The 144,179-nt window shown below is 33.7% G+C and overlaps 9 protein-coding genes across 17 annotated transcripts; 3 read left to right on the forward strand and 6 right to left on the reverse strand.

Annotated features, from left to right (window-relative positions):
• Positions 1–4,309: 4,309 nt before the first annotated feature.
• LOC123713792 lies at positions 4,310–8,571 on the reverse strand. Its single transcript, XM_045667646.1, has 4 exons — positions 8,359–8,571; positions 7,974–8,102; positions 5,852–5,981; positions 4,310–4,497 (listed from the first exon to the last, which is right to left on the reverse strand). The coding sequence occupies exons 1-4, from the start codon at positions 8,477–8,479 to the stop codon at positions 4,410–4,412; spliced, it is 468 nt and encodes a 155-aa protein (XP_045523602.1). The 5' UTR covers positions 8,480–8,571; the 3' UTR covers positions 4,310–4,409.
• Positions 8,572–10,357: 1,786 nt separating this feature from the next.
• Positions 10,358–27,158, reverse strand: LOC123713177 (succinate dehydrogenase [ubiquinone] flavoprotein subunit, mitochondrial). Its single transcript, XM_045666724.1, has 13 exons — positions 27,011–27,158; positions 26,451–26,712; positions 26,291–26,364; positions 25,881–26,056; positions 25,112–25,264; positions 23,341–23,498; positions 21,026–21,190; positions 20,328–20,527; positions 17,364–17,561; positions 16,982–17,126; positions 15,808–16,043; positions 11,544–11,707; positions 10,358–10,707 (listed from the first exon to the last, which is right to left on the reverse strand). The coding sequence occupies exons 1-12, from the start codon at positions 27,056–27,058 to the stop codon at positions 11,552–11,554; spliced, it is 1,971 nt and encodes a 656-aa protein (XP_045522680.1). The 5' UTR covers positions 27,059–27,158; the 3' UTR covers positions 10,358–10,707; positions 11,544–11,551.
• Positions 27,159–27,577: 419 nt separating this feature from the next.
• Positions 27,578–30,409, forward strand: LOC123713780 (transcription initiation factor TFIID subunit 11). Its single transcript, XM_045667625.1, has 5 exons — positions 27,578–27,809; positions 28,016–28,120; positions 28,348–28,759; positions 29,125–29,309; positions 29,801–30,409. The coding sequence occupies exons 1-5, from the start codon at positions 27,755–27,757 to the stop codon at positions 29,932–29,934; spliced, it is 891 nt and encodes a 296-aa protein (XP_045523581.1). The 5' UTR covers positions 27,578–27,754; the 3' UTR covers positions 29,935–30,409.
• Positions 30,410–30,703: 294 nt separating this feature from the next.
• LOC123712926 (uncharacterized protein MAL13P1.304-like) lies at positions 30,704–66,180 on the reverse strand. Of its 5 annotated transcripts, none has more exons than XM_045666310.1 (9): positions 66,091–66,180; positions 39,496–39,819; positions 38,619–38,755; positions 37,163–37,362; positions 36,957–37,069; positions 36,356–36,503; positions 32,821–34,362; positions 32,511–32,746; positions 30,704–32,250 (listed from the first exon to the last, which is right to left on the reverse strand). In XM_045666310.1, the coding sequence occupies exons 1-9, from the start codon at positions 66,104–66,106 to the stop codon at positions 32,033–32,035; spliced, it is 2,934 nt and encodes a 977-aa protein (XP_045522266.1). In that variant the 5' UTR covers positions 66,107–66,180; the 3' UTR covers positions 30,704–32,032. The 5 variants fall into 5 exon arrangements, with proteins under 5 accessions (XP_045522266.1, XP_045522268.1, XP_045522264.1 ...); XM_045666312.1 differs by lacking the exon at positions 66,091–66,180 and adding an exon at positions 55,205–55,624 and having other exon boundaries at positions 32,821–33,174; XM_045666308.1 differs by lacking the exon at positions 66,091–66,180 and adding an exon at positions 55,205–55,624.
• Positions 66,181–66,495: 315 nt separating this feature from the next.
• On the forward strand, positions 66,496–67,680 carry LOC123712694 (ADP-ribosylation factor 2). The gene is made up of 4 exons (XM_045665904.1): positions 66,496–66,673; positions 66,791–67,053; positions 67,127–67,252; positions 67,475–67,680. Exons 1-4 carry the CDS (start codon positions 66,607–66,609, stop codon positions 67,559–67,561), a joined length of 543 nt encoding a protein of 180 aa, XP_045521860.1. The 5' UTR covers positions 66,496–66,606; the 3' UTR covers positions 67,562–67,680.
• A 1,112-nt stretch (positions 67,681–68,792) lies between these two features.
• On the reverse strand, positions 68,793–70,596 carry LOC123712693 (enoyl-CoA hydratase domain-containing protein 3, mitochondrial). Of its 3 annotated transcripts, none has more exons than XM_045665903.1 (7): positions 70,444–70,596; positions 70,251–70,363; positions 69,972–70,063; positions 69,757–69,855; positions 69,348–69,439; positions 69,191–69,279; positions 68,793–69,114 (listed from the first exon to the last, which is right to left on the reverse strand). In XM_045665903.1, exons 2-7 carry the CDS (start codon positions 70,261–70,263, stop codon positions 68,825–68,827), a joined length of 675 nt encoding a protein of 224 aa, XP_045521859.1. In that variant the 5' UTR covers positions 70,264–70,363; positions 70,444–70,596; the 3' UTR covers positions 68,793–68,824. The 3 variants fall into 3 exon arrangements, with proteins under 3 accessions (XP_045521859.1, XP_045521857.1, XP_045521856.1); XM_045665901.1 differs by having other exon boundaries at positions 69,757–69,852; positions 69,972–70,107; XM_045665900.1 differs by having other exon boundaries at positions 69,972–70,107.
• A 196-nt stretch (positions 70,597–70,792) lies between these two features.
• Positions 70,793–82,638, reverse strand: LOC123712692 (ATP-dependent DNA/RNA helicase DHX36-like). 2 transcript variants are annotated; one of them, XM_045665899.1, is made up of 14 exons: positions 82,250–82,638; positions 81,979–82,180; positions 81,377–81,690; positions 80,908–81,077; positions 80,458–80,620; positions 79,644–79,917; positions 78,451–78,910; positions 77,057–77,287; positions 76,072–76,250; positions 75,261–75,369; positions 74,107–74,322; positions 72,510–72,769; positions 72,026–72,209; positions 70,793–71,108 (listed from the first exon to the last, which is right to left on the reverse strand). In XM_045665899.1, exons 1-14 carry the CDS (start codon positions 82,460–82,462, stop codon positions 71,018–71,020), a joined length of 3,066 nt encoding a protein of 1,021 aa, XP_045521855.1. In that variant the 5' UTR covers positions 82,463–82,638; the 3' UTR covers positions 70,793–71,017. The 2 variants fall into 2 exon arrangements, with proteins under 2 accessions (XP_045521855.1, XP_045521854.1); XM_045665898.1 differs by having other exon boundaries at positions 81,377–82,180.
• A 2,017-nt stretch (positions 82,639–84,655) lies between these two features.
• Positions 84,656–89,420, forward strand: LOC123713376 (polypeptide N-acetylgalactosaminyltransferase 3-like). 2 transcript variants are annotated; one of them, XM_045667001.1, is made up of 8 exons: positions 84,661–84,728; positions 84,852–84,898; positions 84,982–85,130; positions 85,372–85,469; positions 85,598–85,778; positions 86,123–86,261; positions 86,544–86,729; positions 87,483–89,420. In XM_045667001.1, exons 2-8 carry the CDS (start codon positions 84,884–84,886, stop codon positions 88,515–88,517), a joined length of 1,803 nt encoding a protein of 600 aa, XP_045522957.1. In that variant the 5' UTR covers positions 84,661–84,728; positions 84,852–84,883; the 3' UTR covers positions 88,518–89,420. The 2 variants fall into 2 exon arrangements, with proteins under 2 accessions (XP_045522959.1, XP_045522957.1); XM_045667003.1 differs by having other exon boundaries at positions 84,656–84,898; positions 84,985–85,130.
• Positions 89,421–89,520: 100 nt separating this feature from the next.
• LOC123713377 lies at positions 89,521–93,685 on the reverse strand. Its single transcript, XM_045667004.1, has 3 exons — positions 93,440–93,685; positions 91,070–91,279; positions 89,521–90,569 (listed from the first exon to the last, which is right to left on the reverse strand). The coding sequence occupies exons 1-3, from the start codon at positions 93,477–93,479 to the stop codon at positions 90,361–90,363; spliced, it is 459 nt and encodes a 152-aa protein (XP_045522960.1). The 5' UTR covers positions 93,480–93,685; the 3' UTR covers positions 89,521–90,360.
• Between the last annotated feature and the right edge of the window lie 50,494 nt (positions 93,686–144,179).

The following is a 144,179-nucleotide window of genomic DNA, read 5'->3' on the forward strand; positions in this document are numbered from 1 at the left end:
GCAAGTTATGCCTGCTATTCTCTTTATATTGTCTGCCCATCTCTTGCTCTTTTTCCATCATGTGGTTGACATTCTGTAATCATTTTAGCCAAATCAACCTGCTATCATGTGCCCGGTACAGCGCCATTTCAACTGCCTTATTTTATTTATAATGTCCTCTGTTTTTGTCGCTGATCTTGTATCTTCTGCTCTTTTTCGATGTCTCGGTGTTATACCCACCATGCTTCTTTCCATTTCTCTTGCCATGTCCTCAACTTTTTAAGATGTTTCTGAGATAATGCCAGAATCTGGCAGCTTTCTTAAGTTACCTGGTGGTGCTGTTGATACTTTGATCATCTTAATAGTTATGTGATCTGGCCCAGGCGCTGTTCCATTTTTTTGGTTATTGATAGCATGCTCTGTTTCTGAAAGCAATTTAGGAACTTCTTCATCTTCAAGATTTACTGTCTGTGAACTATTATCATACTCTAGTGAGTAGAGGTTCCTATAGAAGTGTGTTGCAGTTTGTATTATATCTTTTCTTTTTGTCTGTTGTTTACCTAATGCTCCTAATGCTTGGTTCCATCCATTTGTTCCTACAAGTTATTTTAGAGCTTTTTAACCCCTCCAGTCTAGTTTATGTGGTAATTAAGTGCTTCTATTCTTCTTTTTAATATTATTACAAATTTTATTACTTCTGATTTCAGCTTTAGTTTTTGCTTGTTTTTGTGTTTCTTTTCAAATTTGTTTCTTGTAATTTTTTGGGGGATTGCGACATATAGTTCCCAGTCTTTAATTTACTTTGGTGTTATATTTTTCTTCTGTCTTGTTTTTGACTTTGTTGTCAGGTTGTTGTTGTTGTTTGATTTTTTCTTTCAGTAGTTTTGTTTTTGTGTTGTATTTGTCTCTACTTCCTTAACTTATGATAGCTCTTACTAATCGATTTTTGAAGTTGAGTTGGCTTAGTATACTTACATCCTGGAAGGGTTTCCTATTATTTCTTTCGATGTAATCAATTTTGTGGCATCCGTTCGGCGATGTCCATGTCCACTTTTCCCTTCCTTTTTAAAGAAACTGTTTATGAATGCTAAATTATTTTCGAGAACCAGATTGAGTATTCGTTCTCCATGTTTACTCCTTGGGCCAAAGCCGAAGTTGCTTATGATGTTCTCTTGGCCAGGATGTCTGCATCCTATTATTCCATTGAAATCACCAACTATGATGTTTTTGAATGTATTTTGTAAAAGTGTACTTAATTGGTTGTAAAACTTATGTTTGTTATGTTCTTGATAATTTTCAGTGGATGCATAAATTTGTATAATCGACCATCCTTGAAGCTTGGATTTATATTAAGAATGGCTATTCTATTTAAATCGAATGAATTCCCTTAAATTCTTCTATATTTGGTTGTAAGTCTTTTTTACCAGATAGTCTACCCCATAGCTTCCTTTCGGTTCACCTTTATAGTAGAAGGTTTCTTGTGATCTTGAATGCCTTCCCCTATTCTTCTCATTTGGCTTAATCCTAGTAAGTCTCAATTAATCTTTGAATGAGCTAACTCTAGTTCGGTGTTCTGGTGTTCTCAATGATATGAATTGTCTTTCATGTGTGGCGATATAAAGTATCTTAATTTCGATTGGGTTCGACAACCCCCACGGTGACCAGCCGGGTCGGAGTGGTTAGTGCATTTGAGTTTTCTTTCGTATTTGCATTTGAGTTTGTTGGTTTCTGCGGTTGTTTTTTTTAATGGTATAGCTTAGGTTTCAGGCTTTCGTATGACATATTATTTATATTTCTATTAAAAACAATGTTTGAATGCAGAGGTAGCGCTTGAGTCGATTTGGTTGCTCGCGAGTGTATATATAGGCAATGTATTTGTTTTTTGGATATACACAAGACTACTATAAGAAATACACAATTAAAGCTTATCAAAAATAATTTCAATGACCTTACACTAAGAAAACAGTGTAGTGTATAATAATTGTTTACTTCCATCACCTCATAACGGGAATTTGCTGAATTACCAATAACCCCGTATAATTATATGACTAAAATTCTCTATATAAGTTTTCAATTATTATTATTTTTTTTTATAAAAAGGGGCAAAGGTTATTACCTGATGTTAAGTGATACCGCCGCCCATGGACACTCAATGCGAGAGGGCTCGGGAGTGCGTTGCCGGCCTTTTAAAAATTGGTACGCTCTTTTCTTGTGGGCAGCTGGTTCCACATAGCGGCAAAGACTGCCTTGAAAAACGCTCAGTCGTGGAACGTCGGACGTCGAGGTGATACGGGTGGAATTTTGTATTCTGCCTCGACGTCCGATGATGATAATGTCATAGTCACGGCAAGATCGGTTAAATATAGCAACACTAGAGGAAAAAATGGAAGATATGCATAAGGGTATGAAAAAGGCTAATTTTTAAATTAAATATGTCCCAAAAAAGGTCCAACATTATTTTTTATCTATATTAATGCATTAAGCGTAAGGTCTGCCTCTGTACCGTTAGCCTGCTGGGCCTCTCCATGTAGTTACTACTTTCATCCACTTGTGATCTGTAAGGTACACCACCTTACTCTCGATGGGATGATGACATCAAAAAAACCTCGGGTCCTCAATGGATGCAAATAGCTCGAGATGGAGAAAGATAGCAAGCCTTGAGGCCTTTACCGGAGAGGTTTCCTGATACATACTAACTGTTACAAATATTTACTAACACAGGATAACCAGATATTAGTGGATCGGGAAATAATTTAAGGCTTGAAATAAATAAATAAAAAATGCATTAAGCATCTAAAACTTGATCACGGACAAATATTTTCCTATGCGGACGATACAACTGTACTTTTCGCAGTGCTTAACTGGGCAGAAGTAAAAAAAATCTACGGAAGTTGGACTGACAACTTTAATCTTTTGTCTCTCAATAAAGATAATACTAACTATGTATGTTTCAGAATTTATGATCGAATTCAACCACCTAAAGATTTTAAAATTAAAATACATAACTGCGATAGACAGTAACTGCCCTTGTCTTTCAATAACAAAAGTCTATCAAATATTTAGGCATATATATAGACGAGCGACTATCATGGTATCCCCATATAGACTTGAGATTAAGGAAATTAACATACATTTTTAAAATTTTGCGACAGTATATCGTATGTAGTACTTAAAAGAATTTACATAGCACTCGTTCAGTCCGTATTGACATATTGCATAAACATATGGGGAGCGGCCAATAAAAAATTTTTTTGGAATTGGAACGGGGACATAGGGCTCGATTAAAGGCTATTCCGACCAAACAGATTCCCATCGGAAGAGCTTTATCATCTCAGCCAAATACTTTCCGTTAGGGAGTTGTATGCCCTGATTCTAATTTTAAAAACACACAGAGCGCTACCATGTGATAGTAGGCTGTTCTTAAAAAGACATGGTGATGTTGTCGTCGGTCAGACCGTAAGGTCTGACTTCGCCAGACGCAATATGCAAGCAGACTATATCTATAATAAATTAAATAGACTGCTTAACATCTACCCGCTCACCGTCTACAATCGCAAAATACGACTAAAGGACTGGCTTATGAACATACCCTACGCAGTGTTAGAGCTTCTTCTGAGACCTAGTATGTAGTTACACACTATTCATTCAGTCACTGACTCACTCACACATTTGCACTCACACACTCACTTATGCACTCAAGCGTGTTGATAACAGTTGATAAATCAAAAACAAAAATAAATAAAATAAAAGATGTAATTAAATTATATATAAATATATTTTAAGGAATGTATAATTAAGTTTGTTATGAAAGAGCTGGAAACCCTGACACAGGTATTTTACTTAGAAGGGTTCCCAAATCTTACACATTGTAATGCATATGTATTTAAAATGAATAAACACATTTTTTTATTTATGTGTCATTACACATAAACTCAAAACTCTGAAACTGATCTTGAAAATGCTTTATGAAGTAACATACAGTTTTTGAAACTTATTTTGGCGAGTTAGGGAAAAATAATCAGAGTAAAATTTTTACGATACGCCGAACCCAAATACAGACACTCTGAAGTTAGCTATAGTCGACAATCAGTTTAGTTTTTTCTATTGTTAGTGACATTTTTTCTACAAAAATAGAATATTTTTTTTAAAACGATTTTAATCTTGTTACGCCAATGTAGTATAACTTCTTACGCGTGTACATAGTACACACACGTGTTTTATATATACTGATTGTTTGAAATTAAAATCAAGTCAGTAACTTTGTCTTAGAAAAAGGTCTGCCATAAATGTCCACAGTGACTGGCAGAATGTGTGGTTTAAAAACTCCAAATAAAGTTCTACAGATAAAATCTTTATTTGCATTTCATGTAGTAAATAATTAGGATACTAAGTAATGAGATATTTTGAAGACTTTGGAGACCATATAAATATTACTGGGAAATTGTGGCCCATACATTGTCCAGCTTAGTTGGCAATGAAAGCATTGCATCGTTTTTGTTTGTGGAATTGCCAGCAGATCTGAAATAACAAACCCATCAATATTTTCGACGCCTATGTATTATATTAGTCTAGATCTTTTAAGGGTTTAGTGCTTAACAGACGTTTGAGCTATGTTTGTTTTAAATCTTTAAAGCCAGTCTCCTTAGGGTGTTAACACACCAATCGATTGATCGTCGACGTTGATCGATTTGTTGGTTTGGTAGCTTATCGACGGATAACGGTCGACAAACCAATCGATCGATTGCCGGTTGACGTAAGTCGATTGACCCTGGTTATATTCCATCAGATTCTTTCGAAATTTATTCACAAGTGGACGCGTTGTTGTTGTCCAGTACGATTTTGCTCGTGCTATTATTACGGAGACACAAATGCAGAACAATCTGATGGCGACAGTTTTTTAAAGCCAAAGATACATACATTCTGCAAATAACATTGCAAGCTCGATCGACGTCAACTCATCCATCGACTATCGATCGATAAGTGTGGTAACACCCTAACTGAGAACTGTGTTTTTATTTGTAAATACAGGTTACCAGTTCAATGATCCGTATTGTGTACCGTAACTTGCTGTACCTACTTATCAGGTTTAAGTTTAGACTTAAATTACATCTGATTGCAACACAAGACTCGGTTTCACTATTCAAAGAGGTTTTCATTAATTCGTTAGTTTCGTTTCGTTCATTCGTTAAATTGTAGATCACGTATAGTTTTTGTTGCTAAATATTAAATAGTGCTTGACTGTCACGGAATCTAAAGATATAGATATACAAAGCACTCGGCGTCTATTTATGTTTTACGATTTACATCATAAGTTGACTATTTTTATATGAATTTGACACGCTCCTTAACAAGTCTGCTATGGTTACATTAATACAAACCACAGTGGTTTCAAATTTAACATATCGTAATTTAGATTAAATATTATCTAAATTCTTTAAAGTAAAGAATACAGTTTTAAGAAAAGCAGCTAAGGTAACATATGTTACAATACAAATAAATAAACTATAGTGGAAATGAGCACATGGCAAGGGGAACTGAAAAGCGAATCAAAAAAACTATTCTGGTGCCCAAGGTACAGCAAACAAAATAGGGAGGAACTTAGAAGGTGGATACACCAAGTTAGAAAACAGCATAGCAGAGAGACAGTGCAGACAGGGATGGCGGAGGATTTGGAGGAGGCCTTTGACAAAAAAGACCACATACTCTAAATGAAGATTGAAATAGAAACGTGTTTAAATATATCTGAATTAAAGGCTTTTTTTTTATTAAAACAAATGAATTAAAAATATACATAAGAGTTTTTCTTTCAATGTATGAAGAATGATATTAAAGCTCTATATTTTTTTCTTATTAATTTAAAGAAAATACTTACTGCTGCAATTCCCCATTGAAAGTTGAAGCATCGTTTATTTTCTTAACATTATGTGGTGAGTAGCGGTTGTAAAATCCCCAAATACTGTTCATCAATTTGCTGTTGTACTTCAGCGGTGTGAGTTCCATCACTGCAACATGCATGGGTTATTTTAACTATTATCACAAACCTTTGGCTACAGCGTAGTTGGGTAACGAAAATATTTCGTAGCAGAGCAGAAGCAAGCGATAGAAAGAAGCTAATACCTGCAGCTGAGTTTCATTATCGGACGTCAAGGCAGAATACTAAATACTATTCGTTTTACCTCGACGTCCGGAGTTCTACAACTAAACGTTTTTTAAGGCAGTTTTTGCCGCGCACCACCGCTATGTGGAACCAGCTGCACGCATTTCCGAACCAATTCGACTTAGGGTCCTTCAAGAAACCGTACCAATTCTTTGAAAGGCCGACATCGCACTTGCGAGTGTTCATGGGCGGTATCACTTATTATCAGGTGAGCATCCTGCCATTTTGCCTCCTATTACATAAAAAAAGGAAACTGCTAGATAAATCGTAAATGTATGGGGTAAAGCAAATTCTATAGGTATTTTACCAATTATTTTTATATATAGATAGTGCATCTCGTGGTCTGTATCTAGTGGTAAATCTCTCATTCACTGATTGACATTGCAAATGTTAATATTTTTTAACTTTAACTTTTAGTATGACTCAAATTAAACCCAGACATTCTGGATAATTGTGTAAGCACTAAGCAGGTGGAAAAGATCGTTTGAAAGCGATAAGGCCGCCAGTTGCCCTCCTTTTCATTTAATTATGTCAATTGTATTATTATTATTATTATGTTTCTGCAACGATGTTTTTATAAATAAATTCCGATATTGGAGGCATGTTCATATGATTTATTTTCTTTTTAGTTTAAATATGCAATACTATTAAGCCAAAGGACTTGTATAATATAAATAACTAAGGTGGCAATTTCTTTTGATGAGGCGCCTTTCAGTAAAAATCGTCACGTTGTACTCAGTTTAATTTTAATAAACTTCGAGATTGTAACATACTCAATTACACGTTGTATATGTCCCACTAATACCACAATAATAACTCCTCTCTAAGGCGAGAGGCAATGGTCTGTAGCCCCAATGCGTATTGCATTCCTCCATAGAACATAATATCTCAATGCATTCATCATCTATTCCCTAGATTTTCGGTGTTGGAAACGTGAGTAAAACCCGGATACAGTTACAATAAAAAAAAAACAATTTTTTGAGCACGCGGTTTGTGTCGCGGGGCCGTGGAGGTTTTCCAGCCCTGCCACCCTATTGTTACGCCACTGGTAACCTCGTTAATATTGTATGTTTATCCGCAAAATTTATCAGAAACGAAAAGTCTTATCGAGATTATCAGGATATTATAAGATGATGTTATTTAGGGAATAGTTCATATTTCAAATTAAAATCTGTAGTTTTGGTGATTTGGGCTTCTGAGCCAGCCTTTAGCCTCTGGTGGCATGTATAGTAGAATAAAAAAATCTAACAATAATATAAAAAAGTCATGCTATAATATAATGCTCATAATAAAGAACAGTTCAGACATTTATAATTGTTGTCAAAACTTATGGTCTAAAAACTCTTCCACATTTAAAGGAAACTTTCCTTTAAAAATTATATATATTTAAAACTATAAAAACTTCTGAGAAACTGATTAAAGTTTGCTATGGCGTAACAATTTGCAGGCCAACCACAGCTGTGTTGGATCTCTCGGTAGGCAAGTTGTTTTAAATAATTTTGGATTTTTCACAACTACTTGTGTAAACTTGGTATTGAAAGAAAACCCTTTTTACCGGATTGTAGCTATGTATTTTTATAAACTTACAATTATTTTACATAATTTTAAATATATAGCTTCAATCCGGTAAAAAAGTGTTTTCTCTCAATGTGTACAGGTTACAAGAGGTCGCCCTCGGAATAAGCCCTAAAAAAATATTCACATCTTTCCCATAAAGGGACACAGCGCAGAACTACGACAAAAAGCTGTATAAGCAAAAAATACTGCGTTTTTGAGGCCACTTCACAAAACGAATTTTGATTTTATCCCACCTACTTCTATTTCCGATCCAACTTACATTTTGTATGATAGAACTTCGTTGGTTCACCGCCTTTCTTAATGTTTGATACCTTCATATCGCGTTGTGTTTCCCTAATTCGGGCAGCAGAGAATGCAGATGGTGGAATTGACGCCATCAGTTCACAAGCTGGAAATTTTCATCACGTTATATCATCTATTATCAGGCAAAATGTATATTTAAGTAATTGATTCTATAATTGATCAGGCGCTACTGTAATGAATGAGAGACTAACCATTTAGCAAAACTTATACAAATAAATGATTTTAGATCATTATTAATAATAGACATTTAGATTATAATTAATATAAAGTAATGTTTATTCGAATTTTAATTAAATTAGGTCAGAGAACAAAGGCAATGAACACTGTTAAGTATATCTTACCTTTGCACACTTTAAAATATATATTCCGTATCTCTGAGCCCGATGTGGCAATATGGCCTATTTTAGGGCCGTGATAGGGAATGGAAGATGTATCCAAATCCACACTGCTATACAGTACCATGAAATCGCAACAAAGTACTAGAATATAAGAACAAATCGAGAGGTCAATGAGACGACTAAGAGATCTGGCGACGAATAAGTCACTGAACAAGATGGCTGCGAGCTCGGCCTGACCCCAACATACTTATCAGTTACGATAAAGCATTTATTAGAACATATGTGTTTAAACTTCTTAAATCTATGAACTTCTAATCGATTGTCTGGTTTTAATGTATGGCAACGATGTTATTTAGGTCGCTATTGGCGGAGTAGGAAGTTCAAAAAAATTGCGGAATTGAATCATATTTTATTATGGTTTGGTCGAACTGACTGAGATGTTTTCGCCCCATAATATCTTAGTGTTTCATTGTTATTTTATTTAACAAAAAAGATTAGGTACAATGCTACGTGATTATTTTTGTTTTTTAATATCATCTGTGCGTGTCAACTTGAACGTATAAATTCGCTGGGAATAGTGAGAGGTATTTCCCTAGAACTTTCCCCTTTAGGATTTCAAATGTTGTACACTTTGAGAGTTTATTTCGAATGAATTAAACATACATTAAAGTATTCTAAAATATCTGTTTTTTGGGGGGGGGGGGGGGTCATTTTACACATATAATGACCTAATAACCGTCTTTCCTTTTCATACAATTTTTTTTACTTATTTGTAGCTTGGAGTATAAGTTATAGCCACGAGGAAAGTTCGGTGGCGGGTCTGCTGTAGGGATATTCGAATACTATATGTCATATGAAACTTTATGGCTATAATCGTTCAAAACTCGAGCGTATAACTAACAATAGGGGTAGTGAGATGCGACGCTAGACTAACAAAAAACTAAATTGACTTAGTTTTGGGTTCTTAAATGTAAGTGACTTATGTTACCTATAAAGAATTTAAGCGTAGTCGACCTTTTGGACATTATTAATTCAATTTATGAGTGAGGGAAAAACATTTGGTTTGCGCTTCTAATTATTATCTGAAATATAGTTAGATCGTTGGTTGTGTTCGACAGACACGAGACTTAAAAACCCCTGGACGTCCTGATTCCTTCCAAACTTGGGAGGAAAAGCCCCATATTGGCATTACTGACTGATACTTCTACGTAGTACATTCCCACTTACGTTAATTACTCAGAGCCTGTAGCATTTAGCCCTAAGTAACACTTTTTATTTTCACATATACGATGATAACCGATAAAAAAGTTCTTCAAGACATTGTGACCTCTGCTGATCCCTCGTTTAATTTTTTCTGATAATTACCTCGATATCAAATATATCACACTCGTAATACCGGATTTATGAGTGCGAGTTTGTGCATATATAGGATTTCGATATAAGTAACAAACTTTATTAATAAGGTATTTAGCTGTAAGTTCTTCTTTTTCTGTTTAGTGATATTTTTTTAATAGTAAAGTCAGGGGATTCGGAACCAGCTCTTTAGAGATTCCAGATGTAAAGAAAAATTGTGACTTGTCTCAATATATGGATCGTTTTATATAGAAACTATTTATTAAACAGAAATTTAAATAAAGTAAATAAAATTAAATATTATACCCGTGTTGTTAGGTTAGCATTGTTTTTTTGTGTGCGCAGTTAAGACTTGATCATACGATGCAGTTGTCTAAGCTTAGATTTGTCTATGACTTCCATTACGCTTTTGAGATACGGGGATTGCTTTGTCACGACTATGAGTAACCGCTACACGGACACAAGAGACTAATCACTCACTTGCCTATATGCTGGATTCAATTATTTATTTTGTGAATCTATTTTTCCTTCGCCTTCGGAGCTTCTGGAAGGAGCCGAAGTGGCTTAGTTAGCCAGGACTTTGATGCACAATGGTCTAAGTGCCCTACATACATCATCTCTCTCTCGAGAAAAGAAAAAAGAAACGAAATTCTTACGCATAACATTTATTTTTCCTTAAATCTAATCGTTTTCGTAAAATTACAATTTCATTGAATACTGCACAGAACATGATTTAATATTGTGCTACATAACGTCAGATTGACAGTGACAGTTCGATACAAAATACAACCAATAACTTGAGGTAGACTAAAAATTGTCTAAATAGGATTTCAATTAAGTACTGTGCTACTGAAAACCAGATAAATGCTGTAAATGACATTTTAAAGCAGATTAACATGATCGTAAAGCTTAGTCTAAAATGAAATAAATTATTATATATATCTACGTAGCTCGGGTGACGAGTCCAATACTGCTAGTTCAGCCAGCACACATTGTTATCTGAAAGTAAAATAGATAGCAAATAGTATCCGAGCTTGTAATTAGTTTTAATTAATCATCGCATAACTCGAGAGAACTTTCCACAGATTACAAAAATAGATTTAGAGAAAATTAATATTAATTATAAAATGTCATCCTTATTTATCTACTCCATAGAGTAAAGGAAAACAATGTCAAAATTTTAATATAAGTTAGAATAAATATTTCTAATATTTCTGTAAAATGTTAAATTTCTCTTAAAAATGAAATTTTTTTAAAACGGTTAATTTTAAAGAAGTCTGATAATTATTATTGCGGAAATAATTGGATATATTTTTTACATAAAACAACGGAAAACGGGCGGGAGGCTCATCTGATGTTAATAGCGTCGCCCATGCCCGCGCCACACACACACATTGCCAGAGAGCTCACGATTGCGTAGCCGGGCTTTTAAGAATTGGTACTTTGCTTGAAGAATTAAGCCGAATTGGTTCGGAAATACTTTAAATTTAATTTACCAACTTATAGACACCTACTAATTATTCGATTTGATTTTCATATGATATACAATTGGAAAAGATAAATTTTATAGCTGTTATAAAATTCAAAATCATTTATTCATAGGTAACACAATGTACACTTATGAACATCAAAAACAGAAATGCTTCTAATTTTACATTTACTGCCAGTTCTCAAATCAAGTGCGTAGAACGGAAGAGAAGAACTGGCAACAAACTCTCCGCCACTCTGTTTAATCGCCATATACACAACCAGACGATAAACAAAAACTTTGCATCTATGGTAACGGGAATTAACCATCATGCAAGAGCGTTTTAAATGCGGTGTAATAAACTAACCAATTGTTCTAGTAAGTCCTGATGACAGGTGGCACGGTCTTGCATTCCTGCTGGTCCAGGGTTTTGTCGATGACAGGTCTGTACGTGAGGTGGGTCTCGCCTGTGGCTGGGTTTGTCTCCACTATAGTGTGCTTTCTCCAATGCTTCTCGAAGGGTAGCTTAGTCTATAAACAACGAAATTGTAATATTAACATATCCATATTAATATTATAAAAAGGTAAAGTTTAGCTCTGGCTTTTATTAACCGATTCTGACAATTCTTTGATTTATAGAAGGCCACGTTACTTCATGTCGTATACGTCATGGCCTAGAAGTCGTGGATTAAACGCAGCTAGAAGTTAGACGGGGTCATCAGCTGCAAAATGTTCTACGGGAGGTCCTTAATGTATTTAGCGTTTTTATAAGAAAATTTACATTTTTTACTAATTCTTCTTAAAATTCGAAAAAATCTTTGTTTCTTTTTTATATTTTTTACTAGTCTTGGTCCTGATGAGTATTAGATAAGCTGTGGTTCTGGTTATTTAATGGGTGTATTGAATATACGTCTTACGAAAAAAAAATTCTCAAATCATAACTTTTTGTTTACTTCGGACCCCACTATGAAAAAAAAATACTGCACCGAAAAACAACCATTTATCACAAGTTTTGACGCATTTAATAGGGATTCTGAAAAGGTATTACACATGGCCACGAGTGGCTCTAATGTTTCTAGGACGAAAAACAAAACAACGATGCTTTTGATTGACGACTTTTTGATCCGTTTCATATTTCATATTAATCCGACAAATTAAAATACATTTTCGTGGCCAGATTTGTAATAAAAAAAATTTTTTCTTACAAACGCTGCCTTAATAATGAGAGATATATGATTGAAACAAAAGTTGTACCTTGATAATGCCTACAAAAAATTGGCAACAGTTATTTAAGAAAACACTTTTTAAACGGATTGAAGCTATGTATTATAAACCTATAATTATTTACATAAATTTGAAAATTAAATTGTGGTCACCGTAACCACGTACGCTGTAAAGCACAATTATGTAAATAATTATAAGTTTATAATAATAATACATAGCTTCAATCCGTTTAAAAAGTGTTTTCTTAATGTGTAAAAGCTATGTTAACAAATGACAATAACAGTTATTTAAATTATATAAAAACAAGCGCTGCGCTGTGTCTATCTATATCAGGAAGGTTTAAGTATTAGGTTCAATGTTTACGGGTCAAGGTAGCCGGCTCGAAGCCGGGACCACTGGTATTTAGGGGGAAACAAGATGTCCAGGGGATATTTTAAGTGATATTTTTACTTACAAAATTATCATACTTTGATTTTTTGCAACCATTTTTGTAATACAACTCCTTCCTTCGTACGGCATATGCTTATTTATTTTGATTCGAAACTAACTTTATCGCTTAACCTGTCGGTCATTTTAATGCGTATATTTTCGAAACTTTGACGTCTTTAGTTATTTGCTGGGGGCACGTCTCAGAGATAAGATCAATGAAAACAGTGTAATTTAATCTAAACTGGAATTATAGAAATCTATATATGACGGCGTATATATTATTGTTATGTCGATAAACACACTTAATAATTTCGATAAATTATTAAACCTGTTTTTAAGAGAGCTCATTACACTTTTTATTATTATTAATAACACTACTACCCTGAGATCGTGTCCGTGAGACTTTTTCTATCTCACAATTTTTTTTCCCAAAAAAAAAAATACAAGACACATTTCATTGATTCCAATACACTTTATTTTTTTTATTTATCACTATTTACACTTTCAGGAAGTCTTTTCCAGTCAGTCATTACTCAGTTTGGGATAAAGTTCTTTATGGGATTTGTATTATAATGAGCGGTCTTCAGTTTTAAAGTGTATAAAAAAATTGGGCCTCAGATTTCTCTGTTCTTGATCATTTGTTAATCTAATAGGCGAGTAGGTGATCAGCCTTCTGTGCCTGACACACGCCGTCGACTTTTTGGGTCTACGGCAAACCGGTTTCCTCACGATGTTTTCCTTCACCGTTCGAGCTAATGTTAAATGCGCACATACAAAGAAAATCCATTGGTGCACAGCTGGGGATCGAACCTACGACCTCAGGGATGAGAGTCGCACGCCGAAACCACTAGGCCAACACTGCTCAAAGTTTTAAAGTACTTGATAAAGGGTAATATAGACATAGTAATTTGCAATTAAGTGTATTTGTAGAATAATACAAAAACCAGTGTGGTTTGTTGTAATGTAATAGCAACAGTCTTGTCAGGATATATGAAAATATTTCTTGTATATTATGTGGGTTAACATTAATCTATTTAACTGACGGATTGTTCATTTATTAACCGTGGTAAATACCTGAACGTTTTCCCACATAGACTTTCTTTGCTCGCAAAATAGAGAGCCGAACCTGCGAGGTTTTACGTCACGATTAAATTTTTTTTTAGTCTTCTTGAAAAAATAATGTATTAGTATTTTACTTTTATACTGCATAGTTTTTGAATATACAGTGTAGACTCTGTGAAGGAAAGGAGAAGAAAAATCAGAATTAGAAGAAGTTTCTAGTGCGCGTATTAGTAAAACTTTTTCATCAATACACTCTAGCTATGATTACAGTATGAAAGTTGGTGAGAAGCTAAGAATATGATAACGTATAGATAATCAATGACTCCTATTTATTAGTCATGTTCAGCAACAGTCTACACGTGCAAGCAATCCCAATTAAATAACGAATTTCTTAGCAAGTTCGTATGCATGATGCCGATAGTCGATTTTATTGCGGGATATGATAATAAAGCGATAAAAGAACATACACAGCAGCGCAGTTTTTACTAATTTTAGCAATTTAAAAAGTACTTTATTACTCAATTGTTATCGTTATTGGGAGTGGGTGTAATGCGATGTAGAGTGTATCAATTGATGGAAGACAAGCTAAACCAACCAAAACCAATTGATTTTGACGCTTTAGGCAGTTCGTCGTTAAACCGACGGTACATGCGAGTTTACACTGTGCATAGTGTAGAAGTAAACACGATTATAAAAAAAATACGTTAAATAATATTCGATATCACAGAGTGACGTCACAGCGACATTATTTGTAATTTTGTTATAAAAATAACTCGTAATCAATCCATTTATTCAGATAATTTTTTTTGTTTTTAGTCTAAAGTTTTTTAAAACAAATTTGGTTCCATACAAAAGGATATAGCAAATCAACCTTAATATATACACGCTGTTAAATTTTATACCCTTGACATTTTATTTCCATCTTTAACACTTGGAAAAGGAACTTTCGACCATGCATTTGCGAGCCTTTCTGGCAATGTAAGTGTCCATAGGCGGCGGTAATACTTAACATCAGGTGAGCCTCCTATTACATAAAAATTAAAAAAAAAATATATTGAAGACATTGATAAAGTTTGAGCCGCTCAAACGTAGACACGCTCACATAGCCACTTATTGATTGTATCTTTAACCTTTTTTGAATCATTTTTATCTAGGTTATAAGCCTTACAAAACAAAAAAAAAAAACCCAGACGCGCGTCTTACATTTGTTTTGAGCAGTCTTTTGTTTCTTTATCTAATCCAACAGCTAACATAAACTATAAATGTCAGGTAATGCTAGGATTATCAGTAAATGTTATGATCGAGTCAATTGTTTGTTACTTTGGTTAATAATTAAGATTCTGTTACTTTAAATTTGATTTGTTAATATTTAATTGAATCATAGTTTGAAATCATAACTTAACGAATAAAAGTTATATTGTTACGAACGATCAGCGCAGAGAATATGCCTCGTTGAATGTTTCTATATATTTATATATAAAAACATTTCTTTCAATTGAACCAGTAGTTCCTAGCTTAAAATCTTACTGAAACCTTTCTATACAAAATCTAGTAGGTTACATGTACAGACACGTACTTTTTTTTAAATTCTCAAATAAACAAATGCAATCCATGACGCAAATCGGGTTGTAGCTTTACTGGGTGAATAAACATTTTGAAATACTTCAATGTCTAAAAATTAACGAAATATCTACGAATATTATTGTATTGAATAGCAATATTTTGCAATAGAATTTTCGTAAAGTTTCAGAAAAATATCAGACCGCACTGTTTCAAATTGTTACATGTTTGGATTGTTTGTAATAGTGTTTTTGACAAATGACATTAACAATATTTACATTTATGATGATTTTTGACATTTGAAATAGCTGAATGTCCGTTACAAACATGTCCATCCATCTTAATTATTATAATACCTGTCCGTCCAATGGCTTGGAGTAATCATATTCATCCCTCCTCGTCTTAAAGTCTTCCCTCGCATGGGCACCCCTCGATTCCTCCCTCGCCAAGGCACCTTCCACGATCTGAACCGAGTTGATGAGCAGGTTCTGCAGTTCCAGAGTTTCAACCAGATCACTGTTCCATATTAGAGAACGATCTGATACTTTGACATCACCTATTTGTTTGTAGATCTCGTGGATTTGACGTTGGCCTGTAATTTTATATTTATTTTATAACCTGACCCACCGAATTTCGTACCGCTTAACTGTCATTGACTGTTAGTCAACGTCGTGTTACAAATTAGCTGAACATAACTAATAAATTTATTAAGGTCACTTGTTTATTAAGAAATTAACACTAAAAATCGTCTTAACGCACGCATAAATATTAGACAACCAGATATGTAAATCCATTTTATTACTGACATTATTTTACATTTTAAAATCTACAATACGCCACAATCCGAATATATTTTGTCGATTCGATATTTATTAAATGCGTTCTTTAATTTGAAGACAGAGTTTACCGTATCGGGATGAACACTATATCTTTGACGAAACTTATTAACAGTTTGTTTTAGATATATATAGAGAGTCGAATTCAATAAAAACATGAAAGCCACTCTCGAGTTATAAGTGTTCGAACAAACCCGACTTAGTTTTATATATTAGGAACATAGTTTTAAACGCCAATTGCAATACAATGGGATTTAAAATTATCACAAATTACCTATTTTGGCAAGTATAATATTGAAGTTACATGACAACGATCTTGCCAACACTCTATACAATTATTTAGATTGAAACAACTTGGGTTAATGTGCGTTCAGATATGGAATCTAAACTTTAACCATTGATAATTTTATTACTATGGCGACGAATGAATGAATGAAAAATGTTTTTAATAAATTCGACCAATGTTTCATTTCTAAAGTAAAGTCTAGTTCCATCGGACGTTGAGACAGAATACAAAATTACCAGTATCACTTAACAATAGGTAAGCTTGCAGCTAGTACACCCCGTTATATGTATTTAAAAAAAAATGTTTTTTCTATTGAATTGAAAATAAATAAATAATAACCTATGAATAAACAACGATTTCTTTACTCGAATATTTAACTGTTGGCTTTACTTAAATAAAAAATCTTACCTTCTTCGAGCGTGTTCTTCTGTCTGAATACAGCGGCATTCGTTTGCATGTTCTTCTGCATGCGCAGGCGCAGCGCAGCTGTTGGAATAGTACCGTTCGCATATCTGATCTGGTCCAAGTTCGTGATGCTTTCCTGGCCTGTTGTCTGTAAATATTTTAAGAATAATAACGAATGGAAACATTTCATTTTAGTTTAACAAAAAGTGACGAAAAATTACTTTAATTCGGGGTAAATTATAGAATAAGGACTTCATAATATAAAGTTAAAGAGCTTGTTTGTACTGTTGAACGCGCTACCTCCATACCCCTCCAGACCCCAATAAGTGAGGACCATAATGTAAAAATATAAAAACGGAAAAATTATTGTATTATCTATACTCACATCCTTAAGCGCTGGCTGCGCATCTCCCGGTCGGCTTGTTTCAGCCACGGTGATTGCGCACGCGCGGCCGAATACAACGATATCTAACAAAGAGTTAGCTCCAAGCCTGTTGGCACCATGTACGGAAGCACATGACGCCTCACCAGCCGCCAGGAGACCGGGCACAACGCGATCTTGGCCGTTGTGGTGGGTTATTACCTGTAGAAAAATTATTAGTAAAATAAATATTAGGATACGCTATAAAAATAAAATTAAATCAGTGGCGCTACAACCTTTTTAGGTCTGGCTATCAGGTTTCTATATCTGTTTCATGATCATTGTCAATCTAATAGGCAAGTAGGTGATCAGCCTCCTGTGCCTGACACACCCCGTCGACTCTTTTGTGTCTAAGGCACACCCCGGTTTTCTTACGACGTTTTCTTTCACTGTTCAAGCGAATGTTAAATGCGCACATAGACAGAGCGTCTATTGGTGCACAGTCGGGGATCGAACCTACGACCTCAGGGATGAGAGGCACTGAAGCCACTAGGCCAACACTGCTCATAATAGTAAATATAAACACACATAAAAAAGTTAATCTCGAAACGGTCTCTACGTAAGCCTTCTAAACTACCGGGATATAGGCTTATGACCCGACAATTATCAATCGAAATATATAATAATAAATTGCCATACGAAAAAAATCAGCTCCGTGATAACTGCTTTTCAGAAGCCTATAATAATAAATGGCTTGTTTGCAGAGAAAGTGGTACAATCCGATCGATTAATTATAAAAATCCGCACAATCTGACATATAAAAATAGCCATGCAAATGCCATATTAATTATCACAATGTCATAATAATAACAACTGTTAATTATAATTGTTGTCAATACTATATGCTCTACCACGATATAAAGACACTGCCTGAGGTGTCAGTTATATATTTTAAACGATTATTATTAGCAAACTCTAAAGGAGTATTTCGCGGTACGACTGAATAAACGCAGGGACACCTACATTATACAAATACTGTGAAACATGGATAAGTGAACCTCTTTTATTGATAGTTGCAATGATGTACGGTACCTTACCATTAAAAAACATATATGTTTATTATGGAATATAAAATAGAGGTATCACTTATTCCACGTGATAGTTATTGGTCCCTTAAGATCCCAATTAACCAGGTTTTACTGTATTATAAACAAAAAATTATTTAATTGAAAACTTCTTGTATGTTTGAAACCAAGTCAAACACTTTACGACTTTTTATAACCATGCTGAGGCACCCGACTGACGTTGTCCTGGATGATATTTCAAGAGATTAGGATATTAAACAAAGAACTGACTGCAACGCCATGTATCGGACTGGTTTGTGAATCTAAACCAACCGGGGCACTGCCCAAACGCATATTAAAAAAATCATTCAAATCGGTCCAGCCGTATAAGAGTTCAGTGACATACACACGTACAGTAGAATTATAAAGATAATAGCTACATGAACGCGGAGTAACACGACCTATATTTATTTACAAATATTAAAAAGATCTAGAACAGACCGCTAGTAAATACGAACGCTGGAAATATTCAGAAACAAACAGTACATAGAATGTCGAAACATTGAGTCAAGGTCATGAATATCTATTACTGTAGCAGAGATAACAATTATGCTCTAGGAAAGTGGGAAATTTTCGTTTCGTGACATAGTGATATAGTATTATCAATTACTTTTGCTGATAAGAAATTATCGTTCATAAAGGGTTAACAATAAATATATTCGTTATATTTTGTTAAGTATGTTTGATTTTATGTGTATAAGGATTTATTGTTTAGATGTAAAATACAGTATACTGTATTGTGTGAAGTGTAAACTCTATATAATACTGAAGGGACTGTACCATTTATGGCGTTATAGAGAGTTGTCATTAAATGGACAGAAAAAAATCGTATAGATAATTCATAACTCCTCCTTATTCGTCATGTTCCACAACAGTCTGCGCGTGCAAGCAATCCCTATTTGTAACCAAAACAGCGAATTTCTTAGCAAGTTCGTATGCATGATGCCGATAGTAGATTTTATTTCGGGATATGATAATAAAGCGATAAAAGAACATACACAGCAGCGCAGTTTTTACTAATTATAGCAACTTAAAAAGTACTGTATTACTCAATTGTTAACGTTATTGAGAGAGGCTGTAATTCTATGTAGAATTCTCTACATCATTGTATGGAAGACAAACTAAAACAAACCACAGCTAATTGATTTTGACGCTTTAAGGAGTTCGTCGTTAAATCGAGAGACATTACATAAAACTGAGTTATAGAATAATTTAAAAAAAACTGTGCATTGAAATTAATTTGGACGACTAATGTCTATAAATATGTGTTTTATTTATTTATACTTTGTTACCATAATATTCATAATTATACAAACAAAAAAACAAAAAGTAAGTAGGTTACATAAGTTATTAGGCAACAGGCGGCCTTATCGCTAACAAGCGATTTCTTCCAGGCAACCCTAATATGGGACAATAAAAAAAACATCTACAGAGGGTAAAGTACAAAAAGTGTATAATTAATTATGAAAAAAAAACTCAAAATAACATGCAACTATAACTAAAATAAAATAAAATCCAATAAAACAATATAAATAAATATGTATAAACAGTAAAAGCTCTGCCAAAGGTTAATTGTTAAGTGTTTTGTATTTTTGTATAAAAATTTTAAGTCTTTTTTTAAATATTGTATACGACATATCACGACTGTAACTAAAGATGGCAAAAATGGCAAAAAAGAAGTTTTTCCAGAATATAATCAATAATCAAAAAATCCTAAATATAAATTAAATTTTCAAACTAACAATCGCGCCCGTTTTTACATTAATATTTTTTTTGCTAATTAGACGTTACCTAGTTACGTTACCTAACATCCAATCCAAAAACTAAATTAGTCTTTTAATATAGATATTTTCCTAAAACATACCTCTCCTCGGAAATTTGTGGGTGTGCCTCCCATATTGTAATGTACGGTGGGCAACACAGGAATGGGTTCCTTGGTCACATCAACTCCAGCGAAGATCATAGCGGTTTCAGAAATGCCAGGGAGCCTTTGCTTCAGCTGATCCGGGGGCAAATGGTGAAGTTGTAAGTGCACGTGGTCCTTTTCTGGTCCACAACCACGACCTGGACAAATACAAGTCAGACATGATTTTAAGGTATATATTTAATTTTCACTGTATCAAATCATTTTGAAAATTTCTAGAGGGTGAGGTTAATAAAGATAGGTTTGGATATGATTTTCAGAAAATGGTAAAAGTATAGTTTTGGAAACATTTAAAAAATTGGTACAAAGCCAAACAATGTGTGTTTAGAAACTCAAATCTAAAAACTTGATAATAAAAGGCCCCGAAAAGGTATTCATTGTACATGTACCATACATTGACCATTCCAGAAAGTGTGTTACAATAGTGCTTTGGAAATTTGGTAAAAAATAGGATCGCAATGACGCGTTCTAGAAGAGGGTAGCCTGTATTTAACTGCGTTTAAATTAATTAATTTTAATTACTACACGATAATCTTAATTTATCTTCGATTAGTTAACTATGTCTGAAGTAAAGATAGTTCTTTAGAAACTTGTAGAATTTTTAATTATTTAAGTATAAAATGCGGGTAGCATATTACCTTCCATAATTTCTACAGTCATAGCTCTCGAGACGACATCTCGACTGGCCAAATCCTTAGCGACAGGCGCGTATCTCTCCATGAAGCGTTCACCTTTGGCGTTAACGAGGAAACCACCTTCTCCACGACAACCTTCCGTCATCAGACAACCAGCCCCGTAGATTCCTACAATCGAGTTTATAGTGTTTTTCCATTTAAACATATAGAACAGTGGTGAAGGAACTAAACAATTTTATTAACATTTTTATAATTTCTAAATTCTTTATTTATATATATATATATATATTATTTAACTAGATAAGGGAGCGTTCAAGTATTACGTAACGAATTTTCTCTTGTAAAACGTTACTATGCGGGGCGTGGATTGAATTACGAGTTATTGTTAATATTATCTTCCACTTTCCAGTACTTTACACCACAGGTAAGCTTTAGGTATAAAGAGTCAGTGGGGTTGGTCACGAAACGTTTTACTATTGGATACAGAAACGTTACGGCTCGTTTCATGGGGGGGGGTCAAGGATCTCCAAAAAATGCGTGACGTAATTTCCGATTATGGGTGGTGGAAAGCTTATTAAAATTTTAATAATTTAAATATTGCAATTGTGTCTATATAAGTTTTTAATAGAAACTACTCATTATCAAAGTCAGTGGGAAGAAGCTAATTGATTAAAATATAGTACGTCATTAATTTGTGTATATTTATTAGAGTGGAAAATTAATTGATGTGAAAGTTATGACCTATACGAAGGAATGTTTATTTTATCAGTTTTTGATATTATCAACAAGCCCTGACTTCTCACTTTCATGGATATGGACTTAGGATATAAAAAGAAACTATTTTATTACTTTTACGGGTTGGAATTCATCAAATACTTTATCAAAGATTGTATTGGATTACAATTTCATTTTGTTAGCTATTTTTAGGTTTAAAAAAACGAAACACAAATGTATTTGTCACGGCGATAAAATGAAAATCTTGTTACTGTCGTCATTTAAATGCTAATTGAATTGAACTTTATGTGGTACTGCATAACGTTCAGATTCCAACGAGCCGACAAAGTCTTATCATGAATTAAAATTCAGCCTTCACTTGAAGAAATGTAGAGGTTTTACGCATTTTATTGAAGTTATACTTTTTTTGTCGCGTTAGGGAAAAATGATGAGAGTAAATTTTATGGAGTAACGATGCGCATGCACAGTCACAAAAAACCGATACCCAGCAGTTAGCATATTCAACATTTTAAAATAAAAATGTACATTGCTTTAATTATGTTGAAATATTTTTTTTTAAATATTTAAACAAACTTTATTTAAGTAGATTATGCAATATAATACAACTTTCGATGTATTAAATACCGTTTTTCTGCACACCTAGAATAAGGCGAATAATAAAACTTTTAAAAAGATTTTTATCTTATTATACCAAAGAAGTATAACTTCTAACGCATGAACATAAGTACACACACAGGTTTGTTATTTTCTTGTGGTTCGGTTGAGCTTCTTGGTAACATAATAGACCCTACACTTATAGTACTTTATATTTTCTTACATATTTTCAGACCACATTTATTTACGCAAATATTATATAATCTGTAATTATGATTATTATACAAATAATAGTAATAGAGACACTGTTGTTGTTAATTGTTTATAATAATCACGTCCATATTTTTATATAAATTTTATCGAATTGCGCTTATCCAACGAGTTTTATATTACAGAGCTAAAATATTTTACTGATTAGATTTGACCTATATGAAAATGTTTCTGCCGACTTTTCATAGTTGTATGATTTTTGAAAATTATTTAAAAACTAGAACACAAGGCCTTTGCTCATACGAGATTCATAACTCTCAACTCTGAATGTTACTCCAGCACTAGTAGTGTTGGCCTAGTGGCTTCAGCGTGGGACTCTCATCGCTGAGGTCGTAGGTTCGATCCTCGGCTGAGCACCAATGGACATTCTTTCTATGTGCGCTTTTAACATTCGCTCAAACGAAGGAAAACATCGTAAGGAAACCGGCTATTCTTAGAACCAAAAAGTCGACGGCGTGCGTCAGGCACAGAAGGCTGGTCACCTGCTTGGCTATTAGATTAACAAATATTCATAATACAGATACAGAAATCTGAGGCCCGGACCTAAAAAGGTTGTAGCGCCACTGATTTTTTTTATTTGAAATGACAATGATATAATACTCTACATTAAAATAAGCTTTAACAATGGTAAAAAACAGTCGGGCCTCAAATCAAATCCGTTTAAACATTCGTTGAACCGCTAAGTCTTTGAATCTTACCCTAAATGCTAAAAGACTTACCAGTCGGATGAAACTGCACAAACTCCATATCCTCATTCTGTAATCCTGCTCGAGCCGCCATAGCTGTTCCATCTCCGGTACAGGTGTGAGCTGATGTGCAACTGAAGTAAGACCGTCCAGTACCGCCTGTAGCTAAAATTGTGTTCTTCGCTTGGAATCTGCACGTAACAATAAATAATAGTGTAATCTGTGCAATACGGGGACTTTGTAAAAAATATAGTAAAGTAATTCTAAGTGCTTCTAAGTAAAGAAAAGTGTTCTAAGGAAAGATCAAAACAATTAAGAGGTGGATAGACCCAATTAAGAATACAGAGAGTGGCACAGTGCAGACAGGAATGGCGAGATTTGGAGGAGGCCTTTGACAAAATATAAATGTGTTTAAATGTATCTCAAATAAAAGGCCATTATTATTTATAAATCACTAAGTATATGATCATCGCTCGCTTTTTTAAATTTGCCAGAATTTGCTTCAGATTTTTGTTTTTGTTTTATTTATCATTAATTATTGGCAAGGTCATAAATAGGCTTTAACATGACAGTCTTTGTTTTTTTTTTTTTAATAATTTTATGGCCTGTTTGTTCTTTATTTAAAATCTTATAAACTGTCCCTGACTTTTAAACTTTTTAATATTAGGTCCTGACATATGAAATTATCGTACTGGCCACTTCAGCTTCAAATATCTTCTCTTTGGTTAAGAATTCCAAATTAAATTTTTTCAAAAACGAGTTCCACCGTGGCACCAGCCCTGCAGAAACCTCTCGAAGGTAATGATATGTATGGCGGTGGTGTCGCAAAAGATAACACTACATAAAACATTTTTTGATTCCAAAATTTTCGCTCTGGAAATTTCGACCAGCGGAACAAGCCCGTTGATGCGAAGACCAAAGTTGATAACGAAGAATTGAAGCCAATTATGACAGCAGATCCAGCGCAAACTACGTCTCAGTGCAGACTGCGGTGTTAAGTGTCACTTGAAGCAAATTGGGAAGGTGAAAAAGGTCCCTCACGAATTGAGTGAAGCAAATCAACGCGCGTCGACTGCTGCGTTACATTACTCAGCTGGCACAGTAATGAAGGGATTTTAATCATTACCTGTCATGAAAAGTGGAATTTGTACGATAATAGGTAGCGCTCATTGCAATGGCTGAACCCAGCCGAACCACCCAAATTGCCCCAAGCAAAAATTTACCCCAAATAGTTACTTGTGAGCGTTGGGTTGACTACTGCCGGGGTCATTCACTATAACTTTCTTAATTCTGGCTAGCTGCTTAACAACAATGGCTTTCGACCACACTGCACAACAAACTGCTACCACATTGGAGACGCTTCAATTGGAATGTCTAAGACATCCACTATACTCCAGATAGATTACTTATCAATTAAAAAAACTTGCAAAGTAAAAAATTCAACTCTTATGAGGCAGTCGAAACTGCCTTCAAAGATTTTATTCCCATTCAAGTGTTTTTTTAGTAAAGGGTTCAATTAACTACCTATAAGATGTCAAAAGTGCACAGGTAGCAAATACTTTGATTAAATAAATGTTATTGAAAAAAAATCTACATTTTGTTTACCTAATATTTTATTGCACTGAATACAACAAATTTTAGATTAGATTTAAATTTGATGATTTTATAATTACTGTGCTATATTTTAAGACCTTCATAAAATACAAACAGGTATTTATTTTTAATTAAACATAGAAGTTGTATTTCAAAGATCTGGAATTATTTTATGAAATATATCTTGTATGGAATGAAAAAAGTAAGGTACCTGTGAAGTGTTCCGTCTTCGAGGTTCAATGCAATGCAGCCTTTGCAAACTCCGTCTTCCATGAGAAGGTCCAATGCAAAATATTCAATAAAGTATTCGCAGTCATATCGGAGAGATTGGCCATATAATGTGTGTAAAAGCGAGTGTCCGGTTCTGCAATAAAAAACATCATTTTTTTATGGGGAATTGCTGGTTTATTATTCAGGTTTTCTTTCAGAGAAAATTGGTTAAGTTATAAGGTGTTTGAGTATTAAGAGGAGACTGAAATTGATTACTTATAAGATTGATTTATTATAAAATAAGGTTAAAAGATAACACCATTTTTGTAACCAGTAACAATATTTTGTCTATGAAAAAAAAATAGTAACAATCGCAAACTATTCACATTTTGTAAAGCCCAATTGATGTGATATGATTAAAGTCATATTATATGCACAAAAACAAGTACATAATCTGGCCAGATATGACATAACTTAAAAATAAAAATCTCAATGTTCATTTGCTTATCACTGCAAATTACTGAAGTGTGCAAGATAAAAAGTTTAAAGTATTATCATTGCGATACAGTTATCAATGACAATAAATTTCACAAATCTATCCAGTGGGTCACTAAAATATTACCAGATGGTAATATTATTTTAATTTAGAAATATTGAACATTAGAACATATAAGATTAAACCTATATTTAAACAATTCCAATTTTAATGGATACTGTATTTTTACATTAGATATATGCAATTTTTTTTTAATATTTAAGAACTATATTACCTGTCTGCAACAGCACAGCACCTATGTGCTTGACCACCCTTTCCAAATTTCAGGGATTGGCCTCCAAAGGCTCTCTGGTAGATCCTGCCTTCCGGAGTTCGAGAAAATGGCATACCATAATTGTCTAATTCAATAACTGCATGAGGTGCTTCTTTAGTCATATAGTGGATGGCATCCTGTAAATAGTAGTATGGATTATTTTATGTTATACTACTATTATGATTCCAATAAACAACTGAGCCATATGGTAAAACCCTATCAAAAATTACCTGATTTAACACTAAGTATTAATTAATATCATTATTGCTTTACCTAATATGACATTAATCATACATACATACATTTCTTTAAGTTAAATAGTGCAAACATAGCAAGTACAAATTTCAAAATTGTATAGTGCCATGGTTTACCTGGTCTCCAAGCCAATCAGAACCCTTAACCGTGTCATACATATGCCAGAGCCAACTGTCTTCTTCCATGTTACCTATAAACATTCAGTATTTTATATATAATTGCACAAGTGTTTAAGCCTAGATCTAAGCGCCGAAAATATAGTTAGGTAATATTTACCGAGTGCAGCATTTATGCCACCCTGTGCAGCAACTGTATGTGACCTTGTGGGAAAAAGTTTTGTGACAACAGCAGTTTTGAACCCTTCTTGGACAAGACCAAAAGCCGCGCGCAGTCCCGCGCCTCCCGCACCAATAACGAGTGCATCGTGTTTGTGGTCAATTACTGTGTACGACTGTGCAACATTGGAATTGGCTGAAGCCTCCTTCAGGGGTGATGCTCCACCAACAGATAAATGGAGATTTCGGTACAAATGCGTCGCCTGTAATTATAATTATATTTTATTACTCAATGCATACATCAAAAATAATAATAATGACAATAAAACATACTATAATGGGATAATCATAATGTACGTACGCAGTTATATCAAACAAATAACGCATTATTCCATTGGTTGGAAGTAAGAACTACTTTTTAATAATTAAGTTGCACCATAATTTGCAATAGTATGGATAGAGGGTTTGAACGCCGTCGCCACCCATTTATAGCATTTCTTTTTATTTTTTGCGGTTACATAACAAAACAGTTTTCTTCCAAATGTAATTTGAAATACTAACCAGTGACGCTGGACTACGAGATAAAGCTGCTTTCAATAATGTACTCATGATGGAACTCTCTGCTCGCACCCAGAGTACAATTATATATTATTTTATTCTAGGATATTTTCTGGACCAACATACACCCGATAGCGGTGTTTCACTTTCGAAACTAATTAAAGCTGTCAATGTCACTCATCGTCAGTAAAGGAATTTTGACGTAAAGCTGCTAATTGTCAGTTGCAGACATATAGTCATTATGACATTTCTATTAATGCTAGAGTTTCTACCATTGTGACTTCTCCCCAAACTTGAGGGATTAACTTTATCAACACACATTACTAAAAATTCAAAGTAATCATATTACTCTAGCTAAGCTCTTGGTATCCAACGATATCCTAAATAATATTGATATGTAGTAAGTTGATTTCTTATTTCCGCCAACGCAATTTGAGTATAACTCAAACATTACATCACTAACTGTATACTTTTAACAACTAAAATACTAATTCAAATGTGTTGTGCCAATTACATATTTTAGTTGGTAGTTAGATTTTATTATACTCATCAGCGGTGAGTATATTTATGTTTGAGAAGGTAACATTGACTACTGACAGTTACCGACTAGGTATGTGCAGTAAAATGTAAATACTAAAAATAAACTTCGGTAAATTAAATTTGGGATTGCATCGTGGATATTGAACAACTAAAATATAACTCATCTAATAACCAATCCATATTAATAAAAGTTATATAATTGTCGTAATGGCTGATAATATATGCAGTAACGACTCCGTTACGGAAGCAGAAAGGCTACGGGGTAAGTACTAGCTTTTATGCTACAAAGTATATTTTGAGTTGAGTTGACACGAATAATATTTCCCGCGTATATAAACCTTTTCCTATAATTTCCCTCGATATTATTACTATTATGATCTAGTCTAATTATTATATCTATTACTTGTATGTACTTATCTAATTCTTTATATGAAATCTATTGCTACTATCTACTTTAATCACTTTTAGAAGAGGAGCTAGCCAGGGAGTTGGAACATAGTGATTCAAATGAAGGAGACACTCAGGACATATCTTTAGAAATAGAGGAAAACTTGCTAAGAGATGAGCCAGAATGTAAGTATTATATGTGAAACTTCCTAAGTGATTAATTAAATCAGAAACGGAAGGTAATGTATGTTTTTGCTTTGTAATTTAAGGCCCCACAAAATGTATTTAATTGACACAATACCTGTAGTCCATTAATAAAGGATGCTAATTAACAAAACTCATTTGAATTGCCTGTTGAATATCTTAATGTGAGTGAGAAAAATTGTTTTAATTGTAAAATATAATTATTTTAGATGCTACACTTACTAATTATGGAGAAAGCACACAAACTCTTCAAAGTCAACACATTGAAACTTATTCCGATGATCTCTTCAAAGATAAAGATGTTGAGTTGCCTATCTACAGAGAACAATCTACAGATTTACTTACATCGCAAACAGATACATTTGTAGATGATAATGATAAATATGAATCATATATTAATGATTACAGTTTTAGTAATAATCAATCAATAGAAGAGTGTAACATTGAAAGCATAATTGACCAAAGTACTTCAGAAGCAAAAGAAAGTATAGAGCAATTAAACACAAATGATATTCTATTAAATAATGAGAATGAATATCAAACAGATGAAATGTTAAGCGAAAGAGAAAGGGAGAAAAAGAGTAAAAAGGAATTAGAGGAAGAAGAACGAGAAAAAATGCAGTAAGTAGTGGTTACTAACTTATTATACTGGAGATAAATTTTTATTACAACCACTTTTTTGCTGCTGTGATCACTAAGATCACTTGATTCTCAATATAAAACAATCTTAAAGAAGTTTTGTCAGTTTGTTTCTACTCATGAAATTCTATGGACTGCTCACATGGAACAATGTAACTAATTTGTTTTCACAATTATTTTGTGATAACTAATAATATCACAATATCACTATCACTTAACATCATGTGAGCCTCCTGCCCATTTGCCCCCTATTTTATAAAAAATATGAAGTTTATATTTAGTTACAATCTATTCTTTTTACATTCTAACAGAACAATTACAATATAAACCATATTTTCTTTTGTAAGAGTGCTGGTGTCCAACTTTACTGAAGAGCAGTTAAATAGATATGAGATGTACAGAAGAGCAGCCTTTCCCAAAGCAGCTGTAAAAAGGTTGATGCAGACAATAACTGGTACATCTGTGGGTCAGAATGTGGTGATAGCTATGTCTGGTATTGCTAAAGTATTTGTTGGGGAAGTTGTAGAAGAAGGTAAACAAGTACTATTGTTACTGTGCCCAATTTTCTCATATATTTCTGTGATCTTTATTTTTTAAGGCTAACAGCCTAGTGGTTTGAGCTTGTGACTCTCAACCTTGAACTCATAGGTTCGCAACTGCAGCTGTACACTTATAGTTTTTTGTTTATTTTACATTCACTTGTACTATGAAGGAAAATATAATTATGAAACCGACATTTCTTAAAAGCTTAAATCAATGGTGTGTGTAATCTGAGGCTTGTAGCACCACTGTTTTTGCTTATTTTTAAGGCTAGTTGGTATTTAACCATGCTGCCTAGTACTAAACCCATGAGGTGTAAACAATTAAATTTTATGATGCAAATTTATTATTATAATTATTAGATTCAAGACATACCCTTCAACTTTGAATAAATAAGCAATATTTTTTAATATCAATTAAAAAGCCAATGTGCTGTTAAATCTTACCCTTGCACTTTTAATTAATAATAAAATTGTATTTCAGCTTTGGATGTATTAGAGAACTCTGGAGAATCAGGGCCCTTGCAACCAAAACATCTTCGGGAGGCTCTAAGAAGGTTGCGAGTGAGAGGTGCAATACCTCCAAGAAAGGCATATAAACATATGTTAAGACTCTAACATGACATAGTTTTAATACTAGGTTTAAATATTCAATCCAAAATGCACTTGTATAAAGAGAAATTAGAAAATGTAATGAAAAAGGGGCAACATTTATATTGTATATGTGTAAACAAACTTACTTAAACAGTTATGATACTTGAAATATTATATATTACCTGTGAGCTATTATTCTTCAAACAATGTCTATGATCTTTATCATATTTTTTATGTAAATAATTTTAATTGGTCTTGTCTGATTGTGGCACCTTCAAATAGCAAAACCTATGAAACATACAATTTTGAAATATTCAGTGCTTATTTATAAACACGAAATTGGTTTAATTGTACTCTTTTGCCTCCTTCTGTCAAGTTTTATATTAACTCTGTGATCGAGGCCATTTGTAATAATTTGATAAATAAGATAGGGTGTTTTTATAACAAAAGTAAAACATTACTCTCAAAATGTTTTTGAATAATTTGTAACAAATATTCACTCTAACTCGTAACATAATAAACATGTAAATAATTTGTAATTTTTCATTGTTATAATAACATTAAAATTAATTTAGAATTATAGTTGTGTTCGAAATTTTGAAATCATCAACGAATAATATTACATAAAACATGTAATATGAAAAGAGTTGCAAATACATTTTCAGTCTGACACTACTACAATTTAACAATTTAACTATTGTTTTATCACATAGCCCTGGGGACGTTCAAATACGTTGCACGAATAAAAAAATAAATACGAAGTTTGTCACGGGTCAAGGCAAATAAAATACTATTAATTTCTAACGTTAATTTATTACATGATAAGTCTGTTAATCAAAACAATATACAATGTTAGGGTCATTTCACAAAACCTTTGAAAGTGAAATCAGTCTTGTTAAAATGCTACCTCTATTTGTGGAAAGTTAAAACATTATAAAATACATTCATTAACAAAAACTAATAAAAACACAAAATTCCATTCAAAACAAAAATTGGCACTTAACAATTATTCAAGAGAAATGTTTGGTGTAGCTCCAAATATTATCACAGGTAGATAGGTTCAAGAGAATCACCAGAATTTGGGAAGGCACTTTTTTTAAATAAATAATTTGGTAATGTTACATAAAAAATTACCCCCTTATAAAAATCCCTAAAGCATATCAGGTTTACTCTGCGACTTACCTATAACCTGTAGCAATTGAAAGTACATAGACAATGACATTATTTAGACAGATACTTAAAAAGTGTGCCAATTAATGAAAATTGATATAGGCACAGAGTAAACCCTTCAGAGTGCTCTTAAATTCTTGACCTATAAAATGATAACACATTTAGTTTAGAAGACAATTTATAAATAAAGGGGTGATTTATTTCTGATCATAATTTTAAAGGCACTTCTCTAACAACTAAAAAGGTTGAAAACAACAAAATATAAACTTGCTATAATAAATAATAATTCAAGTACCATATAATCTATGATACATAGATATCGTACTGATAAAATTATTTGCATTTTGCAAATATTGTTCAAGCAATAATTGAGCTTTAGGGAAGCTCACATACGCCTCCATACATGGTACAATCCGCCCGTGAATTGAATTAAATTTAAATAACAGGATCAATACTTGCTCAATAGCAGTATCCTTGGTACAGACAATACATACATAGCATAAAACATTGCATACACAACTTGATTAGTGCTCTGTGGCCGTAGTCTAACCTAAAATGGACCTTCGTTCTAGAATAGTTTTCATATAAAAGAGGTATTGGTGGTGGTAGCAATTAACATACATCGAGTACATACGTATAATATGTTATGCGATATTTGTGTGTCTATGCTATGTGCCTTTAAATTTTTGGCATCTAATATTTATTTCAAGTTCAATTTATAATAACCTATTGGTGAATTTAATACCCATTATTATAAAATATAGTCGAGGTAATATGACATTGGTCAGTTCATGGTATACAATTAAAATTGACATGCTTCCAAATGTCAAAACGTATAAAATCCTTCCCGGAAATTCGATACATCGAGAAAGTTCAAAACTTTAAATCTACTATGCACATTACAACCATGTATGAAGGGCTTTAAGACTAGACATTAACAACTAAGTACAGTTCACACTAACAATCGTTTAACGCCACATTCGATACAAAACTTGGCTTTATCAGGGAACTTACTCCCGCATTCGTGACAGAAGCGTGAAAGGCGTGGGGCCGAGTGTTGCCCCCTTCGAACACGGCTCAAGGATGTCTCAGAACCACTTGAGCTGAGTGCCTCTTTTATATTACGATGCGATGTGCGATGTGTGGAGGCTCGAGAACTGGTACGTTTGTCTGTTAAATACATTTTATTACACACTAAATAACAGAATTACAATGTTATTGTGGTTGCAACGGGGATGTAAATTTTACTATCAAAACATTAACAAAGACTAGACTATGCCATATTTAACTAAATATTACAGAAAATATTAAAAAAAAAACGTTCAGTAGTACAAAAAACAGATGTAGGTTTATAACCACAAATCAAAATTTCATTACTCCATTTATACTTGGTGATCTATAAAATTTCAAACTGAATAAAACTAACTCACCATTAACACTGATGTGCCCTACATTATTATAGGACGAGTGCATGTCAGATCTCGTTAAGGTCTCTTCTAGCTCGGTGGACTTCTCCATCGCTAAAAATTCTTCACTTGATATGGAACGTCTGTCTTCTTTATGACTATCACCCGTGTCTGATCCGCCCGGTTGTTCTAGCAGCACTGTATCGTTGGATTCTTTAACATTGCACAAGGACAGCTTTGATGGCGATACTCTGTTTAGGCTGGAAGCAGTAACGCAACATTATTACGCTAAAAAAATTGTTTGTGATCGCTTTTAAATGGTTTCCTGACTAACCTGCTGTAAGCTGAATCGTTGCTTATCTTCCCACCGGGTGTGTGATTTCCGTTTGTGATGTTGTCACATTTATTCTTTTGTTCTATCTTCTTCCGACTACCTCTTTTTACTGTATCAATGTACGTGCGTTTATTCATATTAAGATCTTTATTTGAATGAGTTTTCTCATTTTTCTGAGATTCGTAGAACTTGTCGAACTCTTTCAGAGATTGCATTATGTCATCTTCCAGCTGATCAGTCTTATGGCGGATTTTAGGTTCTATTTTGGCAGGTTTCTTTTGAATGGAATCAAGGAGGGATGTGGAACGCTTGACGGAGGAAGGAAGCAGTTTATCACCCACGATATTGTTACTGCTAAAAACAAGGGACATTGATTTATTCACTGGGATCATACCGTTACTACTACTTTTAAAAATTTTAGGGGTATCTTTTCCGGCGACAACTACGTCGTTAGACAATTCAGATTGCTTAACGACTCTAGTTGTCGAGCTACATGTGCGCTTTTCAGATTTTTGTTTGTTAACCTCTTCGTCAAAAGAGGTCATGAATTCTTCGAGATCAAAATCTTCACAAAGGGAGTCATCGTCTCTACCAGAAGTTCTAGATGTTATACTATGATCGAGAGAGTACATTAGCTTATCATACTGAGCCCCTAAATCACTTATGATTGGAGTTGTCGAAGTCTCAGTATGAAAATTATTGTTTTTCTCGTTTTTAAGACTTTCTATATTTGTAATATTTCTACAGTTATTATTTTTCTTTATAGTACTAAACGATTCGAATTTAGCTGGTAGATTTTCAGTAGTTAGTAGAGATTCAAAGCTACTTATTATGTCGGGATTATTTAAGATAGTGTTAACATTTATCGGTAAATTGTCATTTTCATTGATCAACATGGGATCTATATAATTACTATCTGTCATAGAAGAGTTATCACATGACAATATAGCATCAAGATTTACTAGATCTTTCTTATCATCTTTTTTTATTTTTTCAAGTTTCAAAGGTTGACTCCCAGTATTTCTCTGAAAAGCATGATGCATAGATGTGGATAACTTTGGAATTTTATTTTTTAACTTAGGTGTACTATATACTGAATTATTATAACTAGAAAATGATCTATTTAAATTACTGCTCCGATGAAGATATGGTTTTTCTACAGAATTGATATTTTCTTTGCTGGATTTGGTGAATGTTGTATTAAGACTGGGTTTTTTCTCATTTCTATTTAATCTAAACGAACTACATCTACCACCAAAGGAACTTGACAGATTATCATTATGTGTACTTCCAAATGATTTCATCCTGTTCAGTGTAGGTGTTTTTTGATATGTTTTATTAATTGTGTCTTTTATAGTTTTAGTATTATCTGTGTATCGGTTTAGAGTGGAGGCTCTGGTAGGAGTGGGTTTTAAGGATGGAAGTGTTCGACTTGATTCTTTCGAAGTCTTTTGCTGCTTTTTCGGAATATTTGTGTCTGAAGACATTAGCTCTTTCATCTGCCTAGCAGCACAAGCGAAGGGGTCGTAATTATCGTCTAGCCTGTGAATGAACAACGTTTACATTACTTCTACAATACACTAATTCTACGAGAACTAGTCTAAAAACTATTTTTTACGTAATTATAAAAATACTCAACAATACAATCTTATTTACAATGAACTTTTTAGGATGGTTGTTTAATGTATTTGATGATGGCGATTAATCCAAATTTTGTAGTAATTCTAATACAAAAAGGCTATATAGGATACTTGGAACCTTTTCAATTCAATTCTGGGTAGCTTTAGTGGTGGTGCTTCATCGCTGCTTTCTTCTCGGCGTTCTTTGATAATATAGGTTTGATAATCTTTATCTGTACGTTTCTGCATTTTGACTTTTCGATTATCCTTATAGATGCTTGCAATGTTATTTTTACCTTTTTGAGACCCTTTATTGTTCTCGGCGATCGAGGGGAGTTTGATTTTTTTATCCGGTTCCATCGGAACGTGTTTTGTACTTTCTTCATGTTCGTAAAACTTTAATTCATACACTGTTATGTGTTCGAGATCTGAGACTTTCTTGGTCTCTTCTGAATTACTCGACGGGAACTCTTGTGCTCCTTGTAATAAATCTTTGAAATTATTTTTTAATTCTTCAAATGACTCCGAGAAATTATGTTTGATGGGATTATTATCATTATTCTTCAAACATATAGATTCGATGGAATTTGTTTTCGGTGTGTGGAGATCTTCTATGTCTTTTGAAAGGTCTTCTTGACATTTCGTTTCACACGTCATCATGTTGTCAGTTAATGTTAGAAACTCTTCCAAATCGTCTGGATTATCCATGAATTTGGTATATGTGTCACCGCTGCCATGGCGGCTTATTAAATTACTTTCATTTTCTTCTTCTTTAATTTCAGTTTCTTTTTTATTATCACATTCAAAGCTGTCTTCACTAAGATCCCGTTCGTAGTTCTCTTCAAATATTTCACCTGAGAGGTCGTAATTTTCCATCTGAGTTGGCTCATTAACGTTATCACATTCTGTTATAGAATCTACTTCATATTCTATGTCATGTTTTTCTTGAACATTAACTTCATAAGCCGGATTTTTACACAATTCTTTAGTTTCGGTTGGATAGTTTGGAATGGAATTTTCCGATAGATTATGTGCAATGTCATCATGATCATTCTGTTCTCGCAAATCTGTACTTATGTCACAAGAACTAACCATGGTAAGATTTTTAAACAATAATTCGACACTTGGGGAGGGCACCGTTATAGTATTTTCTAAAAGTTCATCTGTTTTATCAACTAGCGTTTTATTTGTCGTAGAGGAGCTTCTTTTCTTAGATTTTGTTTTATGTGATGATGTGTCATGGATAACGCAAGGCACGCATGGACAAAGAAGTTCCGTATTAATACCGATTGATTGACTCGTTTGTTCCCTATCAGATTTCGGTGGACAATCTTCAAGACTGTCTAAGCTCATGGTACTCTCTTTCAACTTTTTCACCGGTTCTTTTCTTAAATTGTTATCTTTTTGTCTGCTTGACTTTGAAGAAATCGATTTCTTCTTCGAATCATTTGATTTCGGTTTTAATTTCGCGACGGAAACTTTCTCTTCCTCAATGTTTAACTCCTGTTTTAATACATCGTCACAATTTGTAATCTGTGTTTTATGTTGATTTCGAATTGGAATTTTTGATGCTGCGATTTTTTCTTTAATACTTTTCTGGTCGGCTATTATTTTTTCACTCCTTTCTTTATGTTTTTCAGCGATTTCTTCCAGCTTTTTCAACTGTCTCTTTTTCCTAACATTTAACCTGGGTTTCTTTTGGTCATTCTGCTTATTTATTGGGTCAGTTTTGGATTGTAGAGGGATAGGTTCTTCATTATTTCTAAGGAAGGGGAAAGGAAGTTTGAGAACTTGAAATCAATTTAACAAAGAAGGAGATAGGAATACTATTACTAATATTCAAAACAAAATACAAAAAACTTCTATCTTCCTTTCCCCTTATTTGCTAAAGGTTTTCGAGAAGTATTAATAGATACCTAGTGCTGCTTAAATCCCTGGCCAGCCGGGCTTGCCTCGCTTTAATATTCGCATCTCCAGACGATTTATTTTGAGAGCTACGCGAGTTTCTAATAACTGGAATATGCGGGGAGCTCTCCTCGTGATAATCATTGCTAGATCCGGACTCTGAAATTCCATTATATTAATTAAAATAATTCAAAACTGGTGTAGTGAGGATTTCATGAAATGCAATTAACGAAATACAATGCACGACAAACAACTTTAAATCAATACTATAAGATTTTTTACTTAATATTTTGAGATTCTTTTGTAGTCCCTTCATTCAGTATAGTCGCTACCTTAATTTGTTTTAAAAACATTACTGTTTATGTGCAATATAAATTTGATTCTCTATTATGGATGTGAAATAAACTTAATTTTATTAAATACAATTTATGTAAAACTAACTTTTTTTTATAGAACAGGGGGCAAACGGGCACGAGACTCGCTTGATGTTAATGGCCGCTCATTGGCACTCCATGGCCCGCGAGTGCGTTACTGGCCTTTTAATAACTCATTTATATTATATTATCATAGAAGTATTCAAATTTTAATCCAAATCTTATACTTATAGGTTACCTGAAGCCCTAGATTGTGGATGTTTGTAGTCGCCAAACTCTCTAGGTGGTGACACACCTCGACTAGATTCTACTGACGCCGATCTTGATGACTTCTCGCGAGTTTGAGATGATCTGAAACAAAACATTTCCAAATTATGTTTGGGGATTTACGCGGTGAGTTAAATTCTCAACATTTTTAGTTTGTCAGTTCAGAATAACTCTTACCGTCGCGTTCTAACTGGCGGTGCTTTGTACTGCGTACGCGCATTGAGCCTTTGTTTGGCATCGGTGATGTGCGGCGGCGCTTGCGCGGAAGCAGCTGGTAAAATCTTCGCTTTGTCCGCGCACCACTCGACGTGTCTCTCGAACGCCCTCACACCGAAGGCGCGTCCGCAATGAGGACACTTTTGTAGATCGGCAGTAGGCTGAAAAGTTTATTAAATATTTAAAAAAAAAAATATCTTAACGCACACGCAACTTTCTTGAATACAATATATCCAAAAGAAGCGTTAGTAATTCAGATAAATTTTCAAACTTACAGAATTAACCAGTTTCTTTCATTTTAGCCAAAATTCAGTTGTCTGTAATTTTTTTATGAAAAATGCATCTATATAGTCGAAATATTGCTAGATAGATGATATGATGACTCACTGAAATATTTCCGAACCAATTCGACTTAGGGTCCTTTATTACCTTCCTTATAACCACGTACGAATTATTAAAAGACCGGCAACGCATACGCGAGCCCTGGCAATGTGTGTGAGTGTGCTTTCACATTGTATTAACAGCAGGTGAGCCTCCAGTCCGTTTGTCTCTTGTAATAAATATATATATATATATTGTTATTATATAGATCGGATCGGATAGAAAATGTCGTAGATTTCTTCAAGGGTTTATTTCTTGAAAAATCAATCAGCACAAATTAATTGCAGAAATGCACTTATAGCACACAAAAACAATCACTTATTACTTCACTTATGCACACTTCACACAGTATTTTATCACTTGTATTCACTTTATTCGCACTTTATCGCTTCGGTGTTTCTCTCTTGTTATCTTGTCGCGTTTCGGCTCGCTTATATATCCCTGGGAATAATTCTAAACAATATTCGAGAACTCTCTAGGCGGGCTTGCTACTGACTAGCGATTGCACAATTCTAGAACGTCCGCACTTTTGTCTCTTTCGCACGTTGCTCCGTCCTTGTCGTACGGCGTTCTAGAGTGCTCAGTCTAGTTTCGAGAAAGGTCTGATCTTCTCTCTCTCTCTCGTATCATTTCGTCCTTGTCTCACACCTAGAAAGTTCGGTCTAGAATATTCCTTCATCAAAGGGGTATAACTAGGCCTGAAGACGCCTGAAAACTGCACCACTCTACTACACATGTTCTGAAACCGACTGAAAAACGGTTTCAGCTTCCTGAAAACTAGGGTAACATTATGGAAATTACAATTTTCTAATATGTGATTGACCCTCTCCTGAAACGGTCAGAAATCATATTTCAGCCTGCTGAAAAGTTCACTAAGTAGTGGAAAAATCTAGAAACATTGCAGTCGACCCGTCTTCGTAACAATATAAATACCAAATATGATGAGCATGATGAAATTTTAAGTGGTTTATTTTTCAAATTATTACGTTAAATATGAAATAAATCCTCGAGTTAAAAATATAAACTATAACGTTACCTTCATGATTGCAGTGCGAACACACTGCGGCTTGGGTTTGGGCGTGGCTTTAGCAGTGTTCGGCGGGCTCTTCTCAAGGAATGGGCTGTTTTCTGGAAGACCGAAATTCTTTGGCAAGTATTGTTCTAGGTCCGTGCCTGGAATGTTGGTAACTTGTGAGCATGCCAGTGTTCGATACGCTAATAACTCGTGTACACACCGTGCAAACCTCCACAGAATAAACATGCATTTATTAAATCATTATGCTAATATTTTATGTATCGGATGGGTTATTGGTGTAGGCGTTGAATGGTAGCCAAGTTACAGAATTGTCGACCTTAAGACATAGACATAAGAATGAAATTGGCAACAGGTTACAATCGTGTAAAAGGCGTTGGTACTTTACTTTTATAGACTTTAGCGGACATTCTTAGCTCCATTTCGAGGTGGCCTTGACGTTTACTTTCGATTTCCACGTACAAGAAAATTCAAGATAATAGCTATTCGCGCCGTCAATTAGAATATAGTTCCCGTTGCACTAAATAAATATTTATACAGCACCACGTGTATCGCAAATACGTTAGGACTGCCAAATACAGCTGTAACAGTTACATGTAAACTATTCTAAGCCATCTCAGCCTAAATACAATTTGGGAAAGTCTGTCTACTAGTGTGATTTATATACACTGATGATTCTAGATACCCAATGCAGCCTTTAGCCTTCCAATCACAAAAATGCTATGCTATCGTAAATACAAAAGGAAAAGCTATATAAAGTTTCTAGTAAAATATAAAGTTGTTTACCACAATTATCATGTTCAGAAATGATAGCTTTTAACTTAAATAAATATGTATGCTAAGCAGTTCTCATAACTAATTGGCCACACTGTCACACTACCTTCGCGCCTCTGCCTTGACGAGTCGAAGGTTTTCCTTTTCTTGACGGTCATTTTCTCGCAGATCTTTACGTGTTTTGATAGCGACTGGGGCACAAATGTCCTTCCGCATATGGGACATGGCATAAGAGGCCCTGACGGCTCTGGGGCAGCGGGGGCCACAGGTTTTGTGGGCACGGGTGGGGAGGGCGGAGGCCCAAGTCTATTGGGTGTTGGCGTGCGTTGGATTGGCCGGAAAGATTCGACACTGCTGGGTCCATCGGTGAGTTCTGGAGATCCTGATCGTGAAGACTTTATGGAGTTTTGCTGTTCATGATGCCGCTTGCCTGGAAGTGATGATTAAATTAGTAAAACGAAATATACACTGGCCTAGACAAGATGTTAAAAATACATATTTTTTATATCTAGATGATTTCATACGTGTTACTTTCAAAACTTATTTTGTTATAATGTCAAAACTGTCAATTCCGAAAGATTTCCATAAAAATACAAAAACAGTATATTTACTTATGAAAACAAAACCCGGTTTTTTTCATCTCACTCTTTATATTAATTAGCGAGGCGGCACTCAATGCAGGCTCTCATCCACTAGGTCACGACTCGAGGTCAATTTAAATATTTGTAGGTGAACCTATAGGGTTGTTACGAAAAAAGTTATTCCTTAGTCGGAGTTTTTATAGCTATTGATATAAACTGATAGTTGAAAGAACTGATTTTACTAAACTCCTAGGTTGAAAAGTTGGTTCATATGTTGCAATTCTATTGTTCTTAGAATTCAATTACATCCTCAATGGGGCAGACTAAATTTTACGTTTAAGTTAATTTAATTTTACCCAAGTATCCCTTATTCATTCCCCTCATTTCATGTTAACTCTTTATTTTAATTTTAGGGAAACAATTTACAGATCCCCGCGCCGGGGCAACTCGTTTAAGTGCTGCGGGGTGTGGGGGTCGGTTCGTGAGGTGCAATGGATCTCTACCTAATAAACCCAAGTCATCTGCTCGCTATGGACGATGGGCTCGACTACAGTTTCCCTTAAACCCCGTCAAGAGCGTTTGCTATTATGATCTTAACTTCCAAGTTACCGAATCCGGTGCGACGGTCACTCTGGTCACGTAATGGCGTCGCTGTCTCCTAGGCTTTTTTGCGTTAAGAGTACACGCCCAAAGCCGCGTTCTCTATTATTAACCACAAGTAAAATAAGTAACCCTACCATAACCTGCGTGTAAATGAAATATGACTTCGTGGCATTTTCATAAATCGTGACTTATAATAGCAGAAAATGTAGAGCACTTAAGCCTTCAATTACATAATTCCTTTCTAATAATAAACCACATAATTTGACCTATGACTCTAAATGCAAAGTAAAAAATTCGAAAGCTTGCTAGACAATAATTACTACAACTTCGAATGATTTGACTTATTTAAAACGTATACTTTTTGTAGACATGGTCGAACATTTATTCAGACAGAACAGAACATCACTGTTCAATTTCAGAAATTAACAGATATTAAAATATTGTTATTATTTGGAACATTTTTGGCAATGGTACCTTCCAGGTAGACCAGTAATCTAGTGGCTTCCGAGTGCGATTCTCATCCCCAATATCATAAGTTGGAACCCTCTGCTGTGCACCAATGGTCTCTGTATCTAATAACGCATCCAGTCCAGAGACTGACCGTCATTGAAAATTTCAATTCAATTTTGTTTTTTTGTAATGGGAGGCAAACGGACGTTGGACATTGCCAAAAGGCTCACAAGTGCTTTGCGGGGCTTTCAAGATTTAGTACGCTCTTTTCTTGAAGGACCCTAAATCGAATTGGTTCGGAAATACTTCAGTGGGCAGCTGGTTCCACATAGTGGTGCGCGGCAAAAACTGCCTTAGAAAACGCTCATTTGCGGAACGATACACGAATTTCAAGTTGAAGGAATGTTATCTTGCTCACTAACATCAATGGAAATCATTTCCTAATCTCTATAATTTGAAGTGATTATCACATACATATCAATTATTATAACAGTCTGAAAAAATCTCTATAATAAATAAAATTTACATACACCAGAAACTACGTGTTTATAACAATTATTTAATATATAAGACCAAAATAATTCCATCGTTGACATTAGAGTAGTTGCACCATAATCTAACGTTTGTCCTTCTTACACAGTTTACACTTCACATCGTGTTTACTTTTGCGTCTCCAGTTCTTGTAATATGTCACAATACGTATTTTATTTGTTTATCTAACCAAGTTGTGTGTAACTGTTAATGTTTTTGATTTTATATTGCAATGTTTTATTCTCCGAATGAGAAATTAATGCAGTCATCAAAATAAAAAGTTCTTTATTTATAAACAGTCTCATTACACCGTTTAAGGTTACGTAATCAAATCAAAAGTAATTCAAGCCGACCTAGAACTTATATACTAAATTTACATTTACTAGCAGTTGTCAAATCGTAGGCGAGAAGAACTGGCAATTAAGACACTGCCACTCCTTTTAATACTTAACATAGACATTGACACACTTGACACATTCATAATAGTTTCTATGAACGAGGAGGTACAATTGTTTCGACTAAAACAATCATATTACTACATATTTTTTTACCAATAAGACAAAGTTAACACACGCTAACGAACAAATAAAATAATTGTATGAGCTTCAAAATTTTACATAGAAATTTTCCCGTAAATACGTATTAAGACTTTAAACTTATTTGGTAAAACTACTATTGTCTGCTTTATCAGTTAAGTTAATGTTTTACCATGTGATACAGATACCGGGAAACATCTTGAACAAATATCCTTGCCTGCACAGAAGCGATTTTTAGGTATCATTGAGAGGAGCGAGAGTGACGTGTAGATCGACGGTAAATCAGTTGACGGTTGTGTCCCGCGCTGTGTACGATGTGCAAAGTTTCCCCCACTCCCTCCACCTCCTTTAATGCTTAAGAAGTTTGCCGGTATCTATATCGATTGAACATTTGAGCGTTAGTCAAGGAGTAAGTAACTAAGTTGTACTATCGCAAGTATAAGCTTCGTTGGTCTTTAAAATTGCTCATTGAATACTAGCTAATTTGGCGAAGGGAAACATCGAAGGAAACCAGCATACCTTAAACCAAAATAGTCGACGACGTGTGGCGGACACTGAGAGTTAGTTATCTGAGGCCTAGACCTAAAAGCGCCACTGGTTCAACAACTGACAGCTACTAACAACTGACATATAAGATTACACAAAATTTCGTAAACAAGCCTTTTTTAGGGCTTAATTCTTAATAGGTATAAAATACCTCAATGAACAATTAACGAAACCGGTCTTTTGACCTTGGAGTGTACGGAATGGGCGTTTAATTAATTCATAATGTATACGTAACGCTTATGACACAATATCGTAAGTTCAGTGCGGTTTATAAAAATATAGTAATAATATGGACTACTAACTATTAATTATAATCCAGTGATTTTACAATGGTTAACGGCGTGTTGGTAGAAGGAAAATATAACGGCTTTGTTAGGGAGTCGACAGATATTGCAAAAGAGTTGTTGCACAGGACAAGACACGCTTCACGATGGCCAACTTCCAGTAACGAAGAGAAGAATTGGAAATCTCAAAAGCCCCATGTTTTCACTTAGTTTACCAAAATAAGTTGTGTCAAATGCGTTTTATTACAATTATACCTCCCAAATACTCGAAACAAAAGTATAATAAACATAAATTGTACCAAAGCAGTAAAGCGTAGGAGAGCGGAACTTAAGGTAGATATTGTGTAATTGAATGTCACAAATGTTTTGTTGACGCCTGCCCACACATCGCACATGTCAACAATTGTGGAATTTTAATATTATCTTCGATTTACGGGAGTTATCATTCGATGAAAGTATAAACATAAATTGTCAAATTTGTACTTATGTAAAAACCACACAGAGTTGTGTAAATAATGTTTTATTTACATGTGTCGACTCTATATATTACACAAATATTAAGTATGTCAATGAGATTTTCGTAATATAATATTGTCTTTTGTTAACATAGCTTTTACACATTTAAAGAAAAACACTTTTTTACCGGATCGAAGCTATGTATATAGTATAAACTTATAATTATTTTACACCGTGACCACGCACGCTGTAAAACACGCGAAACATCGGGAGAAATTTAAAATTATGTAATATAATATTGTTAAGAGCCATTATCACATTTATTCACCTGACAATATCCACAAAGTTCTAAGGTGATAAAAACAGGACGCATGACCAAACTGTCAAGTGATATGACTTCGCCAAGATGAATACAAACTGTGTTTTTGCTTTACAGCAAAAAATGGTGCATTGTCATCTAATTTTATACAGTCAAAATGTTGTACGTTTAAAGAATGTCTAATGTGTTGCAACTAAGTTACATTGGTGTTACCAAAATAAAGGCGAATTAAAAACAAACCGATAATAAAAAGTAGATCCGACCGAAGGCTTCTTGAATGGACCAAGAGTAGCCTTCGAGAAGATGGATCGATCACAAAGCTTGTGGCTTCAATAGAAGCAGAAGGCGCCAGGCCCCTCGAGTTGGAGGAGAATGCAGAAGGGCTACGTTCAAAAACTGACCTAATGATGAGACTAACAATAGAGTCTCAAGGTAAAACTACCATTTTATAGTTCGACACTCGATTTTATAAGTAAACAAATAATTATCGCGATAAATAAGACGATACATATTCGAAGTATTGAATAAGAAGATTTTTTATTTGTATTAACTGTAACAGAATGTATTAAGTTTTATATGGCATACTTAGAAGGCACAAAAATATAGCTATGGCAACACAGTACTATCATATAATGGTGGCAAACAGAACTGTGCACTAAATGGTAGTCATATCGCGTTTGCTACCATAACAGTTAACCGTAGCAAATGTTTTTCAGGTGTTCGACTAGGAGCACTGTTTCGCACACAAAGTCTTAATGTAAAATACGCTCCCGTAACCTACTGGCCGTCTCATTAACGATTCACAAACACGTTTATCCGTATATCTGTGAATATATTTGCCACTCCCAATAACCTTACATCTCATGCATAGTACATAAGTCGCGCGTGCCTTGAAGCTAAATTGCAACAGGTTTAAATGGCACACGAAATGTCAATATTTTAAATTCTGAAACTAATTTAGAAAACAAGTGAGCATATTTTTCAATAGACGGGACTTAATACTAAAAGATACTGCTCTTTGTAATCTCTAGAATACGTCAGATATTTTAAACATTAACAAAGGTACGCTGAATAAAAATAAATGTTAAATGAACATTCAATTATGATTTTTTACTTTAATAAGGAACCTGTGAATTCTCCAGAAAAGGGCAATTCGTGCAATTTACAATCTTGGCCCCCGCGAGGCTCTGAGAGAATTATTTAAAGAAATTAATATACTCACGTTGCCTTCCCTTTACATTCTAGAGAATATCATGTTTGTTCGTAAAAAATTGCATCAATTCACTGTCAAAAGTGTTATTCATTCTATAAATACCAGGAATAAGCATAAAATAGTAGTCCCAAAATAATCTCTATTTTATAACAAAATCGAATAAATCGTTTCTTGGGAATTGTGTCAGATTCTACAACAGGCTACCGAAGTGTGTAACTGATCTTACGACTAAAAAGTTCAAAAACGTCATCAAAGGAATCCTAATTAAAAAAGCGTATTATAAAATCCAAGACTATGTTGACTATATCTCTGCATGTGCGGCTTCCCTGGCAACTTGCGCTGTGCAAGTGTGTGTATCTCATTTTACACTAATAGTAAAAACTCAATTTTCTTTTGCATTGTATAGAATCTCTGTATACCTTGCATTATATAAACTTCTCAGATTATTACTATTATTACTATTGTAACCGAGTCTTTGTAAGCTAAACCATTGTTGAAAAGAGTGTCCATGGAGTTTCTTGCCGGTTCTTCTCCATGAGACCCACTTTTTGGAACCGTGCAACTAGACGTTTCATAAGAGGTCAGGCAGACTAAACGTATCATATAATGTACACTAAAGGACTTGTCAACATCGTTTTTCAATAACTCGTTCCCAGCTTTGGTAGAAATAACTGTATGACGACTCCGTTTTAACGTTCTTTGTTTATATGTAGGGGACGCGAAAGGTCATTTATCATTGTTTGAAAATAAGTGTTTTATATTCTTAAGTTTCGTTCGTACTTTTGTAATCCCAGTGGTACAAGCAACAACCGATTATTGATCTGATATACTCAAATCTGCTAAGTTTTTAACATTCAAGGGTTTTTCTTAGTGCTAAGTTGTACTTGACTTGAAATCTTAATAATATAAAGGCTGATGATGATGTGTCTTAAAGCTAAACGTCTCTTGTTTATGCCATAAAAAAACAAATGAACAACATTCCAAGAACGTTAAAACAAACGTAATGTTACATTTTATAGCCATATGAGTTTTATAACAAGAAATGTATTATGGCCCATAATGGCTGAAATTCCGATATGGAAATGCATCCAAAGAATGTAGACTGTTATGTTAGGAGACGTCACTAGATTGTTTATATACGATTATATATGGTATCAAAATACTAGATTTTTTTACAAGCGCTGCTTTATTTACAGATATGTTTTAAATCTAAAATTCGTAATATTAGCGTGTTTAGCCAAAAGGGCATTAAAGATGCATTCCAGATTGAGCCTAGTCGACTAAATTTAAGACGACTGATGGCGACGTGTATCTCGTTGGGATATAGAATTAATTTTGTCATGTAAAAAAATATATTTTTGTAATGAGAAATAAACTTCTTTAAAATACGTGGCTAACACTAAAAATGTTTAGAACAGGCCAGTTTGAAACATTGCTAATAAAAAAAAAATCAATTTAAACTTTAGAACTCTTTGGTAACCTAATGTAGTATATTCATTTGTCATTTAATTTTGTGAATTGGTGGCAAATCTAAAACTCTTGTTACACGTGAAAATGAACATTTTCGGTCAATGATTTATTATGACTTTCGTTGTGGGCTTACTCAACAACAAAGCTATGATAGGCTGCGATTAGCATTTCTTAATGAAGCCCTATCTCGTGCGATTATTTACAATTGGTTTGATCAGTTTAGGCGTGGACGTAGCAATCTCAATGAATATCCGCGTGAGGGACGTTCTTTAACAGCAAATACTGAAGATAACATCAATGCTGTGCGACGCATGATAAGAGAGTGACCTATCAGCAGATACGGGCAAGCCTTGGTATGAGTCAAGTTCAAAAAATATTACACGAACATTTAGGCGTCAGGAAGCTTTGTACCAGATGGATTCCCCATACTTTACCCGCGAACAGAAACACCTTCGCATGTACTGGTGAATATTTGACTATGGCAGGTGTCGAGAAAATTAGTCATCCGCCATACAGTCCTGACCTGGTGCCCTGTTACTTTCATTTATACCCAAGAACTAAAGATAAAATTCGAGGTATTCACTTTACGAGCCCTGAAGAGAACCCTAAGGAAGCATGGGCCCACTGCTTTTCTCAGTGGTTCCATCGAATGCGACGATGTGTAGAGAGGAACGGAGATTACTTCGAAAATTAATAAAAGTATTTGCAACTTTCTACATGAAGCCGTATTTCATTTTCTAAACATTTTCAGTATTACCTAGGTATTAAGTTTTTGAAGACTATTTTAATATATACCCCATATAATATATTTCCATTAGATTCGCAGTAAAGGACTATTAAGTATTGGTCACTAGTACTTGTGTATTTAATGGCATACTTATGGCATACAACCCTTGGTTTCAAACCTCTGATAGTAATCTATAATATATGTTTTAGATAGCTTATTATTACAGGCATCAAGATTACGCAAATCCACACCAAATTATAACTAGTAAACCATAATTTGTACAGTATTGATAAACTATTAAGCGTGTTATCTTAAGTGTCATCGTGTCATGAGATAGATAGCTTCACTGTAAAAAATAGATTAAAGATCAATTACATAACTGTACTTTCGTGACTAACGTTTGTAATCAAAGATACGATATCTTTACAGTTGTTTATTTTGACCGTATTTGGTCTGTTGTCACGGAAATTATTTATGGTTATCTAAATATAATTAATGTTGATTTGTAATTTAACTTAACTTGACATTAACTCTTTATAATGAAGTTAATAATTTGCAAGATTTTATCATACTACGTTGGTGCATGCCCCATTATAGGAGTTTTACACTTAACAATTGTTACTTGTTTAATTGAGAGCATAAATATATTATAATGTTGGCAACACTGGTGTTATATATGGTATTATATAATAGCGTGTTACCTTATATATACAATATGTATCCGTAAATTCACTAAAAGCTTTTTTTTAATGTTAAATAAGATATAATATATACATTTTCATACCGTGTTAAGGGAGCTGCGGTTTTAGAGGGTGAGAATGTGCATGGTGTTGCCTGGTACACTTTTCATTAGGGTAAAGTAATGACTCACTACCTTGTCTCAATAAATCTTATATTTGTTCTTTCGAATCACTAACGTTTGAAGTTTTTCCTAAACCTCATATTGGAATATAATTACCTAGTGTCAATTGAATAAAAAAGAACTAGTTTTTAAAAGACTATATATGTATATTGAACATATCAATAGTAACAAAATTTCTTTCACCTGGGATGGAGGCCATCAATAACGGTTTTGTTAATAAAAATGTTTAAATTTCGAACAAAGATTGAAAACAGTGAAGGTTAAACACTTACTGACAAAAAAAATAGTCTCAAGTATAGTTGTAATAACGCATTAGATTTTAAACATTTTTGACATAATAACAACGTAATCACACGCAATCACTCTTTACTTGAGACATATAGATATTTTGATAATTAAACCAGTCTACTAGACAGTACAAGGTAAAATTTGTCAACAAGACTATGTGTGATCGATTTATTACTGGAAGTCACGGGGTTCAAACGTTGAATGGACGTAAACAGGTTTTGCATATATTACCACTAAGGTCACGCGCAGGAAAATCTATACATACATATTACTCGTTTCAAGTTAAACACAATACGACGTTTAACTCATACTTTTTACATGATTAGTTTATATTGTTCAAGTATGTGCGCCTTAGGCATCTATAGGTTTCTAGACTCTATCTATTAATTGTCTTTAAAAAAGCCGTTTAACACCAAATAAACGGATAAATTGGGAATAATTTTGTTTGAGATAAATGGTGCTTAGAAAGAACATACCGTAATACCGTGCATGTGGCTACTGCATCTACTACTGTCTTACGGAAAATTTTGAACATTTGCAAGTATGTATTTCAGTCCTTATCAGTAAAAGCAAATATTTTGTCATCGAACCGAAAACCTTCGGATATTTTAACAGTTAACTTATCCTTGGTGTTGGTACATTTTGTAAATGGCAATGTAAGGTAATACTACAATGTTATGTTTACATTGATTGTATACTATGTTTATATGAGACATTCTTTGACCCGGAATAGATACATCTATTAATATTCTAATAGCAAAAGAAAGCGGATACAGCACGAAAGGGACTGTATAATAAAATACCGTCAACACAACAATAATTTATTTCCGGTAAAATATATATTTATTATTATTCCTTCGTACATATAGTTGTAAGCATATGAAGATTGGTGTTATTTTCATGAATATTACTCTATAAAACCAAAAATGTCTGTAAATACGGTTAACAGTATCTTCTAAACCCTTTCAGTTCCTAGTTAAAACTATTACTATGTGTTAAGGTTGATGATACTGATGTATCAGATACAGAGATGTTTTTTTAGTCTACATATTGCAAGAGAAGATAACTCGATCCATTAAGTAATTAAGACAAAGTATTTGTACCAAATACTCCCCCTTTGCAAACACCATTAATTTTATTTCTCAGAATATTATTGATCCGTCTCATACTGACCACGAAATAGATTTACTAACAGAAAATATTGTCTTGAGTTTATGCGAGTACTACACATAAATATTAAGCGAATATAAACTGCATTCTATTACATTATTTATATAATGTTTCGAGGGCTCTTCAGCAGTCTATCAGCGAGGCTGCCACATTAAGTTGATAGATAATATTACGATTAGAGACGAGTAAAAGCAATGTTAGTAATCCACTTATTCATACGAAAGAAACAAATCTAATTGATTTTTAAATAAAGTATTCATTTTTCACCACAACCTAAGCACAAGATTAGCAATTTTAAAAGAGAGCAATTAGTGGTTTAGTTTTTATAAATAGGGTAGTCTCAAATATTACGTATTTAAAATGTCTATTATTATCGTTTACACATAAAACAACAAAGTCGTGTTATCACGATTTATAACTCGGCTGATCCGAATTGTTATTGCTAGGTTCAACGTCGCCCTGAATAGCTAGATAACAACAATTAAAATATTGGAAAGATCTACAGAAAACAAATGAACTTCACTCTCAACTGACTTCATAGAGTTTACCTAAAAGGTATCAATTCATCGACTGTTACATGAAGTCCGCTAAGAAATAATAATTCGTCTAATGATAGCAATAAAACAAATTACTTCCTTGTTTTCACTACAAAAACGAGATACAACGGTACCTTTTTTGTTAGAAACCATAGCTCACGTTTTCACGATTCTAACATTGCAGCGAACTTACATAAGTTGAAATATTCTCCGCATTTATTACTTGAGATGATATCTTAATTATCTTTACAGCACTCGATGTAAAAACAGTTGAACGATTGATCAAAGTTTAATATTTAACTGTAATCAAAGATATAATTAATCGTATAGTCGTGTAAGATAAGAATAGTTTCTCATATACATATATTTTTTCTGAAGAAAATAGCCAATGAACTTCGTTGCATTACAAACAAAAACTAGTAACATAAGTTATTAAGGATGGAACAGGTGTTCATCTTGCTATCAAGCGACCTCTCCCAGGAACTACAGGAAGGTGAAAAAATACTAGGAGTAAAGTTTACAAGAACAATAATTGAATTTGCAAGTAAAACTATACAATTAACAAAATGCGATCTGAAATAAAATAAACTATAACTAAAACCCAATCTAAAGGGTCATCAAAATACACAATACAAAGATATATCAGTACCACGACAGTTAGGAGTTATTGTGATGTCCATTTTGTACTTTTAATTAGAAGTGTCATCTTCACTTCACTTTCTATAGAGGTGACGTTAAGATCATATCTTTATATACGTCCGTGGGAACTTTACATATTAGGTAAGGTGTGTTGACTTAACAAATTCTGACAATTTACCTTTGAAAGTACAGAGGTGTTCGACTCAGCCCCTTGCGCCAGTATGAGGTAGACAAGCGCAAGTGTTCAAATTGCGAGCAGATAAAAACAGTATATCGAACATTTAAAATACATTTCATGTTTTTTTTATGTTTGCCAATATCGAAACAATAATGTTTAGATTTTTATCCTTATCTCTTGACTGGTATTATACACTATAGGCCAACATTCCAATCAACTGTATAAAAAGATGTTACATTTAATACTATATTTTAGCGAAAGTTAATTGAATCATAAAAAGAAATCGGTTCACGCCGAGTGCGTTTATAATGAAAATCAATATTTTGTCTCTTTGGTTGTCACAAAAATATCTAAAAAAAACTTGACACTTAAACTATATTATTACAGTATCAAATTTATGATAAGTTCATATTACACAACACATAATAAAAATGTTTAAATGATAATTAATTTAAGTCACTAATAAATGGATCTTTTGTTATTGTTCCACGTCACGGGTGCTAAATAATCAAACTACATGATACTCAAACCGTGGTCAAAAACTCGTACTAAGATTTTTGTACCAATACAATATAAGAATAATAAGTTTATTTATTACCAGTGTGTAAGACGAATACTAGTACATGAATCGAGGGCTATACATAAGTTGACATGACATGAGCATGACAACATTTAAAGTACTCCCCGGTGTTACCTCACCTACATTAAGTAGACAGAGTAGAGCAGTAGAAACTAAATGGTGCCTTTGATGTTGTTTATTTACTGATTCATTAGCTACGCCGTCAGCCTTCAATTAGTTTAACTTTGCACAAGTGTGTAAAAACAAAAGATTCATTAAGGCAAATTCAAAAATCGAACACAGATTTCTACTCATAAATTCTGAATATACTAATCAAGTTATGATGGCATGATGAGTAAATTTAGATAAATATAGAACCAACATATAGCTATTTTACGTATGATTATTTAGATAAACATTCAATCCAGTTGAACAAGAAAAAAACGCTCATGTATCGAAACTAGAACCTTGTATACATGACTATTTATGTCACAGAGGAATTGAATTCTCATTAAAAAACCTCATTAGACAAATTTCAACAACAAAAGAAAAAGTATTTACCAAAGACAACTACTGGACTAGATCTAACGATATCTTAAGTTCTTTAGATTTAAACGTCGTTGCAGTATACAATTTCACTGAAAGCGAGTGCTGCAAAGTGATGCAACGACAATCCTTTCTCAGCAAGGAGATAATGAAAACAATAGATTGCCAACTTGACACTTAACCCGGATGTGAGTACCTTGTGGGATTTTACCGCAAGATATTAAAGATGCTCGTAAACAATTTTTTATGTCGTCGTGGGAGCACTGATAGCGTGGATTTGTCTAGACTCAGATGAACACATAAAGAAATAATGAAAGAAAATTTAAGGACCAAGATTAAGTTGAAGCTCTTTTAGATTGTAATTGTTTTCCATTGAGAAATTGATTAACTACAAGCCTATATATATATAGAGAAGGTTAGTGATACGTTCTACTATAGCAACTAACTCGTTTAGTGTTACCAGACTCTTTTAGTGGTAAATACGGGGTGTCGTTCTGATTTATTTAGAATTCAGTAACCTCATAAAATATTATAAACCAGTTTTAGGGTCGAGATGTAAAGTTTTATAAATTTTTGTTTCCTGCATTTGCCCAATATCGTATTTGTATGAAAATAATTTCACTTATAATGCACTTCTCACAGAAATACTTTACGCTGCATTAATTTGTGAAAGGAATTTAACTGTAAGACATCTTTTTAATTAATGTTCATTCGGATATAAAGCTAATGAAAAAAACTTTTTACAAAGCACTTTTGAATCGTCTTTTTAATGTGAACATCAATCAACATACAATTTCATATGGAAATATCAAACATAGAATTAAAACATACATTAGATGAAAAGTGATATTGAAACGAAAGGTGTATCAAAAAAATTAAGTGCAGCTATTTATAGCAAGTAGAGAAACGAACTATCCCCTTCATATATTTAAATAGATGTTAAATCAGGAAACATATTTAATGTTTTATATCTATTATTAGCGATATAAGAATATTAACATACTATATTTTAAAAATCGTGAATGAAAAGTAGCTATTGACCAGAAAACTAGCCATTATTAATATATTTCGAAGAAACCTGCCTCACACATCAGCTTACTGTGTCTAACGACACCTAAAAGTGGACACAAAATCCAGAAAGGGACCCTGTTATACACCATATGTGTTAAACACTTAGCCATGAAGACGGTTATACTAAATTATCTCTTACAGCTTAAAACTAATTTGGCCTGTAGGATGTTAAACTGTTAATAAGACAAGCGAACGCTTTAAAAATCATAAAATTCCAGCTTCATGCAAGTCTTTTTTCCCTTATGTCAAAATGTATGAAATACCGAAGTCACAGTTAAAGTTTTGACTCTGAATCTTATCCGAACGGCTGTTGTTTTGGCAATAGACAGTTGTTTGTTTCTACGGTTTCTGACATTCCAAACACCTTCGATTAGCAACTCTTGGTTTTCTTATCTTAGGGCTAGATTTCGCGTCACAAATGTTGTTGTTATATATTAACACCGTCACCCCTTCTATATACCTACACTTCTCTCGCTATACAACCCGAAGACTCAAGTATTCACAGGAGAATCGTTCCCGATTCATTTTCTTCACAAATTAACCATATCAATTTTCTTTCATATAATGCGTGACAGGCGTATAGTTAATAATACTACTGATTTCACTGCCAAATCAGTCGATACAGCGAATAGGTAGCGACAATATTGGGTAATTATCTACCATGAGATCAGTGAGCATCATTAAAATCGCTATGTCAACAAGATTTATTTAAAATAAATCCTTATTCTAGTTAAAACTTTACATCAGTATACACAGAACAAGATATATAGTATATACAAAAAAAAATATTAAATAAATACAAATAATGAAACTCACCACGTTTGCGCTGAGCGCAGAAGCAAGAAAGCATAATATAAATTAAATAAATTCACAACTGAAACACGCAACACTCAGCTCACTATCTCGAACACTGAAGAAAACAATGGGCGTTAATTTTCATTATGAATATTACGTCTTGAAACACGTGCTTATCAGTCGAATGCTAGTACATAAACGAGCTAGGTTATCTACATACATTTATACATATTTTAATTAATATTGGGTTACAAAAAAATATCGCTATGTAAATTATGTAGACGTTGTGTTTATTTAATGTTGACTGCCGTATTCAAACGTATTTCTTAAATAAATTTTCACAATATCTCCATTCAAAATGCCGCGCATTTTGTATCACTACAAACTGGTCGAGGTAATTAAGAACTCATAATGGTATGGGTCTCTGTATGATTGGCCAGAAGACATAAAAGTGAGCTTCCTTTTGTCTATAAAATGCAATCTTAAAAAGTTCAATTAAAGAAATTGTCATTACCTTCGTTCGTACAATGAATGTATCAACAATGATTATTGTTTGTAGTGATGTAAAATTGATATATTAAGAATTAAAAGAGTAGAATAGTTTCTTGCCAATTCTGCCAGGCCTCGATTTGGGAACTGGTAGTAAATTAAGACCTTGATAAACATTTTTTTATTTGATTAAGACCTTTTTTTTATGTAAAATTTGAAGTATCAAGAAATTACGTGTTACAATTCGTTAAAACAATTATAAGACACGAAATAAATGTCGCAATAGATAAACACTTAAATGATAGATTTATATGGCTTTTAGTTTTAAGATACAGACGTTTCTAAGCTAGAATAATATGTATGTGTAGTGGCGTGTAACTATGCGTGTAAAATACTTAGATATGGCGAGGCGCTCTCGAAATTCTTGAATAAAGGAATTACTAAATATAATTTGAACTATACTGGTTTGGCTCAGCGTCATGAGTTTTTTTGCGTACAAAATTAGGCTTACGTCTTGTGTATACTTTGAACGCTATATTACTTCATAAATACAAAACAAATAGTTGGCGAATAAAAATGACAGAAAAGTTACCTTGTTTCTCTACACCCTTGATTTTAAATATAAGTTTTGATGTTCCTTTTTTTCAATATATAATTTTCATTTGATAGGAAAAACCATAATAATGATGCATTTATAGATATATTTCATAATATAAGTGATTTTGTAGATTGCCTTTTAACTCGACTTGAATTTTATGTTATTTAATTATTTATTATTATTAATTTAAACGAATGCAAATAAATATTTTTATTATTTAAATAATATGACGCTTCAGTCATCCGTTTTGATTACATTTATATTTACACATTTTTATATCTGCAAAGTTCAACAGTTCATAATAACATGTTATGAACGATTTATAAAAAAAAATCTTTCATATATAAAATGATTAATATAAAACTAACCTTTTCTCGACCCAAATATCGCCTTTAATTTCAACAAAGCACTCTTCTTCATATTGACCTTCCTTACAAATATCACACACACAAGTTTTTGGGCTGAAACTTTTTACTCCTGTCGCCGCTCTTATTTCCGTGCTACAAAAATAGGTCCATCGCTACTTGCATCGACGCAAGCGCATCACTCATTTGCCCTTCCATAATATCAATTCAAAAACGTCTACTGGTTACCGCACTCAACTATCAACTATCCTTTTATCATACGCTTATCACTATCACAAAAAAGATAAAAATTCTCTCACTGTGCACATAGTTTGTATGCGATTAACCGCGCCGATTCACACTTGTATATTAAACTTTAATATGGCTTCACAACTATAAGGATCATATTAAACTCCGATAAAGGCGGTAACGCAACGGCTATTCTTGTCCGTGTTGCGATCACAACTAAACGCCGGCGCACGCGCTACGCACTACAATAGAGTTGACCGGTTAACAAAAACAAAATTGTTAAAAACCACTTCCGTTAATATCCCTTTGGTGTAACAAAATAAACGTCACATATGAGGACTCCTAACGATCTGAGCTGTGCTGACAACACCGGAGACGCTGCATCCGTCGAATTTTAAAAATGGAATACCGAGTTTCGGGAAGAATCGATTCGACTTAAACCGAGGGGCACATAAATCACAGGGGTGTGAGAAAAAAGGACGCTGTGAGCACCCTTCTTGACAAAAGCAAAAACTTCTATAGAATTCCTGATGCGCTCAGGGATAACGGTCGTATGCGCAGCTTTTGATAACGTTATCCTTAATAAGCAATCATTAAAAAAACTCTCACACTTCAGCTGCAGATTTTGATAGAAAACACTTTGACCTCAATCTAACCATACCAAGTTTCGGGTATATGCAGGCATGTTAATCGAGTTTTATAAGTAGATTACATACGTTTGTATTACAGCAAACCTGATGGTACATAATATGATATTAGCATTATTCATACCTCAAGCTCACGTAGCTGCTTCAGCGGTGATTACCGCTTTTAGTGTGTTCTTGTGGGACTCTACAATGATTAAAAGAGTTTATACAGATAAAGCTATGTGTTTTCGTTCTTAGTTCTTGAATGATGAACAGTACCAGCAACAAGTCAATGAAATAGAATATATCTTTTTTATACATTGTAAAGAGTGATAGTTGGGAACACTGACACAGGTATTATTAGTTACTTAAAATGGTTCCCAAATCTTACACATTGTAATGCATATGTACTTATAATGAATAAACACATTTTTATTTTGTTATTGTTTTTATAAAACGTCGCTGGATATATTACTAAATTGCTACCGTTAGAGAAGAAAATTTTTAAATTGTAAAATATTTGACGACTTAAAATAAATAAAATTAAGAAAATGCTATATTTATAGTTATATATTCAGTGCAGCAATGTGGTAGAGGACGTAGTGACAAGGATACGAAAGGGAATGATTAGGAGGTTTGGCCCGAAACGATGATTGAGAAGTGGCTTACCAATAGGATATACAAGGCAACCTTGGATGGTAAAATCGGGTTAGGTATGCCTTGTCCTATATACCGAATCCAAATCCAGAACGTACTAGGAAAGGGACAGGTCAATCGTACCAATAACCCACGGGCATACGTGGTGAATGTCATAATAGCGAGAGAAGACCGTAGCAAGTGGATATCCGAGGTCTCTAGCTGTCTAGCTGTGTATAGGTAATTAACAATTTATTATAAAAACACAACAGTAATTTCGAATTGCTGGGCTCGCCTTCCTTGATATTTCTAAAACTTATCATTGTAGCGTAACCTAGACCGATAAGCTACACCATAAGTTTACTTCACGAGACAAGAAAATTTCCTAAACGTGACAGGGAAGCCAATAGTTCCTGTAAAATTTTCTATGGATGTATGTGGATATATTTGTTGAGACCCCGATACAGTACCAATGCAATAGACCGTATCGGACCGCTCGATGCTACACTCTGATGGGCTTACGTATCGAATGGATGAACTCGATATGAGTTGTGAAATTCTGCTTCGCATTCAATGGTACGTCAATCTCAAGTATCAATGGCGGGTAATCAATAAATATGTTAATGTTTTTAACATTTCATGTACCATAGACTTGTGTATGTATGTTCTTATCCTCCTATTAGCATGTTTCTTTATCTTCAAATTAGATTAATATCAGTTAATCTAGCGAGTCTGAAGACTAGAGTTTTAATTGCATGCAGTAACAAATGCTCGTATTATGAGGTAACCAGCATGTCCTACGGTAAGCGTCACTTCTTTTTTTTATAGAATAGGGCAAACTAGCTTACGCCCAAAAAGATCAGTCATCTCAGTCCATGGACACCTATTTTAGTGGGTATCGGCCTTTGAAGGAGGAGTTTGCTTCCAGGAAAGACTCAACCGGGAGTCGATTCGCTAGTTCGCAAAAGAACTTGTGAAGCGATCCGTGGAAGACTTTCAGGCAAACTTCTCTTACCTTATAACAAGCTGGCCCTCCACACCAATACCCAGAAAATGAGGTTTGTCAAAGACCAGAAATTCATTAAATATAAACAAGAGAGATGAGAAATAGTAACATTAGGAAAAGTATAAGGACATTGTGTGTGTGTATGAGTGGAGGTGAACGGGTGTGAGGGGCTGAGAAATGGAGTAAAACTGATAAGTTGGTACCCAAAACTTGATAAAAGGAAAAAAATACTGGATGTATGGCACATGGAAATTATTCAATTCTAAATACCTTAGCAAATCTTATTTTAAATTGCTACTCTTACGTCTCTGTCTGTCAAAGTGTGTTTACGCTGTGCTAGAAAGTGAAAGATACTAGCTGTATTTACATAGTACTTTTCTGTAATAATACTGTATATTTGGCCATTTATTATTAAATAAAAAATATTATTTGTATAAAAAACAATAATTTGCCCAATCATTTTGTTTCTTAGTATGTAGCAACGAAGATTTAATGAATAATTATAATTTACCATCCATGGAAACACTGCCAAAACGCTCATCAGTGCGTTGTTGGCTTTTAAGAATCGGAATTCTTGAAGGACCCTGAATTCAATGTTCACCTTGTTCATAGGACAGTACGAGATGGGAACATAAAACTGAGTGTAGGCAAGGGTCAGCAGTAGGGAGTGAAAGAAAAGGATGTAGGTTTCTGGAGGGTCTGTAGGAGGATTGGGAAACGAACTTTAGTTTGTTTTAATTAATTGTGTGTAAGAAACTTGTCCGAAGTAAAAGCTAAGCTTAATTATTATATACGGTTAAGGGTGTCATAGTTCACTGTAAGTCTCGACTATGAATGCTACCCCATTACAGTCTGTGGTGTCTTGCTTAAAAAATACCAATGACAACAAATGCAGAAAGACATCCACAGACTGTTGTAGTTTATTAAAATTAATGCTTATACGTCTCTATAAGCGAGTAATTACAATAAAACAAAGTCAAGCAAAGAATTACTCTGCTAGCATCTATGCTATATTGTAGAAAATTAATATTAATAGTTGTCTATTAACTGTTAATATTCTACGTTAAAAGAGGGTCATTAAAACTTCGGTTACATTAATTAACTGTAATTAACGTAACAATTCGCCGCGACATTTAAATTTCGAACAAAACACCTTACATAAGTATTTCCGTAATAAAATCCCACGAAAGACGTATACAAAAGAATAAAATAATACTGTAATTATGTAATTGGTGTCACCTTTATAAAAGCATTTTTGAAACTAGACAATTGAAGCTTCAATACACTTTTAGTACGGAACTTACATGTCGATCTTCCTAATATGTATATAGTATTGTTTTATTTCTTCTGATATTTTATTTTTTACACACTCGTTTGCTTTGATTGTGATGATCTTGAAATATAAAAATATTCACTATGTCCCACGGAATAATTGTCGCAATGTCCGGACTAGCGTTAGATCAATTTTATTACAACCATATTTCTGTCATGAATAAAATTGTATTATTATTATCGGTCACTGTTTACTTCAGTTTAGGATCGATTCCTGGTAAAACACAATTGCACACGGGTCACAGTTTTTTATGGATTCAATTTTCTTGCTGTTTATAATACTATGCATTATTATAATTTTTATTATACATACCTAAAGGATAAAACGTTTACATTTCTCTACAATAACCCAATTAAAAGTAATAGATTTTTTTGATTGCAGTGCCTAAGGCATCTCTAACGTTTGCTAACTATATCCAGTACCAGCTCCTTCCACTTGACCGTATTTAACGAAGAGCGGTTCGAATCGTCGACGACCAATCACTTTCCGTGCGGCTTGATCCCTTGGCGTTGCGTCTTCATCGTCTCATCTTCTACCGCATTTACCATGGGGAGTGTTAAGAAGAGTTGTTCGGTCTAATACCCGCAGCTGAGTTTGATTATCGGACGTCAAGGCAAAATATAAAATACCATCCGTATCACCCCGACGTCCGTCGTTCCACAACTGAGCGTTTTCTAAGGCAGTTTTTGCTGCGCACCACCACTATGTGGAACCAGCTGCCCATTGAAGTATTTCCGAACCAATTCGACTTAGGGTCCTTCAAGAAAAGAGCGTACCAATTCTTGAAAGGCCGGCAACGCACTTGCGAGCCTTCTGGCAATGTAAGTGTCCATGGGCGGCGGTATCGCTTCACATCAGGTGAGCCTCTTGCCCGTTTGCCTGCTATTACATAAAAAAATATATACAACTGGTTTAATTCTTGAAGCTTGAAAGTATTTCTGTAGTCATAGATCAGACAATGATATGTACATTTTTGCTCAGTATGACTTATCAATACATCGAGTGTTTCATATTTTAATAGAGCCTTCAAGATTTCTTAATAATTTAATTGATTGTCCTGTAAAGTAATGAAATTGCATTTATTGTATTCTGACCTATGGCCACAGTTTTATTTATCTATACTCAACATACATATCAACAAACTTTATTGACATTCATTTCATTCGGGATAAACGAACTCATAAACAAGTGCGATTAGAGTATATAGAAAATAACTTGGCTAATGCAATATAAATTCTCGCAATTTTGTATCATCAGCGTGAGAACAGCTTTGATTAATCAGCTGTTTATATATTTAACATTTCTTATAGATAATGTACCCAGCAATAAATTATATCTACGTACACTAATATTATAGGGAAAAGATTTTATTGTTTGCATTGAATAGACTCCAATACTGGACCGATTTGATAAATTATTTATCTTCGTTGAATACGCTCCAGTGGAAGGAGCTGGTAATGTGGAGCTCTCGCCCCTAGGTGAGAACAGTACTCTATGTGAAGCCGAATTTGCGGTTATAGAGTTGCAAGCGGTAGCCCGGAGTGAAGTACCGCCTCGCCCTGCTGAGCACACCAAGTTTAGCCTTTCCCTTCATATGACTGCAAAACTGAACGACATTCGATATCCTTGACAACAAATCCTATATAATATTTTAAAAAAGTTACCTTAAAATTTTGATAATGTGACCCAAAGCGTAAAGCATAAAACACATACCAAGAAAAATCGCGTACATGTTGGTATCTATTCACAAAACATCACAGTGATGTACTAAAGTTTTATACAAAAAATCAATAATTAAAAAGTCCGCTAAATCATATAAATATAAATGATTCGCATAAGCGGAAAACTCGAAGTCTGGACCAATTCGAGTAATTTTCCTTGAACTCTCAAGTTTTTGAAAAAAATCACGTAAAAACTGAAAAAAGAAACTTGAAGGCGAAATGTAGTTCACGGAGGCAGCTTCTTATCTGCTAAGTCACTGAAGAGATGCTTTTAGATTAGCATTAAGTTTGTTTGTGATTCTATAGAAGCGACTTATTGAGCTTTTAAATTAATTATAGTAATTTTAGGTCACTTTTAATAACGTACAAGGATGAAAGACATGACGTAGAGGACAAATATAAAGCTTGCATTAATTTTTAGTAACTCTTCGATGATCTGGTTATCCATATTGTACGCGAATTGAGACTGACGATATTTGAGAAAGCTTAAAAGTTTTGGCCTTTTTTGTTTGTTTAAAACCTTTAAAAGTTAAAAGAAGAATATTATTTTCTATTTTCGGCGTACGCTAATGACGTTATGTAATATGTATGTACTTTTCATTGTGGTCTAACGAAGCTGTTAAGTCAATATACACAAAAGCAAAGTTATTGTGTGTCGCACACGTTGGTGTTTTAAGAAACTGGACCGCAAATTTTAACATCAATATTTTCTATTCATACGTGACCTAACAATGGACCATTTTGATTCACTACTATTAAAATAGCTTTGAAATTATAATAAAAAAAAACTTCGCTGAAAATGTACTGGATCTATATTCTCTCTGACCTAAGATTCAGAAAAGACCGTTATACCTATTATTTTGTTGATTACCGTCATTCAAAGAGATGAGCTCTGTAAAGTTTAAGACTTATGGGTTTCCCGCGCTCTACTAGTCAAATCGTACACTTAAAAAAAAAAAATCTTAAAGAATTGTTATCTGGGTGAGGTAGGTCTGGAGATACTTCAGTTATCGATACTTTAAGTGGATTAACTTTCTATAATAGTCAGCTTTATGAACTAATTTTAGCTATTAACTTTTTATACGTATGGTATACTTTTTGAACTATAAAAAAAAATTATGTTGCTTCTGCATCTGAATACAGTTGGATCCTACATTAGAAAACAATCGATTTCCGGGAAAAAACTGTTTATGGTTAGTAGGAGTATACCTACTACTACTACTGCCTATGTATATTGATTTGGACAGAAATGAGTCTGCCCGAAGCCAAGTTGAAATATCGAAGTTTTAGATATTTCATACGCTTTCACGTTCAGATAGCAAAGCTAATCTTGATCATTATTGGTCGAGTGTATGAGATCTTTAAAAAGTTCTTGTAATATTACGCCCAGTTAGTGAAATCGTAACGAATGCTATCATTAATACTAAAGTAAGTGAATGTTATAGAATAAAATACACTTTGATAGTTTTTGATATTTTAGAGTTGGAGTATTTTTTGAAGAAATTTTTGTGTTAATTCACCAATGTAACGAGGAAGGTTCCGACTGAATTAATTCAAATTCAATTAACAAATTGTCTAAATACAGTCCTGATAAGAAAACGCCCTACTAATGATATGTATGTTCTTTAATATTTTAAATACTTGCGTATATCAAGTTGTCCATAGGTAGTATAAAATGTCAAATGAGATATCTTTATCGGTATCAATACTGAATAACTCATAATTAAGATGTAACATGCCTTGTTTGATATGCATAGAGAAATGATGGATATTGATTAGCATTGGCTAATAATATACTGTATGGTGCAATGGTGAGACTTGTTCCAGAATTAGGGCGTGGTATAAAATGCACAAGTACCTATGGTTTTCTCATTAGAGATTTTAGCAATTGCGATCGTTTAATTCAATGTATTCTGTGTAAAGGTAAACTTATGTATTGACTCTGTGGTTAAAGGAGAAATCAAAAACAAGACTTAGCGCTATGACTTCAGATGATTCAGAGTTGAGACTTAACGCAAAGTATAACTGTATCTATAGTCCAACACGTTCATATTTTTCGTACACAATTTTCCTGGTGTAATAAGTTTGGACTGTGAATTTTTATATTTTTATTTTGGTAGCCAACAGCTTTTACAGAACTATAAAACCAAAAGTATTAAAAAATAATTGCCAAGAAGGGCATCCTAGTTAAATATATTTATAAACATTGAGGTGTCTGTGCGTAGAAAATGTTTATTTTCTGAATAATTAAAAACAGTTGCTGACTTGGCAAAGAAACCTCCTTTAGGTTTACGATTTGACGTTTTTTTAGTATTTAACCTAAAAAGATGAATAAATAATAAAATATGAAAATATTCATAGCATAGACTACAGGTTTAAAATAAGATCAGATTTCTATAACTGTTCTATGATCTAATAGGCATGTGGGTGGATCAGCCTCCTGTGCCTGACACAGGACTTTTTGAATCTCAGGCGAGGCGGCGATGTTTTCGTTCACCAGTCGTCCGAATGTTAAATGCGCACATAAAAAGAAAGTCCATTGGTGGACTTGCCGGAGATTGAACCTGCGACCTCATGTGATGAGAGTCGCACGCTAAAGCCACTAGGCCAACACTGCGAACTATAGGTTATAGAAAATCAATCTTAAGAAGCTTTTTCTACACTGTGCCTTGGAGATAACATTTACGAGCGTGCAGGTCAAGCAAATCGGATTAGTTAACATACCATTGAAGATATTCCAAAACCAATAATTTCTCTTTCACAGAAGTTGCGATATTCTTGCATGATGACGTCATGGAATGAGTCAATGAACTGTCCTAATAGAAAACGAGGCCAAGAGACGACACGCGAATCTAAATTGCTAATCAAGATAAATTTAAATTATTTTTTACAGTTTGTGATGCTGCGATGAGATAATATATGTCCAAAATATCACTATCAATTGAAATTAATCATTTCATTTACTATTACATTGAAAATATTGTATGATAACCTATATAATTCCGACATACGAAAGAAATTAAGCATCACATGTAAACATGTATGGTCACACAATATTTCTTAAAATAAATAAGCAATAAATACGATAGTTATTCTATGTTACCTCCTCGTTTTAGAACCAATTCGGATCCTCCAAGAAGAGAGCGTAGCAATTGTTTTAAGACCGCTGTGTGAGTCTATATTATTATTATTATCACTTAACAAACTTTTCTAAAACTGTCTAAAGACTCTACTAAAACAAAACACGATTACAGATAACAAGATTTCAGTTCCAATACGGTATGAAACTTAAAAAAACGGATTTTGACTTTAATGCATTGAATACGATAGCAGCTGCGTTTTATGTTTCGCCAATATTCGTCACGGATTAATTGACTCCGATGATAGTTCAGTGACCTCCAGAAAGGTTCATCTGAGTGGGCAACTGAAACTCCATAGGCGGTTTTAAAACATTTATAATACATATATCGGTACTTACGTGAATGATAAACCTTCCTTCAGGTTTAAAGCCGGTTAAAATAATAAGATTTAGTGTGTTGAATGTATCTCTTAGTAACTTTCAATTAAAGCAAAAATATTTGAAAGTATGTATATTTATTAACACTTCATCATATTTAAAGAAAAACAAATAACATAACACATAAAATTATAAGGGATGCAATTGGCGGCCTTATCGCTCACAAGCCATCATTTACTTCCTAATAAGGATAAAAAGTAAATATGAAGAGTAAAGAGCAAGATCATAACCAAATCTTATAAAAAAAGATATAGAATCACCAACCTTATTCTAAAATATGTTAGACGAAAAAAAAATCATACAGTAAATTAAAACCTAAAAAACTAATCTCACGGATTCTGGGGTTGCGATGCAATAAAAAATAATAAGAAATACGATCACGATTCAGCAGGATAAGAAATGTTTCAGAAATATTTATGTAGAAGAGTTTTAAAGACGTTTAGTCTATATAATTAAACTCCCAAATGGCTAAACCGATTAATGTTTTTACGTTAGTTCAAGTGGATTTGATAATGGTTTAGATATACAATGAGATATTTTAAGACGTTTGAACAGGACAACATTTGTCGGGTCCGCTCGTGGTATATTATTAATTAGTCTTAGTAAATAAGTTATATATATGTTCAACGTCCTGGTAGATAGGCTAAGTGGCTAAGTGGCTAAGTTTACTTCTTGTAAACTGTATTTGATAAATAAATAATTAAACATATTATGTAATAATAATAAAAAAATATTATCTTATTTCAAAGCAAGATTTGCATGCCGAATTCAAACAATAGTACTAGACTAACCGTCAATAAATAATCATATTATGTACTTATTAAGATCGTCATAAAAGAAATAACAACGTGAAAAAGCGAAAACATATATTTTCTCGAGTTATTGATTGATGAGGCGATGATGACAGTGCGAAAATGCTAATCTAGTGTTAATGTTTTTCGCTTATACAAGTATACAAAAATATAAGCAATTTCCTTTTGGAAGTAAGGATAAGTTTCCGGCTTAAACCATGGAATAAAAATTCAAGGAAACCGGAAAGTTTAGGTTATCTTATAAACTAATATAACTCCTGTTTAGTTCTAACGATATAAAATACGATGTCTACCTGTCAAACATGTATGGTGTAGATTTAATTCAAGGTACCTGCTAAATGGTAATGAATTATGCTTTGTTCAACATACATTTAGGTGTGGGTCTCGAGATATGACGTAATTTTGCCAATCGCGCTTATTACATAGGTATAGAAATCGTGAAAAAACGGGAGCTAAAGAACTATGTTTTACTGTATTTAGGCCTACCTAAGTAAACCCAGTAAGGAAACTTGACTTGGTATTCGTTGTTAATGAGGTGTTTCTACAGCTCACGATTACGGTATCGATATAACTTTGACGCCGAGTTTGTTGACAAAATACTTATATTAAATTAATATTGAATTATCTGCCGCACTAATAAATGTATACCACATAAACTATTACATGAAATCCTTTAAATGAAATTTCTTACGTTACTGAGATAACTTATTTTTAAAAAACAGTAAATAATAATTAATTTTTAAGATATTTACATAATTTTGTATCAAATCAACACGCAATATAGATTACACATAGGTAATAATTTAACGAGATAACAGGTATAAATTAAACAATAAATTTCTGATGGAAAACCGAAATATTCAGAGAATAATTTTTAGAAAAACGTAAGTAATCCACTGTGAGTGATCCTTACAAAGATGTTTAATTTTTTGGGCTACATTTAGATGAAATATGCGCATGTTAATTTGTAGAAATATGTAAATATCGTAATATAATTAAATATAACTTACCATCAATAATCTCCATGCCTGTTCCGGCCAAAAAAATTAAAATCAAAAGTTTTTCAAAACGTTTCTATGACGACCCATGATAACACTAAGGAGACTTTGACAATGGGCAACTGATTCCTTATTGGTCAGAGATGGATACCATAGATACTTCTATTGTCAAAATAAAGACATAGGAATCGATAATTGTCGTTCTTTGTTTTAATATTATCTGTTTGAGCTTCTTCTTTATATTTTTAAATAAGCTTAAATCTAAAATTAAAACAATTAGGATATTTCTTCGCGTGGAAGTATTAGTAGTAGTAGTAATAATTACTAAAGCCGATCAGACGTATCTATGGATAAAAACGGTTTTTGGACGAACTCCATGAGCAATTGCTTGACGTTGCTCGGGTTGACGAATCAAAATTTGACGTTTGTTGATTAGTGTTGGTGTTTCTTCGTCGGCTGAATATTACACATTGTGATTCATAGTTTATTAGTATAAATAAAGCCGTGTAAAGTATTAAGTACGTCATTATGGGTTTAACAATATCGAGTGTTTTTACGAGGCTCTTCGGCAAAAAGCAAATGCGGATTCTAATGGGTAAGCGCAGTGACATGATGGCACCTTGTTTAGACTAGTCACTAGATTACGTAGTAAATTTTTTATTGGCTATTATCTATTGACATTGTTTCTGTACCTTTTGTTTTCTGGTTTCAGTCGGGCTTGATGCCGCTGGTAAAACTACCATTCTGTATAAATTAAAGCTGGGAGAGATTGTGACAACAATACCGACAATCGGCTTTAATGTTGAGACCGTCGAATACAAGAACATTAGTTTCACGGTTTGGGATGTTGGTGGCCAAGACAAGATCCGTCCTTTATGGCGTCATTATTACCAAAATACCCAAGGACTTATATTCGTTGTTGACTCAAGTGACACAAAACGGATACAAGAGGCTGAGAATGAACTAGCTAACATGGTTAGTTTTGGATACTTCTTCATATTACATTCAGTTATTCCTCCTTAACATACTTTTATAATTTTGTTTTTAGTTAAAAGAAGATGAGCTGAGAGATGCTGTTATATTGGTGTTTGCTAATAAGCAAGATATGCCAAATGCGATGACAGCAGCAGAACTTACAAATGCTTTAAATCTTAATAATTTAAGGAACCGTCGTGTAAGTGGTCTCATGCTATTGGATATAATTTGTTATATTAATGATCTAAACAATAGATTTATAGATTCCTAATTTTAGTGAAATACAGAATAATACAAGTTAACTCAATGTGTGTTGAAAAATATGTTTTGCTAGATATTGCATAAGCAACTATGGTCTTAAGTGTATAAAAACTACCACAAATGGAAGAGATTGTGGTTTTTCATTCAAATTTATTTACAGTGGTATATCCAAGCAACATGTGCAACCCAAGGGCAAGGTCTCTATGAAGGTCTAGATTGGCTCTCCAATGAACTGGCAAAGAAGTGAGGCCAAGTTAAAGTGGGAGGGGAAAACCTTACATTCCCACAAGGCTGGACATTTTTCATATTGTGAATGTTGTCAAATTCATGATACAATAAAAGGTATGCCATAATTAGAAAATACTACTGACTTTGTTTTATTTAAATCTTATAAAATTATTATAGAAATTAATATGTCCTTATTGTTTGTTATTTTATATGAGGTTCAACCAAACAATCTTGATAATTAACTTTACAAATTGTAAGTTCAATCTGCATATTCTTTTATTGTATCATGGTCTTACTAGTACTTGAAAGACTAAATTTGTATGTAATTTAATTATATACCTATATATTTATCGTAATATAAGGTTCTGATTTATTCAACTTTTCATGCATTTTATACTAAAGGTTATAATATTATTCAATGTCTGTGAGTTTGTGAGGCTTTTGTGTATGTAACCTATTATCAGTAAAAAAATATTTAATAACTTTTATTATTAATATGCAGTTTTGTAAGATTTTACTATTATGTAATGATCCTGCTATTAAAATAAGAAATATATAGTTAAATTACTGCTGCTGATGTATAAAACAATTAAGATCAATTCTAGAGTGGGCAAATTGGGAAAATTAAAAAATCTATTTTAGCATACTAAAATTATTTTAATACCAATATTGAATTAAAACCCACTGAATTAAATTATTTGCTTTAAAAGGTTAAGCAATATCTGAAAAGTTGATTATTAAAAGAATTATTACTCTTAGTTAAAAAAACACATTATTTTTATTGTTAAGATAAATTGCACAAGTATCTTGATTTTTGTCTAAAATTTTGGAAACCCTTTTAAATGTTGAAGCTGTAGTAAATTAGTATGAATTATTTTCAGTTGGCTTATAGTACTTAGGTCCATTAACAATATTTTTTCTTACATTTGCTTTGTGTATGGTAAATTTAAATAATTTAGTAATAATAGTAATTTATATACTGTATATGCTATTATTCTGACAATAACCATTTGTTTCACAAGCACAGTGTATCACATTAGATTTTGATGGTTTGTTCACAAGTATTAAAGTATTTTGCAATTTTCATATATTATTTTAGATATAGTCAGGTATTGCTTTAGATGGTGTAGTTTTCAAGTGTGTATATAATGGATACCTATGTTTTGGCTAAATGAGGAGTGACAGCTTCTTTTATTGTCCTGCTTTGAAAATACATCAAAGGTTTATTATAGTATAAATAAATATAGGTGTAAATATAAATGCATTTTTATTTATAAAACCCTTATGTATGACCCCATACAGCTTTTCGCTTCTCAACAAAACTCCTTATTCCTTCCTGTCCATCATTTGAGTTAATAGTTTGAACCATTACATCCTCCCCTAATTTATAAGCATCAAATAGACCCAAATCAATTTGCTTATAGTAAAATTCTTTGCCAATTGATATCACACTCCGGCTTTTGAGTTTTATTTTTTCAATAACATGATTTACTTCTGAATCTAGATCTTGTGTTGGTACAACTTTGGTGACCAGTCCACTTTCATAGGCTTCTTGTGCAGTTATCGGTTCACCTAGAAAAACAGAAAATGACTACTTGTAAGATTAGATATTTATAAATTGGCTCATTTTAATTAGTTTTGTACCAACCAGTTAATAACATATACATAGCTCTTGATTTAGGCACACTTCTTCCAATTGCAATACCAGGAGTTGAACAAAATACACCAAAATCTGCTCTGTAATAAAAAAGTTACATGCTAGCTATCATCAAAATTGATTCAGTTATAAACTAACACATACATACCCAGGTGTTGAGAATTTACTTGTTTCTGAGCATATAATTATATCACAAGTAGCTACTAATTGGCAACCTGCAGCAGCAGCAAATCCATTAACCTGTTTAATATACAATCTTTGTGATATTTACATTATTTAATCACATTATATTAAAAGGTGAGAGTTATTCAGAGATTCAAAGATGCAGCTGTCTGTTTATTTTCCTATAAAATATAAGATAGAGATAGTATAAACCTTGAGAAGGTTTGTCCTTTATGTCCTTCGGCTGAGTAATGTTTTAATATGTATTAAAGTACACTTTATCTTGCTGTAAATAATAAATAAAATTATGATTGATGTACTTATTTAACATTATCTATTTATGCAAAGAATAATAAATTATGAAACTGATCTCCTGACATTAGTTCCTAATTTACCTTGGCAATAACTGGTACAGGACTTTGAACAATTGATTTCATTAGTTCAGATGCTTTATTGAAGACCAATTTGTGTTGATTGATGCCTGTAGATGCCTGCTGTAATATTTTTTTTTAGAAATGTTAAACTACATTTTTCCTAATCTAGTTTTGAATGGCAATATATTTGACCTTATAGTAAGTAGGTACATTAAGTTATATAAAATAAAACTTACAAGCTCCTTAAGATTATGTCCAGCAGAAAAAATATTTCCATTTGCAGATAAAATGATTGCCCGCAGTGAGATGTCCTCTTTATTGAGATTCACTGCTTTGATGAGGTTGGACATCATGTCAAGTGAAAGAGAGTTTCTGTGTTACCAAAATTGTATGTTTCGATTTTTACATATAAGTTTTTTTGAGGCAAGAGTCAATTTGGCTTGACAATGGTGTAGATAATAGAAAATTAATCTTAGTATTTCCTTTATCAAACTATGCATATAACAATTACATACCTTGTTTTTTCATGATTTAGTGTTATCTCCCTTGTGCCATTCTCTTCTTTAATAATAAGATAATTGTTACTTGAACTAACATTTCTTCTGAGACCTAAATGAGGTCTTATTCTCTAAAATAAATGAAATATATATGTTCAATATATATCTTTTCGTTTTATTACAAAAGTTATAAATTTTATAAGAAACCCACTTGAACTATTCTTTGCATTATTTAAAAGTGTGTACTTATCAAAGGGGTATACTATCTAAATTGTTCGCAATTTACATCTGCTATTTAATAAAATATATCAGACTTCAGTGTATTAAGTAACTTCTACATATTTTATCAAGGTTAATAGATAATTATTTATATTATTTAAAAATCAACTGTCAAAAGTGTTGTCAATTATCAATTAAGTTGTACTGTACTTGTTATTTAGATTAGAGACCTGTTGCAGCGCGTACAAGTGTTGCTTCAAATATCTTAAAGGATTTAAAAATATATTGGCGATTATAATATTTGTGAAATAAAACTAGATGAACTCGATTTCATATATTTTTTATTTAATTTATTTATGATGCCAGTTGAAATACGAAATCAATCCTAATTCTTATGACTAGATGATCGTTTGTGTAGATAATAACAATATTATCGATACTAACGGAATAACTTACAAATTTTAGAGTCATTAAAGATTCATCAATAACGACCTTTTACTTAATTTTAAGGACAACGCAACTTAATTATAGATTAATTTTTTGTTTAAGGTTTTAATAGAAATAAATTAATGCCAGTAATCGTCTGATGCTTCTGATACATCATCATCAATGTAATCAGCTTGTTCATCTTCCGCTGTAATAAGTTCAATCACGGTTCTGAAACAAATTTTAAAATTTATACATGACCATATAAATTCTGTTACAAGTATATTTTTTTAGTTAAAAAAAATGTGAACCGACACGGGACGCCTGGCAGATGTGAAACATCGACATTATTTTGTAAAAGTAATATGCAGAAAAGAACATATTGTGATAGGAACTAAATATGTCATAATGATAAAATAAAATATTACGATTTTTTTTCCAGATATCGATGACTATTTATTGAATAAACATTTATTTTCATTAAATACAAATTAAAAATATTATAGATACACACACACGTCGCCACACCGTACACACTACTGCATATAGACTGTATATATATACCATCGTATAGCGTGGAGACGCGTCGCCACGGCATGCGTCGCCACGGCATGCGTCGCCACGCCAGAAAACGGTTTTACGTGCGGCTATAGATGTTTCACATCAAAAATATAGTATCATTTTACGGATGTAAGTACTATTGATGACAATTTTCTATCGTTAAGACATAGATATGAAAAATCGCCAAAATGTTTCCGGTACTTAAACATAGCATTACCACGTTGTAGGCAGCCTTTGATTGCAAGAAGGTTCGCTTTTTTTGTTTTTGTTTCGATTCAACAATATTGCATTACTTTTGATGGAACTATAGCGTAAATTAGACATTTATTTTAAGTAAAACTGTATTATGATTTTTTTCGCAACAATAAAAAAAAATTGTTTTTCTACAACATTCGTATCGATACAATTATTTGTTGGAAAACTCAACTGATGTTAGACCTTTTTTTCTAGACCAGGTGACTTCAAGTCCTGTTCCTTGAGACTTCCTCTAAATCTGGCATTGGCTATGTTACACGAGCCAACGGATCGAACGTGTATAAACCTTTTACAATAAAAATTATATACCACAATAATTAAATAAAACATACTTTAAAACCTCGTCTTCGAATTGGCTTTGCTTATCAGAATGTGGACATGTTTCTATAACTTTGTTCGCTAGTACTTGGTCGAGTAGAATCCTCAACTTCAGTATTGTATTTGCCGAATTCTTGTTGCATCGCACGTTTATAGTTTTGGTTATAGATATTAAGCAATCGTCTGGATTTTCAAGATCTAAAAACAATTTATTATATGGCGTTTTTTTAATAAATAATATACTTTAACAAAAACAGTGGGAGGAGTGTAATTTATTTTCATCATCCGTGAGCATTCATATTTGTTTTTTTTTTATGTAATGGGAGGCAAACGGGCCGGAGGCTCCTGATGTTAAGTGATACCGCCGCCCTTGGACACTCACATTGCCTTTTGGCAAGTGCGTTGCCGGCCTTTCAAGAATTGGTACGCTGTTTTTTGCTTAATCTGTTTAAAATAACATATTTCGTTTCCAGTTTAATTAAGAACTGTATACATTACCTTCTTTAACACTAAATTCTCCAAAGAATAACAGGGGCAGTGTATATACCAGGTTGACATCAATAAGGAAGAGGTCTGACGATTTTTGCTTTAGCCAATAGACCAACCAATTAGCCCCTGGATTAGTGCAAATTTCTTCGTGCTTTTTCATACCGTGTGCAATGGCCATAACGCTACTGGGATGGACCTTGACTTTACCATCTTCAGGGCAATATGAGATAATCGCTGGTGGTTTTTTGTAGCTCTTTATATTGCGCCAACTGTAAATATAATTTTGCTAATGCTCCAATGGTGGAAGAGTCATTCATTTACGCTCTCATGAATGTGTAAACAGTGTAAAAGTTGAAGGTCGTATCTTGTTGATACAATAAGATCAAAATCGGCTATCAACTAAAATGTATTTATTTTTATTCCTTGCATTATTAATTACAATGGCAAAGTTTTGATTATCGAAAGGCTCTGATAGCTAGGTATCTTAAAAGATATTATATTAATAGTACAAGAAACAAAACCTATCAAATGAGTTGTTTCACAATTTGTGTAACATTTATTTAAGCCTAGAATTGTATTTTGAAGATACTATTATACATTTCAATAAATTATTGAGTTAGCCTACATTTTGTTCAAATTATTCCCCTTATAATGGGAAATTTTTATTTACTGGCAACACTAATTTCCATGACAGAGACTCTTACCGGCCAAGAAAAATGTGTCATGTGTCAATGTGTATCAATACTTAATATATAAGGAATAATGGAATTTATACAAGAAGGTTTAATCTATCATAAACTTTGAACAATATAAAAAAATACCTAATAAGATCAACATATTATATGTAACATATAAACACAGTATTTTGGTTGACATAAGGGTGGGGATGTTTTTATAATTTGCTATTTATAAAGTACTAAGTATTATTAACCACAAACACACGTACACACCCTGTCTCTCTATCACACACATACATACACACACGTAAACCCTCAAATACACCAATACAACTTTATTTCTACTAACTTCTAACTAGTTGACTGTGTTGTTTTTCTTTCCTTATTTAAAACGTTAAATTTATTTGCCTACCCATATATGTATGTACTTTTTGTTACCACTCAGTATGACTTTGCTGTGGAATAGAAGCCTGGTCATCCCTATCACAGGTTCTTACGTAGTATGGAAACCAGCCTCCCAATACCTTCTTAACTGTAATCTTATTGTTTGTTGCAAATGTTATATGGGAGAAAATAAAGAATTATTATAATATTATATTCCGTAATATAACTCTATTAGATCAGAGCCTGCTATTATGGGGCGGACACATAAATTGAACGCACTTGAATTTAATATACAAATTAACACAAACTTTCCAAAATCAGCCGAACCTAAGTAAATTTTATATCTATTTGTGCTCGGAGAATTATGATAGTAGAACATGTTTTTTTATATGTCTCTGGACAAAGCCATCATTTAACATAAAAATCTAGTCTAACTAAATACTAATAAGTAATTCAAAACTAACCTTATTTACTTAAAAAGGATATATATATATAGTATCATCACTACTTAGTTATTAATACATGTAATTGTCTAGTCAACTCACCGCACTTGAGCTACATTAGGATACAAGGATGCAGCAATAATTGCTTTGAAAAGGCTGATATTATTCCAATTCCTATTCTCCCATTGAGCCTGGAGATTACTACTCGAAAGAAATCCCATTTGTTGGAGATTTTCACCCAACTGTTTCTTCATATCGGTTAGCAGTTCCAATGTGTTGTTTGATAGGAAATTATCGAAGGCGAACGAACGACGGTCTCTAATAACATAAAAAAGTATTTTAATTGAATCATTAAAGTATTAGTGAAAATAAGAATTAGAAAACAATAAGTATCTACAAGGCAAGAGCGTACCGTACGTAAGCCAGTGACGAACGTGCGAGCCCTGTGGCATTGAGTGTCCATGGGCAGTATGAGGCCGGTCAAGTATTACGTAAGCTTATTTACTGCAATTTATCAGCCCCCCCCCCCTCCACTTGTCAGCAAAAGTAAGCAGAGCTGTCTAAAGTTAGTTTAGCTCTCTAAGCTAAGTTTTCAAGCATAGATAATGTATGGGTAATGTGTAAAAATGTAAATAATTACTGATGACGTCATCACCAAATAAGGAGTTTAACCCCCCCCCCCCCCCCTAGTGCTTTCGTAATACTTCAACGGTCACTTAACATTATTGTTCTATAAAAAATATTTAATTTGATAGCAATTTTGATAAATAGAACTACCCTTGCCCTATTTTCTGTTCTTCGTAATATTTTGACGGTACAACAATATTTCTTTACACTTCGTTGCTAAAATTCTCATCCCTGAAGTCACAGGTACGATTCCCGTCTGTGCACCAATGGACTTTCTGCCTATGTGCGCATTTAACTCGAAAACTCGACATTTTAGCTCGAACGGTGAAGAAAACATCGTGAGGAATCCGACTTAATTGACCCAAAAAGTTGACGGAGTATGTCAGGCACAGGAGGCTGATCACCTACTTGGCAAATAGATTGACAGACCATCACGAAACAGATACAGAAATCTGAGGCCTAGACCTAAAAAGGTTGTAGCGCCAATGATTTATTTGAGATTACTGATTAATATTAGGCCTAGCGCTTTAAGTGCGTTTAAAATTCTGTGGTCATATGTTCGAGACACGTCTGTGCACAATCGGCTCAGACAAAATAATCGACTTTATGGCAAACATTTGGAAATATACCTGTATGAACAACTTTCCCATTGCATAATCGCTTCAGACAACGCTACGTGGTCGCTCGGCTCACCCATCGCCAACCTCCGCTTAACAGCCTTAACTTCGGTTTCTTTACCTTAAAGAATAAAGATTTTTTAATGTCGAAATGTTGACGATTAGATGATACATCGATAAATTGCATGCAGTTTCATCTATGAGGTCGTAGGTTAAGTTGAACTATTAAATGTATTAAACTATTCCGTGGATTATCTTCTGTTTCATCCATCATATTTTTTATCATCACTTTCAAATCCGGTGATAATTTGAGGTTATATGCCCACTGTCTAACGCATGGTAAACACGAGAGAGCGAGGGGAAAGCGTTGGTCCGAAATACGGCTAGCGCTGCGGGTACTACCTGCTGCTATACAGACTGGCGCAGTAACGCGTTACGTAACGGTTTACCCTACCATAAGAAGTTATCAATTTGAAAACATAGCCCAACGGGCTTTTTGAAAAACAACTGTACTTATGTACACGCGATAGAAGTTATACTTCTTTGGCGTAACAAGATAAAAATCTTTTTATAAATTTTATCTTACTAACAATATAAAAAAGGTAGGGATTTAATATAATTAAAGTTTTATTATAACGCATTATCTAGTTAAATAAAATTTATTTAAATATCACAAAATAAAATGTTGACTATAGCTAAGTTCAGGTCGGTTTTAGGTGCGGGTGCGCGCGCGCATCGTAAAAAATTTCTCTCATAATTTTTCTTCGCCAAAGTATTACGTTACAAAAAAACTATTCGTAAGATGTATATAATTTATGTTTACCAATAACAAGTAGAAATGGATCTTTGAAGCTCCATACTGCTGCAACACTAGCTGCTCTATCCAAACACCCAAAAAGAGCTCCGAACAATAATAATTTTCCGGCTGCGGGATGAACTGGAAGTCTTGCTAAATGCCATCCCAATGGTGTCAAGGTCTCTGTCTTGTTCAAGGCACCACATCTACAGAACACATGTTAAAACTATGACAAAGAATTATGATTTCATACTATGACGAGACAAGACGTTATGAAATACTTTTTAGCGGTCGTTGAGTACTACCACATACTATATACAGGGTGTCCCAATACCATGGGACATCACGGGAAAGTACCTTAACTATCAAACGTCGTTGTCGCCTATAAATAATATGTCAGGACAATTCACACAGATGAGTAATTTTCTTGAAATTTGACTCAAACATTTTACGTTCTTTCTTTCTCTCAAAATATTATGTTTTGGAAGATTTATTATTTTTTGTCAATTCTATTGATTGGCATCAAATAATAAGGGGTGTTTTTTTTTCACATTTGGATAAATTCGATTCTCAGACAAGTTAACTTAAGAAAAATATTGAATGCAGGAATGCTTACTTTTCAAAATAAAATAGAGTCTTCAGCACACTTGATGTCCTACAGTTTTGGGACGTCCTGTACAATTTCAGCTCCATAAAATGTTTCCATATTAATGTTACAACGAAAATTTAACCCAAACACGAACATCACTACAAACTGACTATACGCTGTGATACACAGTTAACCAAAAGACGATTAAACCAATTTAACTAAAGCGTTTTAACGATCACGGAGACGACCATATTTAGGGTCCTTCAAGAAAAGAGCGAACCAATTAAAAGGCGGCAACGCATTCGCGAGCCTTCTAGCAACGTAAGTGTCCATGTGCGGCAGTATCACTTAACATTAGATGAGATTCCTGCCCGTTTGCCTCCTAATAAGAGAGAAAACATATTTCAACAAAAAAAAACTTACTTCTGCAAGTGACTCACAGCCCACTCCACTGTTTTCTCAGCGGGCGGTGATGGGACCATCTGAAACGCCGTGTAGGCTAAACCGAGTCTCAATTTCTTCACCATCAACACCGGTTCTAATAAATTACTCCTTTGTAACTCTGGTAAAAGCCGATCGGCAAGTGTTCGCGCACGGTACGATGTTAATAGGTAATAGCAAATGCCAGGTTGGCAGCGGCCTGCTCGACCACGTCTGTAAATCATATTAAGTCCTGATATAGTATATCTATTTAAGAGACTAATTCTGCAATTTAATTTGAATAGGGTCAACCAAGTTTTATGATGAAAATAAATTGTAAATTATTTATTTATTGACATTTAGTTACTATACATAATTGATGACATATAACATAAATTATTACACTAACAACCTATCTCTTCCAGGCTTTCTTAGTAACGAAAAAAGAATTACTAAGGGTAAAGTGCATAATTACAGATAATAATGTAACACTTATTTTTATAAGGAGTTTTGTAATTTTTTACAAAACTAAAAAAAGAATATTAACTCAAAGCTAATCGTGAAGATTTATGAATCACGATGCCATGTTCTAAAATACATAATAATATTATATTTACAATTACAAATATATAAAAATAGTATATCCTGTATATAAATCCTGGCCAAAAAGTCGAGGATCAAACGCTAGGTCATCAGCAGCAAAAAATTGTTCTACGGAAGGTCCCTAAACTCAACCCCTGCAGAGTTATAATTTATTTTGACCATACCTGTATAATTACAAATGGCGGTGGTAAGACTTAAACATATTTTAAACTGGTTCATATGTTTTGATTTATGTGAAACTTACGTTGGTTAAGAATAAAAACAACAGAATATATTTAATTATAAAACAACATGTATGCATAAAAGATACAAGAAAATATAACGACCAAATTTTACACTCAGAGACATCATTTTAAGAAGAAAAAAAATCACAAGCATAACACTAAAAATCAAAACTGAAAGAAAAACGGGAATAAAGGAAAACTGTTGATAAATATATAAATATTTTCATTAATATAAGTAAAATTGTAAGACAGAATTACTGAATAATTAAAAGTATCAGATAAGCGAGCTGTAGGTACGTATAGAAGACTTTTAGTTTTAAGTATTTCCGAACCAATTCGACTTAGGGTCCTTCAAGAAAAGAGCGTACCAATTCTTAAAAGGCCGGCAACGCACTTGCGAGCCTTCTGGCAATGTGAGTCCATGGGCGGCGGTATCGCTTCACATCAGGTGAGCCTCTTGCCCGTTTGCCTGCTATTACATTAAAAAAAACAAGTTCTAATAATACACTTGTCTGGATTTCTTATAATAACTCAAAAATGTTTATGTGTTATAAAGTAAAAAATCCTCACCTTTGGTGTAAATTTGCTTTAGACACCCATTCAGTTTTCAACGTAGAAATATTCTCTTCAACATTCAAACCGCTAACTTTAATCCTGCCAGAATCAACAACATATACTATATCATCGATTGTTATCGACGTTTCAGCTATGTTAGTGGCCAATATTATTTTACGAACACCAAGCGGCGGTCTCATAAATATCTTCCGCTGCTCTAGAGTTGCCAATTTTGAATGTAAGGGATAAATTTCGTATTTTTCGTTCGAAAACCCGTTTAAGTTCATACATTGCATTAGTTTCGTTATTTCTCCAATCCCAGGGAGGAACACAAGAATGGCTCCTGGCTCACCCTTGCATATGTATTTTAGTAGTTCAACTATTAAGTCTATATTTAATTCTTCTATTTGTGGGTCTTGGAGTGTTTTGTATACGTCACGTGGTATATTGTTTTTTATTGATTCCAGCCATCGTCCTAATAAAATAATTATATTAGTATGCATAAACCTTCTCAGACTAGGTGAGTTAGTAGTATGGAACGGAATATTAATAGATGTGACGAAACAATGCCAATTAGCTTGTGATTGCCATAATAAAAAAAGTTAGGTTGTGATTTAGTCTGTAGTTTTGATTCGAAAAATGGTGTACGTAGCGACATCTAGTAATAGTGTTTTTTGTTTGTTTATGTTATAGGAGGCTCACATGTTTGAAGTTTATGTTTTATTGCTTTACGGTTTGTGTAATTGTAACCTTTTTATAAAAAAATATGTAATTACTATTTACAAAAATTTTAACCCATTTCGATTTTAAAGAAATTAGCTTTAAGAAAAACACTTTTTGAAGGGATTAAAGCTATGTATGTATTAAAACTTATAGTTATCCGTACATATAGCTATATATATATATTATAGCTTTAATCCGTTCAAAAAGTGTTTTTCTTAATGTGTAAAAGTTATTATATATATATATAATATAGCTTTAATCCGTTCAAAAAGTGGTTTTCTTAATGTGTAAAAGTTATTTTAACAAAAGACAATACTATGAGATTTGCTTTATCTGTTTTTAGTACACCATAAAAAGACATTCAATTAATAAGGAGATATATAATAAAGATAGCTTTTGTCTTGTCCTGCATTTTTAGTATTAAATTTATAGTCCTCTGTCCCAAACTGAAATGTATTATTTATATTTAATCCATACAAACTTACCAATTTCAGCCTTATATTGAATATCCTTTTCCATTTCATGTGCCTCACTTTTGCCTCTTTTTTCATATTTCTTCCATTTTTGCTTCTTCTCCTTTTTCTTCGGTATCTGGTAGTTAGTTAGCTTCAGGATATCTTCTAGATAAACGTCTGTGACCGGGTAAGCAAGCCCTTCTATGTACACTACGGGACAATCGTCAAAATACGTTGACAATACTTCTGCATCTAATGTAGCACTCATAAGTATAAGTTTTAGGTCTTTTCGTTTTTTTAGTATCTGGAATATTAAATTATATATTGTTTTAATCTAAAAATGGACATTGTTCATAAATATTATATACTTCACAGAAAACCATGTAATCTGTGGAACAGCAAAAGTATAAATTGTTTCATTTATTTAAAAAAGATTGCCAACTGGTATTACAATAAACACTTTAACAGGTAAACACAGCATGCTGTATAGTTAATAACTATTGCTAAAGATGATAACTTGTTGAAATTTTTTGGAGAAGATATCTTTGAAAAATTAAGAGAGACATCTTTCCATAGCTCTCACTGAATGCTTGAATCCTTAATTATATAAGAATATAAACAATACATTCAGCAACAGCGGATTAACAACTGCAAATTATTTTATTTTTAATTAATGTTCTAAAATACACAAATTCAATTAGATTTCCTTGACAGAGGGGTTCAAGAAAACTATTTAGTATCAGTCACCCTGTTGTCACCGGCAAGCTATGACTTACACTTTAACAGAGGCAAAAATTTGTGAATGGACAGTATTAGTATAGATTTTTTAAAATGATGAATATACCTGTTTCAGCATAGCCATAGCTAAATCTACATGAGTGTCTCGTTCATGCACCTCATCCAGTATTATGTGACTAAAGTTGGACAACGCTTGATTAACCTCAAGTTCAGTTAATAGCACTCCAGTGGTACAGAACATAATACTACCACGAGTTCTCGATTCTACCCTGGTAAAGAGAAATGATTACTTTTTATTACATTTAAGCAAATTGCAATGTTATTTAATTGATGTGTTTTTTGTTATATAAAGTGTTATGAACAATAATTGTTCTCAATTAGATTTCGATAATTTCTTTTATGTAAGCTGGCATCAGGTAGTAACTGGAACTTTTCCTAGATAAAAATGTTGTGAATTTTATATCGCCAAAACTTTTTAGTGTTCACCCAAAAATACTGTGTGTATGACATGGTGTATAAGTCGTGCTTCTGGTCCACACATATTTATAATACTAACTTTTCTAATCGGACACTATATCCTACAGAATTTCCTAGCATTTCAGCTCTTTCTTTAGCAACTCTAATAGCTAATGAAGATGCCGCAATTCTTCTTGGCTGAGTGACAAGTATTCTTACATTTGCCCCCGTCTTATTATTCATAGCTCTGTCTAAAATAAGTTGAGGAATCTAAACAAAAACAATAGTTTTATAGTATATTTATACTCTAAGTTCTCATGAAATACATGCAGGTTAGTTTTTTGCAAATTTCATTTAATGATAGATGCCAGACTTTTTTATTGCACATAATCCTATCTGATTGTAATGATTTTCCAGGCAAGTACGAGGAATACATTTAAAACTTTAACCACAGTTAAATGTTAACCTTTGATAACTTGGTTGAAGTTTTATTACTGACTTACCAAAGAACATATATATATATGAGATAAATTGTATAGCTCTATTACTATAATTTCTATAATATTCACCTGTGTAGATTTTCCACAGCCAGTTTCTCCACTTATAACCAGTACTTGACTTTTATCAATATTGTCTAAAATATTTTCTTTTTTCTTATAAGCAGGTAAGCTTTCTCGAAATTGTAACATTTTATTATAAGACACCTTTCCTACCATTTCATTGTACTCTTTATAGTAATCATAGTTTAATTTTTTAACACCATTATTGTTAGAAGCTATTTGAATACCTTGTGTTAAAACTTCTGCTAATTTCTCATCAAATGTTCCAGTAATTATATCTTGATACCCATATTTATAATGTCCTCCTCTTAAACCTAGTATCCCTTCAAAGTTTAAACAATCATTCATTATATTTTCATTTTTAAAAGGTATACAATCAGGAATACTTAATGAACTGGGTTCACTTTTAATAGGTATATTCATTGGTGAATTTAATGAACAGGGTTCACTTTTAATAGGTATATTATTTGGCATACTTAATGAACTGGGTTCATAACTAACCTCAGTATGTGTCTCATCTTTTACATTAAGTAAGACCTTTTCATTCTCATTCAAATATGTATCAGTCTCGAAATCAGGTACCAAAACGTTTTTAATGGAAATATTAGTACCTTCTTTGTATCTCTTATCAGCAACATCATATTCTTCAGGAGGACTTTCTTTTCTCTTAATTGAGTCAGTTTTTGGTTTTATAAAAGATTCAAATATATTTGTGAAAGACAATTCTATATTTTCAGTTTTAGCGACAGTTTCTATGAACATTAGGTTTTTATTTATAGCAGATATGATGGCAGACGGAATTGTAAGATTAATCTAAAAAAAATATATATTATTGTAATTACACAAATATAAGTTTAATCAAGATAACAATTTTAAACTTACTACTATGTCCCTTTTTTTATTTTTTTTATAAAGGTTTTTATAATAGAGACCAATTTCTTTGCCTTTCAAACCAGGTGGTCGACTTCTTGTATGCCGACCCCTATTGCTTTGAAAACTTCTGTCACCAAGACTATACCAACTTTTATTTCCACGAGAATTAGACATTTTCGTTATAAACAAATAAGCAATTTTTGGGACACTTTTTGATTGCATGTAATTTCCTTTATTATTTACATGATTTAGTTAATTATTTAAATCGTCCCCACACGTATTTCTCAGATTAAATAATCTGAGGTTGTTAATTTAATTGCACACACCACACTGCACAGATTTAGTAAAATTTTACTATTACAATAGGCGTTTAAACTATAAAAGTAATAAGTATTGAGCAGTTAGTTGTTACCATAGAGAAATAATATATACTGGGAAGGTTGTTACTGTCAAGTGTTGATCTGTGCTTCCAGCAGATCCCAAAAGTAAAATTACAAGGTTGTCACCTAAAAATACAATACTTTACCAAAAAACGATTACAGTAAAAGTTTGTTTAAATATTAAAAGAAAAATAAGCTGCTGTATTAATTTATTTGTAAATATATATTATTGTAAATTATTCAAAATAATTTCCTCGTAATTTTGATAAATGTTTGCTATCATCCTCAAAATCATTTAATAGGTGATGAAATTTTACCTGATGCTAAGATAAGTCTGCTGGTTGACTTGTATCTAAGGTTATATCATTCGCAATAAAAATCAAGTTTCTTCATTCGTCATCTAACGTCTGCTGATTATTAAAAGTTGGGGGTTTCAGCCTTGGCAACACTGGGTACAGTGAAGACAAGGACTGTTCTCTATTATCTGATGAGCAAGAATCAGGATTCAACCTTACAATTGAGCTCAAAACTGGGTCATTTCAATTGTATTTTTTTCGAACCCTCGCATGCTTTAACGATAAAGTTGAGGCATTTCTATTTTAGCACTGTAACTTCTTCGGTATGCGCATGTAGCTCTGGAACAGCAACACCAAATTCCAGGTATGTATCTCTCAGATTAATGTGATGTCAACTATTAGTAGGGTTAATTGCGTCGAGTGGGGTATATTTAAGATAATTTGGAGTTATCATTAACGAAAACATTAACATTAACAAAGTTATGAGCTTCGATAATAATGGGATCTTCACTTTGATGTACATTGACGCAGGTAAATTTTGGCACAATCTAACATAACAAATAAAAATATGCCTTGATGGTGGGATCATTCAAAAGATTGGAAATGTCTTGGAAACTTGTTCTTCTAGCCATTTATCGTCATAATCTGTTCACAACACTGGACAGCGACAACCAATGCGTTTGGGCTGTACGTAGACTTTGGTGTAGGTTAGTGTCCGTAAACACTTGAAATTATTTAAGCTCTGCTTGACGTTAGCTACTATTTTAAAAATAATTGTATATCAATTGAGTCCTTTTTTCGGCATCTTGAGGTAATTCTTTACAAGCGTCTGAGGTACGTAAATGTAAGGAATGGCAAAAATATATTATCACGATAATACCTAAAATAGAGTAGTCTAAATCGTGAGGACACTGACGGTATCCCATCATAGTAATACAGCCATCTGATTCAAATCCAATTATATTTTCTAAAGATATATTTCCGTCTTGAAATGATATTATTATTGAATTAAATAATTTTCAGCAGTAGCTGAGAAATGACCAATCAGTCCAGCATTTGTATCATTAAAATTTTGAATAAGATCCCAGAATCGATTCACTATACGCTCGAAGCCAAGATATTTGACTACAATACAAAACATTGTTTTCATACTGGCAACATCGTCAACATATTTTCATATCTACCATTTTATTTTATTTACCAGAAAACATTTCGCGTTTCAATTCAAATCTGCTACTAAACATTATCTTTCAGAAGCTCCGATGACGTTGTTTAGTACTGCTTGTAATTTAGTATGATTCAGATTCATGTTACTTGCGACTTTAGAATCTGGAATAAAGTAAAGTAAAGTTAATGTTCTGCCATAAACGCCGACAATTTTATTTCCGCAATTTTCCGTCGCTCATCGTCACTTACACTCTTAAAAACATTATCAATGAATCTAACACAATAGCGAAAAAAATGAAGTATGGTTGATTGAGGGATGCCTAAAAAACGTGTTTATCGAAACTATGGAACAAATAAATGTAACTAAATATATTGTATTCCTACATATGTTTTAAGATATTTCCGTAGTGTAGTAGTGACAACCTTAAGCAAGTCTTCTGTTTGCTTTAGTCTTTGATAATACAATAAATTTGGATACTTTGACTGTCAAGATTTTATCTCTACTCTGTGTGTGTTTATATATGTCACTTGCGGCTTTAATCGACAAAAATAAAAATTAAAATATTCTATACGTTTTCACATAAAACAATAAATTTCAGCTCGTTAAAGTTAAATACTTAATCCTTACCATAATTATTACAAATGGTAATCAGCCTTTTATGAGTAGAAAATTAATTAAGCTAATGTTATGCTATGTTGCCTTACTATATGTTCTAAAAAATAATTGAAGTTGAATTAAATATAACTTTCTTTCTCGTGTTTTATTAGGCATATTGCCTCTTGGCACGCAGAATAATCAAATGTTTTTAAGAAATGTGAGTATAACTTTTGTTGAAATTACAAAGTAGGTATGTCTCCTACTATGTATTTGTAAAATAAAAACCTTATTTGATTTCAGCAGTTTTGGAGCTATTTTTGTAGAGGTCGAAGAAGAAAAATTACTAGTCTTACAATAGTTTTAATATTATTAGTAAATGCTATGTTTTATGTTAGTTTATTACTTTATAATACTGTTCAGAAAAGAAACATAAAACCTTGGTATGAAAGGTAAGACAATTTAATAATTCTAGTCATATTATTGCACATGATTATTTCTTTACATTACTTATGTAATAATTAATAATATTTTATTCACATACTTCTATAAAAGTAGAAGTACTGAATAATATTTGATTTAATAAATAATAAGAAGAATGAATACTGACGTCTCGCAAGTACTTTTTCTTTTATCAGGACACAAACTGGAAGTTTTTATATATTCAGATTTATATGTTTATTATTATTTTAGAATACAATTCGACCAAGATTCTTATGTAGATAACACAGGCATGAGAGTAGTCATTGGTCATTATGTTGGTGGAAATTCAGGAGGAAATCTAACTGAAGGTTAGTTATGCATTTTTAACATTATACATATACATACATGCCTTTAAAATATCTGATAAAAATACATAAGTTTAATATATGTGAAGTCTTAAGGAAAGGATCTTATTCATTATAATTATTTGTTTTAGAAATAATTAATACCAACAACTATGCCCCAATAGTGGGTGCAGGAGAGGGTGGTCGGCCTGTACAGCTTTTACAAAGAGAAATTATCACTGCCAGAGAACTTTATCCCTTACACTCATATAATATACTAGTTAGTGATAGAATATCTATAAATCGAAGTTTGCCAGACATGAGAAGTGAGAGGTATTGTAAAAAAAATTAAAACTTGGTTCAGTCACTTTTTTCTTTTAACAACAAATATTAAAACTTAAATTTATCTAAACTAATGTAATAAGCATTAAAAATTTAACTATATAGCTGGAATTTGAATGCATGAGGATTGCTACACTATATTAAAAATTGGGAAGACAGTGTCTGAACCAGTGACTCAGGATTAAAAAAAAGATAGAATAAATTATATGGCTTCAAAATTTGTTACTGTAGTTTAATATATACTTCCGTTTGGTTTTCGAGGCTATGTATTTCCCTTATATGCTTTGTGTTATTATTTTGCAGTCTGAAACATTCATGCAACAAATGTTTTCTAGTTGCAGGAATGTACAATATAATTTAGATAATCTTCCAACTGCGACTGTTATAATAGTCTTCCACAATGAAGCTTGGTCTACGCTTTTACGAACTGTGATGTCTGTGATATTACGATCACCTGATGAATTATTAAAACAAGTATGTACAAAAGATATTTATACTACAGGAAATAGGTAAACATTTTAGTTTAATCAGTTATATATGATAGGAGATAATTAGTATGAGTATGACTTTGTACAGAATTTCAATCTCTGGTGTCGGTTGGTGGCATAAAGTGCATCCAGAAGTTTTGGGTTAAATTTTAATACTATGGTATAAAAGGCAAAATTGATATATATGTAATTAATTCAAGCATTTTTAAATATTAGATAAGATTATAATGTGCATTGCTTATAATGTTATTCTAAAATTACTTTTTAGATAATATTAGTTGATGATGCTAGTGAAAGGAAATACTTAGCTAAGGAATTGGATGATGCTGTAGCTAGTTTAAATAAAGTACAAATAATACGAAGTGCAAATAGAACTGGGTTGGTTGGAGCAAGACTTATGGGTGCTCGTGCAGCAACAGGGAATGTTCTTGTATTCTTAGATGCACACTGCGAGGTAATTTTGTTTTTCTACTTATTTATTTTGCAATAAGCTCTGCAATTAAGGTTGTTTAGAATAAAGCTGGATAGAACTTTTGTTTAATTTTATCTCAATATAATAGGCTAATTGTAATCAGGTGTCTGCATTTAACATAATTAGAAAAAGTGTATGAAATATATATTGTTTAGTTTATGGAAGTGCTAACAAGGCTTAACGATTTATTTTAAATTTCCATAGTGAATTACGTAAGAAATATATCTCAGGTTGCTTTATATTTTATTGTAGTTGTATTATACCTATGGAGCAGTGTTGGCCTAGTGGCTACAGCGTGCGTCACTCATCTCAGAGGTCGTAGGTTCGATCCCCGGCTGTGCACCAATGGATTTTCTTTCTATGTGCGCATTTAACATTAGCTCAAACGGTGGAGGAAAACATCGTGAGGAAACCGGCTTGCCTCAGACCCAAAAAAGTCGACGGCGTGTGTCAGGCACATAAGGCTGATCACCTACTTACAGAAATCTGAGGCCCAGAGGTTGTAGCGCCATTGATTTATTTTATTTGTATTATACCTGTCCACACTTACTATCATCTTCATTTACCTACAAAGAACTATAAACGTATTGTATTATCAAAACAATTGTTATGAATTTGAACAATAGAACAGGCGGCAAACGGGCAGGAGGCTCATCTGATGTTAGGTGATACCGCCGCCCTTGGGCACTCAACGCCAGATGGACAATGATTATATGAATAAAATATACATTTTAGGTGACGAAAGGCTGGCTCGAACCGTTGTTAGAGCGCGCAGGAAGCGACGACGTATTCATTTGTCCTCACATAGACCTTTTGTCAGATGACACGCTCGCCTACACAAAGAGCATAGACGCCCATTGGGGTGCTTTTAGTTGGCGACTTCACTTCCGCTGGTTAATGCCCAGCCCTGAAGTCATGTTGTCCAAGACAGAAAACCCCTCGAGACCTTACCCCACCCCGGCCATGGCTGGCGGTTTGTTCGCAGTGCGAAAAAGCCTCTTCTGGCGACTAGGGGGTTACGATGAAGACATGGTCATTTGGGGGGCAGAAAACCTTGAACTTTCCTGGCGTGCCTGGCAATGTGGGGCTAGAGTTGAAATCACGCCATGCTCACGCGTAGGACACATATTTCGACGTCACAGCCCATATAAATACCCTGGTGGAGTCGCTAAGGTGTTAAACTCGAATCTCGCGCGAGCTGCGACTGTCTGGATGGATGAATGGGCGGAGTTCTTCTTCAAATTCAACCCATCCATTGCCGCGATTCGCGATCAGCAGAGCGTGGCGTCTCGAATAGAGCTTAGAAAGAATTTGAATTGTAAAAGTTTCAAATGGTATTTGGAGAATGTGTGGCCTCAACACTTTTTCCCAGCTCACGATCGCTGGTTTGGGAGGATACGCAGTGAGAAAGGCAGTTGTTTAGGAGTCGCTTCTGGGACGCCTGGACTTGGCGGGCCAGCATCTGGGGTGAGCTGTGGGAGTGACCTTGACTTAGAACGACTTCTGGTCTATACAATGGAAGGTAGAATAATGGCAGACGAAGGGCAGTGCCTACAGCAGGGTAACGGTAGGGCCGTCTGGAAAAGCTGCAATGAGAGCAAAAAACAGATATGGAATCAGAAAGGGCCGCGTTTAAAGACCCCCGATGGGTTATGTTTGACTCAGCTGATAAGCGGCAGTAAGGATGGGGTGAATGACCCTTTGACAGCTAAGAAATGTCTCAATGACAATGGGCAGATTTGGCACTTTGAACGAGTGCCTTGGCGATAATGTGATACTCAAAATGAGAAAAGTATTTCTTTTAAAATAGCATTATAACAATTTTACATAACATATACACGTTAATTTAATATATTTAGTATCTTGAATGATTTTTTGGACAAAGTTTGAATCTCATGGAAACACATTCTCTTATCATATCACTAGTTGTTAAAAGTATTATCTATAACTATACTAATCTGTGATTAACCCTGAATTGAATTTAGGTTTTACTTTAGGGAAATGTCGTTTATCAAAATCAATACTCGTTATTCGCCCTTTGCTTTAAATATTGATACAAAGTATTGAGTCGATCAGTTTAAACATAACCATTTTACACAGCGCAAGTTTAACTTCGAATTGTTACCGGTTTTTGTATATTTAAAAAAATCATCTTAATTTATTTTTTATTTTAATTCTAATTTATGCTTTTAAGCAGTTTAAACGAATTTACGAACAATTTATCATTCCCCGCCATTGAAGTACCAGGGCAACAAAAAATGCTAGTTAGTTGCATTGTTGTGAACATATTAATCTAAACGTAATACTCGAACAAAAGACTACTTGTTTATCTAGTCTTTTTACTGTTGGTTGTGTTAACGATACGTATTCCAATACAGTAATCTGAAAACTGTAAAACGAACACCGATGTTAATGTTTGACTCAATAATTGGTACTAATCAAGCACTATTGGTAGCGCTGATTTCATAAACTATAAACAGTAGTGATATTCTTTTTTTTTAATTTTATGGCCTGGTAACGAGACCTTTAAGTCAAATGATTTTCAATGTTAAAGTCGGTATCGTCGTATAAAAAGCTTATAACTACTAAAAATAAGTATTGGGATACGTGTCTCACTGAATGTATGGTGCTCTATACTTTATTAATAGAGGCACTTTTATAATTTTTTATAAAACAATAGACATTTTACCGGTATAAAACGTTTTTATTTATTGTATGTTATAAGAAAACCTTATCCAATAACCTATCCTACCTTGTAAAATAACAAAGTTTTTGAGCAGTTGTGTTACTTTACGACACGTATAATTGGGAATGGAGATCGAACTTAGATAACCATAGATAATCTAAATCAGTGTTTTACAACCGTGTTTGTACCTCCTTAGCTATGTAATATAGTACATAATTTTTAATATTACAAAAAATTTAATTATTCGTTTGAGGACGAAACACAGTAAGTTAATTTAAAAAAAAGAATGAAAAACTGAAATTGAATTTCCAAATAATTTTAATAAATTTTCAAAACGCCCCCTTTAACAATAAAATTGCCTCACTGTGGGGCGCGCCACGTTGAGAAACACTGATCTGAATGAAATGATTGTATAAAACAGTAGATTAGTCAAAAGAAAAAAAAACAATTGACATCTGTTTATTTATTTACAAAGCGACACGAGATTAGGATAAATCATTCAATAGCTATTTGGGGTATAGTTTGTTCAAGTATAAGACTGTTATAATATAACCATTTCACATATTATATATTGATGCTCTGTCGTACCAAGAACGAAGCCTCTTATTAAAAACCCTAAGATACGGTTGTCACATTTAAAGTTACTCAAACGTAAAGGAAAAAAAGCAAATGAAAGCCTTGTGAGCGTTGATTTTAACTGAACAGACGGAGACGGCAAAATGTTTCAAGTCAATGGAGTCTGTACATCCATAAGACACGAACAGGAACGTGTCCATCCCACGCCGAATTGAAGTCAAAATTTACCTCAATCTAAGTGTTTTATATTGACTTTGATATTAATAGTTAAATGGCCTATTAAAGACCTTACGTATTTTTATAATTTCGCATTAATTGCGCGTATTAACTCTATTTTTTAATACATCCCGTTCACCTCAGTACATAGTATAATATGAGCGGTAGCAAAGGAGCCATACTGGGGTTGATATGCGACGCGGAGTTGCAATCGTTTCCGTTGCAAATGTAGCATCTTGCGTCGCTGTGACCCCGTGCGCGCTCGACCGCCACTAAGCCCAGACATACTGAATCTACTTGCACCTTCGGCACACATCCTTTGATAACATCTACCGTATTTCCAACTGAAATAAGAAACCCTGGCTTTAGAATTATTAGAATAAAATAATTTCGGCGGTTTGATTCATATTTTACTTAATTAGATTTCAAGATCATTCTCAACCCGCACTTTGTAATCAAGTTAGAATATTAAATAAATAATTGTTAAGTTACGAAAAACGTGTTTGACTCTCAGAATTTATCTTAAATAAATACAGTATTATTTCTACTTCAAAGGTGATTGATATTCAGAAACAAGAACTATGACTTCCGCATGTCAAAATCCAATACGTTTTTGACGTACAGGAGTCTAAGCGCTAAGTCTCGTTTCTGAATCTTATCATAATACACTTATAGATGAAATTTGCAAGGAATTTGGTAAATGCTAAGCGTAGGATTATGTACGCCAAAGATTTCAAAATAGATTTTGACATATGGGAGTTATAGTCGCGCTAAGTTTCGTTCCTGAATCTGGCCCTAAGGTCATATGGAGGCAAGTAAATGTTACTGTAATGTTAATACTTACAAGTCTTGTCGTCAGGCGTAGCTACCATTTTGAGACAACGCATTTCCACGTTAATTCTGGAATCAGTTTTTGGCGGTGGATGTCCCAGATTGTGAACCCATTCCGCTGTTGCCCAGTTGGAAGGATCACATTCTTGACGATTTCCAGGCCAAATTGTTTCTTGTGGGTGACAAGCTAAGCATCGCTGGTAAAAGCAGCTTTCTGATGACACTGTTAAACAAAAATTGAAAGCTTTGTTAACATCTGAACCCTGTTTCGGGAAAATTCCTGTAATCCATAGGGACTGACGCATTTTATGTGTCTGATTCATTATATTTTAATAGGTGGCTTGGTGAAAGATAATAGCTTAATGGAAAATCAAAACCTTTAATCTCTTGTTTTAAACTAAGCAGATCACATTTATGTACCATCAAATCCGAATAAGTTTTTCTCAAGAAATTTAATTCCATAAGAATGGGATTAGATCACTGAAGCTGTAGTTTGTCTTTAGTTTGGTTCATGACACCAAAGACACAGATTGTACTTTGTGTGTGTTATTGCATACGAACGTTAAATTTCATAAAAAGCATAACTTATTTTAATTTACATTTCGTCTACGGGCTGAAAATAGAAACAATAATAAATTTAATTAATTTATTAAATTAAATTTAAACAATAAAAAATAAAATGTATAATTGTTTTATTATTCGATAAGAGATTGAATTCAAATTCCTTAACAATCACGATTTAATAGCGTGTCCAATAGATGTCATAAACAAGAACAATAAAGTTTTCTTTATTACTTTCTGATAAAATGTTTTAAATAGTTTTTAATAAGAATATTTTTAATTGCACATAAACCATTGAGCAAAATCTAAATTTGGAAACACAAATTTCATTCTTAATTTGAATTTGACATTTTGACAGCGCGTAATTTTTTTTTTAAATACGACACCACCTGTATTTATTTACGATAATTCACACCATACAATGGGAGCAGATTATTTGGTATATTAAACAAAAATGAAAGGAACTCTTAATCAACAATTATAATCTCGAATACTAGGTAATAAACTGAAGATTAGCTACACACGACGTGAACTTCTAACATTATAGTAGCGAAGATCGCCTTTACGTAAGGCCTGCGACACATTCAAGGGATTTTCATTGAGATGTTATTGGCTAATCAAAAACATACACGTACATTATGATTTTAATTCTATTGCATATAAATGAGGTCATTAACGAAGACAATCGAAAGCAAATTTAACAAGGTTTTATTTTTCATACATGGAATAGTTTTGGTCACTTAAATTAATTATTCTCAGTTTCGGTAATATAACTAAAATCCTTAATTTATGCATACAACAGAGCATAAAAGATCTATTTAAAATGTGCCATATCAGAGATTATAATTAGAATGCACCTCACCACACTTACTGAAGTACATTTGTTAACACCAGCCCTAACTAAAGGCAGAATAAGTTTATGAAGATTAAAGTTTATAAAGGGCTAAACAATGATGATGAACCTAAAATATTCATAGATGTGTAGAGAGCTTTACTGATCGACATACTTCATGGTAATGACCGCCGTGCTATGCACTCCTAAGCACTGCAATCATATGTCATTTTCTCAAGTTTCGCGCCATTCAACCAAGCGATGGATCGCTCATACGTATAATTATTGGGAATCCATTTTGGTATGCGCACGAGAAAAACGACGATTTATAGATTTTAAAAGAATATATAATTGGTGTCCCTTCCACAGACTAAAGCGCAAAATTGTAATATTGTATACTCTATATAGCCTGTATTATATTGACCTTGAATGGTGGATAATTTTGGAAACAATATACTAAATAAAAGGTGTTAAAACTCAGTCATAGATATTACCAGTACAAAAATTTGTATTATTATGATAGTCTTATCTGCCGTAACACTAACCCACATCCGAAACAAGAGATGATCATACGCGGCCCACGCGCCGCCATGTCGACACAAAGTAGATATAACAATGTAAATACGATTGTCAACAGATTAAATAAATATTTATTAAGCGGTAGTTGCATGAGATGAGCCGAACTCCATTGTGTACAAGTGTCGGGCGTGAACGGACACAATTTCATTTCATTCATATGAAAACAGGAATGTGATATAACCGTTTTGTTTCAACAGGTGATGTTGCAACCATTTTGTCCGTTATTATTGAGTATATTAAAATGAGTTAAGCGACCATGTGGGTGATAGACGAATAATGAAACAAGAAAAAACAAAAGTTGATATACGATACCTCTTCATTTGCAGCCTATATCTGATGGAAATAGTTTGAATGAATTGTCTAATCTCAATATAATGCTGAGATATATAAATGAATAAAACATATACTTACCCAGTGATAATAATCCCGCCACACATACAACAAAAAACATTTTCTCATCGAACGTTACAAACGCACTGTCACACGCTCACCGTTTATAACTAATCTGCACTCAACTTTTATCTTTGTCTTATCATTGGACAGTAAATTATTTTGTAATTTGAAGAATAACAAAGGTTATTTAATCTTGTAATAGAATTTTCCGATATTCGCAGATCGATAGCGCTGTCCGTACTAAAATATCTATTTCTGGATACTCCAGTTTGGACCAGACGATTTTCTATTTATTTATCTGAGGACCGCCCCCGTTTGGTATCGGTACGGTTAATCTAAAAGTTTTGAGATTCTCGACTATAGAATTATCGTTTTAGGTTCGTTAGAGATCTATTTGCCTTAAACCAATAGACAGAGGCGGAAATTACTGCCCCATTCGTAGATATGCAATTCTGCTGTAATATTTTAGGTTTAGTAACATAAGTACTTTATTTATATCTAAAACAATATTTACTGATGATAGTACAAATTGATTTACACACCTTCACTTTTGTACGATAACAAATTCGGTTTGATTTTATGTTTAGCACGCGTTTTACGACCACTATATTTTTAACTATATTTTGTATATGGTTAGATAAGCAAATTTAAGGACGAATCCCACGTAGATTATAGGAAGTAAACTTTTAAATGGATCATATACAATAATAAGGCAACAAAAAACTCAAATAGGAAATCGATACAGTGGCCGACATTGAAGGATTGTCGTTATTTTTAATTGACTCCGCCTTACTTTGGTTAGTTTACATTAACATTTTCGGTAATTGCCAGAAAACGATCATTCAAAGGAGCCGAAATTGATGATCTAATTACTTTAACAGCTATATTAAGTAGCTTCTATAGGTCATCTACATTATAAAGAGCACTCGTTTAATAAACAGCTTCATAATTGCATTTGAAAATAAAATATATTTAATAATTATTTCTAGTCTGTGAACAATTTGAACTTCGAATGTGCAAAAAAGATCAAGATTTATTTATTCAATAACAATACATTGTTTTAGCAGGTATTGGGGATCATGAACTAAGTCTAGGGAGACCTGTACATCAGGTTACTCCGCTGTTCCAATTGTTTAATGAAATAGTAACTTAACAATAATTGAAACCAAAATATTATATTCTAATATTATATTGTAATGTTAACTTTGCATTTTTTATTTTCATCGTTTACACATGTGTATTTTTTTAAATAAAATTATTTATATTGTAGACACACATAATAGTATTCCTTTGCAATATATGAGTCGGCAAAAGAAGGTACCTTTCCAAGGTAGTTCCTTCGAGGGAAAGCTGCGATCCTTTTAATAACTAGGGGTCGTATATCAGTGAAAAGACTTTCGGGAGCCGATTTCTCAGTGCCTTCTTCACAAAAGAAAATGGGTAGTAATTTGAACTGTAAAAGGCTTCCATCCATATAATTGATGCCAAAATCTTTGAGTAAACAGTGTGGCTAGGACAAGAGATTGAAAAGTGAAGAAATGTATGTTTGTAATGTATTTGTAACTACTAAACAGATTTGTTTGGTTTTTACAAATGAACGTTAATTCTCACATAACGATTTATTTAGCCCAGATATATGGACATCATAATAATATCGGAAAAACTCTTCAACTTAAAAAAAACGCCAATTGCCTTGCGAGAAATCTTAAATATAATAATATTAAACTCGTGCTATGTTACTTACCATAATTAGCTTTAATAAGATAATGTGTAACTTATATAGAAAATGAATCATCATTTATAAACAAGCACAAGCGTTCACAGTTTTAATAAGATCTTGTTGGGTTGTTAATTTGTCCAGATCGAACTTATGAATACCGTTCGTTGAAAATCACATTCATTATGTATCTTCGGTGAAACTTTACTATTGGTGAATATGATGTTTCGAATATTATATCTGTATAATATTATACAAATTAATTACGTTTTTAGGAAGACATAGAGCTGGTTTAGTATAGGAATACCTAGGAATGATGCGAAAGCGCCTGGTGAAAGTATATTCTCAATAACGGGAAATGCGCAGTGCATTTTCAGTTTTGCTCGATATAATTTAACCTCAGGTACAAATGTGTGCTGTGGTATCGTAGCTCCGAAACGTACGGAGTGTTTTTTTTTGTTTAGAACGAAGTGATTTAGATGGCTTCTATGTGATCACTTTTTAGCTGCAGCAATGTAACACAAAGTAGTTATTTTTTCATGTTTGATCTAACTATTACCCTAATTTAGAAGACCACCAAAGCTCTATTATTGACAGGCTTAAATTTTTTTGCTGGCCAAATGTGTGTATTGCAAAGTGTCATATATTCATGTGTTACTGCTATTGAAAACGAATTATATATTTAGTAATACGTAATAGTAAGGTCATTTTGGGCTAGAGGATTCATTGTACGAATCTCATCCCTGATGTTGTAGGTTCGGACCTCGGCAGTGCAGTGGGAATTTCTGTCAATGTGCGCATTTAACATTCACTCGTAGGGTGAAGGAATCGTGAGGATACCTTCGGACTCAAAAAGTCGACGGCGTGTCCAGAAGGCTAAACAGCTACTTGCCTATTAGAGAAAACAAATGATACCGAATCAGGAAACCTGAGGTTTAGACCTTAAAAGCCTCTGATTTTTGTAACTAAGTATAAAGTGATGTAATACCACTTATTAACTCGCCTGATTCTCAATTATCTTGAAATTGTCAGTTGATGTTTCATTTTGTTAAAATATAACAAGGGAATGAAACAGTTGAAAAACAAATTAGTTTTAACGAAAAGCTTTACAGAACATTAAATATTCCGTTTTAGAATATTTTGCTAAAAAAAAAAGTGTCGGAGCGCTTATTGCCAGTCCTTGTCTGCGCCACTGATATGAGAACTAGCTGTAAATTTAAATTTAATAACATATTTTTAGTGACTTTCATAAGTGTACATTACCTACATGGATAAATTATATTCTTATTTTTGAAATGTATAAATATGAATAGATAATGCGCCGGCGCTTCAAACGTCTGCTGCGATCGTGTTGGTATGCAAAGATAAGCTTATATTAAATCTTCAAATCATCAAAATATCCCTTATATGGAAGCTTTCACTTGACTTTCTAGATTTCTTTTATTCTAGACTTAAAGTAGTGTTTGTATGAATGCGATAAACTCGAAATAGTCCCATTCCTGAGGACAAAACAGAAGTATATTGTATACAAATTATTGTTGGAGAGTTTATTAGCTTTACACTAGCTAGTAATCTATATTTTAAATAGGATTTATGGAACATTCAGGATTTTTAAAATTATGTTGGCATAAGCTTAATTAATAGAAGCTAGTTAGTTAAACGAAGATGCCAATGTTGTTATATTGTACTAATATATTATGTTGAACGTATAAACACGTTTACTTTGTCTCTGTTTGTGTCTCTTTTTACTTTATAAGCTCCATGGTCAAACCATTTAGTGGGTTTTTGGTATTTTCTATACGTTGCGTTTATATATACGTATATAAGGCTATAATGAATAAAAAAATGTAATTTTCAGTTATTTTTGGTCGCTTATATTAAATTTTATTTACAGATATTACAGACCTCTACATCCAAGTGGAGGTCTGTAATCTCTGTTCCGTTCCTGACCTGTCTCGCTTCATCCGCTTTCATGACATTCACCATGCGCGTGATTTATGGGTACTTTGGACCTGTCCCTTGTCTGGTTTATCCTGGCTTTGGTACAAATATTTACGACAACGCCTACTTGACTTGACCTCACTAACCACGGCTGCCTTATATATCCTATTCGTACCAATTCTATACATATTCTAAATAAGACCAACGTAGCTTTGTGATTACCACAAATAGCGGTTAATATGTAGGTCCTAGGTCCTCTAGACGAAACAAGACTGCCGACTGCTATATGCCATACTAAAAATAATAAAAATCGGGTCGATAGAGACGTCTCAAACAACAAAAACATTAATACTAATTAGCGACTGCTACTATATAAAGAACAATATAGATTAACAACCCAAACATTAAGATTTCCTTAATACCACAGATAACATCGACTGCTTCTTGCATTAAAAAGGTTTTATTTATCTTGAACAATTTGTTATTGCCGCTATGATTGCCTTCCGGTAGCCGTGTAATTCAATCTTCTCGTTTTTGAAGATTTATGAGCGTCATTTTATTCTACCGCCACTGATTAGCGATACAGGTTTGGAGTCTTACGTGAAATGCTATAATTAAAAACCTTTTATGTTACCGATCGAAAGGACCAGACGATATTTTTATTTGAAAAACAAAGTGCGTCCATTACCACATCGAGGACACCGATTATTCTGTTTAGTACACTATAAGCGGTTGAAGCATTTACTGTGTAACATGGTTTTAATTTTTACAATGTGAGAAAGGCAATAATAGTGATAGTGATTGCATAATAAGTTCTTTCATCTCATGAACAATTATTGCAGTTTTATGCTATTAATACTGTTGTATAGTTTCATACAAATTTTTATTCTATGTAAATAATATAAAAATACCTAAAAAAATTTTTCATTTGTGGCTGGTGCGACTGGCGACACAGATCGCGCGGTCTAATCCCGGAGTGATCAATGGACTTTTATTGCTTATTTTATATTCGTACGGTGAAGGAAATCGTCGTTGGGCAATCGGCCTTATATACTATCTAACTTCTTTCCTATTAAAATATCAAGATATACAGAAATCTAAGACCAAGACTTGGTTTTGCAGCGTAAAAATAAAGATCCATGTACCGTTTCAACCATACGACCTCAGAATTGCGTTTAAATTCTAGACACACTTATGTAGTGTAAATTACGTCAATATAAACCATAGACAAAATACTATCAGTGCAAAAATTCTCGACACAGTAACCCGTCGATGTGATCATACAACGATCGCGTGAGATAGTTTCGCAGTACGAGGGTACAATAACGACTCCTGCGCACGTCTTGCCCTCACGACGCCTGTCCGTTACTTTATGTCGCTTTTTATTTTATTTACTCACGCATATGTTTATCTACGTACCGTTGAACTTAAGTGAAATTGTATTAACGTCTCACTTGTATTTATTAAGCTTTTAAATTTACTTTAACGAGTAAAACGAATGAATTAAGGAGTTATCTTTCAGGATGTTTAAGTTGAGGCTGCACCACGAACTGCAATAGTTTCATCAAGTGTGTGATACTATGTACATTTGATGACTGGAGACAGTCCAAAATGGAACTGCCAGTAGTTAACCTGCTAATGACAAAGAGACTTCTTAGCCTCAACGAAACTAATCTGTAAATAAAGATAGGGAACATTAAGAAAATTATGTCCAGGACGCGACAGAAAGTCTCTAGTGCAGAGGCTGTTTCAGCGCTGATGAATAAGTCATCCAAGTAGTACTAGAATACGTGGCTGTGGCTTTACGAATAGAAATCCTTTAAGCAGTGAGGTCGCTCCGTTATGCCCAGAAGAGGCCAGGTAACTTCCGAGCTTCTGGAAGGAGATAGGCTGGCTTAAGCCAGGATTTTACGCTCAACGGAACAAATGAGCGTCTAAGTGCGGAAATTGAGTCCACACTACAACTGCTACGAATCTTGCCCATAGGGTGATAAACATTCAGAAACGATACTTAGCGCGAATTATGCTTCCACTATGACCAAATTATATATATATAGCTATATATGTTTGATGTTTCGTCATCGTTTACGTTTGTTATAGGTGTTGGTTATATAATAACCTAAATTACACGACTATACAAAAAAGAAAATGTCGTTTGTCCTAAAGGTTGATTTTTCGTATGAACTAATCCGAAAAGAGAGAGAGAACTTTTTTTAATGAAATTTGTGACAGTTATTGTTATATCACTCATGAATTCGCCGATTTTGAAATATCGCTTAATGAAACCGACCGACCCAAATACAAAAGTTAACTTTTTCATTTCTTTTCCCAACAATCTATTTATTTATTAACACTTCGTTACACTACAATATAAAAAATTGAACATAATTAAATCAAAAGGAGGGCAACTGGCGAACTAATATCGAAACTTAAAAAAAGATAGGCTGGCCATCAGCTTTCTATATCTATTCGTGATCATTTCTTATAGGTGAGAAGGTGATCAACCATCTGTGCCTGACACAGGGTCGACTTTAAGGTCTTAGGCATGCCGGTTTCCTCTGGATGTTTTCCTACACCGTACGAGCGCGTATTAAATGGGAACATAGACAAACAAATATGTGTGTGTACTTTTGTATACGCGTTAGAAGTTATACTTATTTTGGCGTAAATAGAAATCTTTTAAAATTTTATCTTACTCACAATAGAAAAAAGTGTTAATATTTAATATATTTAAAGTTTAATTATAACGCATTATCTAGTTAAATAAAGTTTATTTAAATATCACAAAAAAAACCTACATTAATAAAGAAATGGACATTTTTTATTTTAAAACTTCAGGGGTCGGTTTTTTGTGACGGTGTGTAAGTGGCCTTTTTTACGATGTTCGCGCGCATCGTAAAAATTTACTGCGGCGGAAGAAGTATTACTTCAAAAATCTATTGGAGTACAGTTGGATATGGAATCGATCCCAGGGATGAGACTAATACGATGAAGCCACTAAGCCAACACTGCTATGAAGAATGACCTTAGTGATATAAAATTTAACAAATCTCAGTGTTTTAATTACTAAAAATTAATATCTCTAGGCTGTCGGCGTTAATAGCTTCTTAATATGTAATTAAAGTCTCGAAGGCTATTTAGTGAAATGCGATTAACACAGGTAAATTTTCTGATACACTTTCAAACGCAACCTGGTACAATCATTTATGGCCAATTTATGGTTTAATCAAAGTAGTTTGACGGGTTTAATGTTGTAATCGTTAGTTTAGTGTTAACTATACGGATAAGTTTTGCACGTTACGTAATAATATTTTTTTAGTGTGTGTGCTTACAAAAAAGATGTGGAACCTAACTTAAGTCTAAATCTAACTGCAAAAATAAATGGAGTAAAATATTTATTTTTGAAGTTACACTTCTTTTGGCGCGTTAGGGAAACATGATGACAGTCAATTTTTACTATGCACAGTCAAATTTTAAAATAATAAAATGTCAATTTCTGTAATTATGTAGAAATATTTGTGATATTGAAATAAACTTTATTTAACTAGATAATGCGTTATTATAAAACTGTCAATGTGTTAAATACCTTTTTTCTATTGTTAGTGTCGTAGTAATGAGAAAGATTTTAGAAATAATTTTATCTTGTTACGCCAAAAAAGTAAAACTTCTAACGCGTTTAAAAAACATGTGTACGTACTTATGTAAGTACTAAGGTTTTTTTCTAAATTTGAAGGAATTGATTTCTCTACCTTATATAATATCTATAAATATATATTTCCTAAATATATAATGCTTACGTAGGTTAGACCTTCAAGAATCAGCTGTATGAGAAATACATTTGCACCAGGGGCGCTATAAGCTTTATAGTAATTTTTGAAGCAGACTGATGTTAGAGTCTGTGCGAAAAGACCACTGTGTATATACAGACAGATATAAGATGTAAAATAATTCTTATCTTTTACGCATCACATTGTTTACAAATTATACTATCCAGTCACTGTCCGAGAGGCTTGATCCCTTGGCGTTGCGTAGAGATGTGGGGTCTCTCTGCACCATCTTTATTTACCACGGAGAGTGTTCAGAGGAGTTATTTGGACATGCAGCTGAGTTTCATCATCGGACGTCGACATGAATACAAAATGCCACCCGTATTTTTTGGCAGTTTTTATGCTGCGAACCACCATCATGTGGATCCAGGTACCCACTGAAGTATTTTGGAACCAATTCGATTTAGGATCCTTCAAGAAAAGAGCGTACCCTTAAATGGCCGGCAACGCACCGGCGAGCCCTCTGTCAATTTGAGTTTCGATAACGATAACAGGTGAACCTCCTGCCCGTTTACCGCCTGTTATATTTGAGTTTCGATGACTTAACAACAGGTGAACCTCCTGCCCGTGTTATATTAAAAAAAAAAATTAAATCTTACATAAACATAATAGTGTTGCCAACACAACAAAAAATGAAATTCCGCATAGACTCTAACATTCAATATTTTATCCAACGAATTGATGCTGTTCAAATAATTATGTCATTTGTCAATACGACGTCAAGCATTGAATCCTACTACTTCGACTACTTCCGAACGAGTAACATCGTTTGGAAACTAAGCTTGCCTAGTACTCATATTGCTGGCAATAAAAACACTATTTTTTTGTATTGATTGATTTTAGGCCATTTGAACAAGGCCAGACCGTACGTGTTTACATAATAAATGCTGGAATGACCGAATAATCATTGAAGCAAGCACGTGCCTGGTCGTAGATTCAAGGATAAATGAAATTGAATTTATAGTAAATAAAAGATATAATTTGAGGTTAAAATTGAAAGCAAATTAGAATGAATTACAATGATGCAATCAAATGTTTATTAGATATTGTTGAAAAGTTGAATGTTTCAAAGACGTAAATTACCTTCATATGAGATACTTCATCATCTACATCGCATCAGCTAGATCCAAACAGTGACGATTGTAAAAGTCCTTCAACTGGTAGACTGATAAGTCGCATAAAATGTCGGCAAGAGGCGGCCTGGTAGAATGAAGAAGTCGTTGTTGTGGAACGTACGGGAGTGACCGGTATCACATCCGCCGTGGAGTTTAATAAAGTGGCACCTGGCATCCAATTGAGCATTTTCGAATCCACTGGAACATCCACAAATTTTCATCAAATATCCGATTTAAGGGTAGGTTAGGAGGAGTTAAATTGATTCCAATGACACAGAAGATATTCAAAGATATAACAAACGTTTAAAAACAATTTTGTTTTTGAATTTACGACCTCTACAATTGTATAAATGTAATGCCTGTTTGCTTGGTTTAAATCTAACGTAATAAAGAAGACAATGCTACAGATATTGTTATATATACATGATACTTTGCCTCAATCTGATGTCTATTGTAAATTTATAGCAATTTGCACCTTTTTCGATGAAAAGCCATCGCGGACACAGGAGACGGTTTTTATGTATTTACTAAATAGGTAATATTATTTACATTTTGTTGAGAGCGATCCCACATGTCTACGAAACGCAAAGGCCATCCATCCGCTCGGTAAGGGATTGGTCCTCGACGATTCAAACCGCCCTTCATTGAATTTGCTCTTCGCGCTCCTTGCGCTCTTCTGCGCCTCACGTATTCATTGTTGTCTTAGATGTCCTGATTTTCTCACAATATTATCCTTCATAATCTCTATATATATAATATTATGTGTGTCACATATTCGTTTCCATACTCCTCTGTAACGGCTCGACCGATTCTTATGAAATTTTTTATGCATATTCAGTAAGTCTGAGAATCGGCTACTATATTAAACCCCTAAGTGATAAGGGGTGTCCACCCCAACACCTTACAAAAATAATTCTTGCATAATATAATAAATACACATAATTTTTATAAATATAAATATAGTTATTTATATTGAACTAAAAAAATGTTTCCTATAATATACATGGTAAAACGACGTTTGTCGGGTCTAGTATAATATATAAAGCTAGTATAAGCTAGTATAATATTAAAAAATCTAATAGCCCGCACTCTCAGCGATAATAATCTCTTTTAGTCACTAGGCTAACACTTCCCATGCTATTGTGTTTATTACCAGAAAAAATAACAATTATTGTTTTGCAGAATTCACCATTGGCGAATTGATATTACTATACAAAATAAAACTCAAATTAGGTTTCAAAATTACTAGCACTATTAGTTAAACACTTTGACCAATTACTTTGTCCCGTTTAAAATTAAGCTGACACGAAAATGATTGGTTTGACATCGATCTTCAAGGTAACAAAGAACACGGAACTTAATTCGACTTATTAATTTACGTAGGCATTTAAATTAGATTTCATCTAGGTCTTATAAGGCGGTGCGTAACACCGTTTATTATGCCGTTAAGTAATCTTAACTTAATGGGAAACTTGTAGGAAAAGCAATGCACAAGACAAAATCGTCGACAAAATAAATAGGAGTGGACGTGAGCCACACCATAGGTACAATTTCTAAAACTGTGAGATAATTAACATGATTTTTTTACATTTGTAGACCAGCTATCGACTGAAATAATTCCGAACCAATACGACTTTGGGTCTTTCAGGAAAAGAGCGTGCCAATTCTATTATCAGTTGCGAGCCTGGCATTGTGAGTATCCATTTGTATAAAAAAAGTATAACTAAAATATGACTAGCAAAAAAAGTTACTAATAGTTCACAATTATTTAATCAAAATTATTAAATGTCTTCTAAAGCATTTAAAAAAGTTATAAATTGAGTTTTACTTAATGTATAAACAACTGTAATTAATTTAAATTTAAAATTTTTGTTTAAAAATAAACTTAACTTCTACATACTGCATGCTGACCATGCGTCATACTCGTGAACGGGTGCTACTTGTGGTGACCGTACTTGAATTCGTGTATGTGGTGATATTAGTTATTTCGACTACACATTTTCGTGTTATTCCCACGAGAATGTAAGTGTGGGCTTCATTTCACCATTCCTCCGGCTGATGGAGGACAAATCTTTGTTATTAATTTATTTTATTATTATTAATTACTTAAGATGTCACGTGGAACACGGTGTAATGGTTGCAGCTCCTTACAAACGTTGTGTAAAACAAAAACTTGGCTATTAAAGAGACTGGCGGAGAGCTTATTGCCAGTTCTTCTCTTCCGCTCTATGCCCTTGATCTAAGAACTGGCAGGAAATGTAAAATTAGAAGCATTTTCACATATTATACATTTCTGTTTTTGACGTTCATAAATGTACATTGTGTTACCTATATGAATAAATGATTTTGAATTTTGTTATATAAATATTAAACAATATATGAATTTGAAACAGCGATTCATTTATGCTTCGGTGTAATAAGAGGCTTCCTTGAAGTCACCTTGAATGATAAAAACTAGAGGTGTTCTAGAAATGTCAAGTAAGTATTAGTCAACAGAAAAATTCTTATAAAAAACTGTTTTGTTTCGTTTAAAAAACAGATGAAAAGTACTGGAAAAAAATCTGTGGCGCTTGAACCTTTTATTAGGGCCTCAGATTTCTGTATCTGTTTCATGATTATTTATCAATATAATAGACAAGTAGGTGATCAGTCTCCTGTGCCTGATACACGCCGTCGACTTTTTAGGTCTAAGGGAAGTTGGTTTCCTAACGATGTTTTCCTTCACTATTCAAGCAAATGTTAAATGCGCACATCGAAAGATAGACTACGAAAAGTACTTAAAATACCAAAAATATTAGTAGCAATATGTGGTTGGTATACCAAACCCCAGACCCGACTGCGGCCGTTCTATTGAGAATCTATAAACACAACTTATTGCTCAGAACAGTGCGCACATGTAGTCCTAGAAATCTTTTTCTAACAGATAACTTATTTACGTTTCTAGAACTTCGTCTATGTGATACCTCTTACGAAAACCAAAATACAGATTATATTTGAACTGTTGCCGCAATATAAAATCTTAATTAACCCAAAATAAAAGTACATTGCGAAAAGAAATTTATCGGAGGTGCACAGTCATTGCAGAGTAATTTAAATCATCTGTCTTTGTCCGGACCGAGATCACTATCAGACTTACGTAAAACTTGATCGCGTATTACATTTGGTGTGTGTAAAGCTTGTTATACTTTATAGACTTTTGGTACTTAGAGTTGGAAATATGGAATATAAAATATAAATCAGTAGCGCTACAACCTTTTTAGATCACAGATTTGTGTATCTGTTTCTTGATAATTTGTGAATGTAATAGCCAATTAGGGGATCAGCCTCCTGTGCCTGACACACGCCGTCGACTTTTTGCGTCGAAGGCCGGTTTCATCACGATGTTTTCCTTCACCATTCGAGCATATAAAATCGAGCATTCGGGGTAGAAACCTACGACCCCAAGGATGACAGTTGCACGTTGAATCCACTTGCCAACACTGCTCTGCCAAATATGGAATGCAAAAGGGCATATGCTGTGGTTTTATTAGAACGTTTTAAAGCTGTCGAAATCCGCTCTAAACTCGGGACTCATGAATTTTTATGGAATTTATTATTGAGCTTATGTCAACTGTCAACACGCGTTTATATATTCGTTTCAAATGATTTTGTACTTTTCGGTACGATTATAAATTTATCTTTATTTTATTAACTATATAACAGAGCAGGTTACTATAGGAACAAAAACCTAAATCCAAGGCAAAGATGGTAAAAAATGGTGATAACTTAATGACAGTGACATAATACATAAATATATGTGAATTTTTTTTTTGGTATAACCATAGAATCCGTTTTTATGATGCAAGTTGGCAGACGGCTCATCTGATTAAGTGTTACCGCCATTCATAGACATTGATAGAGTTTGCAAGCTGTTGGCCTTTTAAGAATTAGTACGCTATTTTCTTGAGCTGAATTGGTTCGGAAATACTTCGTTGGTGAAATCTTGACATATTGGTAGAAGGCACATCATGTTAAGTGATTATCGACACCAATTCCCTGCCTCAATGTCATCTTTTATTACATTTGGATACAATACAGTTTGACAGTTTCAAGATTTGTTGCTAACTGGCGTAAGAGATATTAGTATGATCCAAGATATCTTGCATTTATATAGGTAGGTCGTTTTTTTATATTTTAAATAATCAATAAATCATTTTTATTACATTACGCGAAAGTATTTCACTGATTTAACTAAATTCTTGGTTCTACTAGGACTATGTGACTACTAATTCCGACAGCGATTTGAAGAATGAGTTTGTGTTCCACGACATTAGCGCTGCGGCTATTGGAAGAACTGCATGGAACTTGCTTACAAAAACTTAGGGGTCGGTATCCCTGTCGCTATTGGTAGTAACAGTGTAAGGGCTCAGGTTAGGTCAAGTAGACCCTGTAACTACGGTTTCTTTAATAGTATTATTCTTTGTGCTTCAGTATTAATAAGTACCTCCATCACGCACACACTTAACGAACAAGGTGACCACTTTTTATACAATTTTGTACAACGACACCCTCGCTATCACAACAACCACTCTCCCAAGTCTCTTAACCCAGGTTCCACTTATCTGTGATACAATAAAGCTTGAAGATCTTTCGTTAAAACCTTTTATCCTAACAAATGAAAGGCCATTAACGACATCCAATTAGCGGTGAAATATTAAGGACCATAAATAACAGAGGTGCGTATTAAAAAAATGCATTTAATGCGCAGCCAAATTGGACCATATGATTAATGCCACTATATTTTATTCCATTAGCATGAATTAATTTTTAACTACTGTTATATGACATTATTGGATGTCGAATAAATTTTTATTAACATGTGACGCTTATGATGTTCTGGTTATTTATTTATTTACAAAAGCTTGCCAAAGCACGGCACACTGATAAATAATAATAATATTTGATTTAATGTGAGCACTTGTAAGCAATCATAACAAAGACGAAGAGAAAAAAGAAATAAAAACTTATTCCAGAGTGTGAAGGGAGCAACTATAATAAACGAGTTTGGATATCCATCCAGACTCTTATATATATATATATATATATATAGTTATAAGCTGTGTATATTGTGTTTCAATAATATTAATCTTTACGAAAAATCATGAGCAGTGTGATTTAAAAGAGGACTTAGTGACAAGGATGCGAAAGGAAATCCTTATTTTTTTTATTCAAAGCGACGCTTGCGTTCCGGGTGAGCTTATAAGCTAAACAGTAATGTAACACAGAAGGATAAGACGCAAGGAAAAAGCTATGTTTATTTGATAGAAGGTATGAAGAAGGTCTTCATACCTTGCGCCTTTGTAACTTGTTGTTGTCATTATTTAAAGAAATTTGTATTTTAATAGTTGCATCCCAATATGTGTATAATAATATTATGTACGTTTATAAAAACATAAATACATTTTTAAATCTCTGTGACTGTCACAATTTAAACACGAGTAAACTTGCTTTTCCATCTTTCAGACTTCATAAACTCACTCATTTATGGGGAAATGTATACAGATACATATCAAAATTCCACGCTACATAAGTTCAAACCTTACATCAAGGAAACCATAATAAAAATGGATATTATACAATGATGATGATGAGAAGGTGTGGGCACTAATGCCGCTAATAAATGTCTTTTTTTTGCTTAGATGGTTTGGACATGTAGAAAGGATGATTGAGAAGCGGTTAACAAGTAGGATATACAGGGCAATTGTGGATGGTGAAGACGAATATGGGAGAGCTATGTCGGACCATACGTTGACCTAATCCAATTACAAGAAAAGGCAAAAGTAACCATATTCGACGAGCATGTTTCGTGAATCAAAGTAGTTGAAGTAAGGGAGGCATGGCAGGAGATACGTGGTCGATGTCTTCCCCTTTTGGAAACAGTCGTGAATATATAATATAAACAAATAAAATTTATTTTATTTTCTTAACCTACAAAGTAATTATTAAAAATGAAATCAGAACAAATTCAAAAAGTTTGGTCCCTGTGGCAGTGTACCTTGAACGTTGGCAGCATTTCCTTGCTGTATTGCAATACTTATTCGTTGAGGTAAGAAAGCACCAGCTCTGAGGTCACCGGCTACTATTTACCAGGCGCCAACATAAATATTTTACAAGCCCCTGTGCACTTGAACCTCATAGCCCAAGAGTCTCTACACCAAAGAGAACAAAATCGAAGTTGGTGGAAAGACTCTTATATTTGTGCCGTTCATTATTTTCTGCCTGCTCTGCTGGGGCAGCCAGCTTTCTTGCTTGTCCGAAGGAGGTGAGACGGTGCAAACGTATCCACACAAGTAGCATCCCATATTAAAGCCAAAGGGATCAAAGATAACGCATCCGACCGCTTGCCATCTCGATGTTCTTTAACAATGATTTTGACAGTAATAAATTGAGTGTATCTAAATCAATTAGCCTTAACGCTAACAAGTTATCTCTTCCAGACAATTCTAGTGATGAAAATAAGAAGATTAATATTATGATTTTAAAAAATATTTTTTTTCATTGTATATAAAATTAATTGAAGTTTTCAGAAGCATTTCTTGTTATAGGTTCCCGATTATTCAAAAACACAAAGTAATGGTGTTTCTGGCCTGGCTCGACCTGGGCCTAATTAGTAAATATTTTTGAAAATAAAACATTTGAATTGTGCATTTGATTTTGAAAAGCACAATATATTGTCGAGTATATATAAATATTGAATGCTTAAGGAGACGAAAATTCAACACTTTAAGATAATTAAGCAGATCCATTAACACATCGTTCTCACGATGTAATATACCAGAGATAAACTTGCATCTCTTTGTGCCATCCGGTTTGCAATTACAAAGAGCTCGAATTAAAGTATTATCGGTCAATCGTCCCATACATTTAAAGCATATTAATCACTGTGGGAAACCACTCCTATGTAATTTATAACCCACGCTTACACGCTGATCAATGTTTAATTCAGGAAAAATTCCGTAAGCGATCCCAAGCCACGGAATTTCAAGATAAACAATCCTAATTTTTCAAATTTTGCATTGATGGATCTTGCCCAGAACTTATTTAAAAAGTTAACCTAACTAGAAATTAAATAACTGACCATTAATGTATTTATTTAATCATACATATATGTGTTAAAAATCTTTGAAGAAGAAAACTTAATTTGGAATGTTTATTTTTTTTATTTAAAACATTTATTTTATAGTTTACGTACCTCGAAAATTTATGAAAATAATCCAAAATGAATTACTATTATACTTAGGAGCAAATTGTATTTAAAACTAGAATAATAATTTACCGAAAAAAATTATATCATATAATTAACCGTAATTTCAAAACTGTACTTATCCAAAAAGATTTATAACCTGCATTCGAAATCATAGCCAATAATTCGAAATGACCATCGAATATATTCCGAGCATAGACAATAACTGACCGCAGTCGTAAAGGGCATCGTGAATTAAACTAATGTTCAATAGAGAATAAAGGAGTTGTTGGTTATCTATGGAATTCGGTTCAGTGTGACTCAGTGCGGCCACACCTGACGACAACAATTGTCAAATACCAAAACTAAGTTGGGAAAGGTATAGTTCATCTATATTAACTTCATATATTAATTTAAGTACGTAACTTGTACTTGCATGGTTAACTACGATTTTCAGCATTGATAAATTAGATTTTTGTAAATTCAAAGCCTTTCCATCGACCTAGTTTTTATTAGACTCTATTATAAAATACTTTATGCGGCATATTTTTATCACGTTTTTTTGTTTTGTTTTAGAGAGAAAAATATTGTGAGGCAGACAGTATGTTTTAGATACAACAATATATGCACATCATTCTTCGTAGGGTAAAATCCATAGTCGAAACTTAGTACTAAGTAAGTTTTCCGTACGTAACGTATTGGATTTGACATACGAGTCATGCTTAGCGCTAAGGGTAAGTCAAGAATTAGCCCTAAGTGTGAAACATATTTAAATATTTATATTTATTAAATTTTGACATCGATTTCTTCTGAATTTTATTAGTCAGAAATGTCAATAGAATTTAAATTTAGAGTCAAGAGTTGTCAAACCATTTTCAGTATGAAATTTGATATATTTGGCAGCGCTTGAGATAGGTTTACGAAGAATATGGACCCAAGTCTCAGATTCTGAGCCTTTGCCCCTAAAATCGACGACGCCAGCTAGGCGTAGGAAGAAGCCGCTGCTAATAATGCCAGGGCCATTCTGTAGCGTCACTGGATTGTTATGAACGAAAATTTGTAAAATGTCAATTTTTGAAACTAAATTCAAAGCATTCGATCTCCCTAGTTTTTATTCAAATCAGTTATATAATACCTTACGTTACCAGGCTGAAAAGTTATTAAAAGCCTAACAATGCAGAGAAAAAAAACGATTCACCAAGACTTTTTGTTGTCTTGTCACAATCGAAAGTTATGAAATTCACGTGCTGTGGTTCGATTGAAATAGAGCATAGAGTAGGCCACGGTGTAATGTAATAGGGTATTATGACAAATAGCTAACGAGAGCTCAGAGAAGTTCTTGTAAGACTGTCGAAGTCCGGTCGTAGACAAGTTTACAAAACATTGTTCTTGTCAAATTTCGCGCGGTCTGGTTTCTAATCTTTTTGGGATGATTATAATACTTTTTCACTTATCTGTCAAGCCATATAAAAATGTATTCATTGCTAAAACATATTAATATCATTTGAAACTGCACGGTTCCATACTAGTTAAAACTGGTTTCAACCAATAAAAAATGTTAAAATTGGCGCCAGATTCGCAGTTTAGTCTCGCAAAGTGGGCGATTTTCATCACTTGGCGTACACTTAACCCATGTTTCAAACGTTTCTGAGTACAAATATGGCTTAAGTAAGTATCTTGCTGTCTTGTTTCTGAAACTCTTACACAATAGACAATTTTGTTAAAGGACTTTAAAGCAGACTCTGCGGTGCTTGTATATATAAAGCGAAATTACATTCTTTTAATCTAAAACTAAAAGTTATTTGTAATAGCTATATACTACATTAGTAATAGCTAGCGTATATATTATATAAATATTTGAAAAAGGCTGTCAGAACCTTATTAGGACAACAATTTTATATTGTTTATAATTATCGGTTCGTCTCTCTCTGTACGTACATTATTAATACATAGCGTCTAAAATCACTATTAATTTTCAGAGTCGCAGTCGCAGTAGGAAAGTAACTAATAAATATTTCGTCACAACGTAAAGACGAACATTACTCGAGTAACAGACCATACTTATTTCTACTATAAAAAGTACTATCAAAATTGCGTAGCTGACATTATTACCAAACAATCAAAATTTCACATTCCATGTTTACTGAACGAAATGAGTTTTGCGGTCAAACAATTGACATTCGCTACTGGATCATTTCACAGCGCATTAGTTGGTTTCGTAATTCGTTGTACGCTTATTTTAGGGCGATCGATAAACCACAGCAACTAAATGACGACACTTTGTTGATTTAAAAAAAATATAGAGCATTAAGAGCATTGTCTGTGGTAATTGTGGTGAGAGCATTGACAGTTGACATCAATGTTTAAAACGCAAATAGTGATAATACAGTTCTGTCACTATCTGTTGAGTATAGAATCTGTTATTTTTTAAACAGAAACATTTGTATATTTTAATTTGTTTGCACCGACTATTTATACAACAAAAACAACAATGAATATTTATATATCATAATAATATACAAACGCGTTTGTTTAAAAAAAGTAGCAAATTCTATAACCATAACAGTTAGTGACAGAACTGGATTATTGAACTAAAGTATATATAAAGAACACACAAAATATATTTAACCTTAAAATCTGTGTTTATATCAAATATAATCCAAACTGTACTGTTTACTGCAAAACATATTTGCTCCTACGAAAAACTTAATTTCAAATAACTCAAACGCAAACTCGAATAATACAAATTGCAGTGCAATAGACAATGTAATTCTCAACATCGGACCACGATTCAGCAAATTAAATCTAAAATTCCTCTGTTGCCCTTTGACCTTTGAGATCTCAATTACAGCTTTAATTAATTAGAGTATTCGATGGTTTAATTAAGACATGTTGCGCCTACGCTAGATATATCGATTATTTATACTGGAATCCTGAATCATAGACAATTAAATGAAGCAAATAGATGTGTAAGCGTCATTATTCTAACGCTATTAATTCTTTATCTCAATTATATTATTTTAATTTGATACTTTTGTACAAATTAAAATATTATTATTATGTTGTTATCATGCGAATATGAACTGTGAATATGTGATATTCTATGGTTTATGCTGCTCGGTAGTCGCTGTTTATGTCAAACAGCGAACAGTCTATGTATATATAATGCTCTATGGTGTATGCTCGTTATTACATTTTGGCGGGGATTAGATTGGGAGTATTGGTAATGGTTGAGAATTAAATAAATAGTATATGATTTTAATAATTTCAACGTGTTTTAAATTATTCCGTTTTCGTGTCTCTGGGTCTGTCATCTCTCTGACGTAACGTGACAACTTCTGATGAATACTTGAGTTTAGGTTACGGCTATTTTTGTACTATTAAATAAGTAGGTATGATTTGTTTTTTAGTTTTTCTTAGGATTTTGATATAAAATATTCAGTCAATAGGGATGGATAAACACGCCATTTTGCTTCTTCGTTTTAGTCGTGATGAACAAATATACAAATATACGAACTGAGATGTATTTAAAAGCTATTTATTTATTTTACATTTTATTGTATACGAATTATATGACAAAATAGAACTTTGATAAAAGACTTAGATTTATGATGTAGTTCTGAAATGTGTTTATAATGCGCTAGTAAATAGGTAATAAACTTTATACGTTTGATCTGTATGCTGTCTCAAATAGATGCAAGATTAAAAACTATATTTCAAATGTATTCTTTGTTTATAAGACGAATTTATACAAGACCGATTAATAACTAAATACAATCTGTCTATAAAAGTATTTCATATATTTTTTGTTCAAAAAGTATGTTCAACATGACTTATACAAATAAAGCTTGCATACCGACGCAACAAGACATAATTAATGTTTCTAAAACAAAACACTAACAAGGGTCACTATTAAGCCTTGACATTTAGCTTATGATGAATTACTTTTTCAACTTTTATCCAATGTCCTCGGCTTCTGTTGCGAAGTTCGAGTGCTTGGGACACGCGACCACAATAACAAAATAAATAATATGTGTGAAAGTAGTGGCGGTTTTATTCCTTTTTCGTACTTCTTTCTAATACATACCCAACTTATGTATCCTAATTCTGTTCCCCAACCTTTTTAAACTAATTCATATGCTGGGTGAAAGTCATTTCTGTGTGTCACTCACCAGGAACTTTTACTATTCTTTGGGGGCCTCTATTTTAAATGCTTTTGGTGAAGATGTTAAACGGAACTCATATCGAAAATATAATATCATATTTTTTATAGTTCTGTTTTTTACATATATAAAAACTATTAATTGTTTGGAACTAAGTTTATATGACCCACGGACGTGTATCTGGTCACCCACAACATAGGGATGTTACTAGCGTGGGGACCAACGTCTGTATGATTAGCTACAATATAATTGTGTAATTAAAAAAAATACTTTGTTTAAGGACAATTGTACTGTTGTAAAAAGTATCACAGAAATGCGAAAAATTACTCGTTAGAATGTGTATATTGATACACTTATCAAGATTACTTAATCTATATTCTAAATCTCTTTGTATCTGCCACTCTTTACTTAAGTAATTGAAATACTAAAAAAAAAACAACAAATAATATATTTTGAGTTAATATAAAGAAGGAATATTGGCTAGAATGGAATACGAAAGATCCGTTGATTTACTCACCTTGCGGAATCTAGCTTATCTTGAAGAATTCGATAAAATCTAACGCCAAACAATTAACGCGGATCAATAGTACACGTCATTTCCCGAGATTGTATCTGGCCCAGCCATTATTCTGCTAGGAGAGACTAATGGACCACTACAGTAATAACTCAGCTTGGCTCATTGTACGAGAATCGCATTCTAGCACTATCGGTGCTTCTGTGACAAATTTATTAAAGTCATGCTGATTATCGTACTGATAATTAAAATTAGATTCGAATCGTATCTTCTAATACCCATCACTTATACTGCTTTTACATAAATGTATATACTAAATATTAAATTTACTTGATTTAATTAGCAGTGTTGGCCTGGTGACTTCATACGACCTTCATCACTGAGGTATTGAGTTCAATCCCGGCTTTCTGACTGAGGAAGAAAGAATCTGATAAAACCTCATGAGAAAATCGGTTCAGATCCAAACAGTTGATGGTGTGTGTCAAGAACAGAAGAATGACCTACTTGTTTATTAAAAAATACCTATGAGCAAATACAGATACAGGAAATTGAAATCCAGGCCTAAATGTTTGGTTGCTTGATTATTTTTTTTCAATTTAATTTTTCCACCTAAAGCTTAAATAATACACAATTGCTCAATAAAATATAAAAAGAAGAAACTAGGCCAAAATAAAGATTTGCTAAAATTACTTTTTTTTACTATAAATTACAAACAAAAGATATCGTGTATGTTTTTTTATAACTTTCAAAAAAGTGAACTTAACAAAACATTATTATTTGATTTTCATTATACCCACAGCAAAACTTTAAATATTATCAACTCAATAACACAGTACATAAAAACATACGCATCTAAGCAAAATAATACAATATATACAGCTGTGTGTTCACTGGAAATCAAATATTTCAGTCATGTAATAATTATAGTCTTCGAATACGAATTCTATATACGTATTACTACTATAAATTAGGGTGGAAAAAGTTGGAGGAGGCCTTCTCCCGGACAGGGGCCGCATCTTAGTAAACCTATAAATTTACCTTTTTTTATTTTAATCAAATGTATGTCAAAGATGTGAAATAAAGGTTTATTATTATTATTATTATTGCTACTACAGACATACTGTATAAATATTAGTACTATAGTATTTTGGCCGTCGTAGTTATTTCCGATTGCGACTTTTTAGAAGAAATACCAAGCTGGTTCTATACAAAACTCTGCTGCGACCGGTACTTATGGTTCTGAAACCTGGCCCCTTAGAACAACAAGACCTTATTTTCGCCATCATAGCCATCGATGATGCTTATTATGGTAATTGCTCATTATTAATGTATAATTTAATAAATATTTATTACTATATACTAAAGAGTTACCAAAAGGTACTAAGTGTTGCTTGTTTGCGATATAATTTGAAGGATATGATATGATACGATATATGCATGAATTACGAAATTAATTAGTATTAAACCGAGAATTTTTTGGCTTTTATATGAAGGATATTAATTTTAAACTGTCCCTGAGAATTCCTTTTAATCTCTATTAAAGACGACTGTATGTTAAACTCAGCATGTAGCTAAGATATAAAAATAAATTATGAACTTTAAATAGTCGTCATGCTTATTAAAAACGAGTTGAAAGGGTAACGATAAGGTTTGTAATATAAGCAATTTGTAGCTTATTATGTTATTATGTTGACTCATTTAGTACACTCAATACTCAATTTATTAAAGAACGCTTCGACCTCAACCCAATTACAAGTATGAAACATCTTATTATCCTTATTTATTTCTACAAGAGAATACTTTGATCCTTGAAACACGTCTTAGAAGTCATACCAATACACAGTATGATTCCTGATTATTTAGACATGTTATTCATATAAAAACTCGTGTTCATGTAAATTAAAACATATGAATCTTGTCACATAATAATACCGGCGAAAAGGTTCTTATTAGTTTTTCTTCCTGCCCTTGAACTAACAGAGACAATAGTTTTCAAGTTAAATACATAAACAAATGTATTGTAACGATGAGCGATGAAAACGTGGAGCTTTTAAGATTGTAGGACCTCTCTAGGATAATCGAATTTATTTCATTTATATGAAGTTGATGGACCACATAAACATCACAAATATCTTGTCTAAAATATAGATAGTAATCAGAATACATCCTAAAAAATAAATATCTTCGAGAATCTACGGTGGAACGGGACTTTGAAAATGCTAATTACGATGATTTTTTGTTTTTAAACAATTTTTTATATAACTTGCAAACGGAACGCTAAGAATTTTTAAAGGCGCAGACATGCCCTCATTGCGCAGACCTCACCTTCCTCATTTTATTGGTGTACTTGAAAATAACAACGTCGTCATGTTACTGAGAAGTCAGTTTTGTGACCACAAGGTCAGACCGGGCCAGCGATTATTGAACAGCAAATTTTTTCGCACAGTCATAAAGTGTACCAATCTTAGTATATGAGCTATTCAAACATTGTTTACTTTGGTATCTTTGCAACCATTTTGCATAAGTATTTACAATATTTTTAAGCTACATGGTAATAATAATAATTAAGAATGGATAAAAAGAAAACTAATGTGTCTTCAAAATGTTTGGCCCAAGTGGCAGTATACCATAAACGCACACAACGTTTAAAAATACTACCATAGAAATAATTTCACGGGAGATTTGTTTTTTTCTTATTTTGGTACAGAGTTTCGCTGGAAATATTCCATCCATCTTCCCATTTCCATTAAGGATATTGTGATCCTTAGTTGCAGTTAAAATAAATATTTTTGTATACAATATTTGTATGATGTAGAGATACAAAAAATTCTAAGAAATATGAACCGAAACAAAATGCATTAACATTTTAAAATGATATATTAACGTATATTATCGTAATTAGCAGCATATAAAAATGTCTAGATAGAGTTGACATTTTAAATGGCCTTGAGAACACGGAAGGTAATTGAAAAGTTTTTTAGAACACAGTCTAGATTCTAGGGTATAAAATATGATGAATAATTTAATAAAGCCGATAAAATTGAATACCACGTTTCGTTCGGTAATTCATCACCTTTTATTAAGAGACTTAAATTAATTCATCACCTTTTATTAAGAGACTTAAATTAATTCATCACCTTTTATTAAGAATCTTAAAAATCTGAGTCTAAAATTTCGAAACATTTTCAATGGCCCGCCTAAACGGCGAATGCAGCATGTTTGAGTTGGCATTTGCTCAAGAAATGGTGGCAATTTTATTGAGTCGAAGTTTTAGTACAAATAACCCAAAAACAAGATTGCATACTTGGCAAACCTATGTTTGTGGACGCTTATGGCTGAAATTTTGCTCTTTTATTCGGTTAGACAGCACATCGTTGTTACGGTAACTGGACTCCCGGTCACCGTCTCCAACTTTCATACCCCGAAAAACTCGACATCCTGCTCAAACTGTAGCAGATGGAGAAGGTGTGGTCAAACAAACACTGATCAACTCCTTAGCCAAGCCTTAAAATTTTGGCCAATATCTAAACTGGACTGTTCGGAGTAATCAGCGCAATGCTGAAATATTTGGAGTGTGGTTTTTACTTCCATCATCAGGAAAATTATGAAACCTGGAACTTTCCGTCTGCCGTATACGAAAAGTTATATGCCTGGAGCGAAAATCGTTTGACTATGTATTAAAGAAAGCATTTCAACTTTTCACAAGAATTATCTTGGCGGATGTGATCGTTGCTCGTAATGAATTATTAGGAAGGGAAGTATTAAGTAAGTAAGTAAGTATTAGGTCTAGGTATATAGTATTAAGAAGGTCCTTCAAGAAAAGAGCGTACCAATTCTTAAATGTCTGTGGGCGGTGGTTTCACTTAACATTATTTGAGCCTCCTACACGTATGCCTCCTATTACATAAAAGAAATTATAGATATTGTGGTCCCTAATCCCCTACACCACTGTCTTACATACCCATGGAGTGCGGCCCAGCGACCGCGCGGCCCCAACTTTTTAAATAAAGCCGATAATTTATTATTAAAAAATAATAATGGTACAATTAATATCTTTATGCAATTGTAGCCGTTTCGACATTCTAATTAAAAAGTGAAATTACGTTTCAAGAGTAACAAGTTATTTCGGAAGCTTAGTTCTGTAATAATTGGTTTGTTTTGTATAAAGGCATATGTATAGTCATGTTATTGTATTTCAGTCACAAAACGGTTGCGCATTACAATACATATACATAAAAAATTTTAGGAGCAGAAAACAAAGGCTCCAGACAGTTTTGACTAAAGGAATACATTAACATAAATAACCAGAGATAATAGACCAAACTCAAAATACTTTTCGAAAATAACTGACATATCTTTATAAGTTTAATCATTACATATTAAAGCTTATAGAAAAAACAAATAGTTTGGACTAAACAATATCGACCCTAGTTTTGAATTGCATGGATTCCAATGCATTGTTTTTTTTTAGGTTCCCAAGGAATACGATGTATAAATACGTATGAATGTCATCTACAATGACTACATATTTAAGAAACAATCGTTATACTTTTCTTAAGTCACAAACCTTTTAATATCAAATGTATAAAATTCTCATGTTGTTTATAATTAAACTCATCCGAAATTGCTCGACCGATTCACTTCCTGTTACCGCTTCTATTTCTTCTATCCACTTTTTTTGGGGTGCCCTCTTCAGCTTCTTCCCCTTGGTCCTTTAGACTTAAAAGGTAAGCTAAGTAAAATCACATTATAATATTGTATAGTCTACTTAGCTTTCCCATCTCTAGATACAATTATTGTTTTTCTGTAATAACTGTTATAGGAGACCGCCAATATTTACTTGTCTTTTTTCTTTTACCATTACAGTCATGTATATGTTTGTTTCCCGATAAATGTCTATGTCTAACCAAACGCAAAAAACCGTTTTTAATTCACAAGCATGGAGTCAAGGAAAGTCTATTAACTTTTTTTAGTTTCTAAACAACAGTTAGAATTCATAACAAGTTACACTAATATTACATAAATCATCATTATAATGTATATTTATGTTTTAAAGGTAGACAAGAATCGAGAGATAGTTGCACTTCAATCCAGGTGACCATCAAACAGACGTCAGCTTGCACCAAGAGCTCAGAGACTACATGATGACCTAGTCACGCCCCTATTTGCTCGCCTGTAGCCTACTCTCTGTCGCTGGAGACAGAGTCATCCAACACACACATCTTAGCCTTCTCCGTCAGGAGATTTAATGATTTAGTTTAAAGGTACAATAAAAGTTTTCAGAAGTATGGATTTATTCAATGACTTAACAATTGAACTGTGGAAAATAAACGCAATTATGTGGTTCCCTGTACGCAACAATTAGTCCCATCACCTAGTATTAAAAAACGTTCAATTTCACGCAGCATAAACTTCGTGATCGCTTTTTGTATGACAGATAGCGATTTCCTACTCCGTAAGGCTAATTGTTGGAACGCTTTGTTAGCTCCGTTCATCGCTTTTTTTTATCTCATATCAATCACCTTGGACTTTCGATTTCGATCGTTCATTGATTGAATAGAAACGCTGGATTGGTTTTTTTAAATTAAGTTTGAGATGTTTATTTTATAGGTGCAATAAAATTGTGGATTTTGCTTTTAGTAACCTTTTATTAATTAGCAATTTACTTTATTTAATATCTAACACATAAGCTTAAGGTTGTATTATGTATTTTCTTTTCATGTTACTGAATTGTATTCAAAATGAAACATGAAAATATTCAGCTTACAGAAGCTTGAATGCATTTACTCATAATTTACGAGTTTACTAAAATTGAGATTATTTATACATTTATATGAATATCAGTGCAGCGTTGGTCAGTGGCTTCAGCGTGCGACTCTCCCTGAGATCGTAGGTTCGATCCCCGGCTGAGCCCTAAGCCCAGATCTAAAAGGTTGTGGTGCAAGTTTTTTTTTATGAATATACTTTAAATATTTAGGAATCTGCATATATACACTTATATAAAAATACCTTAAATTTTTCCCGTTATAAATTGTAAGTAAACGTATAATTATTGCTGTAAAACAATCACTGACTGGAAGCTTTTAGTGCTTAAAGTATGATGATTTGTATTTATATATTCTCTCAAAGTCATTTTGGCCGTAACGAATATTTATTAAGCCTATATAGCAATGCAATATAATGCTTTAAAAAAATGTAACCAAATCGTTACAGAAGCCCGTCGAAACCGCAGGCTATGGAGGGTGACATACCAACAATTAATTTACTCAGACCGCCCACGAACCTTGATGAGGAAACCATACTGAGTCCACTTGGCTAATTACTTTCAATGGCCTTGCGACAAACAAGTTTTGATATGTTTAGTTTGGCTAAGTAAAATTGATGTAACAATGTATAAAAAACATATGAAACCAGAAGAGTTGTTCTTTTGAGTATGTCTACCTAAACTTGACTTTCGTATTAATTTTCTGTCTGTACAAAAGATTATTTTCACGTATTAAAAAGTACATTAACTCAGTAGATCTAGATCGCGCTGTAGGTGTCTTCTCGTAAACCGTTTTTTGAACAGTTCAAAAACTATGAACATGAATTCAATATAGTTTAATTTTTTAAAATTCAATTGAAACAGGTGTATAGGTAATCAAAACTAATTATTATAGATTTCACACTACAGAAATATAACTTGAAAAATCTCCGCGTAATGGAAATGCCGCGTTATGTGGGGACATTAAAAAGGAGGCAATCGGGCAGGTGGCTCACCTGATGTTAAGTGATACCACCGCCCATGGACCCTTACCGTTGCCGTCCTTTTAAGAATTGGTACGCTCCTTCCTTGAAGGACCCTTAGTCTAATTAAGTTACTGTATTGTTACTTAAAGTAAGCAATATTACGTTATTCGTTTTTGGTCTAATAAATTGTTAACAATCATTATTTTAGTAATAATTATATTCCGTAGATAATTAATAAAGTTTGGGGTACATCTTTTTTGAGCTGCAGATTTACTAAATATATTTATGTTTGCTACTTTTGTGTCGAAGTGTGCTTGGTAACACTCCGTGTCTCTTTAAGATGAAAAGCTACAATGCACCAAGATTCACATATCGACTTGAGGTTTGGAAGATAGAGGAATGGAGGTACTATTTGATTAAGAAACAGTGGTTATAAAAATCACTCGACGCAATATGCAATATCTCGTAAATTTGCTAAAGAATTACTGAATGAAATCGTGATTCTAAAACAGAGGATTTGTGCCTTATGTAAGCTGTCAATGGGCGACCTGATTCAGTTCTGTATTTAGTTCAGGCGATTCACGTAGTGTTGCGCACGAGTGGACAGGCCTTGGCAAACTCCCGGACGGGACAATGACTTGCACAATTCTAAATAATGTCATAAATCCTATTCAACTTCAAAGGCGAGTGCCGTATCGCGTCCGCTTAAGAAACACTATCGGCACAGCGGGCATCTTATGTATAAGTTAAGAAAGATACATATCAATCACTTTATTCTTAAGCCTCTTGAATAAGCTATCATAATCTATACATATAAAAATGAATTGCTGTTTGATTGTCTGGCTAAAACTCAAGAATGGCTGGACCTGTTAGCCTAATTATGATCTTGAAATATTTGTGAAAGTTCAGAGAAGGTTTGAGAATAATGAATTATGTTCAAACAATAATAATAATAATTTAATTTTCCAATACAATTCGTTTCTAGCTTCAAATTTTGATGTTATTTGCGTTTTTTAATTATATAAGTAGTTGCCCATGCGCTAATCAGGGATGAATAGCGCATGGGCAATACGTCCCGTGTTCGCGATTCGAAAACCATGATCTTTACACTCCGCAAAAACAAAACATACTATATCAGAAAGTTTTAGGTTGATTTAGTGTATACCTCTGCATTTAATAGGTAATCTAGATATCAACTTAGGTTTGACTGCGTTTTACAGAACCATGTGTAGGTGATACAAAGTTGACTGGGACATCTAGTAATATACTAGGTGTCCAGCCATAAGTTCTGTTCCAAATGAAAATGCATTTTTTAAATGAAGTAATGTAATATTATTTAAATTTATACCTACATATTTATTAAAGTCTCAGCAAAAAAATATGTTCTAACAACACGCCGTCCCGCCCCGATCTTCTCTGGTCTTCGACAGACGTAGTGTTGTTGTATCCGTTGATAGTACGATATACGAACATACGGCTGATACCAAGCTTTTGAAGTGTCTGAAATATGACCGACAGCTCCATGCCAACTTGGTGCAAGGCAATCACTGCAATCCTATTTTCTTTAACATCCCATTCCATATTGTAAGTTGATATTGAACATGATAATATGTGTGAAAGGAGTTTTTATATACGTGTTCCAAATACAAAGTCATTAAAAAGTTTAAAAAAGAAAAAAAATTATGGCAGTTTATATGGTCAGACTAGTTATATATATTTATAAATAGTAATAAATAAATCACTTCGTTGTAAGCTTTGTTGTTGAAAGCTGGGATAAGCGCTATTTGAAGTCACGTGACTGCCCAAGAGGCTGACATATCTCCGTCAAAAATAAAAAGCTTTTGAATGTGAATTATTGCTTCTGGATCCGGACTCGTAACCCCAGTTTAACACAAAATGTGGTGTGATAATAGCATTCAAACAAATTTCCACTGAATTTGCGTGTATGGTAGTAACGTTAGGTGAATGGCTAATAATATAACCGCTTTATTACAATTAAAACTTTATCTGCCTCTGCACAGTTATCTTTACGCTTATTTCGAATATCGAAAGTGTCAATGGTCAATAAAATAAAAAATAGGTAGCGCATATAAATATATAATTAAATTACTGTCATTAAATAAGCTTATTACGACACGTTTTTGCAAAGGTGTATTTAATATCTGGTACCATACAAAAGTGCCTGGACGTGCGAAATTCGCTGAGGGCAGACATGCATTTGTGTCTGTGGAAATTACCATAGATATATATAACGGGCTCAAAATCCCGTTGTGTCAACTGCTGCATATCACAGATTTGAACATTTGGCAATATAGAACTTCCCGGAGTGTATTATCAGGAGCCGGAGTATCTTCTGGCCCGAGATAATCGCTTAGGAGTTTGTTGTAAAAACGAATACAATTTCCATATAAGGTGTGGTTTATCTTATAATGGATTAGTTCTGTTTTGAGTATTAGAAAGGTGAAAGTCACCATTTGTTTTTTCGTACATACAACAAGGCTTCAAGAATATATTAACCAAATAGTGACATAATATTTAATTCCTTAAACTTATTCTGTACCGACTCTCATGGGGAACCGCAATAAATACCATGAACAGCCCACTTCTGCAGCACATCAGATCCATATAACGCCGAAATGGCTAGGCCATCGCTCCGGAAGGATCTAAGTCACATTGCCAAGCAAGCAAGTCCTCAACTGGAATCTTCAAGGCAAAAAGAAATCTGGCCACCCAAAACAGAGCTGGCAATGAAGAATGAAGAATTATGATCAGGCTGGTTATGTATGGTGACTTCAAGTCAAGTAAGTCGTTGTTCAGGAGCAATGAAAAAGAAACATCTTGAGAAGTCATAGTCTGTTCCGAAAGAGAATCAGCGTGGTAGGTATGCGAACGAGTGTAATTCTTACTGCATTTCACTATTTACAAATGTTCTTAATTATTCAAGATAGGAGCGTACCAATTCCTAAAAAACCAGCACCAGCCTTCCGTCAGTGTGAGTATCCGGCGGTATGACTTAACATCAGGTTAACCTTATGTCCGTTTGCTACCTGTGATCATCATCATAATTAATGGTTATACAACCCCTTGTGGGCCTTAGACTCCTCAGGTACACTTAGCCATCGCAATCTATCCAGTGCTTCCCACTTCCAATTGCGAACCTCTATGTCCTCCACTACTCCATCCCACCAACGCAGCCTCGGTCTACCGGGTTTTCTCTTGCCACCGGGTTGTGAGTTCAGTAAGGACCTTGGGTTTCTGTTGTTCATCATTCGGTGCACATGTCCCAGCCACTTGAGCCTACTATACTTTATGACTTGGACGATATTGGCGTCGTCTAAGATGTTTGCTCCCTTGTCTATAAAAATAGTTACACACTCAAAATATTTTCATATTGAGTATCAAGATTACATAACAAAAAAGGCAATTCAGCGCTCCAGCGTTTCCACGATGGTTCCCTTACCGCACTGACTATAGAACTTGACAAGCATGGGCTATATAAAAAACTAAGTACAATTTCTGGCCATCTACCACTTATTTACCGGACATTATACAAAGCAATTCAAAGTTGACAGATGGTTGACAGTAACGCTTGAAATCAGAATGTTTTCACGTTGAATTGAAAGTCAACTTTATTTTGTTGACATAAATTCCATTTCACTCAAACGATGAATTTGTCTTGGGTGGTTTATCGCGGAAATGTGAGATTTTGCAAAAGAGTCGTCCGCTGATAGGACATAAATCATGTTTACTTTTCCGCATTAAGTATGGAATCTTGAAATACGATGCAGCCATAAATTAAAAAATAATTTACGTAGCCGATACTTGTAGTTGTTTTAAACAAATACGCATATATATTGTATGCGATATCGTTCTATTTGGATTATGTATTAACCCCTACATAATGTAATCAGTCCTTTTTGTGACCATTGTGTGGCTGCGCTGCTGAAGAAGGCAGAGCAGAATGGATATTTAGCAAATTGGTTTCATTTTTTGACGTTTAGGAGGGCCACATCTGGCCCTATCATTAAAAAGCGATATTTTTCAGGTAAACCTAACATGGATTTAAGTTGAGGAGTTGATATTTACCTTATAATATCAATTATATATCTATGTATAGATTAATAATCATTAATCCCTCAGTTCTATTGTCAAAGACAATTCTAGAGTTGTTAGTCTATGGCGCATGTATTGGAAGTCACGAAGGTGCACTAAATGACCTCGCCGACAAATCGAGACGAATTGGATTCATTCTTTCTATTAATATGTCTGTGACTCATATAGAATTTTATAAACAGTAGGCTAACATATTTTATATTATGTGTAACTCACTAACTATATAAAATTCTTTGCAAATTTTAATTGCACGCATTTGTTCACGTAAACCATACAAAGTATTTTGCTGGAAGCAGTAGCATCACCATGTACGGTTGAGCCTTACAAGTATGAAACGTAATATTTTATTTTTAAAAACAGAAATGTTCCGCAGTAACATTTTTAATACAAATATTAACGCATTACGCGATACATACTTTGACAAATTCACGATAAAGCTATCAGATCTGCCTGTAAAGTGCATTTGTATTTATAATAGAAACATGTTTATAATAATATTTCCAATCCCAGAACAGTTACACGAATCTATCAAATTGTCATACTTTCGGAAATCCTTACAAAATGTATACTTAAAAAAAACTTACTATATTGAATACGGCAATAATAACACGAAAATTCCATCCTGAGCTACAGTAAACAGTTACCAAACACAACAATTTATTTACATAACGATCACATAAAAAAATATAAGTACAAATGACGACAAAGGATCTAAATGGACGGTATGATTACTAAAGCAGTTTCTTCCAGAACCATCGAAACAAACATCTGAAATCAATTGGTCGATTTTTGTCCTCTTACATTCGATGTTAATTGACATAATTAATTAAACCCGTTGCATATTTACTCAAAAGAAACATTAATTCGTCGAGTTATTAAATTAAAGATTAAAAATATGTCGATTTCGCTTATCGGAACCATCACCAACAGTTTTAAAGTCGATTCACGCATGTCATATGTAATCCCCCCATGTCCCGATTTTAATAATCCCTGGGTATTCTTCTAACGGCCAGTTACAATAACGTTTTAGTGTTTTAATTTTACACTAATTGTTTTTCTAATAAAACGAAAAATATTACACGTCCTGAGTATAAAATTCGTTTTTGTCAACAAAGAAAATATATAGTATTGTCTTTTATTTACATAGCTTTTACACATTTAAAGAAAACACTTTTTTAACGGATTAAAGCTATGTATAAACTTATAATTATTTTAAATAATTTTAATTTTTTTCCGACGTTTCGCGTGCTTTACAGCGTGCTTGGTCACGGTCACGTGGACAGTGACACGTGATAATAATACATAGCTTCAATCCGTTAAAAAAGTGTTCAATAATAAATCTACAATAATTTCGTGTAAGTGTAAATGGTTTTTAATTTTATTTAGTATTGTCTTTAATTGTACATATACATAATAAATTTAAATTAATACACTACATTAAATAGGCGTAGTATAAAGTAAATAAATAAATAATAATAAAAAAAACTCTTTATTTTAATTGCCCCTCAGTACCTGTAATTGTAAAATTGGATTTAAATAAATATAAAGTTCTGAAAAAGAGTTATTGAGATTGGCCCGACAAGTGTTTTGAGAGGATGTCAATCAAAGCGTTTTATAATCCACCGGTCGGCGACGGCTGGACCTTAATTAGGTACGTCATTTTTTTTTCATTTATTTGCATTTCATTTCTGAGAAAGGATTTATGAATCTTTGGCGAATTATTTGGAGTATGAGTCGAGAGTGCTTTCGGAGCTGTACTTGCTAATTATATCTTATGCTGTTCATACAGAAATTTCACGATAGTAAAGATGGTATATATCAATAGGATAATGATTTTGAGAGCTCAAGAGTGCCCCAATCTCATGAATAGTATTATTTTTTGTGTTCCAGTGTGCGGCTAAGGTTTCAAAAACATCGACTAGGGGCACTGTTTAAGTTTTTCATACAGGAAAGAACTGCTATTGTTTTGTTACGTAGATAATTCAATAATAAGTTGACAAGGGCCATTATTGTAAAAGTACTTTTTTCTACTCAAACAGTATTTAACTGACTGTGGTACCCATATTTATAAGTATGTTTAGTGACTCCTGTAGCTACCTACAGGATATATTTTGGATATATTAAAAAGTAAAAGCGAAAACAAATGAATAACGTCTACTATTAATTACACGTATAAATAACATTCAATTTTTTTTTCATTGTGAGAAGTTCTCAATCTTCACATTAAAATAATTACTATGTCAAAAATTTTATGACGTACCAGTATATGTGTGTATACAAATATTCTAATCTCTGGTACAATATGAAGTAATTAAAATAAAATGTATTTCTCAAATATTTGGGCTCAGAAGATTTTTTTTTTCATATCGTAAGATAAAATAGTTGTATAGTGAATAAGAAAAATACTACAATAACTTATAATCGTATAAGATCAGTGCAACTTGCACCATTAAATATCAGGGAGCTAAAAAGTGTCATTGCAGAGGAGTGGGAACGTATTCCTCGAAACTTTATTAAAAAACATCGTGGAAGATTCCAGAAGGATTCAAGGCGCGATTTGTCAAGGTTACACTTGTTGCTAGGTTTTTGCATTTGTAACTTTATTTCCTTAAAAAAGTAAAACAATCTTCTTGTTTGGTTGTATATCGGTTTTAAAGAATTCATCAAAAATTACTAAAAAAATGCCAGAATTCCTACACGCTTATTGATTTATACGATTATAAATGCATACTACATCAGACAATTAAATTTCATATAATTTACTGAAATCGACCATAGAATGTAAATGTCCTGAGGTGATAATTTTTTTTGTAAAAGTAGTTAGTCCATGAGCAGTGTTGGTGTTGGCTTCAGCGTGGGACTCTCATCCCTGAGGACGAAGGTTCGTTCCGCGGCTGTGCACCAATGGACTTTCTATGTGCGCATTTAACATTCGCTCGAACGGTGAAGGAAAACATCGTGAGGAAACCGGCTTGTCTTAGACCCAAAAAGTCGATAGCGTGCGTCAGGGACGTCTGTCCCTAATCATCTACTCGTCTATTAGATTAATATGATCATGAAATTTATACAGAAATCTGAGGCCAGACCTAAGATTTTTTTTGTTTAGTTCATAGAGTCATCACGCTACCTTATAAACTTGAATACGGGGTATGGCTAGTCATAAAATTTTTGTGTGTCACAAAAATGGTTCCCAAGACTATAAAACAGTAGCGATGTTTTACAAACGGTAAATTGGTTTAAATTCCGAGAATTGTTCGCATCACAAGCTCGCCACTACCGTGCCTCACTGTGGGAATAACATTAAGAACTTTTATTTGCTCAAATTATTTACTTGGGGGGCCTTGATTAATTACCTCAAACGCTTCAACGTATTTAAAATAACGTAAACTTAGAAATTAGCAAAATAGTATGCTTTTATTAAAAGTTCAGTAAATAAAAGTTTATGGATGTTGGAGTCTACATGTTTCTGTTACCGGGTTTTTGTACTAAAAAAAAGCGGCGCTACAACCTTTTTTAAGTCTGGGGCTCAGATTTCTCAATCTGTTTCATGATCATTTGTCAATCTAATAGGCAAGTAGGTGATCCGCCTCTTGTGCCTGGCGCACTTTTTTTGGGTCTAAGGCAACCCGCTTTCCTCACGATGTTTTTCTTTACAGTTCGAGCGATTGTTAAATGCGCACATAGAAATGATGTTCATTGGTGCACAGTCGGGGAACGAATCTACGACCTTACGTAAAAGAGTCGCACGCTACATAACTTAATAAAAACTTTACATTTAAAAAGTTATATAAAGGAAGGAATATTTTTATATCTCGAATATATTGTTGCGTGTTTATTTTGTAGGAGTAATTTGTGTCGTAAAGGTGTCGCAGATTCAAGGGTAACAAGTGGTCAAAGTAACTAGTTTTTTATAACCTGTGGGTATCAATTATCTTTATAACCTCATCAATTGAAGTGTATTACGTAGGCGAATTTATGAATAATTTAATAATTTATTTTACCGCCTCCAATAGTGACAAATGCCGCTGAAGGACCGTGGAGTTACAGGATCCCTAACGTTACATGTTATAGGTACTATTTAGGATTAGTGGGCATAGAACATAACTCTCAATTTGTTAAAAAAATATGTGCGTGTACAACTGAACTTTTTTAGTATACACACGTAAGAAGTGAAACTTCTTTATGACCTTATATTTCGAAAAATGATCTACAGTATGCAACTTTATAGAATTTGTTCAAATAAAGTTAAATTAGATAAAGTTTAACAAAAGGCTTTTATTATCATAGACATGAATCCAAATAATATAATTATTTCATTTTACCGTATTACTACTAAGATTTCATTAATTGTAATAGAATTATTACTATCATTGTTAATGTATTTTTTGTTATTAATGGCTTCGAATCTCCGTGGTAGGGATAAGAAAAAAAGGGGCGTAACCGAAAAATGTGACGTATAACCCAAAAGTGTAACGTGTAACCGAAAAATGTAATGTGTAACGGAAAAATGTGACGCGTAACCGAAAAATATGACGGTATTTTTTTTCAAACGCCGATAAACAAGTCTCACTTCAATAAACAATATGTCTGCCCCTTTTTTAAAACTTATTGCCAATAATAGAATTACAAAAATGTTTTTTCACTAAGAATATCATCTCAGAAGCTTTAAAATAGTTATGAGGCTTTTATAATCAGCGATTTATATTTCGATTTTTATCATTATCCCAGACTAATACAGAATGTACCAACAAAGTGATAACAATCGATAAACAATACCGATAAGGCGATAACATCATATGGTAAACCAGAAAATGGATAAAAATTCTCATTGTTCATTCGACCATACAATTAAGGAATAAAGAAGGGCAATGTTGCGAAACGGAGAAAGGTAGCCAGCCATAAGACCAATCGAGCGAACTTATTTAAAGTAATAAAAGGAATTTCTTAATGATGTTGGTGCCGATATTAATACGGAGCCGTCGAGCTGGATTTTAACTTAAATGTAGTTATAAATTACGTTTTTGGTGGTTATAAGATGGCTTGCGATGTAATATCAGCAAAACTATTGACAATATAGCCCTATCGATGGAATCGCTTTATATTATTAAGTCCGGCCGCGTCTGTATTTCGATAAAATCATAAACTAACGAACGTATTTTGTATAGTTTACACAGATAGTGTTATTTTCCAAGACTTGTTTTTATGCAATTTATTACGGTTTCACGTTTCTTATTTATTTATATAACTGCAAAGGGGTCTTACTGATATTACGTGATAAAAACCCACCAATGGAAACTCACATAGCCAGAATGGTCGCAAGTGCGTTGCCGGGCTTTTGAAGAATTGATACGCTCTTTTGAAGGACCCTAAGTTGGTTCGGAAACACATCAGTGAGCAGCTGGTTTCTCATTTGGCGCGCGGCAAAAACTGCCTTAAGAAACGCTCAGCTGTGGAATTAGTTTAACTGTTGAAGGGTTCGTAAATCATGTAGAAATAAACCAAATGCCAAATAAAATAATGAGTACAGCTTCGATAATAGTTTTAAAAACTAGTTAACATTTTTTATGTTAATATTGCAAAAATCGATATGCGACATTTGTTTGACTATAGCTGTTAAATCTTGAAATGGTAAATGCAATTATTTTGCCGACCGTACAATACAGTGTATGCCCGCTAGCATAACGTTTACATAATTTAATAAGGTCCAAAAGTGTTGATAAATTCTTCGGTTTTTTTTCGGATCAAAGATTATATGAAACCATAAATAATGTTCGCGCAGTACAGGGGTGAAATATAATGTGAAATAATTTTGATTAACGTTTACTTATCGTTGGCGCTACATCGCTGTCTAAGTATATAAAACTATGTGATGACACATGAACAACACAGATTTTAGTGTCCAAACCATCTTTGAGAACAAAACAAAAATGTTATCATTTTAAATAAAAAATAAAACTGGAATAAAAAATCAGAATAACATGTGTTTAATTAAAAATCTGCTGACGTATCATCGACGTAAATGATTGAAAATAGATATGTAAACGCTCATTTTCCTAAGAAAAACATAATAAATTTACTTACATTTAAACGGCATGATACAATAATTTTAACCTACTAAAATTGATATTATATATATATATATATATTAAATTGTTGCAGCATTTCTTAACTACGAGGAAAAATGAAACAAATATTTTACATAAATGTTATGCCATGCCAAAACTCATTCAAACCTTAGGTTAGATCAAATATGCATATAATACGAGATATTCCATATGTAGCGGAATTATAAAAATCTGTTTTGCATAAATTTGGATCGTCCCAAACTTGAAGTACCCAAGATTTCAGAAATTGATATGAAAATTTCGAGCAATTTGCGTACATCATTATTTTTGGAAAATGATACGTTTTCGTTCGCGAGCTTTGCTCACGCGCATCAACTGCAGTTTGTGACTGCTCGAAGCACGATGCATTGAAATTTGTAATTTATTTCCACGTATTAAAGATTCGAATCGTGTACATAATATTGAATATGGCCCCTGATAATTTCTGATTGACCAAATTATGTTTGTTCAGATTAAGCCATAACCGAAACAGTAATTGACTGTAAGTAAAATTTTGGTGATTTAAAGTACCATTAATTCAATGAATGGTTTTAAGCTGGACAAGTGAAATAACGGCGTTTCAACGATAATTTTATAAAGGCTTGATGGAACAATCATGTTGGGATCGTTCTACAACTGAGCGTTTATTTTAGACCCTTGATGCCTGGCATCAGTCACTGTAAACATCATGTCGAAGTGCTTTTAACAAACTCAACAAATGTCGGTTACGCACTCGCAATCTAGCAACGCGAGTGTCTATGGACGGCAGTTTAACATTAGGTTAAACCCGGCTGCCCTAGTTCTATTAAAAACTTAATTAGAAATGTACTTATATAAACTATTTATGACAAAATCTAGGTCTACATGAATTAAACAAAAAATGTATTTCAGATAATTGATATAAATTAAAATTCTTTAAAGTAATTTATTTTTTATATAATAATTTAATTTAATCATTTAATAAGATCTATATTTAAAATTCTAAGCGGATCTTATCCAAAGCGGTTATGACGTCACCATAGGATGCGGATAACGTTAAGATGACGTCAAACAAAGAAAACGCCTTACACATCAATGAGTTCATTTCTAATAACCTACGTACACCGGAAGTGGGTTCGACCCTCTGTATTACCAATAGAACGTCGATTTTATACGTTTCCTGTGATTATAGTAGATCCACTCATTCTCGCTACATTCTGCAAGAACCATTGCTAAATTTGATGAGGTTGTACAGTACATAATTTAAACTTGAAACTTGATTGGGGCTTATATTCCCACAGTTCTTTCGTTAAGTAAAAATTAAGGATTATCTCTCTATTTGTTGATATCCCTCAGTAATTCTTCTGTAGCCTGATGTATCCTTCCTTCCTGGTATAGCTTTCCTCAATAAATGAACTATCCAACACATAAATCATTTTTATTTACAACCATCTTTTCGTATGTAATAAAAATAATCACTATTTATTTACAAAATTGAATAGAGAACTTACACTAATTCATATAATATATGTTTTCTTAAATATTTTACTCTACGAGAGACAGAGGGAGTGTGGAGGAAGTTGTGCAGCGTCACTAACACGGCATTCCGAAATAGAGTCCGACTGAAGAAGAATTTTGTAAATGTTTTTTTTCCTTCTTTGAAAAATGCGAATCGTCTTTCTCCGTATAAAGAAGCAATTCTGCCTGAAATGTGAACAACCTCTAGTGTGAGAATCCTTAAAGACGGTAGACCTCCTCTTCGGATTTATAAGACAATTTATATTTTACATTAAATCTATGTCGCAACAAATAGTGTGAAATTCCTAATATAGGTTTCATTTAACGACGTGTTTTCAGTGATTTATTGTAGTAATTTGAATATAAATTGATATAAAATATGTATAATAATCTGGCACGGCAATAAATTATCCAAACGATGATACACGCCCCTACTTCTCAGCACGTGCTAATTTGTATGAATGTTACGCAAGATTTTAAAGACACTTTTATTTGATGCTACATTTATACATGCTCTTAAGCTGTCAGTGGACACAGCTGAACTTAGGTGATTTTCGACGAATAATAACTATATGTTGATTAAAAAATATACATAAATAAAAAGGAGGGCATGTATTGTGGGGATTTCTTTTTAAATTAAATAAGTTAAGCGCTAGAAGTGCAATAATGCGTAAGAAATATATAGTTAGACAATCAAATCAAAGACTCAAGAATCAAATCAGTTAGTATAAAAGTTAGGGATACGATGTCTGCATGAATGCTTGTACAGTAGATATTTAAAGAAAGATAAAGCAGAGATTTAGTAGCAATTCTTCATACGTAATCCGTTTTGGCTAATTTCATATAAATATTATGTATATATATCTTTATATCAGCTAATTACAAATATCAATTGGTCCATGTGTTTGTCGTTCGTATTGGCAATCAACTTTCATAACTCATTGATTGGTTCTACATTAATTAGAAATTGTTCGATGATCGAGATAACACATTGTTTATTGTTTTGTACATTAACCGATGTCGGTAGCATTAACTGGCACACCCGGGTTATAAGACACTATTGAACGCTTAAATGCGTTTTGTGTAACAATAGCGGTAAAATAGCCGAAGGGGCTAGAATGGGCTTCGTTTTGCAATACTGGTGGTAATTAGACTTGGATTACAGCATCCTGATTCCAAGTCATACTTCATTCATGAGGCGCCAATATGATGTGGATTCGAATAGGAACCCTGCGTAACAAGATACAGAGCACTCATTGTAGTTGTATGAAACTATGCTTTTCGAGGTGGGTTTCGACAAAGTTGTCGCTGCAGATCCGAAAGAGCGTATGTCTAAATAGAGTACACGGGATTTTCGTTTTTATACAACGCTGTGTAACGTGTGGTTTATGTAATGGTAGCTTGCGTTACGTCGTTTAGTGTTAAGAGGGATATCGATATGGTCCCTTAGAAACTGGACGAGTTTCGCAAGGAACAGCCACTATCGCATCGAATTGATATCGTATAATTATAAGGTATGGTTGTAACCGACGCGTGTGCTCGGTCAATTGATAGCTTGAGTATTCATCACTGCACTATTTAATGATTCTCAGCATTTGCGGGGTCAGGCTTGTGTAATGCAATCCGTTCCGGTGCAAGCTAATTCTTAAGTCTGGATAATTAGGATAAAACATTTGTGATTCAGAATTTTCATATATTCAATGTTGGATTGTTTGAGTAAGATCGTTTAAAAAGTATCCAGGCTTTTCATTATCCCGCTAAAACCTCAGACAGACTACGCCTAATATGCCAACAGAATACTAAATAATGCTTATTTTGTTTTATAAGAAAATTTATGTGTTTTAGAGTCACATTTATGTTTAATATTGATGTTGTCTTATACTTTTTTTTACAGACTCCATTTTTGTTGGTCTGACATTGAGACTTTCTATTTCTCGTGTATTACAATGTATAAAAACATGATTACTATATACAATTTATAAAATAAGCACGGTGAAAACTGTATATATAAATCTTAATGAATTCTTTTGATACAATCGCGATTTATGGCAAGGTCGCCAATCGAAATTAAAGCAGTCATATAAATCAAGATAATATTAACTCATAGATTGCCAGTCACATCAAGTGGTCACGTCGAAATGTCTGAAATACCCACGTTTTTCGATTTGTTTCTAAATACGGACAAATTTATATGGAGGTTGCTTCGAGGTCACCCTTCTCTCGATCCTCGATGATAAAAACTTTTGTGAGGACACAAATTAGATTTATCACGATATTTTGATTGACAATCTGTTTGATTGGGTTATGGAAGGAATATTTACAACGATAAAAATATTTAATTATTTTGTTTATACTAACACTAATCATATTAATATGTTGTTAGTGTTAAATTTTTAAATTACGCTAGATTGTACTGTCCAATGGGGTTCACTCCAAGGCTGGAACAATAAACATTAAACAAAATCTCCATTAAGTCAAAGTCAATTAATACAGTACCATATACTCTTGGCCGGTAAGAGCGTGTCAGATCTAAAATAAAATAGGCGAATGGAGATATAAAAAAAATGCAGCAGATAACTATATTATTAAGATACATGAAGCTCACATATTTACACATATTGCAACTATAAATTTTCCATTATTCTTTATAAAATATAAAATTCTCGTGTCACAATGTTCGTTGCCATATTCCTCCGAAACGGCTCGACCGATGCTTATGAGTTTTTTTATGCATATTCAATTGGTCTGAGAATCGAAACAGAACCAATATGAGTGTACGACCAAAAGACTCCAGAAGATAAACCACTTCTTATATGGAAATTGTATTCGTTTTTACAACAAACTCCCAAGCGAAATTAGAGAATTATCACTCAATAAATTCAAAACCCTCGTTAAATGTAAATTAGTAAATAAAGCTTTTTATAAATTTGACGAATATATAAATGATCGTTTAAATAATTTGCATGATACAAAACTTAGAGATTAAAAAGAGTGGCGGAAAGTTTCTTGCCAGTTCATCTTGCCCGCTCTACGTCATTGACTTGTGAACTGGTAGTAAATCTAAATTTACAATTAATTTAACTTCTTTTTTGACGTTTATAAGTATCCTTGTTTACCTATATGAATAAAGTTATTTGAGTTAGAGTTTGAGTTTGAACAATGTTTTACAATTAATACAAATTTCTGTACTGTAGTATGTAATATACTATATTTATGTATATAGTATACTATAGTTTCGGCCCCATAGCAGGATAAGAAGCATATGTTGTTTGTTTTACTTATTAAATAATAATAATAATAAGCCTTTATTTATCCACATCTAGTTTATAATATATATATATATATATATATATTATATATATATATATATAGAAAAATAGTTGGTGAAGACTACTAGACTGAGTTTCATGGTATATTAGACCACCCGTGGTTGATCATGCCACACCTTCAGAGAAGACAAATCGCGTATATATTAAATAATACTTTGTACCTCTCTTATTATTCATTATTTTGTGTTGATAGTATTTGTGTTTCAAAATGAAATTCTGTATTCATTATAAGTTCTATTAAACACACTATTTTATAATTCATACTAACTAAGTATATATTTTTTTAATTAATTTATTATCATTGTGAATTTATGTTTTATGCACTGGTAACTGGCTTATTGGCATTTCGATAAAGCAACGTCATACTTTAAATAAGTATTGGAGCACTTATGATAACACACGTTTCAAAATTTCACAAAGTAAATGCGGATTATACTCTGAGGCTCATATTTTATACATTAACGAGATGATGTCTTGTGTTATTGTACTAAATATAAAGGTATGAATACAAACCAGATACAGTATACATAGATAGGGTCGATGAAGTTTGACATTTGTGACAGTTCTTGAGATATATTTTCGAATAAATGTCGTTCGTAATATTTTTCTTGTATTTCTATTTCTAATAAACTATTTGGGAACATGACGGTAAACATAAGAAAAACAAATGGGTTTCTCTATTTGCTTATTATATTTTTTATATAATTAAACTTTTGTACAAAAATATATTATTGAATCTAGCTTAAATGTACAATATAAAGAATATACAAAAACGAATACACTAAAATAAAAATATCAGAGTAACCTTTCTATTTAATGTCAAACTGACCTCCTTGTTTATAAAAAAAAATAATTTATTCAATACACCGTATTAATGAAAGTAGTTAGTCTCTTTTCATCATACCGTAAACATAATTTGACAAAAAGATACGAAATAATACTTTAGTTGAAGTTGAACTACAGGCATTTATTTTCTATGAATACGTGTAGTAATTGTTGCTTTATAAATAATTCCATTAACACAATACACACCTCTACAACTAAGGGCAGTAAGACGTTTCGCGTCACATCTGCGCAAGCGACACGACAGTAACGAAGTGTCGCCGCTAAAGGACATTGCATTATGCCCTCTTCTTGACATCATTAAAGAGCAAGTTAACGCATAATCCCCCGTTACGGAAGCCGACGTACGATAAGTTATAAATTTTGCGAAATAAGCAGTATTTTATTCGTGACAGCAATTAAAAAAAGGGGCTAATTGAAAGAACTTTTGCCAACATTTGAGGAATATAAATCAAGCAGTGATGCTACTGATTGTAAAGTTTTTATTGGTTTTTGGGGAACGTCACATAAAAATTCGAATGACAATTTGAAATTTGGCGATCTTTTTAATTATTAAAGCAGAGTTCACGGTACACAGAACATTTTTTTTTATTTTATTTATTTATGTAATAGCAGGCAAACGGGCAAGAGGCTCACCTGATGTGAAGCGATACCGCCGCCCATGGACACTCACATTGCCAGAAGGCTCGCAAGTGCGTTGCCGGCCTTTCAAGAATTGGTACGCTCTTTTCTTGAAGGACCCTTAGTCGAATTGGTTCGGAAATACTTCACTGGGCAGCTGGTTCCACATAGTGGTGGTGCGCCGCAAAAACTGCCTTAGAAAACGCTCAGTTGTGGAACGACGGACGTCGAGGTGATACGGATGGTATTTTGTATTTTGCCTTGACGTCCGATAATGAAACTCTGCGCGGGTATTAGACCGAACAACTCTTCTGAACACTCCCCATGGTAAATGCGGTAGAAGATGCAGAGGGACCCAACATCTCTACGCAACGCCAAGGGATCAAGCCGCACGGAAAGTGATTGGTCGTCGACGATTCGAACCGCTCTTCGTTGAATACGGTCTAGTGGAAGGAGCTGGTACTGGGGAGCCCCCGCCCAGAGGTGAGAACAGTATTCCATGTGGGGCCGAATTTGCGCTTTATAGAGTTGCAAGCGGTGGCCCGGAGTGAAGTACCGTCTCGCCTTGCTGAGCACACCAAGCTTTTTGGAGGCTAATTTAGCCTTCCCTTCCAAATGACCGCGAAACTGGACGTTATTCGATATGTCAACGCCCAATATTCCGATGTTAGCTGAGGCTTTAAGGAAAGTGCCTTCAAAGAGGGGAGTAGCGACAAAGGGAGTTTTTTTAGCGGAAAACGCGCATACTTGTGTCTTCTTGGGGTTAAATTGGACTAGATTTAGTCTACCCCAGTCCGAGACTCCACGTAAAAGAGTTTCGACTTCAGACACAAGTTTGTTCCGGCACTCATCAACAACAGCCCGAGAAATACCTGCCCGGTCCGTGTAAAAAGTATCCCCAGTGCTGTCATCCGCATAGCAATGAAGGTTGCTAAGTTGCAACATATCATTAATATGCAGAATAAACAGGGTCGGGGATAGGACACAGCCTTGTGGGACACCAGCATTGACGGGTTTAAGGTCGGAGCATGCTCCGTCGATGACGACCTTAATGCTCCGATCAGCGAGAAAGCTGGAAATCCAGTTGCATAATTTCTCGGGGAGCCCATAGGCTGGAAGCTTCGAGAGCAGTGCTCTATGCCACACCCGATCGAAGGCTTTCGCTATGTCCAAACTTACCGCCAGCGCCTCCCCCTTAGACTCAATTGCCTCTGCCCACCTATGTGTAAGGTATACAAGGAGGTCACCAGCTGAGCGACCACGACGAAAGCCGTACTGAGAATCGCTAATCAGCTGGCTGCCCTCTAGATACCTCAAGAGCTGGCCGTTAATAATGGTTTCCATTATTTTGGAGAACAAGGAGGTTATTGCGATTGGGCGATAGTTGGACGGATCAGAGCGATCGCCTTTTTTAGGGATCGGATGTATCAAAGCTGTCTTCCAGCACTTCGGAACAGTGTTGAGGGAGTACAGGTACCGGAAAAGGTGCGTTAGGACCGGAGCCAACTCAGGAGCACAAGTACGCAGCACAATTGGGGGGATGCCATCAGGCCCGCTCGACTTATGGATGTCCAGGGAAAATAAATGTTTACGGATAGCACGTTGCCGGAATGTAACTTCAGGCATCGTAGTATCACACCGCAATAATGTCGGTGGTTCCTTCCCCTGATCATCCAATGTTGAGTTCGACGCAAAGAGACAGCCTAGAAGATCGGCCTTCTCTTTTGCAGTATGGGCCAGTGAGTCATCCTCCCTATGCAGTGGTGGAATAGAGGGCTGACAGAAATTCCCTTGGACAGCTTTGGCAAGAGACCAGAAGGCTCGAGTTCCCGAAGGAAGGTGGGCCAATTTCTGACCAAACCTGGCAATATGCTCTGACTTTGCCTTAGCGATTTCCCGTTTGAAGGACCTAGAGGCTGAATTGTATGCTTTTTTACGTTCGCCGATAGCCGCATCACAGGATGTCGCCGCTTCTGCCCAGGCTTTAAAGCATTCACGCTTACGGCGCAAAGCCTCTTTGCACGAACGCCTAAACCAAGGCTGGGACTTGCCACCGACCGGCACCGCAGAGAATGGAATAAAAAGTTCCATGCCCTGCAGGACCACATCAGCGACAGAGTCAGCGACGGCATCCGGAGTACTCAACGAAAAGCAAATGGGCCCCCAAGGGTAGGACGCAAAAAAAGACTGCATCCCGTCCCAATCTGCTGACTTATAGTGCCACACACGGCGACAGCCCGCAAAGCTAGGCCGTAAAGGGCGCGTGAGCGGCACAATGCTCCGTACCACGCACTGATCTCATGAACCCAATGGCGGGTCAATAGAGACTTGGTAGGTCTCCGGATGTGAAGTCAGCAGAAGGTCCAACAAAGAAGGTTTATGACCATCCACATCTGGTATTCGCGTAATCGCAGGGACCATTTGCGTCAAGTCGTAGGCTAAAGCAAAGTCGTGAAAGGATCTTCCCGCGTGATCGATGGTTTCAGAGCCGAGCCAATCGGTATGGTGGGCGCTAAAATCGCCAAGTATCACGATTTCAGCGGTAGGAATCCTTTCGAGCAGGGAATCTGTAGCCATTTGGATGTGCTCAATGAGTCGTTCAGTTTCGGTATTTCCGCTATGGGACCTATACAGGCATGCGTAGAATCGCGGATGGTCATCGCAGTCTACGCGCAGCCAGAGGTTAGATAGGTCCCTTCCTTCAAGCGTCCCGAGGCGACGAGAACAGATATCCTCTCTGACGTACACGCAAACTCCAGCCCGCGGCACAAATGAATGTTCCAATTTGTACCCCGGGTAGGAGAGGTAAGAAGTATCAGCCGGGGAGGAAATCTGAGTCTCGGTAAGAAAGAGCAAGGCCGGCTTCGCAGTCTCTAAATGATAGTGGACAGCGTGGATGTTGGAGTTGAGCCCCCTAATATTTGTGAAGTCCACGGCGAGTGTGGATGGGGGTGCCTTTGTTGGATTGCTCCGTTTGCCCCGAGACCGATATATTTTTTTTAAAGAGCGCAGAATTGCCCCCCCCCAGAATACGAAGGGCAGCCTATGCGTCCACCACCGGGTGCTGAGTGTCCCGGTGGTGGACGCCCAGAGGGGGATTCTCCACCGCAAGCGCGTGTGGTACCCCCCTGGGGTAGATTCTGTACCTTCTGCACCTTCATATTTCTTGTAGAGGGGGGGATGGGCTCCGGGAATCATTCTCACCGCACGAAACGCGAGTACAAGAAGGAGAACCTTTTGTATCACTTTACGCCGGTTTTCTGAAAGACAGTGGTACTGCCCCGGTCGTGCCTGCCCGTTTGGCTGAAGCCAGGAGGCAACAGCATGGCACTCCCACTAGGAAGGGATTGACTGATTGCGCTGGTGAAATAACCTCTGTCACAGGTTATTTCACCAGTGGGCGATGGGGTCGTCACGTCCCGACGCCAGAGGATTTATGTATTCAATAAGCGTTAATAAAAAAATAGATAAACGCATCCTATTCGTGGTGTAAGTGATCAGTGAAAAACTGATCCATCATACAATATATTCAAAAACCTTATCACCGCGACGTACGTCGTACCACTGAGCGTTATTTAAGACAGTTTTTGCCGCGCATCACCACTATGTGGAACCAGCTAACCTTCAGTTTCGAACCAATTTGACTTAGGGGCTGTCCATTAATCACGTGATGTTGTTTAAACATGGTGATACATGGTGAGGTTTAAGACTATCCCTCCTCACATATAGTGCACGTAAAAAATACACGTATATTGTATTTTTTTCTACAAAGAATCTTACAAATTTTATAATATTATTTTAAGTACCGGTATAAAGTTAATCTAATCCAATTCGAAAAAATTAAGGACCATGATAAAAATGTCTAGACAGAAAGTTTGCAGGTTGTTTTTGACTGGCATAAAAATAATATTAAAGTTTAGAAATCACGCATTTGACGAAAAATAGATACACGTGATATCTAACTATACCCCCCTCCCCCTTGTGATATTTCGTGATCTTTGTCGAACCCCTCCCCCCTCTTTCGAACCTTACGTGATTAATGGACAGCCCCTTATTGTCCTTTAAAAAATAGCGTACCAATTCTTACAGCCAAAGCGTGACCTTGCATTTGCATTGCATTGAGAGTATCCAAGAATGGTATCACTTAACACCAGGTGAGCCTTCTGCCTGTTTGGCCCTGTACTATAAAAAACAGAGATTTGTGTTCGCATTTTAAACCATTATTTTGCTATTGAGTAACTTCAAGTTGCATCAATTACGTAATTTAAAGGAAGCGTCTTAATTGTTAAAAGCTGTGTCCTCATCAGCCTAAGAGCTTTTACTTGTACCATTTAAGTCAAAGATTGATGGGCTACTACCGTTCTCGAAGTAATGGTGTTGATAACTAGACGATGATCTGTATATTATTTTACATAGTAATCGTGATGGGACGATAACAATAATTACCCATATAAAAAGTTTTGATATAAGTTCGAAACAAAGCAGTGTCGTTGTAATTAAGTAAGTGGGCCGGGGAAAATTGTATGATAATGGCAGTGATTTTTGAAATATAGTAATTTATATACTGGTTATAAAAGTTACTACAGACAATTATTTAGTTTTTTTGCTAATTATTTACTTAAAAATACAACATTACCCAAGTTACTATATTGAGTACTTTTTAATACTTTTTTTAAATAAATTACAATCTTTTTTATCTGTACTAAAGTTAAGTTATATTTATTTCCCGATTGCCTACTTTGCAAGATCCCTTCCGCAGGTGAAAGCCTTCTCCTAGGATCTCCAGGTATCTCTGTCTTGAGTAATAATAATTAAGCGCCATTTATTCCTTGAAAATAAACAAATACACACACCTAAAATTGTATACAGGAATTATTTTTCTTTTACCAAAAAAAAAAAAAAATATATATAGGAAAGCTTTGGATTTTAAATATTTTTTTTTAAACAATTTATCAAAATAAAAATTCATGTACTGATTACAAATTTTTTTCATTACCTACTTAAAAACAATAATTTTTCAAATCTTTAGTATATTTTTATATATACTAAGGTCGGACATTCTACTTAAATGATTTTGAATTTAAAAATGTGTAAGATATACATTCAGTTGTAAAGTAAAATCCGTATATTGATTAGATTATGAATGTAAGTGTGTATCTAAATCTGAAAGGAGGTAATTAAAAACTAAGTTAAATAAAACTTATGATAACAAAAACATATCTATAGTACGATTTAGTAGACTTACAACTACCACTAGTTCGGTATCTACGCGGGGCATTGCGAGTTGAAAATAAACTTAAATTGACAAACTCTTCTAAGAGATACTACAAACAGTTCTGTATTATAAGAATTGGGATAAGTTTAGTGATGCTAAAGTTTGTCTTGTCCATATAAACATCTCTACGGACCGTTATCCGTTGATTGTAATGAGCGCAATTACTTGGGCATGTTTAGTTAACATTAATTTACGCATCGTTATTTTAATTAGCCCACGATGGATGAGATTAAATCAGAGCAAACAGCAGAAAATTTATTTCTTTAATTACAGTTTCACAATTATGACCTTTTCACCAAATAAAGAAGTTAACAGCCAGAGAATAATAAAATTAATAAGGTTAATTTAATTAAAAAGTTTTTAAAACACTTTAATGTTGCGATATAAAATTATCTTGATTATTTCTCAATATTCATCTATGTGTATTCCTAAAGTATACTAATGATACTTCTGAGACTTAATACGTAGTTAATTAATTTAAAAAAAATGTAATTAAACTGTTTACGTCTATATATTTTAAGGAATTTATACTCTGACACAGGTATTTTTTACTCAAAAGGGTTCCCAAATCCTACACATTGTAATGCATATGTACTCACGACCTGGAGCAACAAATGCAGATGACTGTAGACCGTGACGGCCTACATGACATGTTAATAAAGCACATACCGTGCCTGGAACGGTTCTGCGAAAAAAATATTAAATATTTAAAGGAGGCAAACAAAACCGAAAGAGCGGGTCTCGCAGGGAATTGCGCCCCGGCTCGCCCATGAATATTGTAAATAAAAATATTACAGATGCAGCCGGGGTATTTCGCTACGCGTAGTCTACCATTCGCGAACTAGTAGAATTAATTAAATGTATATTGTTTTTATGTTTGGAAAAAATGTGGTGTAAAAAGTCCCTGGACAATATGGCAGGGGAGTAGAGTGTTATAAATTAATTAAAAAGAATTGCGTATGTACTTATAAAGAATAAACACATTTTTTTAAAAATAAAATATATTGTTAAATTATTAGAAAACCGTTATTGTGATACATTAGATTCCTTGCCGTTTAGATGTGGGGTCGCCTGCATCTTCTACTTCATTTACCACGGAGTGTTCAGGGTTGTTGTTCGGATTAACCTGCAGCTCAGTTACATCATCGGACGTTGAGGCAGAATACAAAATCCAACCCGTCTGTCGTTCCGTAATTTCCGAACTTAAATATTAACGAACCAATTTAACTCAGGGTCCTTCAATATAAGAGCGTACTAACTCTGACAAGGACGGGAAGGCATTTGTGTGATTCATTGAGCGATATCACTTAACATTACTTTAAAAACTTTTTTACGTTGTTTTTAGACGATATTTAATTTTGACGAATAACGCATATAACAAAATCAGTTAAGAAGAAGGCGTATCATTATTTTTTATCTACAATTACATATAATAGTTTACATAACTATTTTTAATATTTTTTCAACCTAAAATTAGCAAGCTGGTATTGTGTTTATTACATATCTCGTTCTAGTTTTCAAAAAAACCTTAAAATAGTCGATAATTTTATAGAGTATGTGTCGGTACAGTAATTGCATAGAAAAATGACAGTGGTCCACTGTTTTGACGGCATTGGAGTGGCTGCCCGCGGCTCCGTTTGATGAGATGATTACACCTAATTGAATGTTGACGTACGAAGCTTTGTAACATAGAGGGTCACGTAATTATACAGAAGCGTGATAGGGACGTGTGTTATACAGATATAATC

Source organism: Pieris brassicae, chromosome 8 (assembly GCF_905147105.1).
Source record: "Pieris brassicae chromosome 8, ilPieBrab1.1, whole genome shotgun sequence".
NCBI lineage: Eukaryota > Metazoa > Arthropoda > Insecta > Lepidoptera > Pieridae > Pieris > Pieris brassicae.

Bases quoted from the DNA above. Each gene is read 5' to 3' on its own strand.
- LOC123713792 (XM_045667646.1), bottom strand. From the start codon at position 8,479: ATGGTACTGTATAGCAGTGTGGATTTGGATACATCTTCCATTCCCTAT. The intron at 8,103-8,358 runs GTAAGATATACT...GAAAATTTCCAG, and splicing joins ATATTTTAAAGTGTGCAAAG to CTTGTGAACTGATGGCGTCA. The intron at 4,498-5,851 runs GTAAGTATTTTC...TTGTTATTTCAG, and splicing joins TTCAATGGGGAATTGCAGCA to ATCTGCTGGCAATTCCACAA.
- LOC123713177 (XM_045666724.1), bottom strand. From the start codon at position 27,058: ATGAGTACATTATTGAAAGCAGCTTTATCTCGTAGTCCAGCGTCACTG. The intron at 26,057-26,290 runs GTAAACCATGGC...TACTATTTACAG, and splicing joins CTGATTGGCTTGGAGACCAG to GATGCCATCCACTATATGAC. The intron at 17,562-20,327 runs GTATGTTTTAGG...ATTTTTCTACAG, and splicing joins CCACAAATTTCCGAGGAGAG to GTAATAACCCACCACAACGG.
- LOC123713780 (XM_045667625.1), top strand. From the start codon at position 27,755: ATGGCTGATAATATATGCAGTAACGACTCCGTTACGGAAGCAGAAAGG. The intron at 28,760-29,124 runs GTAAGTAGTGGT...TTCTTTTGTAAG, and splicing joins GAAGAACGAGAAAAAATGCA to AGTGCTGGTGTCCAACTTTA. The intron at 29,310-29,800 runs GTAAACAAGTAC...ATTGTATTTCAG, and splicing joins TGGGGAAGTTGTAGAAGAAG to CTTTGGATGTATTAGAGAAC.
- LOC123712926 (XM_045666308.1), bottom strand. From the start codon at position 55,256: ATGAAGAAGAGTGCTTTGTTGAAATTAAAGGCGATATTTGGGTCGAGA. The intron at 38,756-39,495 runs GTAGTGTGACAG...CCAACATTCCAG, and splicing joins GTCAAGGCAGAGGCGCGAAG to GCACGGACCTAGAACAATAC. The intron at 32,747-32,820 runs GTTAGTCAGGAA...TACTGCTTCCAG, and splicing joins AACGATTCAGCTTACAGCAG to CCTAAACAGAGTATCGCCAT.
- LOC123712694 (XM_045665904.1), top strand. From the start codon at position 66,607: ATGGGTTTAACAATATCGAGTGTTTTTACGAGGCTCTTCGGCAAAAAG. The intron at 67,054-67,126 runs GTTAGTTTTGGA...TTTTGTTTTTAG, and splicing joins AGAATGAACTAGCTAACATG to TTAAAAGAAGATGAGCTGAG. The intron at 67,253-67,474 runs GTAAGTGGTCTC...ATTTATTTACAG, and splicing joins ATAATTTAAGGAACCGTCGT to TGGTATATCCAAGCAACATG.
- LOC123712693 (XM_045665900.1), bottom strand. The intron at 69,856-69,971 runs GTAAGTTTTATT...AAAATATTACAG, and splicing joins GACATAATCTTAAGGAGCTT to CAGGCATCTACAGGCATCAA. The intron at 69,280-69,347 runs GTATGTATGTGT...TTTTTATTACAG, and splicing joins AGTAAATTCTCAACACCTGG to AGCAGATTTTGGTGTATTTT.
- LOC123712692 (XM_045665898.1), bottom strand. From the start codon at position 82,462: ATGCAATCAAAAAGTGTCCCAAAAATTGCTTATTTGTTTATAACGAAA. The intron at 79,918-80,457 runs GTATATTCATCA...TTAATATTCCAG, and splicing joins CTATGGCTATGCTGAAACAG to ATACTAAAAAAACGAAAAGA. The intron at 75,370-76,071 runs GTAAACATAAAT...TTATTCTTTAAG, and splicing joins TCCATTTCTACTTGTTATTG to GTAAAGAAACCGAAGTTAAG.
- LOC123713376 (XM_045667001.1), top strand. The intron at 85,779-86,122 runs GTATTGTAAAAA...AATGTTTTCTAG, and splicing joins CCAGACATGAGAAGTGAGAG to TTGCAGGAATGTACAATATA. The intron at 86,730-87,482 runs GTAATTTTGTTT...TATACATTTTAG, and splicing joins TCTTAGATGCACACTGCGAG to GTGACGAAAGGCTGGCTCGA.
- LOC123713377 (XM_045667004.1), bottom strand. From the start codon at position 93,479: ATGTTTTTTGTTGTATGTGTGGCGGGATTATTATCACTGG. The intron at 91,280-93,439 runs GTAAGTATATGT...TTTGTTTAACAG, and splicing joins GGCGGGATTATTATCACTGG to TGTCATCAGAAAGCTGCTTT. The intron at 90,570-91,069 runs GTAAGTATTAAC...TTCTTATTTCAG, and splicing joins TACGCCTGACGACAAGACTT to TTGGAAATACGGTAGATGTT.